Genomic DNA, 142177 nt, shown 5'->3' with positions numbered 1-142177 from the left:
TGAAAGAAACGCCAGAGCACAAGAGTTTACACATTTATGTTCAAATGAATGTTTTGCAAAGTGATTAAGTGCGTATTATTTATACTCTGTTGTCTTTACTGTCTTTGTTTTACTGAAGTTTTATTGAATCTGTTTTATCCTTTTGCATTGTTGCTTGATTTGGTAATATGATTCTGAAAAACAAGAGTTTGTTAGGACTTCTGGCAAAAATTGCCAGCAAAATCTCAGGTGATTGGCAAGACAGGCTTTTGACTTTTTATAACAAGCATGTACTGAGGGAGGTTCCTTCTATTATTCATTGTTTGAACTACCCACTCCGCAGTGAGTTTGACTCTTTGCCCTCTGGCTGTCATTTTAGAGTAGGGATATCAGTAGGACCAAAAGACTCCAGGTTTCTTTTATTCGTACTGCAACCTGTCTTCTTAATGGCAAATAGCCATTTTGTGGCTTTTTACTGTTGTTGCTTTTATTCTCATTTTATTGTTTTTATTTTTATTTATTGGGACTTTATTTTATTGTTGTGCACTCACTGGGTATGTGTCTGTCGTCCTTGTTGCCCCTGCTGCTAAACTAATTTTCTTTTGTGGGACATATACTGAAAGTACATACATAAACGTGTTGTGTGTAATCATATACATAATTACAGATTCATTAATGTCAATTAATGTTTCTGCTGAAGCTCTTTTATGTCATTATTATCTTCTTAGTTTAACCTGTTAGCCTGTTATTATTGGTGATGAAACATTTGCATTAATTTAAAAAAGTATTTTCAGTGGTTGCTTTACAGTTTAAAAGACCCCTTCAAAAGGATTTGAGTGGAAATGTTTCTGTTATTTCACAGCATAGGTTTTGTGCAAAAGCAGACCCAATATTTTCCTATCAAGAGCATCTTTAACTCGCACAGAAACAGAATATATATATATATATATATATATATATATATATATATATATATATATATATATATATATATATATAGATAGATATAGATATATACATACATAGCTTATTACATTACAAATATACTAAAGTTATTGTACAAATAAAATCCGTTGAGCTGGGGTCAGGTAGGCAGTTTCAGATCTGACTTATTTATATGGTGCTTGATGACTGCTGGATGTCAGACAATTAGCAATATATATGTTATATATTTTGCTGTAGGCTCTGTAGTGAGGCAGAGCAGAATGAGGCAAACATCTGAAAATCTCATCAGTCTAATGGAGACCCAGTGAACTATAACCCTGTCTGCTTTTGTAGAGAAGCACATAGGGAGGCCGGGTGCCTGGCTGGGTGGGCTTCAGATAGCAGCAGAGGGCTCACGGCCAACCATCTAACTCATGCTGGCTTGATCACTCCCTCACTTATCACAAATACGGGCTCAGCGCCATGGGAAGCCAGCCGATGCTGCTGGTACACTTCAGCGAGCTGTGTTTTTTTCTGCAGCTGATGTGTGTAGCGGAGGTTGAGCTCCAACCACAAAATCACTGAACAGGAAAACACTGCACTCTACTGGTCCAAAGGTCGCATAATGCCATGGTTTTACCCTCTTGTGTGGGCAAAGTTCTTATTACTTCTTTTTACTTTCTTAATGCACCACATTATCAGGATTGAAAACAACAGAGCCACAAGAATCGTTTGAGGCAAAATTGTTAAAGGTAAACGAGTCCTGAAAATTAATAAATCATCAAACCTTTGCTTTTCTCCACACACCATTTATATATTTTTGAATAGAGATTCATGAATGTACTGAAAACTTTGTCTCACTAACACTGAGAAATTAGTTACCCATAAAATCCCCTGAGTAGGAAATAATTAATTGGAAAAGAGAACATTCCTCATGGTTTTTCTTAAAATCGTTTTCCTATTTGCCTTCCTTTTGCTGTGCTTGTTGTGTGTACTTGTATTTCAAGTTATGTAGTGATGCATAAAGTCCTGATGACTTCTACCTAAAATATAACATCAGTTATATAGATGGTACGAATGCAGGCTTTTTCTAATAGAAGGTGCAAAAAAACCACCAAATATTTTACAGATACTAAATGCTGATCTTTACCTAATACAATGTATTTTAAAGGTAATACTGAATGTGTCATGGCACAGTGGCCCATGGAAATGGGATGGACTCAAGTGCAGTTTCAAAACCAGAGGTTTGAAGTGCGGTGTAACAAAAGTCTTTATTCACAACGCTTGGAAGCTAACAGAAAACTCAGACTAGCATTAAGGAACGTAAACTAGACATCTGAGGCAAGAGAAACTATGGCCATAACAAAACTATGACTAGATTGCAGGGACAACTGGGTGCAGCGACTGGGCAGGGGAAACTGTGGCTGGCCAGGGCAGTGCTTGCAGGTGGAGGTTGCTTGGAGGGGGGAGGCAGGAGACAAAGGTCCAGGTGGGTACTACGTGCAATGCAGGGAGGCAGGCAGGAGAGACTGGCAGTTTGAAAAGGGAGAGGTTACTGGCAGCTGCATACCAGAATCCAGGAGAGCTTGTACGGATGAGGATTGGTAGGTGGGTTCCAGATGCTGACGAGAAAACAGAGAACTAAGGCAAGTAGACACAATGATACACCAAGGAACAGCCATGAGGCCGAGAACGGACTAAAGTTGGCAGATAATCTGGCGAAGACTAGTTGTGTGCGCAGGTCATAAATGCTGCTGGTGTGATTGCCATCAGGTGAGGAACAACAAAGACTCCACCCAGAGGGGAGGAGCCGATGCAGTGGAAAACTACCCAGACCATGACAGAATGGCTGTTTGAAGTATGTAAAAAAAGTTGTTTTAGAAGCCAGTTATCCATAATTATTCCAACTTTTCCAACTTTTGACTGACTTAATTATTATCACCTAAAAAGTTGTGGTAATTTAACTTAATAGTTAAAAAGATTCTATGAACTTGAATATTTTTATTTCTTTAACTAAAACTTTCCTTTAGCTGCTCACTTATTCACAAGGTGTCACTACAGCAGATGGAGCCGCATATTTGATTTGGTAGATTTTTACACCATGTACCCTTCCTGACACAATCTCCAAGGGATTTGTGTGTCCTCCCAGCCTTCAACCAGGGAGACTTTGCATGTCAGGCAAAGGTGTAAACCACTAACTCTATGGACCCACCAAATTGATTATTTAATCTACTTTTTTTCCTTTTACAGTTTTTCTTGATTGCTTAAACACATTTCTTGAAACTATGCCTCGTATTCCCAAAACAGTAAACACAAATCCATAATGTCTCACCCAATTTCCCAAACATCGTATTGTCAGGTCAAAATGAAGCTCTGGGATGTTTCTGATGATCTTTGGCAAGAGTGCATTAAGAATATATATTGTAGTTCTATAAATGCTAGACACTGTTTGATCCAATTTAAGGTTGTGTATAGGTTGCATTTTTCTCCCACTAAAGTGGAAAAAATATATAAGAACGTTTCAGCCCTCTGTGTTAAGTGTTCGAGTGGTCGAGGAACTTTATCTCACCTTTTCTTTCAATGCCAAAAACTACAGCTCTTTTGGAATCATTTGTTTGATTTTCTGACCAAAGCCATTGGCAGGGAGGTCCCATGTACCCCCTTTGCAGCATTGTTCGGGGTGTGTGAACTGGGATGGGCAAGGGACAAGACAGAGACGCAGGTTGTGTCAATGACCACAATTGTGGCTAGAAAGCTGATACTTCTCTGCTGGAAGTCTGCTAAACCTCCTACCTTCGAAATGTGGTTGAGAGAATTTGGAAATGTACTCCATCTGGAGAAAATCAGGTTTACCTTGTCTAACCGAGAGAGTGTGTTTTATAAGATTTGGCAACCAGTCATTAGCCTGATGGATAAACTTAAGTGAAATATACTCTATCTTAACATTTATGTATGCTGTATTACCACCTTGTTGACTTGCCGTCCACCTTCTATTGTGTTCTTTTGAAGGTGATTGTTGTATACTGCTCAATTATAAAATCAATAAAAATATATTGAAAAAAAAAATGAAGCTCTGCACCCAAAACTATTAACTTTTGCTGAAAAACCAAACTTTGCCCACAGACAGCACACACAAGGCCTCAAAAACACACACACAACAACATAGTCTTACACTTTGGTGCAATAAATGTTAAACAATATTCCCAAAACTGGCAAGTTATGTTGCTTGTGGTTCTTCCCCTCAAAAACCTTTTCACATGATGAACACAAAAGACACAACCAATGTATATACAGTGGCACATTTTTTATCCATGTACCATACAGTACAACACACACCAAAAATATTATTCCACGTCAGCATCCTGTGTGTGTTCTGGGTCAGGCCAGAGAATCTCATCCACATCATAGGCTATATTGGCCCTGGCCAGGCAGCGGGGGTAAACTCCTCTTGCATGCCTGATCCACCCCTGGCATGCATCTACTGGTATGTCTAGGCAGGCCTCTTCCATGGCCTGGAGAAGGTGAACACGGACATAAGGTTCTCAATCATACACCTTCCACCACCATGCCGAAAACAACTTCTCTATCTACCAGTCATGAACCATAGCAGCGCGATGGAAGCTGATATTATCCCAAACAACAACGTAGCGAGGCTGCTCTGGCTGTGCTGGTTCCCTGTAGTTCAGCTGTAACATATGTCGTCTTAGACCATCAAGAAGAGCAAGGAGAAGTGTTATAGGGTCCTAGAATGGCATGGCAGTGGAGTACCCCTCATTGGCTGATGGCTACGCACAGAGTGATATTCCCTCCACGCTGACCAGGGACATTTACAATAGCCCGATGGCGAATTATGTTCCTGTTCCTGTTCCTCCTCCTCCTCCTCAACTTGCATGTCTTTGGATCCATTGTTTTAAACTTGAATGAACTGGCTTTGGCCCTTTTATCTATCCATCAAAGTTTCTGATTGGTGTGTGATACATTTCGACTCCTAGTGTTTCCACTTGGCTAATTGTGTGCTAATTGAGCTAAAGCTGTGCTGATGTGAGTTAATATTATTGACTGCTAGTGCTTTCTAAGTGACCACATGGAGTAAGCACTGACAAATGTAGGGATTTGTTTGTAGAGTTTTGTAGTAACAGTTCACCACATCTGACTCATGTGGTAAAGCAGGGGCATAGTGTTTATAGTTCAGGGAAATAGGTGTGCTTTTTGGAAAGTGGCATTATGGTTTTGAAATTTGGGTTCAAAAGATTGGTTATAGTGTTTAAGCAACTGAGAAAAACTGTAATATTTTGCAGTTGTGAGCCCCTTCAAATTGTAACTTTATAGTATTCACTGTTGTTTCAGAGCGTGAGGATTAATTCCTGTCAGGCTGAGGACCGTATTATTTATTAAATTCAACAAATATGATCAAGAAAGACAGAAAGAGTTAACCACCCAACACCTGTTTGAAAGATAATGGAATCTTCTTTGCCATTAATATTTTCTCGAGTGTCTGGAAAGTTAAGCTAAAATATTATCTTTCATTATACTTGTTGTTCTTTGTCAGCACAGATAGGGACAAAAAGAGCTGTAAAATCAACTTCAATCTTCAAGGAGACAAAAGAATGATCATGGAATGAGTATCTAAAATAAGAGATTATGTTTAACTATGTTTAGTTGCAGGTGTGTGAGGAGATGAAGAAAGAATAACACAGCACTGTATTAAACCCAGAGTAAAAGATGGTTTGGGAAATAGTGAAGCCTGCCGAGCTGGTTTGGTAGCCTAGATTGAAGACTGATGATACTCTGACTGTTCACATGCTCCGAGATAATAGTTCATATCTTTGTGAAAAGCAGTCAACCAAAAACCTTAGATTTTTCACGAACGTAGTGAAAACAAATCAAGTCCAAGTATGCAAACAAGCTTGCAGCTTGAATGCTGTTGTCATTAAAGCAAAAGGGAGTTTCACTCTCATCTTGTTGACATTATCATAATAATAAGCTTTTTGAAATCAAAACAAATATAAAATGCAATACAAGTGTCTTTTAGATCAAAGCTTATTTAACAGGACTAATTTCATTTCAGGTTATTTTACTGCAGCATAAGCCAAGTTATAAATCTTTAAATTTGATATAACTGAATAATTGACACTGTCATGGGCCCTTATTTTAACAATATATAGGCTTTAGATATTTATTATTTACAATAAAGAAACATGTATTTACACCCTTACAAGACTATACCGGAAATCTAGAGTCAGGACCAGAAGGAGTCACGTGACACGCTCTACTGGTTAAACTTCCTGTTGTCACTTTAGTTAATTATTTCTTTCTATTTTTTTTCCCCCTTCTAACGTTTTCCTTTACTTTTTAAAATTATAAAGTCGAGTTATAATACGTGGCGTTTATTTTCCTTTGCTAAACCTTTCCCGAGTGTCTCTGAAACGAAGCGGTACTCTAAGGAAGTTTAACCGGTTGCTAATGTTAGCTAGTTAGCTGGCGTATCTTTCCTTCAGTGACAGGTGAAAGCTCGCTCCGTCCAGGCTTACCTTTTACCTGTTAAAATCGTTTTTACGTTTGTAGCCTCCTGTAGGTGATCAGTTTACAAATCAACACCATGGCCGGTCTGCTTTCATTGCATTGTGTCGCCTCTCTCAAGAAGTCCGGGAGTCTAATTCATTTTAGAAGCGCTGCTCTGGGGGTTCATATGAGACACTATAGCAGCAAAAAGGCCCCCTCTTCATCATCTTCGGAGTATCTGCACCAAAGCGTCGTGCCTTCCATGCATTACCAGAAGAGTTTACCCAGGTAAGGCGTTTTGTGACGAATTTGGACACATTGCTTTTTCATTTTCTCCAAACATGTCGCGCAAACTCAAAAAAATCTGTGGTTTCATGTGCGCCGGAGATGTCCAGCAAACAAAACAAAAAGGTGTCCTGAAATAAAGGTGACCCATTTAGCTTTTAGATCGATGTAGGTAAAAGGGCATGCTTGCGCTAAACTCAGTGACCACTAGAGGGTGACATGAATTATGATTAATGACGCTTAAAAAAAATAGGTGTGTGAAAACAGTTCAGATTTTGTGCAGGAAACATTATCCAGATATTTCAGTCCATAAGATGGCATCACACAGTTGCTGCACATCCATGATGCAAATCTCCCATTCCACAACATCCCAGACTGCTCGGTTAGATTGAGATCCGGTGACTGTGAAGGTCATTTGAGCAGAGTGAACATGGTGCTTTATACTCCTGGAGGCAGCCATCAGAGGATGGGTACACTGTGCCCAGAAAGAGATGGCCATGGTCAGCAGTAATACTCGGGTACGCTCTGGTGTTTAATCAATGCTCAGTTGGTACGAGATGCCCAAAGTGTGCCAAATAAACATTGTCCACAGCATTACATGATCACCATAGCCTGAACCATTCATACAAGGCAGGATAGATCATGCTTTTGTTTTGTTTATGTCTAATTCTGATCCTGCCGTCCAAATGTTACAATAGAAATCGAGACCCATCAGACATTTTAAATGAAATAAAAAGAAGAAAATGTCCCTAGTTTAAGAAAGCTGTTGAACATTTGGTTCTTGAACATGGGTCACCACATCACAGTGGGTGCTCTCTTCCGTTAAGTTGTTTTTATTATAAAACATACAAATGAATCGAATAAAACATGACTGACTTCATTTCCCTTTTGCTGTTTAGATTGCCCATACCAAAACTGGAGGATACTATCAGGAGATATTTGGCTGCCCAGAAGCCTCTTTTGGATGATGACCAGTTCAGGTGAGTTTCCACAAGTTAAATCAAACTTTTTATTTGATTATTTAAATGCTTTAAACCTAGTTGGAGCCATTGTTGTCATGTATCTGCAGAACAACAGAGAAACTTGCTCAGGATTTCCAGAATGGTGCGGGAAAGCAGTTGCATGAGGAACTGGTTGCTCAGGATAAAAACAATAAGCACACAAGCTACATCTCAGGTAACTATGACTAGCCTAAAACTGAGCATCAAAGATGGAATAATCACTGTTAAATGAGGTTAAAAATGTTCTTTTGTGTCACAGCTCCCTGGTTTGATATGTATCTGTCTGCACGTGACTCTGTGGTGCTCAACTTCAACCCTTTCATGTCCTTCAATCCCGACCCAAAGACTGAGTACAATGACCAGCTGTTGCGGGCGACCAACATGGTGTGTTCAGCTGTGCGCTTCATGAAAACGCTACGAGCCGGTCTGCTGGAGCCAGAGGTTTTCCATCTGAACCCAGTCAAAAGCGACACGGACAGTTTCAAGAACTTTATCCGCTGGGTCCCATCTTCACTGTCCTGGTATGGGGCCTACATGGTGAATGCATACCCTTTGGACATGTCTCAGTACTTCCGCCTCTTTAACTCAACTCGGATTCCTAAGCATGGGCGAGATGAGCTCTTTACTGATGAGAAAGGGCGACACCTTTTGGTTATGAGGAAAGGAAACATGTACGTGTTTGACATAATAGACAGGGATGGGAATTTAGTGAAACCTGCAGAGATCCAGTCCCACTTGAAGTACATTTTGTCTGACTCGACACCGGCACCAGCCTTCCCTTTGAGTGTTCTGACCAGTGAGAACAGGGACGTGTGGGCAGGGCTCAGGGACAAGCTGATTGGTGCTGGAAACGCAGAGGATTTACGGGTCGTGGACAGCGCCCTTTTCTGTCTCTCCCTGGATGACGAGAGCATGCGGGACCATATTCACATCTCCCACAACATGCTGCACGGCAACGGCTGTAACCGCTGGTACGACAAGTCCTTCAGCCTCATTGTAACCAAAGACGGACAGGCAGCTATTAACTTTGAACATTCCTGGGGTGACGGCGTCGCTGTGCTTCGCTTCCAGAACGAGGTCTTTAAGGACACCACCGAGAAGCCACTAGTGCACCCAGGTTCGGCTGCTGCTGCTGTGGATTCGGCCTCTGCTGTGCGCAGATTGCAATTCAAGCTGAACAAAGAGCTGGAGAATGGCATCCAAAAGGCAAAGGAGAATATTGACTCTGCCGTATCAAAACTCACTATTGACGCCATGGAGTTCAAAAGAGGCGGGAAGGAACAGTTAAAGAAGAACAGGCTGAGTCCAGATGCTATAGCCCAGCTGGCTTTCCAAATGGGCTTTCTGAGGCAGTACGGACAGACTGTAGCCACGTACGAGTCATGTAGCACTGCAGCTTTCAAGCATGGCCGCACAGAGACCATCCGACCAGCGACTGTACAAACCAAAAAGTGCTCACATGCTTTCGTTCAACAGCCTGGCAAACACAGTGTGGCGGAGCTGCAGGCCATGCTCGATGAATGCTCCAAATATCATGGGCAGCTCACCAAGGAGGCAGCTATGGGTGCGTGTGACATGTCAGCATGCAGATAAATTATGGTGATTTTGTACACCAGTAAACGCAGTGTTTTAAGCTGCAGATATCTCTGATGGTAATTATCTGTCATAGCAACAACACATCATAACAGGCCAAATCAGTAGTTTATCTGAGCTAAATATTTAAACCATAAAACGCTATAACCATGTTTAAATATTTCACAGCCCTCCCAAGATGATTTAATCAGAACCAAAGGAAAAAAACACCTTTAGTTTGGTTCTTTGTCCTCCTGCACCATCAGGAGTTGAGCAATCGATCTTTGCACACAGACATTTTTTATTTTACTGCTCTAAAAGTTCTTATCTGTACCAAATATTATGTAATCATCATGTTGCTGTGTGTTTAGGATTTGTGCACTTGTAATGCTTTAAAAAAAAGTATATTTCTCAACAATAGCATCTCATTTACAGTTTAAAAAGTTGAATTTGCTGTAATATTTAATAAACAGTTTGCCAAGTAACCACCTAGTAATGGGCTAAAAGGACCCATTTTTATCAGCTGAACATCATCTAAGTGACCATGTGATTAAGTGTATAATTTTGCCCACACATTGAACAGGCCAAGCAATACTGTAGCATGGCCATGTAATAGTTAAAAATATAGCAGCATATGTTAAAAATGTAAATCTTTTTAACATATTCAGGGAGAAACAAACACATCAAAGTGTATGGTCTTAAAAACACAATGTATGATTGTCACTTACTTTTTTAGATTTATTCATTTAGATTTAATGATACTTAGGTAATTTTTTTGGCCTTTATGACTTGGGCTCTCTCTCAGAGCTCAAATCGCACTTCAGTCTGACATATGCAGATATCTGATTTACAAAAACTGGGATTCTCAGTTTTAGCATTTTTCTACTAAATGGATGAGCAAATATGTTTTGATATTAGCTTATTAGACATAGAGGGGCACGGTCTGCAATATGAAATTTTAGGAGGTTTTTTACAGTAATGCAAGCAAGGTTAAGTCATAAGTCTTCTTATTCACCATAATGTGTGACTTTATTAAAGAATTATTTTCTTGAATGCATTGTTCGATATAAAAAACTGAAGTGTTAAGATAATGACTGATTAGCACTTTTTATTACACACAATGCTGACCTGAGAACAGTTCCTTCACTAACTGCTCTTTTTGCATCTCTCTCCAGGTCAGGGTTTCGACCGTCACCTGTTCGCGATGCGATACTTGGCCGCCTCAAAGGGCCAAGCTCTGCCCAGTCTGTACACTGACCCAGCTTACGCCGCCATCAACCATAACATCCTCTCTACTAGCACCCTCACCAGTCCAGCTGTCAGTCTCGGCGGCTTTGCCCCTGTGGTACCTGATGGTTTTGGTGTCGGCTACGGCGTCCACGACAATTGGATCGGTTGCAACGTATCTAGTTACCCGGCTCGCAACGTCCATGAGTTCCTGCAGTGTGTCCACAAGTCTTTAGAGGACATTTTCACAGTGCTGGATGGAAAGCCACTGAGCTAAGAGTGAACAAGTGTACTTTTACATATTGATAAAGGTAAGAGTAGGAAGGAAATTCAGGGAGAATAGAAAGGATGGGGAAAACTGAAGGGCAGCTCTTTGAAAACAAAGTTTCCTCTGTCATCCCTTAGTTATATATACGTATCATAACAATTGTTCGGTGATGAATAGGACTGCTGGTGTGCGGCAGAAATCATAACCAGTTATTTTGGTAAAACTTGATATTCTAACATTTTGGTGAAAAATATCCAACTGTAGTGAAAAAATATCAGCAACTTCATCTATAACACTACAAAATGAGAGAATCAAAGAAAAATCAAGTGTAGCAAAATATAATTCTTATCTTTTCATATTCACTTTCAAGCCCTGAAAACAATAATAATAATATACAACATATTTTATTTACCTTCATTGAAAATTTGCTCGTGTTTGACTTCCTCAGCCCACAGTTATTCCAAATTCCCATTCAGACATTTGTGACCAACTCTTACATACATGCTGATGTTAGTGTGCTGTGGCCTAATGTTACTGTTAGCTGCGATTTAAGGTTGTTCATCCATCCATCCATCCTCATCAGGGGGAGGGAGCCTATACCAGCTACCATGGGGCAAGAGGCAGGGTACATACTGGACAGGTCACCAGTTTCTCACAGGGCTAGCACATAAGAACAGACAACCGTTTGCACTCACATGGGCAATTTGGAATTATCAATTAACATAACCCCACTAACTGCATATCTTTGGACTGTGGGAGGAAGCCAGAGTACCTGGAGAGAACCTACGCAAACACGTGAAGAACATGCAGAGGGGCCTTCGCATGTTCTCCAAACTCAGCACCTTCTTGCTGTGAGGCAACAGTTTAAATATAATCCTGCCCCTACACAACTTGTGGTTTCTCAAGGAGGATCTCCACATTAAACTTTTTTCTTAAATGGAAGTGAAATACGAAGCAAATTTCCACTAATTAATGGCCATGATACACGTAATGCATATATAATATAGCTATCTTACAGTGTTATGAAGTGACACAGAGGCCAATTGAGTTACTGCTTATGTCAGAGAAATGAGGGAATCGTTGCTCTGTAAAAGGCCCTTCAGAAGGGTGTAGGGAGTGGGTTGAACTTGGAGCTCTGACTCTAGTTGGTCATTCATGCAGTTAAACTTCTCTGCAATAGTTGCCAGTCAGGATGCAGAGGATGTGCCTTTTTTTTAATGATGTGAAGCTCAACCAGAGCATTTACAAATCACCACTGTAATACACTGAACTGTCATTAGTGTTAGATTACAGCCATTTGTTGTGCTTGAATGTATTTTGAAATTAAAAGTTAATTACCTCTGCTCTTTTATTTGCCCTTGTGATTCTTTACAGACAGCTGATCATTTAAGACAACACATATTCTTTAACCAAATCACTCTTTATTTAAAATAAAAAATAGTTCTACCAAAAGCAAATGTACAAATGCGGTAGTACAACAGAAACATCAGCTAAAGTAATTAAAATGAGCAAAATCCAGATTTTAGATGGGCTTGATCTTGAAGTGTAGGCCGATCAGACTGAAAACAAGACATTTCAGATCTTGCACCAGGTAGTAGAACACACGAAGGCCCTCAGGGTCCCTAAAAACACATGTGTGCTTACATCAGTAACAAATACAATTTACTTTCCACTTCCCAACTCCTGAATATATTACTTACTTTGACTGATTGACGTCAATCAAGGAGCCAATTTTGGAAGTTGTGAATGAAATGTGCTCGTCCCCGATGACAATTTCGAGTTCCTGTAAAAGATGAGACAAAAACAAGCCTCAGAAAATTATCTTGGGAGAAAATCATCAGTGCAGAGTTGATGAAGGTGAAAATTTAGGTCACTTTCTTTCATAAGTAGAAAAGTTTAGGTCATTTTCAGAGTGCTCTCAACTTTATTCTTTCTCCACTATGATCTTATTGGTCACAGAAAAATCCATTTGGTTGACCTTCTGTCCGCACAGGTTTGAATTAAAGGATGAACTGCAGTTGACTGCTCACTTTTAAGTAAAGTAGCCAAAGACCTTATCAAACTGGGACATTTCTTCCACCTTCCGTCTTATTATCTGCATGCTCAATTTGCAAAGGGTTAGAAAAACTAAAACTAAGCGTATAACTATATTAGAAAATGATTCTTTCATAGAAGGAAATTACACTCAGAAGATAAGCCTGAACTTTCAAACAATAACTTGTTTTAAGCAGCCATTTATCCCAATGGATGATATGACCCTTGAGCAATCACTCCAGGTATGTAATAGGAAACAGAACAAAGATCTAGAGTATGAATGACTGACTAAATGTTTATCAGTTTTGCTATTAGAACTATAACATATTCCAGGATATTGAAGTTAAAAAAAAACTGCCAAATTTATTCACACCAATATTTTATGTAAATCATAAAATATTCAGATTGTGAAAGTATAACTTTGCATGGAGATATTAAACAGAGTGCAATTACAGTATCAGCAAAATCCAACTGATGCTGTAGGGTCATCAAGTCAGATTTTTCTTTTTTAAATCTTCCACAGATGGAAACGATAAGCCTCAGTATAACCATGAGGTCTAAGCGTACCCAACCCAAACCAGGAAGAAAATGGAATAAAAGAACAGAAACAGTCCACTTCTCAGCAGTTTTCACTACTGGATAAACTTAGTGTGGTTTGGGTGAAGGAGCTGCCTGGATACAGCATGCAAAAGGCAGGATTGAGAATCACCACTCTCAGCGAAGGTACCAGAATATTTTCACAACAGCACACAGACTGTACTTGCGATGTGGAATAGTTAAAGACCGCCTTGGACAGTTGCCTATTGCAATGTACCTCGAAAACTTTAAATCTGCATGGCATGAATGAAAATAGCTCAAACTGTAATAACTGGGAGGACACGGGGTAATAAAGAGGTCACAAACCTGTCTGCCAACTCTATCAGGAGGCGGCCACAGAGCATCATCTTCCTTGGTGATTTCACTGTCGTCAATGATCCTCTTCAGCTCCTCCATCACACTTTTGTGAACATATGCCTGGTTGGCACACCGGAAAACGCACAAGTCAGATTTAAATTTGTACATTTCGAGAAACAGCATTAATTTATAACCACATACATGTTGTTTGAGCATGATGACCGAAACTACTTCTCGAAAAATAACCAACCAGCTCTTACTTTACAGATATCTCACCACCCCTTACACATACATTTAAAATCAATCATACGTTACCTCTTTCCTGATCATTACGTCATTCTTGTAGTTACTGTTGTTTGCATATCTCAGTTTACCTGCGGGGGAAAAAAGATTAACTTTAACGTGGGAAACTGTGTATCGTTTCGAACAAAACGCCCGAGTTTGTTATCAATCGCTACAGGCCGCATGGCGCGTACGCACTCACAGGATAAACTCAAAACATTACTGCTTATATTCTAAACCACACGCTATGGTAATAATTATCTTATTTATATAAAAACAAAGTTAGTAATCAGCATTACTCCTGCAGCTAAATCCAAACGGAGAATTTGGCTCTTTGACTCCGCTGCGGCCTAGCTAAACCGGTTAGCTTCGAACCACGGACAGCTAACGCGTCTGTATTGCCGCTCAAATTACACTTACCGTCAGGCCTGAACTCAAATTCTAGAAACTCGTGTCCAAACTTCCCCTTGTGTCCGACATAATATCTCAAATAAAAGTCGCTTGTTGACATCTTTATTCTACAGAAAGCGTTTTCTGCGCAAGTCCGATGAACAAAACTGAGCTAGCAAGAGCAGCCCAGAGCCTCGCCAACCGTATACGCATGCGCAGAGGATTATAGCTGGGGGGCTTTTTTGACCAAAGTTTTGTCTCAAAGGTCATATTCCCGCGATAATTCAGTCATTTTTTTACTTTAAGAATTTAGACTTAGGGTTTCTTTTTTTTAAAGTTTGTGTCAGTTTTTTAAGTTAACTAGCAACTTTTTTTCTTTTATGCCTTTAAAATATTCCTTATTTGCACATCGATTTATTTTTAGTTTGATGCATCTTTGATTGTTTGTTAGTTCAGAAGTATAAAATAAATATTATTTTTTATTCATTTAATCACCTATTTTTGGAATAAAACTCCGTTAATAAATACAATTTCTGGCTTCCTCTTGGGGTATGTATAAATCTATGACAAGACCCAAGAATGTGCTTTTTAAGACGCCAAACCATAATCCTCAACAACTTCTACAGATGTACAGTATGGAACAATTCATTACTGAAGCACAACATTGTTTATTAGACTCTTCTGGTCCTCTGTAAATCTTCTAAATGGCTTTGTTACATTACAAAAGAAAAAGAAACAGTTGAATAACTATATCAGTAATTAATTGTTAATTATTTCCAGTTTTGTTCATTTGTTTGCTTGATTTTACTTAAGCCATCAATTCTTGGTTGGTGTTTCTGCATTCATTTATCATCAGGTTCTTCCTGAAAGAACTCACGCAGGGCTGAACTTTGCAGCGTCTTTATACGTGTCGCATTTTTCTAACGTCATCAACCCGCTCTGGCGCACAGGAAGAGTCTGCACGTGTGGTGGTTGTAAACTTTGAGCCATGGCAGGCGCGTTTTCACAGGAGCTTGAGGATCTGTTGAATCCTTTGCCAAAATTCGTGGATCCGGAGGATGATGATGACGAGGCTACCAAAGCCAGAGTGGTGGACCGGTTCAATGAAGACGACAATGAGGATGAAGATGCGGCCGGCCTCAGCGCTCTGCGGAAGCGCAACACCTCCCTGCTTTCGGACACAGATAGACGGTATGTGGGAAAGCCAGTGTCCCGAAAGCAGCTGCTTAGAGAGACTGAGGAGGATGAACATGATGTTGAGGAGGAGGAGGAGGAAGAGGAAGAAGGTGACGAAGATGATTCAGTGGGGGATGAAGAGGCAGATGACGATGAAAATGCTTCAGAGGAGGAAGACGATGATGAGGAAGAGTTGTTGATGGGCAGTGATTCAGAACTCGATGTTAATCTAGCTTCAAAGAAGAAAGCAACTGACATCACCTTTCCTCAGAAAGTAGACTTCCATAAACTGACAGAAGGTATGGATGACCTGGGAATGAGCGAGGATGATGATGAAAGCCATGAGGAGTCTGAAGGCAGTGAAGAAGAGGAAGGCTCTGATGATGATGATGATGATGATGAGATGGAAAGCGAGCAAGAGGATGATGTTGATGGAGTGGTGCGCACGTTTTCCCAGGACAAAGTAGATGAGGAGGTGGAGAAAGGAAAGGCGGTGAAGAACCAACTGGCCCTGTGGGACCAGCTGCTCGAGGGCCGGATAAAAATCCAGAAAGCTTTGGTGACTGCCAACCAGCTTCCTCAGCCACAGACTTTCCCAGAGTTCAAGAGGAGAGGTGGGGGGGAGTTCACAGCGGCGTTGAAGAACACTCACAAGGCTCTGAAGGCTCTTCAGAGGTCCCTGCTGGAGTTGCATGACCAACTTCTGCACCAGAACGCTGACACGAGATCCATCGACATGGGGGAAGACGAGGAGATAACCAGCGACGATGAAAAGGAGGGATCAGCGCAGCAGGCCAGAGCGCCCAAACGAAAACTGGAGATGGCAGAGTACCCGGACTTCATGGCCAAACGGTTTGCAGCTTTCCAGCCTTACTGCAATGCCACGCTGCAGAAGTGGCACGACAAAACAAGGCTGACGATGGGCAAGAGCACCAAAGGGTTTGGGGCGTTTGAGAGGAACATTCTCACCCAGGTGGAGCAGGTGCTGATGGACAAGGACAGGCTGTTGAAGCGGACCCAGACCCAGCGCTCAGAGTACCGGGTCCTGGGGAAGGTGGAAGCCCCTGCTCTCACATCTGAGAACATCCCCATGGAGGGAGGCGAGGTGTCGGAGCAACAGCTGAAATCCAACACGCATCTGAAAGATCTCAATGAGGACATATTTGATGACGACGATTTCTACCACCAGCTGCTGAGGGAGCTGATCGAGCGTAAGACGAGCGCAGCGGACCCCAACGATCAGGTGGCTATGGGCCGGCAGTGGCTGGCCATCCAGAAGCTGCGCAGCAAAATCAAGAAGAAAGTAGACACTAAAGCCAGCAAGGGGCGCAAAGTCCGGTTCCACATCCACAGCAAACTGGTCAATTTCATGGCGCCGATTGACCACAGCTCGATGAGCGACGAGGCCCGCAGCGAACTCTACCGAAGCCTGTTTGGTCAGAACACTTCTATGAGGGAGTGACATTAACATGCTGAGATTCCCAGGACTGAATGGCCACTCTCCTTTAGCAGGAACTCTTCAGACTGTCTTACATACTGAACTCAAAAGAACGTGCAGTTCTGTAGAAACGTCTTTCATACCAAAGTGCTTCTTTATTTAATCACAAGAGTGCTACTTTAAAAATTCACACTGTTTTTCCATCACATGTGAATGAAGTAAAGTGATTACTTGAACTCGTTGTATGACTTTAAGTAAATAACTGTGGCCAGTCCCATGCAGCCAGTTCACAGAATGTTCCTGCTCCAGTTTTGTTTGTCTTTTGTTCTTTGCTTTTATTTTTTGCTTTTCCAGTGAAAAAAAAATCCAGAAACCCTGCTTAGTGCATACTGTTGATTTGGGGCACAGCTGGGAATATGTGACACATTGCATATGTTGCAGGGCTACATTAGCCTGGACTGAGATCAAAAAGAAAATGAATTTTCATGTTTAACTATTAGGTAATAGTAAAATTAATTTTAGATACGTTATTACAAATACACATTTAAACCCTGACAGGAAAGCTTTCTCAATTGTTTGAATACATGGCAGCATTGAAAGCAGATATTGTGATTTGGAAAATGTAAAAAAAAAACAAACAACAACTTTGAGTCCTGTGATACACCGGACACCTCTCCATGTACCCCACGCTCTGCCCTATTACAGCCCTGATGAACTTCTGCCTTCTCATGATGCTAAATTGGATATGAAGTTAAGAAAAATGCATCGATGGTTTACACTAACAGAAAAAGAAAGCTGTTTTCTGTTAACTCACTGTTTTTAACCGTTTTCACATGGAAGTTATCGCCGTTACAGGATGAGCCTGGTGTCAAAATGCAGGTAAAAATTATGAGTTGTTTTAAGCAGTTAACCCTTTAAAGTTTACCAAAATAATCCTTTTCAATTTTGGTCCAGTGAATCAGAAAACAGAAATTTTAAGTATTGAAACTATGATGTATGACATGATATTGATGCTCTTGGTTGTAGGAAAAAGTATTGTGATTTGAGCTTTAGCTTAAATGTGTCTATCAGCCCTTAAAGTGCTGTGTTTATAAAGTTAAGACATGAGGGTTTTTATTTGCAAGTAAAATACATTTGTGATTTAAATTCAGATGTTTCGTTTGTTTTTAAGCTGAATCTTGTGAGAACTCAAACTGAGTTTTATTGTTTTATTTTATTGTCTACCTGCAGAAGTCTCAGTACATTTTTCACCAATTACAGCATCGGAAATTGTTAAACAAACGCAATCTACATGAATATCTGCTGACGTACACACAGCATGCCTCACTCAATTCAAGCCTACCACAACCACATGTCTGATTTAATGTGCAATGCTTCCAGTTGTCTGTTAAGCAGATTATGAATGGCTAATGTAGACAAAGCAGTAACAAGGCTTTGATGTCACTGCAGGTCTGTACTTGCTAAAGTGTGCCTGTGTCATGCGTTTATATTGTAATGTTTGGCATTTTCTCCTTTGGGAGACAATCTTACACAAGGCAATTTCAATATCGAGCTTCAAAACAGTGCTGAGTCAGAATGGCATCCGCACAGTGCCGGCAGGTGCTGCTGGTGTAGGAGTTCCCTTTAGCATTATTATTTCTCTCATGATTAACAACACTTTAATGCTGGGTTGATCTGACACAAGCGAACATCATTTTATTGTGACACCTCTTCCATTTGGAGCACATGCTCGTGCCCCAGAGCACACCCACTGTTAATGCTGGCTGCACACCATTCAGTATGGAGTCAACCTACAGGACTCAGCTGTGAGGAAAACAATCCATTTAAGGTTCACATTTTACTTGCAAAAAAACTTTTAAGGGCTCTTTGGGGCATTTTATCACAACGCAGACATAAAATGCCACTCCATATCTTTGCTGCCTCTACAGCACTAAGCAGCGTGTGGCACTTCTCTCTCAATTTGTGACATCAAGAATAACACAACACAGAACGGTCTTCATTAAAGAAGCTTTTAAAGGTGAAAATAACAGTACCTGAGCAGTCAAACATACAGAAAAGAAACTGCATTAAACAACCTTAACAGAACACGCAGATCATATTAAATCGATCTCCTTTTAGAGTTCATCTTCTTTTAATGAACACATCTTAACATGCATCTGACAGTTACAAGGAAAAATTATACTTTGTGGTAATTTCTTAAAATGATAAATTTTCCTGATTTCGTAATATTAAATGGGTAAATGCAAAATGAAACTCCATATTTAGTCCACAAAGACCATCTTTGGCGGTGATGTAGTACATCGGGTGTTTGAGGCATAAATTGGTTGTTTCAGCTGAGCTTTTTGTTTAATCATTTTTAAACAGATCTTGAAAAAGAAAAATGTTAGTTTGCACTGATACGGGGAATCAGCAGCATGTCACTTCACTTCATTTATTGGATCGTTAAAGGCTGTCGAGTGTGTGAATCTTTTTGCAGACAGTTTCTCCAGCTCCGTGCTGGATTAAAGGCAAGCAGCAGTTTGAAATGAAATTAAAAGTGAGTGCCTTTTTTCACTCCTCCCTCGATCAGTGTCATCCAGTACACAAGTTAAAGAGAAAATTTTAACTGAATACCTCTGCTGCGAACCAGCTCCACAAAGCCTCCTTTCATTTGAATAAGTCTAAGCAGAATCGCACCAAAAGGAGGCTTTTTGAATTCCCGGAAGTTATGCTGCCTTGTTGCAGTAGCCATGACGAAGAGCAGCACACTCAGGCAAACCATTCTCCTCTTCCCTGAAGGAGTGATGAGCTTCAGTGTGGCCGACTGCTCGACTCTATGTTCGGCTGCTTCTTCTCCGTCCCATAACCGCTGAACCACCCGTTCAGCCGTTTGGTCAAACCGCCGTTCAGAATGTCCTGGATGTGCTGAACGATGAGATTTATTGCAACTGCGTTGAAAGACAGATGTTACATGGTTACAGATGGTCTCAGTTTGTAACTCTGTTTTACTGAGAGATACAAACTCATCATCCAAAAAGAGTTAATACCCCCAAAACTTACAGCTCATCTTTAATCATCAAAGGTCTAAGCTATTTTACAGAATAAAACGGCACAAAATAATGAAAAAATATATGTAATTGTCTCTTTGTTTACCATAGCTACACTATTTCGCTTCTATGGCAGATATTATAAATTGTATATTTTAAAATATATATATTAAATGAATTGTACAGCCCATATTATATAGAAATCTTGGTCTGTTACTTCTTACAAAAACACATTATTTTTTTGTGACACTTGTAAGAATACATTTTAAAACTTAAGGTATGTTTGGGTTAATTACACTCACTGGCCACTTTATTAAGCACACCTGTCCAGTTGCTCGTTAACACAAATATCTACACAACAGCAACAACACATTTAGACATAGAGACGAAGCAACATGCTGAAATATAATCAGGGGTCAGAATGGGGAAGGAAGGTGATTTATGTGACCGAGTGTGGAGTGGTTGTTCGTCCCAGACAGGCTGGTCCGAGTATTTCAGAAATTGCTGATCTACTGGGATTTTCCTAAGCAGCCATCTCTACGGTTTACAGAGAAAGGCAAAAATACTGATGGCACTGAGTGCCACGCGTGTGAGCAGGAAACTGAGGATACACCAAGCACAGGGCCACCAAAAATTGGACAATAGACGGAAAAACGCTGCCTGGAATAAAGTCACCACAGTAAGCCTGTTGTTCCATTCTTTGTATGTCAATGCTCCTGTTCCAAGTCAGACCTAAACAAATATTTCAAATATTATGTGTAGAAAATTAGACTACTGATCATCTGGAAAGAAGTCTCATGATCTAAAAATCACAATTATACCAAAGCCTGTAATGTTTTTATATGCATGTCTTTGCCACATCAACAAATGTTGTAGCAGATTTATGGCAAGAAACATTTTTACAATTAAAAAGCCACAGCGGCACATATACATATAAAACCTGACCAAGAAGCGATCAAGGGGAAATGGTCGGAGCAGGTGTGTCACGACAAAATCTCCAGAGAGCAGTGCAGTTTTCTTTTACAGCTTTCCTAAAACTAGACAAAGCTGTTTTGTCCTCACCTTGCTTCCTGAGTATGAAGACCACAATTCCCAGCAAGGAGATAAACACAGCTGCGTCCTTGCTGATAAACACTGTTGAGTCTCCAAAATTTGCTTCCACTAGATTTGTTTTTCTAAATAATCTGTAATGTAGTCTTTATGATGCACTTCCCAGGCAGACCCGCCCCCAGAACAACCAAAAAACTACTTACCAATGTTGTCAACTCCTCTCGGTATTATCACATCAGCATATTTCTTTGTCTAAACAAAGTCAAAAAAAAGAAAAAAGAAAAAAGAGCAAACATTTTATCTTTGACTCCATGTTCAGGGACAATCTGCAAATGTGCTAACAGAATATGGACTCACCGGCAGACAAAACTCTTCAAAAGCAGGCTTGACAAAGGTGATGTATTGGGCTAGAACGCTTTCCAAATCCCGACCACGTTCACTGATGTCACGGAGCACTGAAGGAAAACGAGACAAGGGAGAAAACGTTTAAACTGCATAAAGTATTTTAACACTTTTGTATAATTTCTTCCTTTTTTCTATTAAAAAAGTGAAAAAAAAGAAAAGATAATGAGTTAATTACTGAGTTGATCTATTGGTAGGTTGTTTAGCTACCTATAAGCAGACCCACTGTGTTTTCCCAGCTTCTAGTTTGGAGGTTAAGCCAAGAACCTGCTGTATGGTAGCAATTTTAACAGGAAAACAGAAAAGCTTGTTTCCTAAGATGCCAAACTAGCTTTAATTTTCAAGAGCCCTTCTTTGCAGCCCCCCTGCACCACGGGACCTCATTTTAAAAACAACTAATTCAATGAACCGTTACGTTCATCCCCCCGCCCCGTGCTTATAAACATAACAGATTTGTCTCGCCATGCGTCACCTCTCCGTGACAGACGAGTGTCTGCATCCGTATCCACGAACAGCTTCATGTGGAAAAAGTCTCGAATCTCCTGAGAGTAGAACATCAAGATGCCCTCAAACAGCACCACGTCAGCAGGGTACAGTGTCATGGTCTCTTCTTTCCTGACATATATTAAAACAGAAAGAAGGTTAAACAGCATCCACTGCAGTGAAAAATGATAAGAATGGCGATTGGAGAGATTAAAAAGCTTGCGAGTTATTCTGAAAAAAGGTCTTGAATTCTATTAAAGCTGCAGCACCCCAAGAATGTACTGAACCAAGAAATTATGTCTTGTTGCAAATGAATTTTTTTTTTCTTTATTTTAATTAACTTTAACAAAAATGAAATCTCAAATTTAAAACAATTTAAAAAAAAACTATAAATAAATAATTAACTTTTCATGTACTGTTTCACATTTGAACACTTTTACTACAAAGCGCACTCAGATTTTCCCACCTTCCAGGCAGTTATGGGCTTCCATTCATTTCACTATGATATGAAAATCAATTTGCCCACCACAGTAGATATAATGCATGTCTTATGTATTATGATGCTTCCATTGATGCTGCATCAGAGATCTCTTTGTGTAAGCTGAAACCTGCTGAAACCCCTTTTAATGTTGTGCCTGTATGAACAGTTAGTCACCTGGAATGGGAAACAAAGTCATAAACAGGAATGTGGACCGTTTTCCCCTCCTTGATGTCCCACAGGGTCGCGATTATGAGGTCATTGTCAAATGCATCTATAGAGAAGGAAAGAGCACAAGGTAGTTAAAACCAAAAGTCACATTTGGCATGAATGAACATGAATGCTTACGTTTCAATGCTCGAGCCCCCTCTGGCCCAGTGACTCAGCATGACTCACAAATGCAGAGGCGATGTACCTGGGTGGTCAAAGTTGAACTGGCCCTTGAGCGCCTTAGCCTTCTGTTCCGGGGTCAGGGCCCTGTAGAAGCAGTCCTGGCTGAGGATGGCCACTTGCCGCTGGTGGTGGTCGATCTCGTTCTGGCCCAGCAGCTCCATGATCTTACTGCACACCGACGACTGAACACAAACAAAGAATCAGAAACAAGTGATCCTCGTTACACGATTTAACACGGCCTGATATTTTTGCACTGAAACCAACATTTACTTACACTTGACGTCCTAATCATGTAAAAACACAGCATAGTCCATTACTGGAAATCATTGACGCCATTTCAGACACATAACAAATAACTGCAGTTTACTCCCTGTTCAGATAACATGTCTGGGAGAACAGGTGGTTCTGTGAGCAGTTACTCCTGTGGGAAAATAGAGGCATAACACCAGGAAGTTGAAGCCACAAACAACTGACTGTTGAACCACAACCACCTTCACCTAAGAAGTCAGCATACCGTCACCCATATGAATAATGTCAAGAGATATGCCAGTCTTGGATTCATGGAAATACAAGGCTAAATTAGTTAGCCAAACAAATCCCAACTAATTAAATGTAGGTCAAAAACTATGCTTGTATGATGAAAATGCAAAACATGTTGCTAATACAGAGAAGTGCTCCAAAACAGGGCCTCATAGCACCAATCTTCAAATACATGTTGAAGATTAAATAAAAAGGACAAATGTACTTTATTTTATTTGAATACAATTTTCCCAACTTCAGAAGCTTGTTTTATGTTCTTATATGATAGTTTTTGTGCTTCGGTGAATGACTTTTTATATCCTGAATAACTGTTAAAACTTTTACGTATCATTTCAGGTTATTTCATGGATCTGCGCCTCGTTTCTTGTTAGATGTATTGATTTATGTAAACTTGAGCCAATCAAAATATGGGACATTTTCTCAGATTTAGTATAAAAATGCTGTGCAATCCTGTCATAAACTGGAGCCCTGGTTCACCCTAGAGACTGTGTTTATTGTGATTATCCACTTTGCAACAAAATGTGACCATAGTGCAGCATATTCTGATCATCCAAGACAGAATACTGGAAACTACTGGGAACCTATAACATGCTGCACAATACAGAATGCCAAAGCACATATATGTGCTTTGGCATATATATATATATATATATGTGCTTTGTTTTAGTCTGTCGTGGCACCAAAGGCGTCTATATTGTCAGTGTCAAGCAGGTCAGTGAAATGAGATAAAGTTAACATCAAGCGACTTTGAAACAGCGGATACATTGTGTGACATCAGAAAATCATTTAGAAAGCGCAATAAAAAGAATAACATCAAAGCTGCAGCCTCCAATAGTGATAATCATGCATCCATCTACTGCAGACAGCACAGTGCGTTAACAGTCAGTTTTTTCAGCTTTCTTTGTCTGCAAATGCATTTTACACTCCTCGCAGCCAGCGCAGCTGATGCTAATTATGACAAACCTCACTCCTCCTTTTCCTCTTTTCCATGATCTTCGCCACTCTTTACATCCCCTCTGATTTAAAAAAAAAAAAAGCATGAAAAACAAAATACGGGAGTCCTTCACGGAAGTTTGAAATCTGAACATCAATCTGGTTTCAATGGGGGGGAAATGACAGTAGTGTTGACAGTGCACGTTTTCTGATTTGACATGCAGTACTGCGGCCTGCGTAACTTTCACTACTGATCAACACAACAACCAGGCCGAGTGACTAAGTAATGATTTTAAACTAAACTTCTTTTTTCCGAGGAAGAATACGTTTAATTTCTTAGTCCTGCCCTCTTCATCCCAAACGCATAATCTAACACAACAGATATTTAAAAAAAAAAATCAGACGCCTCCAAGAAATAATCCAAAGGAAAAAAAGAAGAAGAAAGGGTTTATAATATAAAAGCCAACCTTCCCGCTGGCTGTCCCTCCGGCCACACCGATGAGGAATGGCTGCCGAATATTTGAGTCATTTTCGGCTTGGTCACCTGGCTTTGTCTCGCTGTCTCCTGCCATGTTTCATCTGCAGCGCGCACCGTACCTCTACGCCGGGGGAGTGCGCGCTCCTCCCATTTGATGATGGTGTAGGCGACGGTGAAGTTGGTGGTGATGATGACGTTCAAGGGCAACAAATCGAAGATGAGGATGCTGATGATGAAATCGCTGACAGGTAGTAGCGGGTTCCTTTTTTTCTCTTTTCTTTTATAAATTTTACTTGTGCAGCAATTTAACATTATTAAAAACACGGACTGTTTTTCTTTGAGTTAAACAGATGTCAGTAAGCTGACTAGTACTCTAAGCCTTGAACACGTGGATTAATCAGCACAAAAAAAAATCCACAATCATTTTGATGAAACGTAAACTGTTTAAAGTGTAGAGTGGTGTATGGTGGTTAGTTCTCTCGTCTCACATCAGAAGTTCCTGTGTTTTCCTTCAAACGATCCATCTTCTTCCCATGAAGAAGCATCCTTCCACACTTTAAAATAGGGATGTTAGACATAAGGCCCTGGGGCCAGAATTGGCCTAGCAAAGGCTCAAATCTGGCCCACTGGATGGATGTCTTTAGAAAATGTGAAGGAAGTAATTAATTTTTGGACATTTGAATGAATGCTAATAAGTTTTGCAGCTTTTCCTACTGATAAGGAACTGCCCCTTGGTAATAGATAAAAAATTAAATAACAGAAAGGTTCAACTTTCACCATTGACTATAGAAACATATGTTTTTACACTGGATCTGCAAAAAAGGGGCATTTTCTGTGAATTAACAGAGACCTTCTTTTTTATCTGATGAGCTACCAGGATTGTTTTTCTGTAATTTCATACTTTTATTTCTAGCAAGTTAAGCCAAAATAGTCTTTCTTCCATTAATGAGAGCAGCATTTCTTTAGCATGCGGAAAAACTAAGTTGCACTGTTGCAATTACTCTTCTTTTTCTCATATTAAGATAGTTCTTGTTTAGTATTAAGATATTAAATGTTTATTTAAACTTATTTTCACTGACAGAAAGGGGAGTTTCACTGGTCTGGCCCTCTTAAGATCAAAGTGAGCTTGTGACCCGTTATAACAATGAATTGAAATTCCTGCTTTAAAACCATGCACGTTGGCTAGATTACTTAGTGATTCGAAACTGACTGTAGGTGAGAATGTGAGTGATTGTTTCTCTTTTTGTGTTTGTCCTGTGATTGATTGGCAAGCTTACCAGGGTGAAGAAAATGGATGGATGAACAGTTTTGGGTAGTGTGATATTAGCAAACACGATTCAGATGCAAAAAATTGAACAAGTTGGCTACAAGATGGAGGAAGGTGGAATGTTACATTTAATATTTTAGGTAAGTATGAAGAAATTTGGACAGTTATGAAAAAATATGGCAACATGGAAGGGCATCTTTATAGAAAAAACTCCAAGACTGTCCTTTAAGTACAATTTTGACCACGTGGTATGGGAATGTCCAAGAGTGTCGACTATTTTTAAAATGGTTAAGAAAAATCTCTCTGCATTGTTACATATTTTTGTGTATGTATATGCATTTTTTCCTTTCTTTCTTTTTCTTTGGTTCTTTTTTTTTTTTTTTTTTTGGGCTCGGTCGGATGAACCGGAAGTGCTTTTTCGTGGCCTGACCTCTGCAGTAACGCTGACAGGGCTGTATGAAGCTGAAACTCAGCTCAGCGGAAGGTGGTCAGGGTTTATCTTCTGATATAAAGTAAATACTTTTCCTCTCTACGGCCTGGAAAACGGGACTTTGACACCATGAGTACCATGTTCGCAGACACCATTTTGATCGTCTTCATCTCAATTTGTACAGCGTTGTTAGCCGAAGGTGAGCCAAATCTGTCTGACAGGTCGAGGCAGGCGTTTTACCGTGCTCCAGAAAACACTGTTATAGCTCAGAATTTTACATTACTCCGGATTATATGGTAGGGAAACGTCTTCAATGTTATTAATATTCAATAATTCGCAATTTTGTTGCTTTTGTTGACCTGTACTTTGTTAATGACTGAATACAGCTTGTGTCTTCCGGTTAATTTCGCAATAAAAGCCTGAACTTACGTTTGAGACGCTTTCCTCGGGGAGAATATTGACTTCCTCGCTATCTACATTAACAATTTGAAAAAGATAAATAAAAAAAATATTTGTTACAATTTAATTTTGTCTAAATGTTTAGTTTAGATACGGAAGTAAGACATTATTTAACCACATTTGTGTATGATTTACATTCCAGAGTAGAAGTAGAAGTCTTTTTGTTGTATTTTGTCAGCCTATTAGAGCGAGTGATGAAGAGAATAAAGAATTTAAAGATGGGTAGTCCAGAAGACATACCTGTGGCAGTATGGAGATGTTTAGAGGGGAGAGAGGGCAGTGGACTTTTTAACTACATTGTTTAACACAATCTTAGAAAGTGAGAGGATGCCTGAGGAATAGAGAAGACGTTTACTGCTACCAGTTTTAAACAATAAGAGTGATGTGGAGAGCTGTAATAACTGCAGAGAGATAGAGTTGATGAGACATGCCATTAATCTATGGGAAGGAGTTGGTAAAGCTAGTCTAAGAAGAGAACTGATCGTCACTGAGCTGTGTGGACCGTAGAGGAGGTCCATGGATAGAGTGAAGGAGGAATGCAGAGGGTTGGTGTGACAGAAGAGGATGCAAAGCTTATTGGATACTGTGGCTGCAGAGATTTCTTCTGATTCAGGAAAAGGTTTCAGAAATGTGCAAAAACTTCACATATTGATCGGTGTGAAATGTTGGAAACTTCAGTGGCAGTTTTCAATTTTTTTTTAATTTTATTTAAACAATCGTATTTTCTCCTCAGGGATTACCTGGGTTTTAGTGTATCGGACTGAAAAGTACAAGAGGCTAAAGGCTGAAGTGGAAAAGCAAAGCAAAAAACGTAAGTGACTCAAGTGTTGTCTTGTTAACTTGCTATTTTTTTCAGATTGTTAAAAGATTAATTTTGTCCTCTCTGATACTAGTTGAGAAGAAAAAGGAAACCATAACTGAATCTGCTGGACGCCAACAAAAGAAGAAGATTGGTAAGAACCCTGTAAACAAACCGGTGTTCTGCTTTTATGATCGGCCCTTCTCCTCTGGATAACAGTGTTTTGTGAATGATTGTGTTGCAGAAAGGCAAGAGGAGAAGCTGAAGAACAACAACAGAGACCTGTCTATGGTGAGAGATGTTTTGTTTCCAGTTAATATGCAGCCCAGGCTTAATGTCTGATACTGGGGTTGTCTAGTTATCGTAGTTTAGCGAGGTCATTCCATTTAAAGTCAACTGAATCTGAAAAAAGTTCCCACACAAACCCTTCAGAATGACCATTTCGTTTTCATTTCAACAACTGTAGCGTATTTTTTGTTCTTAAATCAGTTGAGAGGCGGGTCAAAATTTTGCCCGCTGATCATTCCAGTCAAACCTTATATATTTTAATTTAAGTGTTTATGGTTAAATGTATGCGTTTTAAATCCTGAGTGTTTGTTTTGTAGGTACGGATGAAATCCATGTTTGCCATTGGTTTCTGCTTCACAGCTCTCATGGGCATGTTCAACTCCATGTAAGTTACTGCAGGGTAAAATACTGTTTCACATTTTGTTAAAAAGCTTTCTCTTTTCATAAAAAAAAAAACAAAAAACATCAGGCAAAATATAAGAAAGTAACTTGTCCAGTCCATTGTTTTAAACAAGTTCCCTTTTTGGCTTTTTATGTTACGTTCAGTTTCGATGGAAGAGTTGTGGCCAAATTGCCATTTGTGCCACTGTCGTATATCCAGGGACTGTCACACCGCAACCTGCTGGGCGAGGATTACACCGACTGCTCCTTTATTTTCCTCTATATCCTCTGCACCATGTCCATCAGACAGGTAACGTCTATACTTTTATTGTATATCAGTGGACATACTCACCAGGAACGAGTCTGACTTATTGCTGGCAATATGGACAGAGCTTTCACTGCAGCTGTATAAGGACTAAATACTGTTACTCAGATTCAGCATAAACACCTCCAGAGGATATTATCTGGTTTCCACAGGGAGACCAAGGCAGTTGAGTTAATTTAAGTAACATGCTGTGTTCTCTACTGCCACCCTTAGGACAAATTCTGTATTGTTTGTTGAATACACATCTAACTGGTGTTAGCAGGAAACTGTGTGTGTAGAATAATATACAGCAATATATCAGGGTTAATATCGTGCATACTAAGTGTTATCAAATGTATATTCTGTGCTGGTTTGGGTATTTGTTTTAGAGTTTCTGCTGTTTTCTTTTGTTTTGTTTTTTCCTGTAGAACATTCAGAAGATGCTCGGTCTTGCACCCTCCAGAGCTGCAACCAAACAGGCTGGAGGCTTTTTAGGACCTCCGCCACAAGCAGCTAAGTTTTCTTAATCAGCAGCCCAGACGTTCCTGCACTGCTGCCTGCAGTCATAGCGCCCCCACCAGCGCACAGACAGAACTGCTCCTGCTGAGGTTAAAAGTCTTACCCGTTGCAGCTACAGTACCACTACTTTGTTTGATTTCTTATTCATTTTGTTGTTTATTTAACATTAAACATTATAACTGTTTTGGTTAGAAATTATAGGAAAATTATAGTTCATTCTGTTGATTATTAAAGGTTACAAATGTCAGCTGTGCATTTAGCAAAATTCATGGAGTGTTTGGAGATTTTAAATTAACGATTGACACAGTAACATCTGATCCAGTTTCAGTATTATTGTATGTCATTGTGTACTGTTGTGTCATGCATATTAATAAAGTTTTATGATTAGATTTCAGGCATGTCTTTTTTGTTGTTGTTGTTGTTGTTTTTTTGTCCCTTTGTACTACCATCTAATTTAAAGGGAAGCTATGGAGTGAAACTCATTTGAGTGAACAAGATATTTTTAAGGGAAAACAAACAATAGTATGCAGATGCTGCTGAACTAAATCAATCAGATCTTCTTTTTTTTTAATTGTCAGTGATTAAAAGTTGAAACAAAAAATTGTGGGATGTAGCACAAAAACTATCCTTCCCATTTAAAATCTTACTAGTTATTGTCAAGTAATTTGAAGCCCATTAAATCATCAAGAAAAGTGTTTACTGAAGTTGTACATTGAGTAGGATGATGGTTTTCCCTCCCCATCGACTTCTATATGCAGTAACTGGCTTCTTTATGCATATTCAGGAGTCACTTCCTGCTGGCTTTAAGAAAACGTGCAGGTTTAAAGCACCAATCAGAAGCCACGGTCATGTTTTGCATACAATCTGAGGTCCCGAAAAGTGAACTCTGGGATATTACATTACAGAGCAGGTCTCCACCTTATTAAATTATCAGTGCATTCAGTTTTGCACGGGTAAACTCCACACATGCTGTGGATACATTTCATGGTTGTATGAAACAAGCAAGATGCCACAATCTGGGCAGAAATTAAAGGAACGGCAAAAACATCAAACATCAGTTCTTGCTCCTTTCATAAATTTGCTAACAAGTAGATAAATACATTAATGAAATTCTCAAAGTATTTTAAACACTTAAAAATAGTCTGAACAGTACTTTTATATAGAGCTTTTTAATCCTGCTCTAATTAACACATCTCTCATTTATAATGTCTTTAATTCTGCTGCTGGATATTTTAATCTTTGCACCCGTTACACTGCCAGTATTAACTAATAAATCATCTTGTTTTAAAAACAGACCTGCATAAATTTTTACGGTTGTTTTTTTGACCTCTACTCGGAGTGTGTAACAGAAGAAGGCGTGGTCTTCTGGCTGCTAAACGGGCGTGAAGGTGATTAGCGTCTGCCTTCATTTCCAGTCCTTCTGCGGGAGCATAAGCGGTAAAACTTCAGCTACTTTTACTTGTCTGCTATCATATTTAAAATCTGCGCGCGCTGCTTTTCTTGTGCAAGTTTAGCTAACTTAATGTCCGTGCTAGCTTCACGTTAGCAAAGGGAGCGACCAGTTTCGATCACTTGTCCTAAGTTGCGCATCTGTTTTATAACATAATTCCCTGCAGGCGCTTTGCATCTGGAAATGGCCCAGTCAACCCTCGACTCGATGCCCGGAGCCTCGACGGGGACCGTGGTTGTCACGGAGCCTCTGAACTTCTGGGGTGGAAAACGAGTGAAACCCAGGCAGGAGAAAAACGCTGAGCCCGTGTTTGAGCCTGCAACTGGTGAATATACTGCTCTTTAAAATCTGCTTTAGCCTTAGTGCTCCTGCTAAGGACACGTATTCTGGGGAAAACAAGTGACGGTGGTTTAAAGGCCTGCGGTTTTTCTGAAATATATTTGAAACGCTCAGATTCTGCTCAGACTTCTGTTAAGTATTGTAACATAGACATTTTGCCTTAACTATGTGCAGACTAGTAGACAAACAAAGGGATGTTTTTTTCCCCCTTTACTTGATATTAGTATAAAGTTAACTGGATTTCATGCTTTCAGGTTATAAAGGTTAGGGATATGCACAGTAATGACAGGCAGGCATAAACATTTCTGAAGATTAAACAATGCAAGGGTCTGTTTTACATTTTAATGTTGCACAAAGAAGATCACTACTGTTAGTGAGGGTGTTTTTACTGATTCAGGTTAAAAATGTCAATTGTTAGAAATTGAAAAGAGATTTGATACAAAAAAAACAAAAAATAGAAAAAAAGAAAAATGCATGGTGTAGAGCTCTGTAACCTGGTGTTCTTCTGGTCTCTGCAGGCCGGGTCCTGTGTCAGATGGTGCCCTGTGGGGCTGAGGAGGTGGACGAAGCCATACAGAGTGCCTATGCCGCCTACCAGAAGTGGAGCAAGATGGCAGGCATGGAGAGGGCTCGGGTGATGTTGGAGGCTGCTCGCATTATCAGGGTGAGACGGCCAAGCTGTTGTGTAATAACCACCAGCAGTCCAGGAAACTGTCTAGTTCAGTGTTTGTGCAATATAAATTGGACTTGACTGTTGGAAGCCTGCAATAAGACATTAGTTATTCATTAAAATGCACCCCTCCCTTCTCTGCTGGCCTACATTTGAACCAATTTAACCTTTTGTGTGTCTCTATTGTCTCTCGGTCATTGCATAATCTTAAAACAAGACATCTTGTTCCACAAAATTACTGATGAGTGTCAATTAAAATACTTCCATGCTTTTTTTTCCCTTTATGCATGTTAAAAAAATAGGAAAGGAGGGAAAAAATTGCAAAGCTGGAAGTGATCAACAATGGGAAATCCATCATTGAGGCTCTGGTGGATATTGACATTGCCTGGCAGAGCATTGAGTACTATGCCGGCCTGGCTGGTACACTTGCGGGTGGGTGCACCAATGCTTCTGTGTTTGTCAAAAGGTGCAAAAACCTCCGTTTGGTATTGTTTTTAACATTGTGCTGTCATTTTGGTGCAGGCCAGCACATCCAGCTCCCTGGAGGAGCATTTGCTTACACTAGACGGGAGCCACTTGGTGTGTGTGTGGGAATCGGTGCATGGAACTACCCTTTCCAGATTGCATCATGGAAATCTGCTCCTGCTCTGGCATGTGGTGAGTTTTATAACAGCATGTGTATCATCTGCTGTCAGTAATCTGCACAACAGAGGATTGCGACATATAGGAGAGCAGGGGACTGAAACAAGACAGACTAGAGAAGACATACTTTTTCATAGATGTGGGGGGGAGGGGGCAGAGACAAAACGGCAAATGTCCCTCTTTGTCTTAACAGAGAACAGGTTTATATCATATTTTTTAAAAAAAAGAAAAAGAAAAAAAAACAGTAGGACATCTTCAGTGAGCAGTAATTGGTGAGGGTCCATTAACAAGAAGAGCCATCAGCTTCAACTTGCTGCGAGTGTGAGAGGCAAGAAAAGAGTGGAGAAAAACAAGAGTGAGAGAGACAAAAGCAAAAGATTGGCAGTTTAAAATGGGAAGAGCCTGCTAAAGATAATGTAGCAGAGCCACAGAGCCTCTGTCACATCACTGATGAACACTAGTCCTATCAATCCACCTGTTGTACAGCTTGTTCCTGTCTGTTTGTCTTGTTTCATGTGACCATTCACAAAGATAGCTTTGCAGGATTTAATTGTGGTTGTGTTTTTTAGGTAATGCCATGGTATATAAACCCTCTCCAATGACTCCGGTGACTGCTGTCATCCTGGCTGAGATCTACAAAGAGGCTGGGGTACCTGATGGGCTTTTCTGTGTGGTCCAAGGTGGAGCAGAGACCGGCAGCTTGCTCTGCCATCATCCAAAAGTTGCTAAAGTCTCTTTCACGGGGAGTGTTCCTACAGGCAAAAAGGTACAGACCAGTACAGCATTGTTTCCCACACATGGACTGTAGTTGGGCTGCCCAGATACACTGAACTATTATTATTATTAATATTATTATTATTATTATTATTATTAGTATTATATATTTTATTTCATTTATTTATGTTTTTTTTTTTTTTTTTCCAACCAGGCTGTAAACTGAATTTAGTGCTGTGGACTTGGACATTTAAACATGGGAATTTAGGATGCTCCCTTTTGGACTCACTTATTGGGTATTTATACTCCTGTGGGGAAATCTACACCGTAACTATATTGGAACCACAAACCCCTCTAAAATCCTACAGTGCGACCTGATTTGCACCTCCCTAGAAATGTAGTGTTATGGAAATTTTAACAATAACCTGCAAACACCTCGGTGAGCATTAGTTGAAGTGAGTTTAATAACATATTTCAATATGAAGAGAACCACTCCAATCAAACACTAGGGTGATCTCTGAATTGTGGCCGCCGATGCAGATCTTCAAGTCTACAATGAACCTTCTGTGAAGGTGCAATAAAACTTCAGGCCCACTTGTGATAAGTTTCCACATGCATGCATACAATTGGTGTCAGGAGTTATCTTGCTATACTCACTTGCTATATTGCTTTACTAGCTATACCGCTATTGTGATTGGCCTGTTCAACAACTGTTGATTCCTCATGTGCATTTCAAGTTACAATTTTTGAACTTGTCAATGAGAGAATAACAGTCATGATCTCAGTATAAGAAAGAAAAAAAGCGTAGCATCCAATTTTCTCAAATTCCTGGAACGAGAACTGAAGTTATAGGAACTGACATGACGGAATGTACAAAGAAGTGAAACGATGTCCGTTACAAATATGTTTGCCCCTAAAAAGAAAACTGACTGCAGAGAGGCAGTGGGGACCCAGGAGGATAAAAGTACTGCATATAAAACACCAGGACGCAAACACACTGTAGTTAACACATAATGTACCTCAAACAAGCATTAATGCTGCAGGCTCTACAAAGATTTTCTGCAGAAATCTAAATCAGTCCTCATCCTTAAGTCTGCATTGGCTTCACTGTTCATCTTTCAGGATGTTGTATGAATTGGACAGACTCAGAGTACACCAACCTGGAGGTGACAACAGTAGCCCTTGTTCTGCTCATGAGATCTCCTGCAGGGTGGAGGAGGCTCACCCTAACCAGCCTTAAAGATCTGCTGTTTTATTTTAAGCTAAAGGTGACTTTGTTATACAAGCCCACAGACCATGGCTGCTCTCTTTACTTTCAGGTCATGGAAATGTCTGCAAAGAGTGTGAAGCAGGTGACTCTGGAGCTTGGAGGGAAATCTCCTCTCATCATCTTCAAAGACTGCGAACTGGAGAATGCAGTGAAGGGGGCACTAATGGCAAATTTCCTGACACAGGGACAGGTGAGTCTGTACGTTGTACTTTTGTGTACTGTGCAGCCTGATGCAAGACAGACTCTTGGAGGTTTTGTTTTATTAACTTTGTGGTGAAATATGCAGGTGTGCTGCAATGGGACCAGAGTGTTTGTGCAGCGGGAGATCATGCCACAGTTCCTAGAGGAGGTAGTCAAAAGGACCAAGGCCATCCCTGTTGGTGACCCCCTGCTCGAGAACACCAGGATGGGAGCTCTGATCAGCAAACCACAGCTGGAGAAAGTGCTGGGATTTGTCAGTCAGGCCAAGAAAGAGGTGCTTTTCATTAGAGGGAGTGAATTGGCTTTAATAGTTTGTGGTTTCTCAGTTAAGCACAAAGAATCTGTATTACTGTGGGTGTTCTTTAACGTAGCTCTTGTAATTATTTATTTATTTCTAGGGAGCCAGAGTGCTTTGTGGAGGAGATCCCTTTGTCCCCAGTGACCCCAAACTGAAAGGGGGGTATTTCATGTCACCATGCGTACTTGGTATGTCTAACACTTTGGTTAATGGTGGTACAGCACACTCAGCTTTGTTTTTTAACACACAAAGTCTCTCGACACAGATAACTGCAGAGACGACATGACCTGTGTGAAGGAGGAGATTTTTGGCCCTGTCATGTCAGTTTTGCCTTTTGACACGGAGGAAGAAGTGATCAAGAGAGCCAACAACACCACCTTTGGACTGGCCTCTGGGGTCTTCACCAGGTCAGTTTGTTGTGAGTCAGCAGTGTGGTGCAACTGTTGACGGCTTGCTCTTTTAAGATAATGAGTTTATTGCCTTCTGTTGGCTGTGGCTCAAGGTCTCCACAGTGCGGCCAATTCACTGCACAGTAGCAATTTCAAGTTGCATACCGACTGCTTTTCTCTGTATAAAAGTCGGTTCTTTTCCTCCTCCTACAGGGACATTTCTCGAGCCCATCGCGTGGCTGAGAACCTGGAGGCAGGGACCTGCTTTATCAACAATTACAACATCAGCCCTGTAGAGGTGCCGTTTGGAGGATACAAGATGTCGGGTAAGATGCTGTCAGCTTTTCATGGTCTGGGTAAATGCTGCATTTGCTCAGTAAATTAACCAGTTCTCTCCTGATCCCTGCAGGCTTTGGCAGAGAGAACGGCCAGGTGACCATCGAGTACTACTCCCAGCTGAAGACTGTAGTGGTGGAAATGGGTGACGTCGAAAGCCTCTTCTAAAGTTTTACACCGCTGTGCCAGAACTGTGACTAGAGCTCTTCACTTCTCCCTTCTTACTGTGTTAGGCTGACACATAATTAATGCAAAGTGTGTGGAACATGATGTAAACAAGCATAGATGCAGAGCACTCCCCCTCCCCCCCCAAGTATTCAGTACTTCATTATTACATCAGTAAGTGAAGGATAGCTGGATTTAAAAGTTGGGGTTTTCTGAGGAAACACAAGTGTGCAACGATGGAACCAGCATTAGAGGAAGACTTCTTTGTACTGTTGTTTGGACAGCTGCTCCTTTGTATCAAAATAAATTGTAGAAGCAAATTCTTTTTCTTTGTTGCTTGTGAGGTGAATGCTATACTAGGTGGCCCTGAGATGCCAAACGGACTGCAACTTAAGAAAACACCAGCAATAAGAAAAACGGCTCTTTAGTCTTATACTGCGGCTCCGCGTGGTTTCGGGAAATAAATTAGAAGTATTTAGCTGAAGTGTATTTTATTTATGTTAGTTTTTTTTAACTTGTAGTTCCAAATTGGAAGATTATTGTGACATTGAAATATAAAAATAAAATCAGATTTTATTATTTTGTTCATCGCTCAAAATAAGCGTCACACTCGCGGAAGCCGGTGTACCCGCCGAAACGTCGTGCTTTTATCGAGACTTTCAACCCCAGGTAGGCCAGTTATGGATCTTCGGATCCACATTATGTCAGCAGCTGTTCTCCACCGTGAACTATGTTAAAAACAAACACTGCTCACGCCTCACAGATGACAGCTTACAGTCCTGCCCCGATTTGCAGACGCTGTGCGCAAAGGTTCAGGAGCAGAAGTCCCATTGTAAAGATATCACGGCAGACCCGACGATGTTTCCATGAACATGCTTTTCAGCATCTCTTTATTGACCACTTTTCACACACGGTTGCTGTACGCATACAGCAGGCTGTAGCTTTTCAGCTCACAACCCGACACACACCAACACAACAGCATAGATGGCACAGACGTTAAGGCGGCGAGGCGTGATTGCGGGTGCCGCTCAGGTACGTCCGCCTCCCCTGCAGCGGTGCTGCAGACCGCACCCGACCACACACATTAACCTGGTAAAATACATATTTAGGCAGTATTTTTCATCTTTTAGCAGCATAGTGCTTTTTTTCCAATTATTATTTTAAAAGTCAGGTCAAGGCTCCAAAAGCCCAAAGGCGATATAAGGGTGCTACATGGATCATTTTAGTTCAGCTGGGTGTCTTTCCTTTTGTTATATTTCTTTGAGTTCAAAATGTGTTAATTACAGAAATAAAATGTAATTTTCTCTGTAGCACTTCATGGATTTCATAAGCAACACACCTTAGTTGTTCACACAAAGCAATAAAGGTAAAAAAACAATATATACAGTGTTATCTTCATTTTAGATGTCAAAAAGTATTTGCGGCTCCCAGCGTTTTATTTTGCGTGGAAACCGGGTCCAAATGGCTCTTTGGGTCTTAAAGGTTGCTGACCCTGGTGTAGGAGCCATATGAGTTGTTCCTTTTTTGACTAAGTGGGTTGGTTTAAATGGACTCGCTGTATTTGGTGCACGGGTGTGGGGCGTGTCTCATGAGTGTGGTAGATGATAAATGTGGTTGCACTCACCTGTTCACGGTACCTGATGTTGATGAGCAGAAAGGTATGAGCATGAGGCAAAACCTTCTCTTGAGCGCAGCTCGTATTATTTTCATGTATTTGACTGTAACTTGATAGTTTATGTATATTTGTGCTCTAATTGATGCCATTTGTGCACTAATTGATGCTATAGGCCAAGTTGTAATTTGGCATTGTAATTAGTAGTGATGGGCGGATGAAGCTTCATGAAGCACTGAAGCTTGTCATCCAATTGGTTCACCCCAGCGCAAAGCTTCTTGAAGCTTCATTTGCTCTAGTAGGACACCTACTGGACGTAAAAATATTAGTTGGCATGAATATGAAGAGTGTGGCCTTTTGCACACAGCCTGTAAATGTCAACAACAAAAGGAGTGTGTAAAACATCTATATTGTAGTGATGGCAGTATACTGTGTATATTTATACTGGCAGTATGGAAAATGATCATTTGGAAATGCTTAAAATGGAAATGATCATTTACTGTGAGGTGAGGTGTGGTTGGGGTGTGGACAGTGGTTGTGCTTTTGTAACGTTGAGGTATGGACAGCTACACACACTGTAAAATCTAATTAGTTCCCAGAACTAAAAAAAATTGAGGAAACTCGTTGCCTCAAAAAAAAACTAAGTAAAGCTTACTTAAGATGACTGTTAGGACAACTTATACATTGCAAGTCTGCAGTATTAAGAATAACTTGATATTTCTGACTGTACAATACTAATTGTTTACCTACTGACAAACATTTCAAGTTCAACTAAATGAAAAAACTCTTTGTGGTAACCTGAATATGATTAAAATAATTAATGCTCCTCTGTCTTATAGTGGACAGACTTTCTTTTGGGGGGGCGAGTTGCACCAAAAATTCTGCTGCTGGTTCCTTTAACACCTTGTGTTTTAACAGCAGAAGTGAGTGAGTCAGCAGAAATACGGGGTGGTAGCATGAAGGAGGCGTGGTGTTGAAATAGACTGTGAAGAACCTTTTCCAGTCCTTCTGCGGGAGCATAAGCGGTAAAACTTCAGCTATTTTATTTTGTTGCTTTCATATTTAAAATGTGCACGCGCTGTTTCTCTCGTGCAACTTTAGTTAACTTAATGTCCGTGCTAGCTTCACGCTAGCAAAGGGAGCGACCAGTTTAGATCGCTTGTCCTGAGTTGCACATTTTGCACATCTGTTTTCCAGCTTTGAAACATCCTTCCCTGTATCCCTGCAGGCGCTTTGCATCTGGAAATGGCCCAGTCAACCCTCGACTCGATGCCCGGAGCCTCGACGGGGACCGTGGTTGTCACGGAGCCTCTGAACTTCTGGGGTGGAAAACGAGTGAAACCCAGGCAGGAGAAAAACGCTGAGCCCGTGTTTGAGCCTGCAACTGGTGAATATACTGCTCTTTAAAATCTGCTTTAGCCTTAGTGCTCCTGCTAAGGACACGTATTCTGGGGAAAACAAGTGACGGTGGTTTAAAGGCCTGCGGTTTTTCTGAAATATATTTGAAACGCTCAGATTTTGCTCAGACTTCTGTTAAGTATTGTAACATAGACATTTTGCCTTAACTATGTGCAGACTAGTAGACAAACAAAGGGCTGTTTTTTTCCCCCTTTACTTGATATTAGTATAAAGTTAACTGGATTTCATGCTTTCAGGTTATAAAGGTTAGGGATATGCACAGTAATGACAGGCAGGCATAAACATTTCTGAAGATTAAACAATGCAAGGGTCTGTTTTACATTTTAATGTTGCACAAAGAAGATCACTACTGTTAATGAGGGTGTATTTACTGATTCAGGTTAAAAATGTCAATTGTTAGATAAGAGATTTGATGCACAGAAAAATGCATGATGTAGAGGAGCCCAGCTCGCTTTTCATTCGTAGCTCAGCTCTGTAACCTGGTGTTCTTCTGGTCTCTGCAGGCCGGGTCCTGTGTCAGATGGTGCCCTGTGGGGCTGAGGAGGTGGACGAAGCCATACAGAGTGCCTACGCCGCTTACCAGAAGTGGAGCAAGATGGCAGGCATGGAGAGGGCTCGGGTGATGTTGGAGGCTGCTCGCATTATGAGGGTGAGGCGGCCAAGCTGTTGTGTAACAACAACCAGCAGTCCAGGAAACTGTCTAGTTCAGTGTTTGTGCAATATAAATTGGAGTTGACTGTTGGAAGGCTGTAATAAGACATTAGTTATTCATTAAAATGCACCCCTCCCTCCACTGCTGGCCTTGTTGCATGTTACACATTTACCTGCAGTAAAACTGGACTCCTTTCAACCATACATAGCACAAACATTCACATTGGGAAGACAGGTCAGAGAGAGCTAGAATGTAAGAGAAACAAAGAGAAATACCCAACATCAGGGACAAGAGGAGAGAAAAAGATCTCTGCTCAAACTGAGTTCCCAGTGGGAGAGCAGTTTGAGAACAGTACAAAAAAAACCCCAAAAAACAGCTCAGCACAGAAAAGCACATGGATCTTCACATCTTACACCATGTAAAAAGGGCGTGACATGGGTGGGGGGTATGAAGGAGTGAGCCAGTGTAGACAACAGCCATCCTGTCCTGCAGCTATGCTCCAGCGCGGGACACAGACCTGCCGTGTGTGTGTGTGTGTGTGTGTGTGTGTGTGTGTGTGTGTGTGTGTGTGTGTGTGTGTGTGTGTGTGTGTGTGTGTGTGGTCTTTCACCAGCCGACACAGGTGGCCTTTTAAGGATAGTGTCAGACAGTCACAGCACAGTTTGGGAGAAATTGTTGTTCCAGCCAGCCATTTGACCTTGGAGCCTTCTAGCTAAAATTTAAATTTTATTGAATTTTTTATTTATTTAAATTATTGATTAGCATTCAAATATCTCAGTGAATACAGAATAAAGATTACCACAAAGCAAGAAAGCATGAGACAAGGCTAATCAAAAGGTATTGGCTGAAGCATATGCTTATTACGCCAACACTTTTAACAAAAGATCTTTTAGCATGCAGCTCATGTACATAGAGCTGAAAGCAAAGAATAAAACAAAACAAACAAAAAACAAAACTAACTTTGCACCTTAGATGAGTAACTACATTAAATTAAATTTCATTAAAATAATCAAAGCAAAACAACCAAGGGTTTCAGCATTATTATTTTTGCTCTTTTCATTCTTCTTTATATTTTTCTAATACTCTATTTTTAAACAAGGAAAACAGAAACACATCTCTGCTTTATGTTTGTCCTTCTCTTTTTCTTTTTAAAGAAATCTGTTCCCCTTAAGTCATATTGACTCTCTCTGACTTTAAACAGCTTCTGAGTACTGCGGCAAAGCAAGTTATTTTGTGTTTTATACATTATCTGTGCCAGCATTCAACTAAATCTTAAAAATTCAGGGTATTCAGATTAATAAACAAAATGTTAGTTGGTTCTATATAGTTTGATTGATTTATAATTCTTATAGCTCCTTTTTTTTTTTTTTTTTTTGTAACTTGAAAATAGGAAGAGTATTTGTTTTATATGCATTACCCCATATCTCCAGACAGTAAGTCATATATGGAAGCAACAGAGTACAATAACGTGTGTATAATGATTTCTTGTTCAGGACATGCTTTGTTTTGGAGAGAATAGCAATGGTTTTTGACATTTTTGTTTTCACATGGTTTATATGTGACTTCCAGCTAAGCTTATCATCAATTATCACTCCAAGAAATTTATTTTCATGTACTTTCAATTTCAATTCCATTAACCCTGATTTTAGATACATTTTTCATTTGTCTAGTGCCAAAAATAATACATTTTGTTTTGTTTATATTTAATGATAACTTAAATATATTAAAAAACTGTATTGATATAAATAACTCCTTTTCCACTGTAGTCAGAAGCTGTTCTAGGTTTTTACCTGAGCAATACAGAGTGGTATCATCAGCAAACAATACACATTACAGAGATAGATAGATAGAGATATAAAGAATAATTTAGGGCCCAGCACAGAGCCCTGAGGAACGCCACAAGTTACCGTCAACTGATTAGATTTTACATTATTGATTTCGACATATTGAAATCTGTCATCCAAGTAACTTTTCATCCACTTGTATGACATCCCTCTTATACCATATCTCTCTAGTTTATTCAATAATATAGAATGATCAATTGTGCTTAGGCTGCTGCCCCCGCAACCCGGCCCCGGATAAAGCAGATGAAGATGGATGGATGATCAATTGTATCAAACGCCTTTTTTAAGTCTATAAAAACACCAACAGTATATTCCTTATGATCTATTGCAGTAGATATCCCTTCAACAAGTTCCATCACTGCCATCCAAGTGGACCTTTTCGCTCTAAAGCCATATTGGTTATTACTTAGGAGATTATGCTTCTCAATATATTTATCAAGTCTATTAACAAATAACTTTTCTAAATTTTTAGAGAACTGTGGGAGTAGTGATATTGGCCTGTAATTGGTAAATTGACATCTCTCTCTCTCCTTTTTATGGATTGAAATAACGTTTGCTATTTTCATTTTTGAGGGAAACCATTTGGATCAATTTAACCTTTTTTGTGTCTATGCAATGACAAAGAGACAATACAATCTTAAAACAAAACATCTTGTTCCACATAATTACTGAAGAGCTTCAATTAAAATAGTTCTTTTTTTTCCCTTTATGCGTATTTTGAAAAAATAGGAAAGGAGGGAAAAACTTGCAAAGCTGGAAGTGATCAACAATGGGAAAACAATCACTGAGGCTCTGGGAAATATAGACTTTTCCTGGAAGAGCATTGAGTACTATGCCGGCCTGGCTGGTACACTTGCGGGTGGGTGCACCAATGCTTCTGTGTTTATCAAAAGTTGCAAAAACCTCCATTTGGTATTGTTTTTAACATTGTGCTGTCATTTTGGTGCAGGCCAGCATATCCAGCTCCCTGGAGGAGCATTTGCTTACACTAGACGGGAGCCACTTGGTGTGTGTGTGGGAATCGGTGCATGGAACTTCCCTATCCTGCTTGCAACATTGAAGTCTGCTCCTGCTCTGGCGTGTGGTGAGTTTTATAATAGCATGTGTATCATCTGGTGTCGGTAATCTGCACAACAGAGGATTGCGACATATAGGAGAGCAGGGGACTGAAACAAGACAGACTAGAGAAGACATACTTTTTCGTAGATGTGTGGGGAAAAAAAAAAAACGACAAATGTCCGTCTTTGTCTGTGTCTTTTTGTTAAAATATGCACATTTGAATAGCTTAACAGAGAACAAGTTTATATATCATATTTTAAAAAAACAGTAAGACATCCTCAGTGAGCAGTACTTGGTGAGGGTCTGTTAACAAGAAGAGCCGTCCAACACAACCAGGAAGGGACAGCAGTGAGCTGCAACTTAGTGTGAGTGTGAGGGTCAAGAAAAGAGTGGAGAAAAACAAGTGTAGAGAGAGAAAACCAATAGATTGGAAGTTTAAAATAGGAAGAGCCTGCTAAAAATAATGCAGCAGAGCCACAGAGCCTCTGTCACATCACTGATGAACATGTTATTCTTTTAAAACGTTACTTTTGGCCTGTTTAATACTGGATTCTACCACACGTTCCTATCAATCAGCCTGTTGTACGGTTTGTTTCTATCTGTTCGTCTTGTCTCGTGACCATTCACAAAGATGGCTCTGCAGGCCTTAACTTGCAGGATTTAATTGTGGTTGTGTTTTTTAGGTAATGCCATGGTATATAAACCCTCTCCAATGGCTCCGGTGACTGCTGTCATCCTGGCTGAGATCTACAAAGAGGCTGGGGTACCTGATGGGCTTTTCTGTGTGGTCCAAGGTGGAGCAGAGACCGGCAGCTTGCTCTGCCATCATCCAAAAGTTGCTAAAGTCTCTTTCACGGGGAGTGTTCCTACAGGCAAAAAGGTACAGACCAGTACAGCATTGTTTCCCACACATGGACTGTAATTGGGCTGCCCTGATACACTGATGACCTTCAAAGTAAATTTTGTTCTTTGTTTTGTTTTTTGACCTGTCCAATATTGGAGTGGGATCTGTTTACTAATATAGAATATTTTAGTTTAGAACATAGATGCACATAGGCACTGTGATGTCTCCATGTTAAGCATTAGCATTTTGTCTGCTGCTGTGATGTTTTGTTTTAAGACAGAAGTCAAGCAGGTAGAATGCAGTTAGCAAGCTGCCAAAACTGAAATGGTTTAAGAAGAATTATTGATTTCTTTATTCTTCTTCTTCTCATTATTATTTTCAACCAGGCTGTAAACTGAATTTAGTGCTGTGGACTTGAACATTAAAGATGGGAATGTAGGGTTTTTGGCTCACTTTTGGAGTCACGTATTGGGGTATTTATTCTCCTGTGGGACACAGCCCTGACCTACTGTGATTCGCCTGTTTAGCAACTGTTGATTCCTCATGTGCATTTCTAGTTGCGATTTTTGAACTTGTCAATAAAAGAATAACAGTCATCATCTCAGTATAAGAAAGAAATGGAATCAAATTTCAGCAAATTCCTGGAATGAGAACTGAAGTTATAGGAACTGGCGTGAGGGAAAGTACAAAGAAGTGAAACGATATCAGTTACAAATATCTTTGCCCCTAAAGAGAAAACTGACTGCAGAGAGGCAGTGGGGACCTGGGAGGATAAGAGTCCCAGTGTTTTGTTTCAGTCAACTGGTTCAGCATATAAAACACCAGGACACAAACACACTGTAGTTAACACATAATGTACCTCAAACAAGCATTAATGCTGCAGGCTCTACAAAGATTTTCTGCAGAAATCTAAATCAGTCCTCATCCTTAAGTCTGCATTGGCTTCACTTTTCATCTTTCAGGATGTTGTATGAATTGGACAGACTCAGAGTACACCGCCCTGGAGGTGACAACAGTAGCCCTTGTTCTGCTCTGGAGATCTCCTGCAGGGTGGAGGAGGGTCACCCTAACCAGCCTTAAAAATCTGCTGTTTTATTTTAAGCTAAAGGTGACTTTGTTATACAAGCCCACAGACCATGGCTGCTCTCTTTACTTTCAGGTCATGGAAATGTCTGCAAAGAGTGTGAAGCAGGTGACTCTGGAGCTTGGAGGGAAATCTCCTCTCATCATCTTCAAAGACTGCGAACTGGAGAATGCAGTGAAGGGGGCACTAATGGCAAATTTCCTGACACAGGGACAGGTGAGTCTGTACATTGTACTTTTGTGTACTGTGCAGCCTGATGCAAGACAGACTCTTGGAGGTTTTGTTTTATTAACTTTGTGGTGAAATATGCAGGTGTGCTGCAATGGGACCAGAGTGTTTGTGCAGCGGGAGATCATGCCACAGTTCCTAGAGGAGGTAGTCAAAAGGACCAAGGCCATCCCTGTTGGTGACCCCCTGCTCGAGAGCACCAGGATGGGAGCTCTGATCAGCAAACCACAGCTGGAGAAAGTGCTGGGATTTGTCAGTCAGGCCAAGAAAGAGGTGCTTTTCATTAGAGGGAGTGGATTGGCTTTAATAGTTTGTGGTTTCTCAGTTAAGCACAAAGAATCTTTAACGTAACTCTTGTAATTATTTATTTATTTCTAGGGAGCCAGAGTGCTTTGTGGAGGAGATCCCTTTGTCCCCAGTGACCCCAAACTGAAAGGGGGGTATTTCATGTCACCATGCGTACTTGGTATGTCTAACACTTTGGTTAATGGTGGTACAGCACACTCAGCTTTGTTTTTTAACACACAAAGTCTCTCGACACAGATAACTGCAGAGACGACATGACCTGTGTGAAGGAGGAGATTTTTGGCCCTGTCATGTCAGTTTTGCCTTTTGACACGGAGGAAGAAGTGATCAAGAGAGCCAACAACACCACCTTTGGACTGGCCTCTGGGGTCTTCACCAGGTCAGTTTGTTGTGAGTCAGCAGTGTGGTGCAACTGTTGACGGCTTGCTCTTTTAAGATAATGAGTTTATTGCCTTCTGTTGGCTGTCGCTCAAGGTCTCCACAGTGCGGCCAATTCACTGCACTCTGTATAAAAGTCGGTTCTTTTCCTCCTCCTACAGGGACATTTCTCGAGCCCATCGCGTGGCTGCGAGTATGGAGGCAGGGACCTGCTTTATCAACAATTACAACATTAACCCTATAGAGTTGCCGTTTGGAGGATACAAGATGTCGGGTAAGATGCTGTCAGCTTTTCATGGTCTGGGTAAATGCTGCATTTGCTCAGTAAATTAACCAGTTCTCTCCTGATCCCTGCAGGCTTTGGCAGAGAGAACGGCCAGGTGACCACCGAGTACTACTCCCAGCTGAAGACTGTAGTGGTGGAAATGGGTGACGTCGAAAGCCTCTTCTAAAGTTTTACACCGCTGTGCCAGAACTGTGACTAGAGCTCTTCACTTCTCCCTTCTTACTGTGTTAGGATAACACATAATTAATGCAAAGTGTGTGGAACATGATGTAAACAAGCATAGATGCAGAGCACTCTTCCCCCCCCCCCCCCCAAAAGTATTCAGTACTTCATTATTACATCAGTAAGTGAAGGATAGCTGGATTTAAAAGTTGGGGTTTTCTGAATAAACACGCAAGTGTGCAACATTGAAGTAATCGGAAGAAAATTTCTGCCTAACAGCTGTCACATTTATGTACTGTTGTTTGGACAGCTGCTTCTTTGTATCAAAATAAACTTGTAGAAGCAAATTCTTTTTCTTTGTTGCTTGTGAGTTGAACTGTATGAATATGCTATACTGAAATCACTTCAACAGTCACTTCAAGGTGCTTTATAATGCAAGGTAAAGACTACAATATTAGACAGAAAATGCCAACAATCAGGGATCCCCCCCCCCCCTGTGGGCGAGATGAAGAGCTTCCTTTTTACAGGGAGAGACCTCCATCAGAACCAGGCCTGTGGAAGAGCAGCCATCTGCCTCAACTGGAAAGATCAAAGGACAGCAGACCAGCGGATGAAGTTAATAACATACAATACATGAGTGAAAAGAGCTGAGTGGAGAAAAAATATTTAAAATAATTTGTTAAATAAGTTTAATATGGGAAGTCACTCAGCAAGCGTGGTCTAGTGCTGGGTCACCTGACCAAGCTCTAACTTTATGAGTTATAAAAACTTTCAAGGCCAAATTCAAAAGTAGAGAGGGTGCCAAGACTCTCTATTTTAGCCGTTTGGCTCTCTACTCAATAATTATTATATTATTGACGTAATATAATAAAAATATACTTTTATTACTATATGTGAGGAGAAGGATTTTAAGTTCCGCATTTAACGGAGTCAGTAAAGAGTTGATATTATGGGAGAAATATGATCTCTCTTTTCCGTTCCTGGTACCTGGAAAATGGTACTATTAATTGACATTTTAGTTATTCTGTAACTGATGTTATTATTGTTGATAATACTAATTAGCAGGTAGAATGAGGATTTTGGTGGTGTACAACCACAAACTTTGACAGCGCATTTGATATTATATGCTACCAGGTGCTTTCTAAAATTGCAGATCATTCACTCATAATGGTCTGCAATTCGTATGTGTTGTGCTTCATGTTGAAGCAAACTGAAGGTCCTGGTTTCTTTCTGCGTGCTCACGCTTCCTCCCAGAAGCATGCATGTTAGGTTAACTGTTTATGTCTGTGTATCTGTGTAATCTAGATGATTGTCTCGTGACAACAGGGTTCATATTGTTAAACAATAACTGCTTTACTGATAAGGCAGCAGCACCATGTTGTAGTTTAAAAGCAGTTGTATGTTGCTATATCTCAAGTATAGAAATAAATGGAGCATTTATAAAGTAGGAATGTAATTGAGAACCTGCAAAGCGTTATCTGACACACACACACACACACACACACACACACACACACACACACACACACACACACACACACACACACATATATATGTATATGTATATGTATATATATATATATATAGAGAGAGAGAGAGAGTATACAGTTAATGTACAAATTAATTACTATAGTAATATAGATTAATATAGATATACATTCAGTTTTTACATATATCACATTTGAACTCTAAACTCTAAACTGAAATGTTTGCTTAAATATCGCATAAGTTGTGTACTGGATTATTTGTTTACGAGAACATTTTGAATAAATAAACGTTATAGCGTTTCCGCCATGTTTAACCAGCAGGCTTTTACTTTGACAGTGATGAACCGGAAGTGCTTCTCTGTCGCTTGAGGTTGGCTAAATTCTACTTGAACAATGCAGGTAATAAATATGAATATATATTCTGTACGACAGTATAATGCCTTCTTAGATGCAGTAACATTCATTAAAATGTTTATTTTGTCTGATGACTCATTTTCTTGTTGTTTAAGTGACTGACTCTTAAGTGGCTGAGGTTATGCACTCTTTAGCCGTTTGGCTAGCACAGCTGTGTATTTGCAGTGTTTGGGAGGTTTTTAATGCTTTTGTTGTCTTTTAGCAACGAGAAGAGAAACAGTTAGAGGCGTCAGTGGAGTCTCTCATTTCGCGGGTGGCTCACGTTAAAAATGCTCTGCACAGTTTCATTTACAAACTAGAAAACGAGTACGAGCGTTTGACGTGGTGAGTAAAATTATTTTCATTGTAAAGCAGGCTGTTTTGTTTTAAAAGAAACGCGACATAGATTTAAGTCGAGCTAATACTTTGTTGTTCAAGCTGTTTTTGACAACAACATATAAACACGGTTTGTTCCTTTTATTTACAGGAGCAAATTTGACAGAAACTGTGGAAAATCTTGTCTTGTGGATATACAGATTTGATCTGAAACGCGTGCTTTGTGGATTATTTTGAGCTCTCACAGATGTGCCCTTTTTTTGTCCTATAGGCCTTCTGTTTTGGATAACTTCGCCCTTCTGTCTGGTCAGCTGAACACCATCAATAAACTGCTCAGGAACGAGAAGACACCGTCCTTTCGCAACCAAGTTATAATCCCCCTGGTCCTGTCTCCAGACCGAGATGAGGACTTGGCAGTGAGTACCACAGCTGATAACACGTTTCCTCTTTTGAAAAAAGAAGTAGTTTCTCTGAGCTGTCTGTTTACCTGCTCTCAGAAACTCACGGAGCAGCGCGTTCCAGTGTTCAGCCATGAGATCGTACCGGACTACTTGCGGACCAAACCTGACCCAGAGGTGGAGGAGCAGGAGAAAACGCTGAGTACAGAGGCAGCACGTATTGGCCCCGATGTGGCCCAGGTTAGTTTGGACTCGCATAAAATAAAATATTCTGTCATTTTTGGGAATATTTTGCAATTTTTGTTTAAACCTTCAGGTTTTATTGTCATGAACAGAAACAGATCCAGGCTTTGAATAAGATTTGCACTACTCTGCTGGAGAAGCTAAGCAACCCTCGTGAGGACAGAGATGCAGAAAGCGCTGGTATGTTGCACTTCTGCTGCAGTTTTCTTTAATAAATTACACAAATACAATGGTGACTCTCAAATTTTATTTTATTTTATTTTATTTTTTTTACACAGCTATGCGACAGAGCAAACCGTCTTTCAACCCTGCTGACACTAACGCATTAGTTTCGGCCGTTGCATTTGGAAAGGGACTTTCCAAATGTAGGCCTCCTGGTCCCGTGGCCCCTGGACACCAAGGACAGGGGTCCATGATGAGTGGAGGTCCAACCTTACAGCAGGTCACTATTGGTGGGGGTTCAGGCCAGCAAGCAGGTATGGGAGGACCTGTGGCTCAACAGCAGCAAGGTCAGACAGGTAGGAGACTTGGAAAGCTGAGTTAGTATTTTACCTGAGCACAGCATCACAGTTATGTGAGAGCCAGCCATAGAGTGCTTTGCCGTGTTTCTTCAGTTTTCTTCAGTTTCAACATTTTACCGATGACAGTCATTAGTTTTTGAATTATAATGAATTAAGTGTGATGCTCCATTTAAAAATGATGGTCACTTTAAGAGGTAGGAAGGTGAATTATACAGGATATGTTAAAGACAAAGTTTTAAAACACCAGGCTAATAGCAAAAATGCTCAGTTCTAGGCTTCATAACAGGATACTCAAACAATTTTACATTATCATGCAGTTTAATAAATGGCCTTTTCCAATATTTAAAAAAAAACCAATAATATTGCACAAATGAAAAAACATTCTCAAGCTAATGTGCCCATTTTTCCCATGCAATAATCCAATCTATGCTTCCACCCAAATGCAGAGGCTGAAGGGACCGTGGCGCGTACTGACGATTAGCCCTTATTAGGGGGCATTAACAGTCATATCTGATATATATATATATATATATATATATATATATATATATATATATATATGGCATTTTGTCATAAATTTGGTAGAAATGCTAACATTTCTGCATAGAATTCATTTCTGTGGTCTAAGTATAGTTGTTATCATGTAGTTTACAGCTTAAAAACATGTTAAGGTGTGCACTACCTGTTTAATTTAACTTGAAATGAGCTTTCACCTCAAAGTAATCCCCATATTAATGCCAGGAAACTTCCCACCCAACATTACATTGTAATGAGATGATAATATTCATTTTCATATGGAAACTGCTTGTTTGTTTAGATGTATTGATACTGCTTTGAACTCTACAGATCATTTTCAAGAGTTTATGGACCTCGAAACTTGCACATTGACTGCTAGCTAAGATTGTCACAATACTAGAATTTATTGAGTATATACTCAGGGAACTACTAAATACCATTTTTGAGACCATGCTGACGATTTTGACCCCATCCTGCAACAATAGTAAAGAAAAGTAATAGTGAAGAACTCACATTTCAAAAAACATGTTGAATTTTTGCAAACTTTTTCAAAAATAAGTTGGATTCAACAAAATAGGTTTTTAAGATTCATCTGATTTCTTTTATTAATTAAAAAAAAAATGTTCTTCTTGTTCACAACTGCATGCAGCCTCTCTGTCATCCACCATCCACTCTGCAGCTCTTTGCATCCTCAGCTCTGCTCTTCAGGCCTGAAACCCATCTGAATAAGCTACTCTTCTCCAGATTTGACTTTTTATTTTCTTGGATTATCCACTCATGGCTGTGCAGAGCAGCCTACTCGATTCACCATGTGTCCATAACCCGACTTGCCACAACTCTATATTCAATATGCCATCTGTCATTCATAATCATTACAGGCTAACTACAGCATGCTAGCTGCTGCGTTAATGAACTGTTAAATACTTCAGTGCTGTTGAAACAGATGTTTTACTGACCTCTGAAATTCCTCCTCAAGTGTTGTTCAGTGTTATGAATGCTAACAACTTTAGTTGTTAGTGAGGGGAGGGGCTGTGTGCGTCACTGTCTGCAGACTGTCTTCAAAGATGGAACTGTTTGTATCGATACTATGGCAAAGGAGAATCTCAATTTGATAGTCATTTTGGAGTTGATTAATATTGGAGTATTAAATTAAATAAATTTTTTTTGACAACCCAGCTGTTAACACAGGATGTTTTGAATGATTTATATCTGCACTTGAAGAAAGAAAAAACCTTAAAGATGCATATATAGGGTTGATCTCTTCCCTTTGGTTTTCTCTCAGGAAAAATGCCAAGCAGCATCAAGACAAACATCAAATCTGCGTCTGGGTCAATGCATCCTTACAACCGATGAGCGGCCTTCTCACCTGTTACCATTCGGAGACTCACCTTCAGAGGTGCCAGCATTTACAGCAGAAAACTGTCACTTCTGTTTAATGCAGGGGTGGGCAAAACATTTTTCCAAGGGGCCTCATGAAAAACTGGGACTGTTGCGTAGGGCCCCCATTTATAACTTGAACTGATCATTATGATCTCATTACAAGGTTATTGTTACGTCCTTCCACAAGTTCAAGTTTCTTTTGTGGCGTCTTGGAGAAATGATTCCCCCATGCCTGTTTTAGTGCGTTAGTTTCATGGAGAATAATAAATACAAAAACAGCATGGGGATTTTTTTTTCACATGTCACTGAAGCTGTTGTAGTTTTTCATATCACATCTAAATGTCAGTGTTTGTTTGAACCACTAGATGGCAGTCTGCTTTCATTTCTGGAATTATAGTTTGGAACTGTAATCAGGACACTTTTTTCAATTAAAAACAATGTGCTCAAAATAATTCCTTGTTGTGTAATTAATCCAATGTTTACTGTTGTTTAATTATTATTAATACACTGAAGGTTTCTATAAATTAATAAATCTTAGTGCCTTGATGCGGAAGCTCTCGTTCTCATCAAATGACCATCCCCACATGTTAGATGTGCACTATGATCTGATGTCTGTTTCACATTTCTGCCCTTTATTTTTTCTTCTGCTCCTCTTTGTCCATTTGGCTGCAGTACCAAAGGTGAGAATAATGAGGGTGGACGTTGCTCTGTGTGGCCTGATAATGTCAAAGTGTTTAAGGGGGGAAATGAGGAAGTATCGGTGCTGACGTGTGAGGGGGGCCTCTCTCTGTGCCGGCTCTCTCTGTCCACTCCAATCCCTGTCCTGCTGCACAGCACAGTGACCGTGCTGCTGTCACAGCATGCAGACCCATGCCTGACCTACATACACCCTCTGTCCCCAAACAGGCGGACGTCTCGCTGTGTCAGCCGCCGTGGTCAGATGCTCTGCTGAGACAGCTCAAAGCTGCACAAGGTCACACTTGTGTCCGTGGATGAGGTCTAAATTTTAAACAAAGAGCTAACGGGCAACATCCTGCGAACATCACAAAACAGAAAGGTTCAGCTGAGGTTATCTGCCAAACTATCATCCAAACTTAGAGACTGCAGAGGACACACTAGGATGGACTGTTTTCATACCATCCTAGTGTTAAATTTGACTTTATACACAGAAATATATCCTAGATTCTTTGCAAAACATGTTTGTTTTTTTCTTTCATGATTTCTGCAAATAAAGTGACAAACTTGTGAGGCTCTTAGGTTTTTCCTGTTTTCTTAGATGGTCCAGTTACATATAATTGGCATATTCCAAATAGTATTAGATATGATGATAATCCAAAACCAGTCCTCCCGAAAAAGAACAAATGATTTTTTCATATATAAAATAGTCTATATTTTGACATATAAATCTACTTTTATTTTTAATTTAAGCAGTGATATTTACTTGCTGTCTCTGATGCTTTTATCTGCACTTCAGTCAGTTTTTTTTTTCTTTTCAAACCACCTTTAAAGGGTAAAAATATATTTAAGTGCTTATTTTTTTTTAAATCATTGCTAATACTAAATCTAAACAATCTGCTAAAGATCCCTCCCATTTCAGTCAGCATGCCATCCTGCTTCAGATTTCAAAATGAGTCAAACAAATAGTTTACTTTTCCTCTTTAGTGGTAGTTCATGTTAAAAGATGGCCATGACCAAGTTGACCATGCTTCCATTCTTATAATTTTCTGTTGAACATTATAAGAAAGTTTCTTCTTCTCATATAATAATGGCATATTGTAAAGAAAACATCGGCTTTCCTGATTGTCCAATCATTTAAACAGTTGCAGCGATGTAAATTGCACTCCCTGGTGAGTGCACATATAGTTCTGACACACTATCAGTGCCCCGAAACCACCGTCGCCACCGCATCTGAACCTTATTACAACAGCTAATCGTCTCTCTGTTGTGCAATTAGAGCGTTCATTTACTCCCCGTCATAAAATATGAATCTGAACAAAATCCATTTACGCTGCGGTACAAAACCAAAGTGAAGCAGTTTTATGAATTTGGTAAAAGTTATATTGGCACCAGAATCTGATTTTGTGCCTTACTACAAAAATGATTTTGGATTAGACACGCAATGTAAAGTCATTAACTTTATGGCAAAACAGCATAAAAAGTGTAGGAAAAACTGTGGACAACACAAACCGATGTTGTAAACCTTCAAACTTTTCCCTGCATCATCTAAAAGAAATAGTTTTGACACTCCAGCCTTTTAGTAATTTAAATGATCATAAATAAATAAACAAATAAAACAGTAGCTTAATAATTAGCAGCCAAGGTAATACGACATTCATCAGATACACTAGTTTTGCTTAAAGCTACAGACTGACTTTAAACTGTGCAACTTTGCAGGAGGAGAGCAACTCTTAAATCACGTCTAATTAAATATTTCATTTAGCTGCCTTATTAGTTAAAATATATTTAAGCGGCATATTGAATACAGATTTCCATGGAAGCCCGTTTCTGCCACAAAAAAAAGTATCCATAACTCAAAATTTCGACTTATTTTCTCGAAATTTCGACTTATTAACTTCAAATTTCGACTTATCAACTTGAAATTTCAAGCTAGCTCTGCCAATCAGTAATCTATCTGGAATGCGCACTAAAAATCCCCATCGCAACAAATTGGCGCTTTTCGAGAGTACATTTGCTGAGAGTAACGCCATGTGATTCAGCTAATAACACAAGCCACACAAATCAGCAATTTGTGCATTCATGACTGGTTGTAATACTGGTAGCTTAGCTATAACATTTGTAGCTTAGAGCTTCAGCTTCTGGGTAACAAGGAAATGACATCATTCACGTAGATTGCTGATAGCAGTTAACATCGAGATATTAACTCAAAATTTTGAGAAAAGTAAGTCAACATTTCGAGCTACTTTTCTCGAAATTTTGAGTTAATAAGTTGAAATTTCTAGAAAATAACTCAAAATTTCGAGTTATGGATACTTTTTTTTTGTGGCGGAAACGGGCTTCCATAGATTTCAGTGCACTCTTTATGAAACAGGGGGCATGTCACCGTGGAAAAGTACACTCTTGTCAGGATAGAAATATACAACTATAGATGAGCAGTACTTTGTAATGAAACAAGTAACATGCCCCCTACTCCATGAAAAAATTCCACCAGATCCTCTCATTATTCGAGGCCCATTTGTGCCAGTATCTGTTGCACATTTTGTATATGAGCCTTCACATGATGTTTCATAAGCTTTTTTTCTCATCTCCATTGTTTCCTTTAATGATTCTGCCTTTGTATGACACATCAGGTCACAGAGACCATAACAGGGGTCATCAGCGTTTTACTTTTGGTGCACATTGAGGTTTGGGATTTGGCCCATTCTGTAAAATGATCCCTGAAATTACTGTTTTGACAATTAATTGAAATTCATAAAATCAAGACTGTGTGCGAGGAGAGCCTCAGAGAGGTTTTATATCACATCCAGTGCCGACTGCCTCTGAGCCTCACTGTACATAGTGGATAATGGGGAAACTCAATATGACAGCTGCCTCCTAAATTACAGTATACACTATATAGCAGGGTACACAGAGCAGGGGTAACTAGACGGTTTTTAACCAGACACAAATCCGTCCTGACAACATAATCAGCATTGCTATCTTTTGAAAAGACAGGATTTCCCTCTGAAGCGACACACTGCAGTGACCAAATGTGTCAAATGACTTCATGTCCAGAAATGCAGGAAAAACATTTAAGAAGATAAAAACACAGAGACACAAACCCCAAATAACTGAGCTCACAGAAACAAGCGAGCAAGAGAGTGGACGTGAATAATCCTTGCATATGACTGAGCTAATTATTCCAGCAGCCCTGGATACGGATGTTCTTCATTAAATATTTTTTTGTTTCATTTCTGATTTATGTTTTGGAGAGATAACTTTCTCATTTATTTAATAAGAGCATCTCCTGGCACGGTTTTAAAGGTTTTCTTTATTTTTCCTGTAATTGAAGAACATGATAAGGTCCATAACTTGCTCATTATGGAAGCTTAAGGCAAATATAAAGAAAGAGTTTACAGCCTTAAACTCCCACACCCCAAAAAAGGCTCAAATATTCTGCAGAGTCTAATTCAAATGTTCCACGGTTGAAGTCACTTGAAAGGCTCCGATGACGCACGCGGATCTGTGAAATCTTTTCCAAATGTCTTCTTTATGAAAGTTGGGATCAGAGGAATTCATTAAGGATCTGTGGGTGGCATAGGCAAAACGAGTACTGAGGCTTTGCCAAACTGAACTGTTTCCAAATCTGAAATCTGCAACGCTGACTGGAACACACCCACAGTCACTAATTACTTGACCCTATTCCTGCGCAGCCTTGTGGAGTTATTTTGTGATTCATATACGGTCTATCAGGAGAGAAGACGACTTGTTTCATTTTATTAATGCAGAAGGTTTCCTTGAGACAAAGCTTCTCCACCTCAGACCTTACATCGTCTACTTCAGAAACCATTCCCTCAGGCGCATGTGTGCAGCCTTGTGAGTGTGTGTGTGCATCGTGTTGGCAGATGCTGTATCGGGTGCACATTATGCATTGTGAATAATCCTGCCTCTTGATGAGCCTTATATTGTCATCGATATAATGTGAGACCTGAGCCCTCCTGCATGTGCCACATGCTTTGTGGTCATTGAGGTTGAAGAAGATTGATATGAAATTCCATTGGCTTAGATGTACTAAGATGAGGTCAAAGAAGGCAGATGTGATTATAATGAATGTTTGTCTTAGCCTATAGAGAGACACAATCCTGTGCTTGTTCCCTGTCCGAGTGTATAGAGCAGAGAGCTGGATTAGACTCTTAATCTAATAGACACCAAGGTGCTTTAATTAATTCATTAATTTTTTCTTTCAATCAAAAATGTATTTTTACATTTAAATTTCTTCCTCGAGATCTTAAATTTCTGTTATTTTCTATTTTTAAGAAACAGCATAAATGAGAAGTCTCCCTAGTTATGATTAAACAACATGGAAAGCTGTAGTTGCACATTAATCCTATACACCATTTTATTGTATTGCATCTTATTACTGTTCAGAGATGAATGAAAATGAAACTGCAGAGTTTGTGGTCAAACTGGAAAGGGACCATGGGATACATCCTTGGCTCAGCTGGTAGAGCTGGTTTGATCCCCAGTCTCTCCACTTGCTGAGAGTCTCAGGCCACCAAACCCCAAGTTACCCTGCAGGGCATCAAAACACCTTGCGTGGTTATGTGTGTGTGTGTGTGGATGAGAAACACACTTCAAATACTTTATAACACTGCAAAGTTTAAAAGGACTATATAGGTGCTGGCTATTTAAAATTTTACCCTGCTGCCACTGTGACCAAGCTGCCTATCCGGTCGTTAAGTGATGACGTGACGAATCCTACTTCCGGGTCTAAAGTAGTCTGCGTTTAATATAGCGTTTGTGTTGTTAACATGTTTAATGTTTTGTATTTTCTTCTATTTAATCTCAAAAAGCTCCTAAAACAGTCAGTGATCACTGTTGACCTCCCTCGGCTTTTATTACCGCTAATCATTTATTTAAGCTCAGTTTTTAAAACCTTAGGATGTAACTACAGCCCAGCCCATGCAGCAGTATATGAATGACTAACCTCGTTATCTCAGTTGTTCTCCTGGCTGAAGTTTGGTCCTTTTACAGCATCCTGCCATGTGATTACATTTGTTCCTGACCACCGAGAACACTCACGTTAACTTTTATCGAGTGGGAAAAAGTTAGCTTGTTTATATTATGCTAACATAGCTGTGTCGCTAGCGGTCACGTAGCACATCATTATATACCAGCTAGCCCAACTTCAGTAACCCTACAAACGTCACTGCTGTTTAGTTTCCTGTCTTCATTTATGTTGGGAGTGATAACAGAGCTGTACGTTTTAATTTGTTTCCAAAACCCCGCAGTCAGGACATGCTATATTGTATTTAGATAGAAGCTAGCGAGCTAACTCCCTGCTAACTTCTAACTCCGTTAAATGTCATAAATTCCGTTTTCATGGATGCCTGGATGTTAAACTCAATTGTTACAACTGGTACAGCAGAACGCTGATCATTTTATTAAAGATGAAAGACTTTAGACAGTTTTTCAACTCTCAGTAATGCCATAGTGATCGTTTGATATATGGACCTGCAGCGGAGTTTAGGCCCAGACACGACTAGTGACGTCAGACTTAACGACCGGATAAGCAGCAGAAAATGCCTTTCAATTAATTAATCATTATTCAGACAATCAATCATTACTTCCTCTCAGTGCACAAAAATACAGCAGGAATTTTGGGAAACGGATACAGACATTTTACACCATTTGCATCATAAATCATCAGAGTCTGTACAGTAGTGATCAACATGTACAGTCCATCCAGACTGTGACATCACCCATGGGTTACAGAGTCCTGCTATGAATCCTCAAGCTGAGTGATTTGACAGTTACCAGAGATCACAAGTGACAGATCTGATGGCAATGCTACACACTCATACGGCAGCAGACAAGGTAGAGCTAACACTGCTTTATCTCTGATTTGACTCTAGTAAGTAAAGTTTATTTATGAAGGGCTTCACAGACAAACAGTCACAAAGTGCTGTACACAGAAAGAGTAAACTAAATAAGAACTTTAGTGCCATAACAGCCAATAAAAAACCCAAAACAAATAAAAACATATTTTTTATTTAGAAATGTTATGTATTTTCTTCTATTTAATCTCAAAAAGCTCCTAAAACAGTCAGTGATCACTGTTGACCTCCCTCAGCTTTTATTACCGCTAATCATTTATTTAAGCTCAGTTTTCAAAACCTTAGGATGTAACTACAGCCCAGCCCATGCAGCAGTATATGAATGACTAACCTCGTATTGTGGATGGATTATCTCAGTTGTTCTCCTGGCTGAAGTTTGGTCCTTTTACAGCATCCTGCCATGCGATTACATTTGTTCCTGACCACCGAGAACACTCACGTTAACTTTTATCGAGTGGAAAAAAAGTTAGCTTGTTTATATTATGCTAACATAGCTGTGTCGCTAGCGGTCACGTAGCACATCATTATATACCAGCTAGCCCAACTTCAGTAACCCTACAAACGTCACTGCTGTTTAGTTTTCTGTCTTCATTTATGTTGGAAGTGATAACAGAGCTGTATGTTTTAATTTGTTTCCAAAACCCCGCAGTCAGGACATGCTATATTGTATTTAGATAGAAGCTAGCGAGCTAACTCCCTGCTAACTTCTAACTCCGTTAAATGTCATAAATTCCGTTTTCATGGATGCCTGGATGTTAAACTCAATTGTTACACCTGGTAGAGCAGAACGCTGATCATTTTATTAAAGATGAAAGACTCTAGACAGTTTTTCAACTCTCAGTAATGCCATAGTGATCGTTTGATATATGGACCTGCAGCAGAGTTTAGGTCCAGACACGGCTAGTGACGTTAGACTGAACAACCGGATAGCTCCTCGGTTCACAGTAGCATCGCTCAGCTAACATTCTAACAGCACATTTGAGTTATTCACCCCCTCCTTTGCTGTGCTGAATCATAGCGTAAGCAAATCACTCAGGACTCACTAACCCCCTCCCGACCCCATCTTTATATTTCCTTTTTTATATATATGAAAGTTGCTAATATGTAAGGAATGTCTATTCTCTGAATGTGTAATATATGGTGCATTTTGTTTGTATGTTAATTTTACTAATAAAATAAAAAAATGGCGCAAAGAAAAAAACAACAAAAAAACTAACCCCCTCCCTTGCTGTGCTGAATCGTAGCATAGACGAATCACTCACTCACTCACTCACCCCCTCCCTCCTGGGTCACGGCTTCTTCTTCTTCTTCTTCTTCTTGGTTGGCAACGAATGTTAAGGCGCATGACTCAGGCTCCACTGCTTCAGAGGTGTTTCCTGTGTGCGCAATTACTCGTGCTCAGGCTCGTAAAATGGGTGAGATTGTGGATTTGTCGGGGTCGTTTGATGAAGACGACTCTTTCGTGTCACCCATTGATTCTGTAAAAATCTCCACATGTGACGTCCCTGAAATGATTCCCGAGGACAAATTTTGATTCAAGATGGCGCCGAGTATGGCAGCCTCGTCGCGAGCTCCCCCAAGCAACAGCTTTTTTCTGTGTTTAATTTTACTTTTCCTTCATTTTTTCGCGAGTAGCACATGTCTCCTTGTGTACGACCGACAAACCTTACTGGACATAAAAGACGGTCTTTCTTATAACTTTCCGGAGTTCAAGTTTTGCAACACGGACGCTCCGTTTGCAGACCCCCCATTCATCTCACCTGAGACGCCTTTGTTCTCTGGCCCTGGAGGCCGCAAACGCCGACGCAGAGGGAGAAGATCTGGCGTTCTGGTTCGACTGAGACGGCGCACTAACAGACCACCGTTACCCAGTTTATTACTGGCTAATGTGCAGTCTCTGGAGAACAAGCTGTGCGAGCTTCGGGCACGGATCTCATTCCAGCGAGAGATGCGGGACTGCTGCGTGATCTGCCTCACAGAAACCTGGCTATCGGACAAGGTACCAGACTCCGCAATACAACTACCGGGGTTCTCCGTGCATCGCGCGGACAGGTCACAGGATCTTACTGGGAAAAGCAGAGGCGGTGGTGTGTGTTTCATGATCAACAACAGCTGGTGTGATTATGCGAACGTGCACCCGGTCAAATCCTTCTGCTCACCGGACCTGGAGTACCTGATGATTAAGTGCCGGCCATTCTGGCTACCGAGGGAATTTACAGCAGTGATTATTACGGCTGTTTACATTCCCCCACAAGCCGACACTGACCGAGCGCTCAGGGAACTGTACAGCGCGATCAGCAGCGAGGAAACCGCACACCCAGAGGCAGCGTTTATCACAGCCGGAGACTTTAATAAGCGAAACCTGAAGAAAGTCTCACCCAAACTCCACCAACACATCCATTTTAACACTCGTGGAGACCGGCTACTCGACCACTGCTACACCTCTTTCCGGGATGCGTACAAAGCCCTCCCCCGCGCCCCATTCGGCCAATCAGATCACCGCTCCATCCTGCTCCTGCCCGCCTACAGGCAGAAGCTGAAACAGGAAGCTCCAACCCGGAGGGCAGTGCACTGTTGGACGGACCAATCAGAGTCTGCGCTGCGGGACTGTTTTGATCACGCGGACTGGGAAATGTTTCACGTGGCTGCTAGGGACATTGACGAGTACACAGACTCAGTCTGCGGATTTATCAGGAAATGCGTGGAAGATGTTGTCCCATCCAGAACAGTTAAATCCTTCCCAAATCAAAAACCCTGGATTAACGGAGATGTTCGCGCGGCACAGAGCACCGCCTTTGCCTCCGCAAACACATCGGACTACAAACACGCACATTACCAACTCCGGAAGACGATCAAAGCAGCCAAACGTGAGTACAGGGACAGGGTGGAGCAACAGTTTGACAACCCTCGGAGTATGTGGCAGGGACTAAACACGATCACAGACTTTAGAGGGAAAACCAGCACACCGCAGACCACGGCCTCCCTGTGTGAGGATCTAAACGTATTCTACGCTAGATTCGACACAGCGAACACCATGAGACCGGACAGTGTGCGCACCGCGGAAGACGTCAGTGCGCACACTGTGTCTGAGGAGGATGTGCGGAAGTGCTTCAGGAAGGTGAACGCACGCAAAGCTACTGGTCCGGACGGGATTCCCGGCCGCGTCCTCAAGTCATGCGCGGCTCAGCTGGCTGGAGTGTTCACACACATCTTCAACCTTTCCCTCTCTCTGTCTGTAGTCCCAGCCTGCTTCAAAATGGCCACCATCGTCCCTGTACCCAAATCCTCCACCATCTCCTCATTGAACGACTGGCGACCTGTAGCCCTGACCCCCATCGTAAGCAAATGCTTCGAGAAGCTGGTCAGGGACTTCATCTGCTCTGCACTACCCGACTCACTGGACCCTCTACAGTTTGCATACCGCCACAACAGGTCCACTGATGATGCCATAGCCCTGACACTACACACTGCCCTGTCACACCTGGAGAAGAGAGACACGTATGTGAGGATGCTGTTTGTAGATTACAGCTCAGCATTCAATACCATCGTTCCCTCGAAGCTGGACAGGAAACTGCAGGATCTAGGACTGAGTAGCTCCCTCTGCAGCTGGATCCTTAGCTTCCTGTCTGACAGACGCCAAGTGGTCAGACTGGGCAGCATCACCTCATCCCCCATCACACTGAACACTGGTGCTCCACAGGGGTGTGTACTGAGCCCTCTCCTATACTCACTCTACACCTACGACTGCACAGCCACTAACAACTCCAACATCATTGTGAAGTTTGCGGACGACACTACAGTGGTGGGTCTTATCACCAATGGTGATGAGACGGCTTACAGGGAAGAGGTCAGCGCCCTGACCCACTGGTGTCAAGACAACCATCTCACCCTCAACGTCGCAAAGACAAAGGAGTTGATAGTGGACTTCCGGAGGTGCAGAGAAGTACACACCCCCATCACCATCAACGGCGCTGCTGTGGAGAGAGTGAGCAGCTTCCGGTTCCTTGGTGTACATCTGGCTGAGGATCTTACGTGGTCAGTACACACAAACAAAACAGTGAAGAAGGCGCAGCAGCGCCTCTTCTTTCTCAGGAGACTGAAAAGATTCGGCATGAGCCCCCGCATCCTCAGGACCTTCTATCACTGTGCCATTGAGAGCATCCTCACTGGATGCATCACCACCTGGTATGGCAACAGCACCGCCTACAACTGCAAAGCTCTCCAGCGAGTAGTGCGGTGCTCTGAACGGATAATTGGAGGTGAGCTTCCCTCCCTCCAAGACATCTACAGGAAGCGGTGCCTGAGGAAAGCGGGGAGGATCATCAAGGACTCCAGTCACCCCAGCCATAAACTGTTCAGACTACTTCCATCAGGAAGGAGGTTCTGCAGCATCCGGTCCCGTACCAGCAGACTGAGAGACAGCTTCTTCCACCAGGCCATCAGACTGCTGAACACGTCATAGACACCTCAGCTTCACTACTGGAACTTTAACATTATGCACTCCACACTGTACAGTAATGCCACTGTTTTGCACATGTCTCAACTCTGTATATTTTTATATATTTTATTTATTGTTTACTCTATTTAATTTGTAAAATATGTGTACACACACACACACACACACGTAGAAAAATATTTAGTATACACATCCAGAAATGCATATACTATTATATATTGTACATATATTTATTAGTTTCAGATGTAGCCATTCTTGTATTTCGCTTGTTTACATTATTGTATTAAGATAAGATAAGATAAGATAACCTTTATTAGTCCCACACGTGGGAAATTTGTTTTGTCACAGCAGGAGTGGGCAGTGCAAAAGTTATGAGGCAAAAATTAGAATACAATAAGAATAAATACAGTACACAACTGTACAGAATAGAATAAAATAAAATACTATATACAGTAGAATAAAATAAAATAAATATACAATAAGATAAAAATAGAATACAAATACAAATACTATATACAACTGAGTAAAAATACAACGATGACAGAAAGGATTATTGCACTTAGTATTATTGCATATGTATGGATGTGTGTGCTTGATCAGTTAAAGTCTTTATTATGGAGTCTGACAGCAGTGGGGAGGAAAGACCTGCGAAATCTCTCCGTCCCACACCGTGGGTGCCGCAGTCTCCCACTGAAGGAGCTGCTCAGTGCTGTCACAGTCTGCTGCATGGAGTGGGAGATGTTGTCCATCAGGGATGACAGCTTAGCCGCCGTTCTCCTGTCACTCACCACCTCCACTGGGTCCAGAGGGCATCCTAGAACAGAGCTGGCCCTTCGGATCACCCTGTTCAGTCTCTTCCTGTCCCCAGCAGAGATGCTGCCGCCCCAGCAGACCACACCATAAAAGATAGCAGAAGCCACAACAGAGTCATAGAAGGTCTTCAGGAGTGGGCCCTCCACTCCAAACGACCTGAGTCTCCGCAGCAGGTACAGCCTGCTCTGCCCTTTCCTGTAGAGGGCGTCTGAGTTATGAGTCCAAACTTTTGCACAACTCTGTTGCTTGTGAAGCTCGCACACAAGAATTTCACTCACATGTGCTGCACCAATGTACCTGCACATGTGATGTGACAATAAAAGTGATTTGATTTGATTTGAGTTAATCAGAGCTTGAATATGACCAGAGAAATGTTGATCAAAGCACAGCAGGGTGATCCTTCACTGGTGCCTTGTTTTTCCTCTGTTGTGGACAGAGAGGGATCTAAAGCTCCAGTAAAATATTTCATTTGTTCTAATTTGCTATGACCTCAGAGTAGGGCTGTGCGATGTGACCAAAATCACATATCCCAATATAAGCATCTATAGCCCCGATAACGATATAAATCACAAAAATGTAACATTTTCTGTAAATTCTGTGAATCTCGGGCAGCTCGACTCAGCTGGGCGTCGTATACCTGCGATGCATGAAACGATACATAAGTTGTAACGGCCACCGTTTTCTTCGTGAGTATTTATTCAACTGTTCTAACGTTTGAGTCTAAGGTTTATTTTTAGCACTTGGCGGCTCTTTTTTGCTTCTCATCTATGGGCTCAAATTGTGGTCATAAATATTTTGTTATTTATTTGTGGGGCGGTCGTGGTTCAAGAGTTGGGAGTTCGCCTTGTAATCGGAAGGTTGCCGGTTCGAGTTTCACTTGTACTTTTTGGCTAAGTCCACACACAAATCTTTTTTACACATACAAATCTTTTTTACAAGTACAACATATTTATGACCACAATTTGAGCCCATACTCATCCGTAAACACTCTTTCACGTCATTCAGTTTATTTTGAAAAGTCTCAACAGGATCTTGAGCTTTATTGTGAAAGGGAAATAAACAAGCGTACACGATGGTTTTACCGTCCTTGTTGCTAACGACAACACATAAAAACAGTCGCTACACCCTCTCCAGTGACATCACACTCCAGAGCTGACGTCGGTGTCACGTGATACATTTTCAGCTTTGATCTGGTCCTACCAGCTCATAAATAGGGGCGGAGGCAAGGCAAGTTTATTTGTATCGCACAATTCGACACCGATGGTTTGCTTTGCAGAGACATTAGAAACAAAAGTTATTACAGACACTAGTAACGGGATCAGAGAACAGCACAGAAAAAAACTCAAATGGATTCCTTTAAAGGAGACAGTCCACAGGAAACCAGGCCCATAGAAATATCTGAAGAGGAGATGCAGACACTTCTCTTCAAATCCGTCTTTATGACCCGTACACGGGCAGAGAGACGAGAAATGGATGAAAAAAACTTTATCGTTCAGTTTGTTGTAAAGCTTTCAAACACCATTACAACAAAAACTAAATTAGTCATAAAACCCATCGACATGTTTTCACTCATCAAAACAGTCACAGAAAAAACTGCAGGAAAATTACCTGCAGAACTGCCAACATCTATAAACAGGGTGGTTAAGTCTGTTTTCCATGGACTGCAGAAGATGTACAACTCCAAGGACTTGCTACGATTTTTCACTGTATTTCGTCAGTCAACATTTGAAGAAAATGTCTCAAGAATTTTAATATCAGAGATCAATAAGGTAAAGGAGAAAAGGATAAAGGGTTCTGTTGTTTGGGAAAATCAGACCAGTCCTGCTGAAACGTCTGAAGAACAGATCCCCAGTCCAGGGCAAAGGACACAAGAAACTAAAGAAAGAAACTTTATAATTCAGTTTCTTGTTAGGCTGAACAACATGGTCGCCTTAAAGACAGGCACAGCAACAAAGCAGGTCAACATTTTTGCCATTTTAGAAAACGTCATTGAAATGGCTGTGGGTAAACTACCCGCACAACTTCCAAAATCTTTAGGCAAACTTGTTAGAGCCGTTTATAAGAGTCTAAAGAAGACATATAAGTCTAAACTGATGGTACAGACTGCCATGGAATTCAGGCAGTTAAACTTTGAAGATAATGTAGCAAGAACGTTGATATCTGAAGTGAACAGGATGAAGGAGAAGAGGATTAAGGTTTTTGTTGTTAAGGAGAATAACAACAATTCATCTGAACAATCCTCTTCAAAGACCACTAGGAACTGTTGTTCTTTTGGGAAATTTTTGAAAACATTGTTTCCCTACAAAATCATAGTCGAAATCAGGCTATGATTTCGACTATGATATATACAATTCACAAGATTTCAACAATTTTAAAATCCTACAGTGTTGGTTCTGTCTCGCATCAGCCCCATCCAAACAGGTCGCGGCAGATGGCTGACCCTCTCTGAGCCTGGTTCTGCTGGAGGTTTCTTCCTGTTGAAAGGGAGTTTTTCCTCCCCACTGTTGCCAAGTGCTTGCTCGTGGGGGATTGTTTGGGTTGGAGCTTTAATTTTGTAAGGTTTTTACCTTACAATTTAAAACACCTCGATTCAGAACCTCTCACTGTTGTTGAAATTGTTTGGCCCTTTCTGTGAGGGCACTGCATGTTCTCAATCTCATTGGGAAATGCTAAATTTTGCACATGAATGCAGATTTATTCTAAATTGCAAAATGCATTTGCTAAAAATAAACAAACTAAACTAATGCATGGCTATGGTGTATTTTTATGAATCTCGTACTCAGGTAATAAATACTTTTGTCTTATTACTGAGCAATAATAAAGTTTAAAAAAAAAAAGTTAAATGTTTCCCATGTTTGACCCAGCTAGGACCTACTAAAAGTGCCCACTTGGCATTGCCCATATGGGTTTAATGTGAAGAACCCAAGTAGGCCCCATACAAAAAGCCCAGTTTGAGCCCATGCCCATATGGTACCCATCCAGCCCGAGCAAAAACCAGGTGGGGCCCATATATACATGTTGGCTGGGTACCGCCCCTGGCTCACAGCTCAGTGGACATTTAGATGAGAAAATATATTTGACACATTTAAGGAAAATACTAATAAAATAAAAAATAAATAAATGTTCCCTTTCAAATTTTTTATTTGCTCTTTTTTGCTCTATAAAATAGCTGTTTTCTTTTACAATCATTCATCTTAGCAGTAGGATTTACATTAAAAGAGAAACAAATTAAGTTTGAGTGAAAATATAAATTTTTGCACTCTCTGGTCAACTGACTCAGTGACTCAAATGACTCAGGAAATCCAATTCACTTTGGTGAGTGACTCATTAAAGCTCGATTCAGTAAAATGAACCGAATTTGCCCGTCACTACTGCTGCTGACCCACAGCTCCTCCCATACCTGCTTGCTGGCTTCATCTTTCACAGTCGGAAACTACACCCGTCTTTTTAAACGGTCATTGGTGGAGATGAGATGTTGAGGTTCCACCTCAGCCCAGGTGATATGCCAGCTATATGCCAGCTTAAATCACTGGATTTGCCTTGAGCCATCATGAATGCTCAGTCTATATTTATAATTTACAAACTAGCTAGCCACATGTGCATCAACTACCAATTTGCTATCTGGGCTCTTAACATAGTAGTAACGACATGACTTACTATTTATCAGCACAAACTTATTACTGTAGAACGACACCGTTTTTGGTACAGTTAATTAAGGATAAATTGTACAGTTAAGTAAGGAACAGCCCTTCGTCATGTTTGAGTAGAATTCCTGAACATAGCTCAACAGACACGTTAACAACTACTTATTTTACAGGCGGCGCGGGGTTTATGATCTCTACAGCACCTAGCCACCAGGGGGCAGTGTAGATATGTTGCCAGTGGCTCTGTTGTGCATTGTCATTAAACAAAACTGACAGCACATGAACTAGCAGGTACAATACCAGGAGCAGCAAAATGAAACGGGAACTTTGATTTTCTTTCTCTGTGCCTTTTGTTTTTATGTTGGTGAAATGAGAAAAGGTAGGAAAATGTTTCCTCACAAACTTAATATATAATAGGTATCATATACATTAAAAACCGTTGCTTATTAATGAGTTTTAACCAGGACAGCAAAGATTTTAACTTGCGAATCACCAACTAAATGCTTACTGTGAATGGTATGCCCTTATTAACCTAATAATAATACCTGCCAATGGATTCTTATTAGTTTTGAAAAGGATTTAAACCAGTTCAATTTAAGTTTTTAAGAAAGAAAGGGGGTAATGTTCTTTAATTGCTCTTAATCTAAATCCCTTCCCAAGGTAAGGTTAAAAGAGTTAAGGTGGTCCAGATTCTGTTGCTGATTGGATTTATACTTTCATGATGTAAAATGAACAATGATCAGTGCAGTCTTCATAAAAACCTGCAGTGCATTTGTCTCGGTACAGCATGTTTTACAGCCTTTTTTTTGTTAAAGGACTCAGACATTCAAAAGAATGCACAGCGATTTTACTCAGAATGGGATTTACACCTTTTCACCATGTAATGACTGAATCCGTCTCACAATGCCTTTTTTGGTTTGCAGGAGAACATGAATAAATTAAAGCTACACGTCCAGCACTTTTTGCCTTTCATTCCTGAAACACTGGCTAAAAGAAACCCTTTGATAGAAATAAGGAGGCCTCTCCATGTAATTACACTTGATCATGTTTGCATATGTCACTCCCACAGTCTCTGTCACGCTCCCTGATTTTGGATGCTCCTGGGAACCTCTTCCTAATCCACAAGTTCATGTTTCAGCCCCTTCCTTCTTTTTATTTTTTTTTTCCAGAGGAGGGATGAATTGAAGAAGCAGAATCAGACATCCTGTCTGGTTTATCTGGAAGAGAGAGATAAGTGTGGATTCCGCCTCTTTCAGGGAACGCACATTAACCATGCCTCAGAGGGAGCGCTGGGTGTGGGGAAGGGTGGTGGGGGATAGAGGAGGTGTCTGTCTGCCGGGAGCACACAGCTTTCACTCACTGTGAAAACTGTGAAAATGTCCCCTTCACACCCTCGGCAGCTCAGGCCAAGCTCCGGTGCTATGTTAGTGGTGATAAAATGCCTCCATGCCACAGCCTAGTTGGAAGTGAGACGTGCAATGCTATCCAGAGGTGTTGGACTGACAAGTCTACAATGTGTTAACTTGTATCCTACAGTGACTTCTGACCCTGACCCTGTTACAAAAGTCTGCTGGAAACACCACGCTCAAGTTTGTGGTGGAGAAAAGCACAAAGAGCAAACAAAACTTCACCAGAAAAATGACAAAACCTCCGTTTATGCAACAAAAGAAACTATTTATTTGGGATACGCATTGCCAGTACAAATTAAGAGACCATAAAACCTACACCTTTCAGCTATTTTTCTCCACAGAAAACAAGTTTTGAATCGGAATTAAAAAGACAATAGTTTTCCATTTGATACCTTTTTACATACGCAGAGATCTTAAAAGTTAAAACCTGTCAAGAAAAAGGCTCCACGATTTCACTCTGAAATCCTTATAAAAAAGAAGTTAACATTCAAAACACTGCAGTACGTTATTTTATTGAAGAACAAAAAGACATGCAACAAATAAAACATTTCATGTTTTACAAATTGGTCATCTTTCTTTTCATGTCTCTTTTCCTTTTATATTCAAAAACTAAAAAGCATCATTACATGAAGCTTCGATAATATTTGACAGGCAATGTGAAAAGTAGAGTTAAGCCTTTTTTTGAGGGGTGCAAAAACAATCCTCGTGTTTGCCTTGCATGGCCGCCGCTGTCAGTTCACTCCAATGACTTCCAAAGACACGACTGAGGCAGGTTCTGTGCATCATTTCAATGGTGCTCGCCCCCTCGGCTGTAATACTGAGCAGGTGAGTCGAGAGGGGAGCCGCTCTGAGTCATTCAAATGAGTTTGTCTGTTGCCATCACGCCGTCGTAGATCTCAACGCCCAAGCTCTGAGACATCCATGATTTCATACGTGTGTAATAAATACTGTTAAAAAAATACCTGTGGTTTTCAGGCTGTTTGGGATCTCGGGACTGAATTTTCTCTCAGGGTTCAGTTCAGCTAAAATAAAAGCCAAAGAGAGGGCAATGTTAACGCTAACTTTTCACGTCACCTTTAATGGGACAGTAGCCATTTTGGACGCAGGGTTGTAACATGTGACATGAGTACAAAAGAATAAGAAGGATTTCACCGTAAATCCAACAGGAACTCAAAGAGGCTGCGTTAAAATAGCTACTGTCCAAATTCAAAGATGCAAAAAAAGAGTAAAGGCGCATATCTACATACTGTATATAGAGCATTCTTGGGCAATTCACACATAATGGTAGCATAAAAAGAAAAACAGTCAAAAGAATATCAAGTGAAACAAAAAAGATGACTTATTTGCAAAATGGAGACACATAAAAATATATCCAAACATCTTCTGGATTTGTGTGCCATCAGGGTATTTGTTTTCATTTGAATTTATATAAACACTACTGTATTCCAAGTGCATTTTTCTGGCTTTGGATACAGAGTACTGGAGCATAATGAGATGCTCACTAGCACTGCAGATACTAAAACCATTCAAAAACAGGAAAAAGAAAACCCTCGATAAAGCTGATCCCAATGAGGAGGATAAAATTCTGCCTTTTTTTGGTATCAAAGTATGTAAATGCTCATGAGGACTATTGTAATCATGTATACATTGTACTGTACATACGACAAAGGTCACAAATTTAATTTCACATTTCAGATTGGCATCATGTTCATGAGTGTAGTGTCATTTTAAACAAAGAAAAAAGTGAATAAGTGAGAATATAATTACTTTCTAACGTCAGACGTTCTCTCTGATGTTATCAGAGGTTACAAAACAGGTCAGGCAGATCAAGATGAACACATGCCGATTAGATTTGTGACTAAATCCTGAGGATTCAGTGAGACATTTTGAACAGAAAAAAAAAAAAGAATATTGCAGAGACATATCTATTACATTTTTTAGCATGTTCCAGTTTTACAAACTTTAATAGGAAATGATTATTTATTTTTATCAAATTTTGCACATTTTTATTGACTTTTCCAATTTATTTATTGGAAAAGAATAAGTTGAGCAAAACCAAAAATCTTCTGTTCTCAAAATGATTCGTCTCGTGCTCGGACTTTTGGCACAAATGTGATTCCATACATGAATGAGAAAGGACATGCGATGTGTTCAATCCTGATGACATGATACCTTAAAAACTGAATTACTGTTTGGTTACCAGCAGTATTTGGATCCGTTTGTCTCACTGTTAGATTTAAACAGTTTTTCTTTTTTTTTCACATTTACAAATGCTCCCCTTTGACTTTAATCAGTAGATGTTATTGTGCTTTAATATATACGTCTTTGAGCTCAATTCCTTAATTTCTCGCTTTAAGATTGTAAAGTCTCTGCACTGTTGTACCGCGTGTTAGCTGAAACGTAGCTACTATGGCACAAAGCAATAAAAGGTCTTAAATGTCAGTGTCTGCTGTAGAAGTTCTGAATACAAACAATACAAACCGAGGCTGAATACTTGGATATCAGCTTACTAATATAAATGGACTAACATAATAATAATAATAATAATAATATGTCACAATGTATGGCATGAGAAATTTAAGGACATGAGACAACAATGTTTTCAAAATTCACCTCCAGAGCTGAACTTTGGCACCATAGGTAAAAAAAAGAAAAGTAATCTGGTATTGAAAACAGACGTGTAACGATAGGGCTCGATGTGGTGTGTGATAAATTTGTAAAAATACGAAACTTTGTAAAACCGAAGCCGTTTAAATTTTGTTTGCTATGTTATTATTTCGAATAGAGGTAGTGTGAAAGCATCTCAATTTACAAGATGTGGGCCAATACGCTGCTGTGAGCCTACTGTGTGAATATATACTGTAAAGAGAAATACAAAGAGGCAACATGGACATCAAGTGGAAACTGTACAAACTGTGTGGTGTGAATATGAGTCCCCTACGCAGGCTGCTAACGGTGCCGCGGTGGTCCAGATAGGAAAAGTGAACAGTTTTATCCGTAATGGTGAAAACGTCATCTCCAGACCCCGACTGTGCCGCGCCGTTTCCCATCCAGTCCCAAAAAAAGGGGGTCAGGGTATAAGTTTTGGAAGGGAGAGTTGTGGTGGATCGAGGAAAGTGGGAATCAAGAGGAAGCAGGTGGGTGGAGGATCAGTTGGAGGTATCGGAGTGAACGCTTCCAGGTCCTTCTGTAGGTGATGTCACTGATGAGGGGGTTGGAGCATCTTGCCAGCCGCCGTTTGCCTGGGAGGGGAAAAGAATCAGAGAGAACCAGAAGTGGGGCGTGAGTGAGTTGCTCTTCTGTTCATTACTCGATGCAGCTCAAACACACTGAGATAAAAAAACGAATAGAAGTCCTGAGGGCAAGATAGTGCACCAACGCTGGGATACTTTGAACTACGCAGTCAAACACAGCCTTAAGTCAAACTGCCTCCTGGATTGGCGGAAAAGCTAACACAGCTCACATTACAGCTAATAATTCAGAATAAGACTGACATAAAAAAAAATACTGCCGTGTTTCCAGCTGAGCAGAAACAGAATTACCCCATCATACACTGCACACTCACTCATTTAAGCAATGACAACAATAAAGAGAGGAAAAGTCAACTTGTGCAAGATTTCGTCTTGAAATAAATTCCTGCTGCTGTCATTTTAAACAATATGAATATATGTAAATTGTATGGAAGGGCGTCTGAAACAAAACATGCACTAATTACGATGCTGACAGTAGGAATTAACATACAATAAGAACTCTGGAGGTCCTTTTCACCGCCAGAGACAGGCCTGTTAAAGAGCATTTAGGGTGTTAATAGCGAATTTAAAACCATCAGAAAAATTGGAAATGGTCCTCGACAGCCTTTCATTTCACAGCTTGTAATGTGTAATCAAAAGTGGAGGGGTCAGATTGTATAATGTAATCACCCGCAGCAGTCATTATCCAGCAGGCTTTTTTGTATTAGACACAAGATTCACTAAAGTCTGTCTTGACAAGTCTCTAAAACTGTTTGTTTTTTTCGGGATACAGGTCGTTCCTGCATTTAATTAACAATGAAGTTATAAAAGCGTTGCCATTTTCGATATATATATATATGTATATATATATAACTTTTATGCAAAGACAAACCAAAAACCACTTATGATGTATTTTGTAAATTGTACATTACAACAAAAGTGCTTCTATGCCCTGAATTCTGCAAAATAAAGGCCAAAAGAGGTTGAGATACCTCAGTGGAAAAAATCTAGTTTTCTACAAAAGACAGCTTTGTCATAACTTACTATTATCTGCTAAAACATTATATCAAACTAAACTGTCGTGCATGGATTGGAGAAAAAACAGGCAAGTGAAGAGCAGAGATTCCTAATTTACCAGCCTTAGCAACATAAATCACAGGCAAACAGGCTGCCAGACAGATATCCTGCTCCTACATTATGCATTGCAGAGCTTCTTTACAGGGTATAAAAGTGAATAACACAGCATACTGTGGCAGTGTAAGATGTGGTAGAGCAAGCAGGCGTCCAAGGAGAACCGTATCTGTGAGGTCAAAGGACTGAGAAAGAACAGGGCCTGAATACGTTAGCGTCCTCTCAGGGTTAGCACAGCTAGCTGTGGGATGCGCTCGGAGCAGCCAGGAAGCCTATTTGAATACACATACATGTTTTTATACGGGAGACATTTCATCTGATTATCATATGGCCAGTGAGGCACGACGACGACAGCGGAGGAACCCAGCCGCGGCTGTGACCGTCCTCGTCCTCAGCGCGGCTCGCTGTCAGGGCCATTAGTGTGGCAGGAACATGATCTGAGCAATGCGCTTGGATTGCTGTCCCAAGTCCACACTCTGCTCTCCTTGTGTCTGTCTTATCGATTTTCCCCTTTACGACACGGCTTGTCGCTGTGAATTTCCCTACTGTTTGCCGCCGCCAGCTAGCAACCCCCACCCCACCCCTCATACCCCCACATCTAAACCCGAACTCTGCAGAAAAATAAGACAAACACGTCGGGGACAAACCCCTATGGCACATGAGGAGTCGTTTCCAGGAGCGTGAGGTTTTATTTTTAGCGGGACGGTGCTGATGTCTCCTGTGGGGCATTAATGGGAACTTCTGGCCTTGGGGCTGCTAATCACGGGTCAGGTGGTCAGAGGGAGCTGAAGTCCAGAGCAAAGAGGTGTCACCTGTTTGTGCGGCTCTCTCACGGCTGACCATACGTGGCTGCAGGTGCTACTCCAGGCCTGATTGAACATGACAGGCTCAGAAGGCGGCTCTGCATGTGTGTGGCCAGCACCACGCCTGCGTACGGTGGGTACCGTGCTGCCTGTGGCACGAGTGCTAGAGAAGCAATCAACTAGGTGACCATGGAGTGGAGACAAGTCCTACTAAGTGGCATTCTGAGCCCTATGGCTTTGAAATAATTGGTAGGGAGAGAAAGGAAAAACAAAGGGGGAAAAAAGGAAAGCTTACATTGATGCCCTGCGGACTGTACATCTGGTTGGCTGTGAGTCCTTCACTGTATCCGCCTGTCTGACTGATAACATGGCGAAGGGTATCCACCTGAAACATTCAGAAAGAGCAGACAAAGCAAGGTCAGAGTCAACACAAGAGAAGCACAAGAGAAAAGAGAGAGATGACAAGACAACAAGAGAGACAACAAGAGTACACTGCTGCAAGTATGTCCTTGGAGACAACAAAGTCCAAAACAAAAAGGGAATTCAGGATAAAGAGATGTTTGGTTTTTGCCAGCTGAAATCAAACTGTTTGTAGGATGAATACAGGATGACAAATCTTCTGCCCTTGAGACTGGGGTATTAATGACTCTTTTCCATCAAGGTAAAAGTAAGCAGCTGGGTGTTTTCTTTTGGAGGGGGTGTGCATGACAAGGGTAAAAAGGAAGTTTATTAGAAAATAAGTTGAACACATGCTCTTATGCCAGCAAGATTAACAATATTTAGATTAAGAAGATTCGTCATTAACAGCATGTGCCAGTCAAAGCAGAAATCATTAAAACATGACAAATAAAAGGTCCCCTATTAGTCCCACAAATGCTATCCAAGTCCCACTATAGAAAAAGGGTCTGAATCTTATTTTGTTAACAAGTAGTGTATGAGTACAAGTAAGTGCACAGAGGTAGAGGGCAATTAAGTCCCGCCCACATCAGAGGGGAAACAAGTTATTAGAAGCCTCCATGTGAGTTTCATCTGTTAGAAGAAAAAAATAAATAAAAAAAATTCCCAAAAGCACCAGGGTGATGGAAAACAGTACCAACAGGTATAACCCACATCAGTTTGACTATTTCAGGCAGGACTGTGCTTAATTATTATTAATGAGAGTCATTATTTGTTGTTAATAAGTCAAATATCAAAATGTCAGTTTTACACCTATATTTCTGTAAGTTAAAAGCTACTTGTTATGCATTTCCTTACTTTCTGCTTGTATTAAATATGGCAAACATTTCAGATGCTTTTCTTGTCTTGGCTCGGGATGTTCTCACTGAGAGGGGATACTCTTAATATGATCATAACGTGAACACAGAGGCTCCACCCACTGCTGTTCAGACCTATTTATAAAAGTGGCCAATCAGGAGGAAATTGCAAGGGAGGGAGCTAAACTGAATTGTTTCAGACAAAGCTTGAACTAAAAGGCTGCACAACTCCTAGTATAAAGTAAATACAGATGATGATGTTGTGGTTCATGCAAAGCTATTCTAAGAATAACAAAAAATGGAGTTTGAAATGAGAATAACAGTTGCATAACTTCCATTATAGTGGAATGTGGATGACTCAGAAAGCATAGCTGGTGATAAACTTAGTTGACTAAAAGATATCTAACCTTAGCTTTGTAACTGCTAATTAAATACTGAATGCTAAAACACAAAAGTGTAGCATCAACTGAATCGTTTCCCCTCCAGTGGGCGTGGCTTTTTGAGGTTGAATCAATGCAGTCCATCTTGCTAGCTTCCTTGGAATTGGCTGGTTTGGCTGTAGATGCACTGTCATATTTCTGCAGTTCTTTTAAGCTAATATAAATTAATTTAAGCATTATCAGATGCTTCCTGATACTACGAGGGTGAAATTACCCTAGTTACTAGTTAATTCATCTAAAACCTGTGCATGACGAGTCTGGCGTTACAAAGATCAGTACTCGATCCGCCCCTGTATCACCTTCTGTTCTGCTTTGGGGCCCTACCTGCGACTGCACGTTGGCTCCCACCTGAGCCCCCTGGTACGAGTCCCCATTGAGAGACTGCACGCTCATGAACAAGTCCCCCGAGTTTGACATGTTAAAAGAGCCACCAGAACCTGAAAGGAGAGAGGGAGCAGTCGAATCACAGAGAGACAGAGAGCAAGCAAAGAGGAGCAAGTCAGCCCGTTCAGGAAGCAGCCTGGAGGAGCAGCATGCAGAGGGTTAGCTAGCAGCCGTGCAGGCTGTTAGACCAGGGGGGGTGAAGTGAGGACCGAGAAGTAGTGTATCAGGTATATGTTTTACCAGGTAATCTGTTTACATATTAGCAAAAAAGAATTAAGAAAGGAGCCCAGATTAATAAGAAATGCACTCAATTGCTGTCTCATCCAAGTAGCCTGGACTGCTTTCATTGAAAGACAAAACTATCTTTAGTGATGGTGACTTGTTGTTGTGTTTTTTTGGAGAATACAACATTTAAAAGACATTTTAAGAAGCCCGAAAAAGCCATTCTTCTTCTTAAGTCTGATATTTCATCAAAGGAAGACAGCAAATGATAAACATTTCCCAACAACACTGGACTGTAGAAAAAGATAAGTCTGGCATTCTTTCAAATTTTTACTACACCTGTAAAGCATTAATATATGACCACACATGTACAGTGAGCATGGATGTGCTGGTGTCAACAGGAGGCAGAGGGTTTGTCTGCCTCTGGAGAAAATACCACAGAAGAAGAATGATATAACGCTTATGCAAAAAGTATGGGGAGAGATGTTTTTTTATTTTGACTGATTAAGATGAGGGGGAGCTGTTACTACAATAAACGTGTGGCTAGGGGGGGTCACGGTGACAGAAAACAGCCTGGGAATCATCACAAAGTAAACATGGCAACATATCAGAGTCTTAGTGTGGTACTAGGAGGATTATCCATCACCAGAGGGAGCCATAACAAGGGGAATAGAGGCTAATAAGATTTCAAGGTTCCAAGATGGCTGCCACGCCAGTCCCATTAAATGTGTCAAGTCTGCGAGTGATATTTAGGTAATTTAGGCACAGGCAGGTGGTCACCCTCGGACCTAGGGGTTGCACATCTTTTGATGTTACTGGATTACTGCTGAACTCTGAAGCTGGTCAGTTTGAGGCCTAGGGCTACCTGGACTCCACATGCAGGAGTGTAGTTAAACTACCGGGAACAGCAGTCAACAGGTTTTTATATTTTTTCTCTTATTTCCATTTCATTTGCCATTTATCTGTTCAATGTTAGTCCTGAATTAAGAACTACTTCTGCTAAAGAGGGATTTGGCAAAGATTTTTAAATCAGCTGCCTTTCCTGACACAGAACTTTTGGGTATTTGTCTTGTCGCAGTCTTGAATGGGATCTTTTACATGTCAGGCACATGTGTAAACCACTACACTATGATTATATAAATTATATTTCTCCTGGCCTGAAGATCATCTTCACTATTCAGGCTAAAGCTCTATATATCTATCTAAACATGCGAGCTGAGCTTTAATGTTGTGGCTTAAAATGCAGAATTACAACTGCTAGACATTAAAGCAAACTAACGCTCTGTTTTCAATCTTAACGTTGTTATTTGGTAAAAACCAAACAATGTTTTTGTTAAGTGTTCCTAGGTCAAATTAATATCCACTACAAAAATTGCTATAAAAATTGATTACATAAATTAACTTTCATTCTTAACTAAAAATAAGTAATATCTCATAACAGCAGGGCATTGCAGTTTTTAATAAAGGCTACTAATTAAAACACGTAGTGTATTTAATTTTAAAAGCTTTATTTCACCTGTGGCTATTTACACATTTAGCAAAAAAAAAAAGAAAAAAATTGATTAAATATTAATGTCCTGTAAGACTTGAATCCTTCATTCTACTAATGAAAGAGGCAACTTTAACATTTTTCTATATATTTTAGGCAATTTAAGCAAGTGTGAATTGAAATTTATGTTGCAGGTATTTTTCATATGAACATGGTATAGGTGGTATATTAAAAAAACCCCAAACAAACTACAATGTGTGTATGAAAGGTAAAAAAAGGAATGTAGATGTGATGGTTTGATAGAAGGTGGCAACGTTAACCCTAATTCTATATACCGGATAAGGCAGAAATAGACTTTTCTGGAAAACCTGAATAGTTTTGATGTATTTCGGTTGGAATGATACGTTTTTTTCCTCTGATTGGCAGCACTTGGTAACAGTTGTAAAAAAATATGAAGTACATTTTTTGATTGCCTAGGATTAGGTAATCGTGATGAGACGTCAGAGTTAATCATCTCTGTACACTAATGTGGCTCAACAAGAAAAGTAAGTGGGGTCAATTCACTGTTAGTCTTTTTTCCACTGTTATTCACCAAAAATAAGAAAAATGTAGAATACTACCAGACTTATCCTTAGAGTGTCAGCAGAGACCGTGATAAATACAGAGTTTAATAAGCATACATGAAGAACAGGATTAATTGAGACCCAGACAAGAGGACAGTGAGATTATGGAGACTTGGCACGGGGTTCAGGTCGTCTAATCGGACATATTTTAGTACTAGGGGGGTAATTAGAGTCGTGAAGGGGAAATGTTTAATTTGTTCAGCAGTAACGATGGTGCTTTGTCAGGTTTTAGGCATGTTCTGTGTATAACTGAGTTTGCCTGACAGATCTACTTTTTGCTCCTTTACAAATTACCAGCATCAGCAATGAAAAAACTCTAAAATTGACTAAGTTGTAGTACACAGAGGAGGCACATATCTAATAGCTGAGCAGAGCCAGGGACTTCCTGTCTCACCTGCAGAGTTTGGAGTTGAGGGTGAATTTGCTTGGCTTCCATGTGAGGATGCATTAGCCGCATTCACGGCAGTTCTCGCAGCGTACATGTTGGCTTCTTCTTGGAACTTACCAATGTTTTTCTTGTATCTGATTCTTTTATTCCCGAACCAGTTGGAAACCTGAGCAGACAAACAAAAGAATATAGTTTAATTGTCACGACATATTACCACACAGAGGCTCTCAGAAAAACCATGGCAGTGTTTAGCTTGCATGGCCTTAATGGCATGCAAAACACTGCAGAGAGCCTCTGTCAGAGGTATGGGCTTCACAGACTGGTGCTGTGAATCTGCATTAGTGCCAGAATGGAATGATTGCCAATAACAGTCTCATTATGTCACCATGACTGCAGCTATCATCAGAACTCACGCAAGCACCAATCAGTCAACATCCGCTAACACCCATTACGGCTAATGGACTCCCAGATGAAGCCGGGGGGGTAATCCCAGCGCTAATGATAAACAACATTAAAATGAAAACCAAATCAATCCTGCAAAGTTTCCAATGCACAGAGTAGGTAAACATTCTCCTTTATTATGGCCAAGAAACGGAAACTCTACAAATCATTCGGCTACCGAGCTGCTTCCACAATCAGGCCCAGCTGCACCCTCCAATCATTCCTTAGAAATTAATGAAACCAATTGAGAAAACAATCCATTCCCAAATGATGGATTCAAAACACAAACTGCTGTTTACCTTGGTGTTGTCATTGCTTTCCGTATTATCAACTCTCACAGGAGTGAAACAACCTGAGTGCTGGAATGCAAAGATGTTTTAGTCTTCGCACTCGCCATGACACAGATGTTGGTTAAGTTACCGTTAGATTTAATCATCAAATGCCTCAAATGATCCCAGCGCTGAATTTCACAAGCTGAAAGCAGCTGCTGATTAATCAATTAGTTGCTTTCTCGAAGATGTTCGATTAGAAACTTCAGTCTATTTTATTTTCACTTCGTTTACCCCCCAAAAAATACGTGCACAAAGTATGCTGGATTTCTCACCATTTGTGTCACACTTTGTAAAAGTACTTGGACTGTATTTAGAATTTATGTTGCAAGTGGTGCATGTGATCCACTATAAGATTAGATCAATAAGAACTATGACAGCTGAGTTGTGCTTAGCTTGCATTACTTCAATAGGAACACTGTGTCACTGGTCAAAAATAGCTTTGTCTGGTTTGATTTACAAGATTACAGACTCATGACAAGGCGTATTTATACTTTAAGTCCTTTGTTGTCTCAATGAAAGGCACTGCTAAAAGATTAGAGACGCTGTCTGTACTCATGACAGTCACAAAACATATTATTAGGTTACTTGCCAAGACGCTCTGCGCCAGCTTCATATTAAAACTCGTCTTTGTCCTGCTACTCTGTGTACGGCAGTGTTCCTACAGGTGCTGTGAGGTGGCGGTGATCTGCGGTGTACCTGGGCCACTGTGATGGCGCACTTCTTTGCCAGCTCTTCTTTAGCCTCCTCGCTGGGGTAGGGGTTACTGAGGTGCGAGTAGAAATATTCATTCAGAATCTCTGTCGCCTGCTTGTTGAAGTTTCGTCTTTTTCGTCTGCAAAGAGAACAGTGAAGGTTCAAACGGGGATAAAATTAAGTTTAGAGCAACGATAACAACATGGAACTGGTAAGAAACGCTGGGGAACTATCATTACAGAGAGAAGTCATAAGCGCTCTGATCTCAAAATCAAATTTGCTTATTTCTCCTCCAGCCTTTATCCACAAGGTAACAGTTTGGGACTTTTCCACTGCAGAGATGTTTGCTTTCTCTTAAATATAATGGGACGAGACAATCGGGGAAATTGTAAAAGATGGATGGACGTGTCTTTTTTCTTTAGTTAGCCAGCCTCGCCCTCATTGTCTGTAGTTTGACAGAAAGAAAATTGTTCCTCCATAAAATAGCTCATGACAAAGTTTGTGCATTCTTACTGTAATCAGGTCATGACTTTGGAAAGATGCATCGCTGCTGAGTTTTAAAATGTATTCTTGGCACTTACGCACCACAATGCAAGTGTCATTTAGTTCCAATGTATTCATAAGACGGCAGTCATTTCTACAGCGGCCATCTCCAAAACTGAGGAAAAATCTAAAATAAACTGCACAACAACTACAAATGTAACCTTATCCGAAATCTTGGATTCACTTTTAAACATGACATTTCTGCAAGTTCACCCTATTAAATATTGTGGTTGCTTTAATATGGAGGAAGTGGTTTTCAGCACGCCGATACCAACTCAAGCCGGTCATCAGTTATAAGCCGAGCATCCGTGATGTTGGCTTGACACCAGCACGGTCTCTCCGGTTTATCTGGCCTTGATTTGGATGTACATTACCCCCCTTTGTGAAAACCTCTGCTGCACCAGAAACTTTCAATTTAGCTGCAGCTTTGCACTGAGACACTTTGTCAGGACTCAAGAGAACAATTAGGCCCAGAATTGCTGCACTACAGCTCTGTTTATGAGCATCTGAAGAAAGCATTAGGGCTGGCAATAAAAGCACATAACTGGGTCATAATAATTAAGTCAATATCTACTATTAATTGTGGGGAGATAAAGAAGAAATCACAGTCTCCATTTTTTAAAAGGTTTAATAGCAGTGTTTGCCTTTTGAATATTCAGACATACAGACGTTAAAACCAGCCAGGGTAGGGCTCCGCTTTAAACCGTAACACTGTTTTGGGAATATACTGACTAAGACTGCTCTGGATTTGTGTACTTGCTCTGTGATTAGACAGAATTTTTTAAGTTAAGTGTTTTTTTCCCCTTTTAAATATATATGTATAATTAAAGGACAACAATGGAAATCTTATTTTACAGTTTTAAAGTGTGCAGTTTAAACCTAAACCCATTCATTAACATAACATTTAACTCAAGAATTATCACTGGGATGTCAATTAAACGTATCATAAATAATCGTGCATTTGCACATGTCTTTTTTGCATTCATACTCACAAAAAAGAGATAAAATACGCTGAATAGTAATTTGAGTAATCTCTATGTTTGATAATATAATTTCAAATTTCATTATGGTGAAAATCTGATATTCTGACTGCATTACACCAGCAAATATGGAACAGCTCTAGCATTTATTTTATTAATTACACCTTATCTAGGAGGAATTAACTATTAAATACGTCACTGTTTTCAAGGATAAAGGATATATCTGCAGTATAGTAATGTACAGTGGGTTGATCAATAGTTTTTTTTAAAACAGCTATAAAGTTAGTGAGAATAATAACTAAATAAAGAATTTGCAGGTGACAAAACTAAAACTACAAACTGAAATATGTTACAATGTTCCCAAACGCTTAGAGGAAGTGTACAGTTCAGTAGTAATGCTCTCGATGGCCACGTTTGACATTGTTCACAGTTAAAAAAACGGAGGTCCACGCTTCAATTTTAGAGCAGTTTTAAATAATGTGTCAAAAACGTGCTCTGGTGTCAACAGTGAAACTTGGGTTACAAATTTTTTTCAAACTGCTGACTTTATCAGTCATAACTCTGCATTCTCTCTCTTTATAAGCTTTTGATCACTTTTTCGATCGCTCATGAAAGGTTTGCGTGGTTACGTTGTTGAGATGCAGCTTCACTGAAATAGCTTTTTAAAGCTCACCTGTATTTTTAACAGCTTTAACTGAATTTTATTGCAACTTTATTGTATGTTGCTGTTTTGTGTGTGTGTGTGTTTACACCCATGTAAAACCTCAGCAGGAAATGCTAACACGCATTCTGTCATGCTTTGAATATGAAAATGAATCCAGCGATATCCTGCCAACACCACACCTTGAAGCAGACAGATATCACATGCTGGTGGCTCATGAGTTGACCGACCCCTCCATCTCTTGCACTCATCAGGTCATATCTGCGTGTGCCACGTCTAAAGAGGGCTTTACATAAGCTGGAGGGGAACCCTGGAAAATCTCTTTCCGTGGATCCACCGGTGAGGAGATTTGTGCTAAAATCTCTGTCCCCCGCTTCGAAAGCCTGGATGAGAATATGTAAATGTGCACAGCATGGGCTCTAGCAGCCAGTAGATTAATCAGTGGAGCTGAGCATGGCAGTGCCTCTCAACCAGCGAAAGCTCTTCCTCTCCCTTCCCCTTCGCTGCTGCACCACCACAATCATTTGCAAGAGAATAGATAGGGAGCTTTGTAAGGCAGTGCATGCCTCATTTAAATGTTATGCCTCCAACTCAGACAGTGAGTGAGATTTATCCTTAGAGAAATGTATGCAAATCCAAAGCACGCATCAAAGAGAACAAGCGATTACATTAAAAAAAAGGAAGCAGTTAGTGTTTTGGATCATGCACGAAGCTCTCATTGGCCAGTGTTGCTGGGTATACAAGTCCAAATGGCACCCAGTCATGCAAACCAGTCCAGCATGTGTGGTAAACAGCATGTGTTACACCACATTTATGGCATGATAGGCCTCCTACATCAGCCATTCATATGGATATCAGGCAGAGAAGGAGAGCACACGTAGAGGATTTTGTAATTTGCAGCACAGAGCGTGCCGTGTACGACCTGAACCTGTATGCAAAGGCACACACCTGGCATCGAGGAAGCGGGAGCGCAGGATCATCACGGCCTCGCAGGTGCTCTGTTTGAGCTGCATCTGGATGGCGCTGAACTTGCGGTGGATGATGCTCACCATGCGCTCGATCTCTTTGGGCGAAATGGGTCGCGTGCGTGACTGCTCTCTCAACAGGTTCATCACATGGGTGGTGAACTCGTTACACGCCTGTAGGGAAGATAAACACACACACATAGGATTACGTTCAAGAGCACACTTCACTTAAGGTCAGACAAAACTGCAGACGAGACCTCAATTTGTCAAATTTGCCGCGCAGAGTCGAGTATTTAAAATTCACAAATCGTGCGCTTTTCTTAATGTAGTTCTGGGGCAAGCTTTCTCGCAGAGCCAAGGGGGAATATAAGCACTGATATATTTCATATTTAACAGAAATGGTGATGGCAGTATGTTGAGAGGAACCAATGACAGCTGTTCCCCTCTCAGACACACTTTTTACAGCATAGCCAACCCTGAGAGACGAACATGCCACAACGTTTTATTCATCGCACCCCCCCATGTGACACCAGCCGTGAATCTGCCACGATATTACACTCCGACTCCGCGCCTCTTACTGCCGCCTCTTCTTTATTTCCTCTCCTCCTGTCGATCTCTCCCTGGATTTCGCCGTGTCAGGCTTTGTCTGTGTCTGTCTATCTCTGTGTTCATCTGTCTTACTCGCCTCATCTGAAAGGGATGCTATTGTCATGAATGCATCGGTTATCAAGGCAATGAGAGAAAATCACCCCCTTCCTTTAAAGCATCCCTTCAAGACTATACTTGGAATACACACAGAGGCTGCATATGATGGACTATTCTGGGGTAAAGACACAGTCTAAAGTGAATTCTTACTGACGTGTACTGAGGAAACAGTCGAAGGGTTGCCACTTGATTTAAGAGTGATCCTGCCTCAGCGAGGAGTAAAAAATCTGGATTAAAGTTCAGGAGGGAAAAGCAGATATAGGAAGATGGACCAGCTCAGCAATATATAATCAGTTTTTGAACTGATTTTGTACTTTCTGTAGAAGGACTGCATCTTCAAAGTGTGCAGAGCTGGAAAACCCTGAAGTAAAATGTGATAAAGTAGTAAAAAACATGTTTTTCTCGTCAAACTCTTGGAACTTCATAATATTCCATTTTCTATCACACATAAACCTGCAAATTGCCACATTTGAGAATCTGAAACTAAGAAAAGTTTTGGTCATTTTACTTGACAAATAAAATAAATCATTGCTTACTAAACATTATTTTTCTATCACGTTTCACACTTTTTAAAATCAAACTGGAACCTCATCAAGATCCATCTTACAAGGCAAAGCTTACAAGCTGCCTTCAAATAGTTTCATCCCCTGCCAAGTCATCCCAGGTGCATCTCCTAAACTTGCTCATCACATCTTATTGCATTCTTTTTTTTTGTGGTTCACGCATAAATCCGCGAGGAAAGATATACGGACCGCATAAAATAATAGCTACTCGAAGTATAAAAAGTATTAGAACAAGTCTCACATAAAAACAGCATCTCAAGTTTAAAGGGCTCTTACAAGTACATATAAGATGTTTCATTATGACCTTATTTAATTTAAAGACTTTTAAGGATACACTGAGAGCAGCTTTAAGCGGCAGTTAAGGCCATTGTTTAATTAATCGAACTGTAGCTCAATAACCTTGACTCAAACTTGAGTCGCTTCAGGCTTCGCGGCACAGAATATATCACTGCTTCATTCCTTTTTTCAAAGTTTTCAGCAGAACTTTTTCATCTTTTCCAACTGTTGCAGAAATCCTTCTCCCCGCGCTGTCTGGGAATCTCTTTGCTCTGGCAGTTATGTATCATAAAAAATGCCTTTAGAGACCACCGTGCTTGCAGGCCTGAGCCTCTAGCCCTGCTGTGGTGTGCGTGCCAGGCTACAAAAACGTGGAGATGCACGACAAGCTAAAATGGCATTAAAGTGCACAACGTGATGTTGCTTTTGATGTGTCCTGCTGTCACAGCAAATGCACAGGAAACTCCCTAACATCATTAAGCTGGTCATACGTGTGTGTGTGTGTGTGTGTGTGTGTGTGCACTAAAAACACTATTTCAAAAAATCAGTGTGTTATGGTTCTGTAGAAATTCTCTATACGTCACAGCCCTATTTCCCACTCTGTCAGGTGTTGGTCTAAGGTGCATCGTCTGCTCTTACCTGTTCATACTTCTCCAGCTCTGTGTGGTAGATCTGTCTGATCTGGGTCAGCTTGGCCCTGTAGTCAGAGTGCTCTGCTGAGTTGTCGGCCCCTGCCCCTCCAGAGGCGGCCGCTGCAGCCGCCGCTGCCGCAGAACCTCCGCCTTTCTCCGGTCCGGACACGCCCTCTGCCAGAAGCATGTTGTCCAGTCGCATGAGCTGGGGGTCTGGGGGCTCCTCCTCCTGGGCGCCGCGAATGCTCAGCACTGCGATGACAGGAGAGGGCCAGAGGTCAGTCATAAAGGTTGCACCTGCAGCGGTGTGATGCACCGTAACAAGCTGTCAACCGTGCAGCTGACACCCCTGAGCTGCACCCACACATCCACCAGCTCAGCGTGAGCCGTGCAGTATAACAAAGACCGACACACAGGCTGAGGGAGACTGAAGTCTGCCTCACTGAAGGAAACATGGGGTCTGCTGTAAAAAAGGACCATTTGAAGATGGTGCTGCCTCCTCTCATTTATCTATTCAACTTTCAAATTCAACCTCCTAATTGGTTTCACGTTTGTTTTTCATCCAAAGCTACTTCCACAAATACCCCAAGAAATTAATGACTTTGACAGGCCTGAAGACGATCTATGGAAAGAAGCTCTCATGATCAAATTAGATACACTCCTTTTGGAGACATAAGCTTCTTTGATTTGCATGTTTTAGATATTTTCCACAATTTGTCCACTCTTCCCCCCCCCAAAAAAATCGCACAGCTCTCCCATCAGGCTTCTGGTCACCCACACTTCCTTTTTTAATCAGCTCAGCTGGCTGCCAGATTCACTTGAGCTCAAGTAATTAGTCCCCTTATTTGGTTAATATACTGACAGAATAATAAGCAACAACTGTTTTGACAAATATTTCCCTATTCTCAGTTTCTAGGTTGTGGAATTCGTTTATTTTTTCTTGGGTTACGTCGTCTTTTTTTTTTTTTTTTTTTTTTTTACATTTTTTAAATTTTTTTGACAAAACCCGACATCTGAAATAATATTTTGTTTCCTGTTATTTTAGTCAACCTTTCTTCCTTAAATGGATATTAACATTAATTTAAAAACAAACAAACAAAGCAGAAAGAAAACTGCTCTTCCCATTTGATACAGAGTAATCCAAATTCACGGTTAAAAAAGGACCCCAGACTTTTTTAAATAGTCTTTGTTTGTCCTTATATCTTGACGTTTTTCTATATACGAGTAGGTTTGAGATAATTTCTCATTTTTCCAAAACAATGCTATAATCATTTTGGGAATTAAAATCAAAATGGGTACAATTTGACTATAATCTTGCATTTAAATCAAGTAGAAATTGCACTGAGGCAAGTGGAAATTCTTTTAAGAAATATTCTGAAAGTCACTCTGATCACCCCCAATATTTTAAACTTTTCACCAGGACTTTATTTATTCTTTACAGCACTCATTCAGAGTTGCAGCTGTGTATGTGCCTGTGTGGGTTTTAGGTGTGAGCTGATTTCACACCTAAAACAGTATGGTTTAAGTATTAATAGCGTCAGTAAACAATCTGATCAAATACTCCTCTTTGCCACTAGAGGTCTCCCTTGCCATTCTTTAGGACATCCAAGTCCCCACCTTCCATTTTCTGAGGTGAAAACACAGGCTCAGACTCTTCCTCCTCCATCTGAGAACCATCCATTTCAATATAAAATCCCTTCTCCTGTGTGAAGCGTTGTGCTGCTAGCATTCAAATTGACCCCAGAGTGGACATCGAAGGCACTCTGACGGCAGCTGGTGTTACCGTTATCGGACCTAACAGGAGCCCTGACTCTGTGACTTTGCGCCCCTTGAGTGTCGATAGCCATTTAAAACAATACCACTTGTCATTTGTCTCGTTGTCATTGAATGAGAAGGGACAGGCACGGAGCACTTCATTAATTCAGAGACAATAGGAGTGCTTGGTGCATTAACCCCAGACTGCTGTCCGGGTTGGTAGTCCTGGGCAGGGGGTCACTGGGATGAGAATGAAGCCTGCTGTACTTGTAGGGGAAGAGGAGGGGGTCTCCCACATTCACCCCCACCTTTGCCTTTAAGTGGACTGGAAATGCAAATATGGCAACTGTTGGCGAGTGGAAGAGGTCAGGGTTTCAGGCCATAGACTCAGCGGGAGGTAGATTGAGTGTGGGAGGAGTATTGGAGGAGAAATGGCGGCGTTGGGGGGGGGGCGTCTCTTGAGATGGCAAGACAGTACAAACATCCTGTCTCGTTACCAAGACTCTTTCATCACTCCAGTAATGTATAGACAGGCTTAGAGGGGAAAATCTCAGATGGCTTCACACGCGCCTTACCTCCACACCGTCACAACTGCTGCCACGTTATGACCCAATCAAACCTGCTCCATCAGAAACTCTAAACCCGCCTGTCTGCTTTAGTTAACGTACATCAGCAGTGGCCCCGCCGCCGCTGCCGCTCCCACGGCTCTTGAATGCTCACCAGTACAGAGAGGCACTTTTTCTACATTTACCACCTCATAAATGCCGATCTAAAGTGGGTGTTAAAATAGGAGCACACCACAATATCCCATGGACTAGCTGCCCTTTCTGGAAGTAATTTTTAGTAGGAAAACATCTCACAGCAGTACATACTTAAAGAAGAAAAAAGAAGGCTGACAACTTACATTATGGTAACACTGAACTGAAAACAGGTTGCAGGATTTATAGGTCAAGCCATACTGAAACTATCTATCTGAGTTTTAGACGTAAAGAGTTGACTTAAATAACACCTCTTCAAAATTAAAGCCTGTTAACGTGCTGTGTAAGTAGAAGATTGATATTTAAGTGGACCTATTTGATTAATTAATGTTGGCAATGGCCGGTGTTTCTGTTTTGTTACATCATTTTTCCTCTAGTTAACTGTTCAGACGGTGTGATGATGTATTAGACTTTAAAACCACTCATTAACTCATCAGTTATGAAGATGCTTTGTTTCATTAGGATAAAGGAGGAAATGAAGACCAAAATCAGCAAAAAAACAAAACAATGCTTTCTAATGCTGCCTTATTAGTTGGTTAGTTATTGGTTATTATTAATGAGACATTCAGTTTATTCACTATTTATTAAACTGCTAGCAAAGCAGAAGAACACAGCATTAGTCCAGCATTCTCTGCAGCAGCTCTGGTTTCCCAATGACAGTTCATTTAAAGGAACACTGGGAATGTGCTTTTATTACATGAATATCATAAAATGTTGTTAATTTAACAAAAATATTGCTGTTTGGCACAGCTGCCTGAGATTACTGACTACAGTAATTCTAAAACGAATGCCCTGATTAATTTTAAGTGGGAACTGGAATGTCCCCTCAAGTTGGATCTCCAACTCGGAAAGCTGGAGAACCCCCAGCAACCTCGACTTCACAATCCAAGATGGTCACAGAGCCCCTAAATCTTAGTAAATCTGTGAAACGTGTAATCTGTGCTGCCACTGTTGTGTATTTGCGTCTCACTAAACAAGCCATACACAGAGTACTGTATATGGCAGAGTACAGAGTGTTTTTGAGCAAAAGATTACAGAAGAATAAACATTAGACAACATAATGTGCGACACATCTCTAAAGTGGCTAAGACAAAAACTATAATACAGTTTGGGTGTTTTGAAATTGGCCCAGGACTTTACATTTGGTGCATCTGTAATAAAAATGATCTTTTCAAAATTGACATAAAGCACATGGGACAAGATATCGTTTCCTGCTTCCCAAGTCCAGGAACAAAGAGTAAAAGTCCAGAGAACATCAGCATGTCTTCACAGATGTTTCAGGCAAAAGTCCTAGACTAGATTTCTTCCCTAACCCATAAAACGTCTAGACTGTCAAATGAAAATGGAACATAAAAATTCCCTGTGTCCACAAAAATGATTCAGTTCATGTCTGCCAAGTTCCAGCTTAGCATTCAAAGTGTTTATTTTACTTGGCTTGAAGCTCCTCCAACATCAGTCTTAGAAGAGTGCCTGTTGCAGAGAAGGTCATTTCTTAGGAGATCTCTTGGATGGGAAACAGAAAAAGTTCTAGCAGGCTGACATTTTTTCTCTACGACTAAGAAAGGTCATGGACAAATGGAAAGAAAACGACTGCATCCAGCAATGCTGCTTATTCAAAGCCCTGCATTGTGCTCAAAATCAGTAGGTAACGCTGTCTTAAACTGACAATTAACACAAACTCCGACGTGATCCCCAGGCCTCGCTTGTTGACACGTGTATACCTTCGCTAATCAGCCCGCATATCATATCCTCCCCTCGTATCCCGGCTCCATTCTTGCTGCTGATCCAGCTGTCTTGGAGAGCATCTGTCAGGAGGGACCCAGGAAGGAACAATGCATTACGCCATGTTGGCTGTGTACTGTCATCCCTCATTGACAGCACATTGTCACACTTACAGTGTCCTCTGAGCTGGGAACAAGCTAAGTAGCTGGCTGCCTATAATATCAGCTCTTCCTGGCATCTTATCGCAGAATCTGACGGGAACTCGCTCTGAGTGGGGTTAATCTGGATTTCTGCATTCATTTTTAATTTAAGTGCCTAATCAGTGCAGTCATTGCCCCGCGATGGGTAGCTTCCCTTACGGTGAGAAAAAACAAAACAAAACTGCAGACCTGCAGTATTTGGAAGTGATTGAAGCAAATGATGATTTATTTCTTCCACCCTGAACCTAAAGCGCATAATTAAAACCATGGAGGGATTATCTCAAACAAATACAATTAATAAGGAAAAGAAAGGGATAATGTGCCTCCATAAAATTGGCTTTGCTGTGGGTCATAATTACACGACTCAGTGAGGGCCACTTTATTGGCTAATGGCAGCCTAATTGATTCATCCTAATGTATTTCGAGCCTTGGGTCTGGTGGGCACTCCCTGTCCAATAGTGCTGGTGAACTTACTTAGCCACCCGCAGACAAACACTGAAGATTCTCTCAGGGATAAACAATTATCTGTGGATGTGTGTGCGAGAGATTTCCCCCCACTGCTCGTCGACAAGCACGCGTTTTTTTGTATGTCTCTAATGGATGCCATTTCTCTCTTGGAGGTGTTTCAAAGATGGCTTGTTGTCAGACGATGCCTTATTCTCCCCCCCCCCCCCCCCCCCCTTCCTGTTGTTGACAAGCAATTCTCTCAAGGAGGCACGCACCAGGCTTTATTGCTTTGCTTATGCGTTAATAAAAACATGGGATTTTTTTTTTTTACCACAGTAGCTGTTGTTATTAATGAATTTATGAATCGGATGCACAATAGATGACTTTGCCGGGAAGAAATCACGTATTCATGGTGTCTCTGTGTGGATGGATTGGGAGAGGATGGTTGGTGGTTTTACTGCTCTGTGTACATGCTGAGAGACAAAATGTCACCGGCTGAGAAGACAAAAGTAAACTGGAATGGGAGAACACGACATTTGTTTAACTTCCCAACATCTGGCCTTTTACAAATCAAATCGATATTTAATAAAAGCCAAGGGCAATTGGCTTTTGGAGAGGTGGATGTTTAACTGTCTGGTTGTTTCTCTGGGAATATTTATTTCATTTCCGCGAGGCTGAGGGAAAAAGCTTTTGCTCTTTGAGGGTAAGCTCGGAATATCATGCTTGGAGATGATTAACGTCCTTGTTTGGGGGAGAGCAGCTTGCCTAAACCTCCTCCCGCTCCCCCCACGTTGCTTGTTTTTCAGCGAGCACATGTGTAACATTCTCCGTTTCCCATTTATTAGTCATCCGAGAAGACTGGCTCATGGCCTTACATGAAGATGTCTGTGGGTATTGAAATATTAATTGAACAACTTGCAACAGAGATGCACCATTTCAGAGAGGCTCTGAGTTTGGGGTTGGTCTTAATTGAACAAAGACCAGAGAATAACCCGTCTTCTCCCTCTGAAGGAGAACGAACCGTGGCAAAATGAAAGTGGGCCGGTAGCCTGGGGCAACAGAACTAGTGTCTTTGGAGAAATGCTGTGGAAGGACACAGGTCCATTATAGATTGTCACATCATCTCACCATACTTGATATGATTCAAGAATGTGCGGAATATTAAAATTGACAGCAAATACAAGCCAGATCCAAGTCTAAAAATATACTTTTGAGTCAGTGACAATATTTGGGATTGTATCAAAAGCTTGTCAGGGGATTAAGATTTCTTCCAGGACACTGCCTGCATCTTCGAAATGATTCAGTTTTTTTGTGGCATAACAATATCAGACTCAAAGAGTTACTGCACACCATGCTCTGCAGTCCAGATATCTTATCCTATCAGATTAACAGAGGCAAATGGCAGGCTGTCAAAAAACATTACCATATGTAATCCCCTTCTAGATTTCGGAGGCATGTCGACAGGGACTGTTGGCATGGCAGCCTGTCACGGAGATCGGGTGATTGGGGGGAAGCCTTATGTTTAATTAATGACGTTGGGCTGGTCTGTCATAGTTAGCGAGATGGACGGTAAAACATAAAGGCCTCTGACAGAGATTGGATGCTTTAGTTCAGACTGGTGGAGACCTTTGGAGGCCTCCCATTCTGCACCCAGATACTGTGAGCTGCACTGTTACGTCACGAGGAGCGGCACGGGGAGAGACAGCCAAAAGTGACACTCGATACCGGTCAGGTGACAGCATGCTCAGTCAGATCAACAACTGCCTGGTTTGACATTTTGAAGAGCTCTTTGCCAGCAAAGACTTCAGCCGCTCATGTTTTCAGTCAGTTTTTCAGTGGTGCACAGAAGATGGGGCTAAAAACACAGAGTAAATATGTATTTGGGTTGATACTTCTATTAAAATTCAAACTTCTGCTTAGTTTTGAATATAAAACATCATCTTATCTTTCTATCCAGCCTATCTGATGCCACTTAACTTACTGAGGTTTTATTTGCTCAAGCATTAAGCAAGCAGTCAGCAGTAACAAGAAAATGCATAGAAAACTTCACAATTTAATCAGAGTAAAAAATTCCGGTATTTCTATATTGACTAATTTTCTGTATGCATATGCATGAAATATGGCAGCTACTCTGCTCCAACATCTGTACAGCTACGATGCTATTCTGCTACATGTGCTGCAGACAGAGCTGAGCATACTGAATAATGGAGTCCCTCTGCTGGACAAACTAGCCAGAAAGTTTTCATGTCGATCCACATCCATAACAATTTATTATTAATAAGCAAATGTCAACTGAAAAATGCTGTACATCAAGCTGGCTCTAGTTTACAGGCTATACTGCTGGATAAAACTTTCAAATCATGCTGAAAGGATGAGACCAAAAAAGAAATGCCAGGAAAAACTTGCAGTTATATTGGCTTGTCACTCTGGCCTGGCAGAAATTATTTATGGCAATACGACAGTAAACTGCTGTGGATAATTTTCGTTATGTGTGTTAAGAATTTGCTTTAAAATACGGCCTTATCTTGTACCTACAGAGACGTCGTTTTATTCAAATGATATTCCATTGTAAACTTGGCTGTAGGAACTGTATCAACGGTGTACATTACTGTGTATAAATGAATCATAAAATATAAGCTAGTGTATGCACGGTGCTGAAAGCGTGAGCTAAACAGTAGTGTGTTGTGAATGACGTCTAGCAGAGGGAGTCATGCTAGGACAAGGGACGGATTAATTGCACTTCAGGAAAGTGCCTGAAAAAAACAAGTGAATGCTAATGTCATCATCTCACATGGAAAACTGCCATTTTAAAAATATGGTTATTTATTTGTGCCATTTATTTATGACTGCAGTCACTCAGTAGCCCTTTTTTAATCAGAAACATTCCACCAAGCAAACGCGTCATCGTGACCGACTGTAGTTGAAATCCAGTAGTTGTTAACTTATGTCGTTGTGAAAATATTTTAACTTCAGTAGGTTTTACAGTTTTCGCAACTGTAAAAATATTCTTATCTTCTCTTCGCTTGAAAAATAACAACTAGATCATTAATTTGGAGCTTTCAAAGAAAATGCATGTGAGTAAAATCCCTATATTTTTAAAGTAATAAACAGAATGTGGTGTAATCCTGCACTAAACAGTCCTTCTTTAAAACATTACTGTGTGTCGGGTCAAAGCCAAACGCTTTTGCATAATTAACCCTTTCTGGTCAGGCAATGGTCGAGCCTGTCTGTCTGGATTTGCAGTGACGGGATTGGCCCTATTTGTTTGTATTGGTGCTTCAGTGGACACACTTCATTGTGGTTTTAGCAGTTAATAAATCACAGTAGAAGCCCCCTCTCTCTACACAAGCCTGTGCTGTGGTGGTCCTGTCACAAGGCAGGCACCAGAGCCGAAGCGACAGCTACATGCTAATTCAACATCGGCATAATTCATTATACAGTCGCAAGTGTACTGGAATGGAAAGAGAACCAACATACACCAGGAGGAAGACGACAGGCATCAAACTGTTAAATCCTGCTCTCCTTAAGTCCCCTCTGTTTGCCTTTGTAAGGACTCAAGGATCGCTGCCGGTGATATAAAATTATACTTCATTCATAAGATATGCACAAAAAGTGCTTTGGGATGTGTGAAGAATAAAATTATTTTACTGCATTTACTTTAAATGCATAAAGTCTCGAGATTCATTTTAATTGAGGAAGGTTAACAGACAATATCACAGAGGTTAATGGACAATGGCGACAGTTAAGTGGCAACTGAGCTCCTTTACTGTGTTGTTAAAAGGAAATCTGCCTTTTCATGAAATATACTAATCTATACAGACACTTCCTGTAAGTCACGCAAAAGCCAGTGTAAAATGACATATCAAAAGGCAGAATGGGAGTTACTGCACTAAAGGGGAAATTAACAAAAAGATAAAGAGTCAATTAAACCGATAAGGCCTCGTGCTCTTCAGAAGGTGAAAACCAAGGGGAGTGGAGCTGACAGCCTTCACATTAAAGCGCTCCGCTGCTCTCTCATCCACCATGTGGTCCCTCTGCTTTGTCACCACCAGTTCAGAAGAGAAAGAAGCAGCATTGTCTTTGTTAGGAAGTCCTGATCGCACACACTGCAATCGTCTACTGATACCACTAATGGAGGGAATTAGAATTGGATCCACCGAGGTCTTAGGGCCACTAATAACACAGCAGACAAAAACTTACCACTTAAAATTTACAGGGGTTTTTTTTTTTTTAGTATATAGTTGTTCTTCTTCTGACATTTTAGAAAAAAAAAGTTTTTTAGCAAAACTAAATGCTTGACCTAATCTCCCAGCATCCAGGATGAATTAGTTCACTGACAGCCTCGGGCTTCCATCTAGTTCCGTTAATATCTACTCAGCCAAGAACGGCGAAATTTACTTTTCCAAAGAATATTTCAGTATATCTGATTAAATTAAACAAACAATCTTGAAATCCCTGTCATAGTTTGAGCAGTGAGATGCAATTTCTTTCATGTCATTTAGAAAAGTTGCAGAAATGTATTTTGTTACTAAATTAGAAGAAAAACCTCAAGCTTCACTCTTTTCATATTCTTCATTGGTTTGTATCCACTGCTGGAGATCATGAGGTGCAGACAAAGTTTGAGCTCTTTTTACATGGTTGCATTTTCAGCTCATGTGCACAGTCTCACGAGGTTCTGACCCACAAAGTGTAGAAACATGTATAAAAAAAAAAAAGCTTAAAAGTGAGACCTGGTTTATTCTTTAGCCTGCTTGTCTCGTTGCCATGTGGCATACAAAGGAGTGCACTGTGTTCCTATTGGTCAGCTAATGGACTTGTGGTGAAAACTGATGCCAGAGAAGATAACTGACTTTCTATTTTTGCTGTGGGTGGCATGAGGATTCAAAGATGTCCTCTATGATACTCTACATGCGATCATATGCTGATGCAGCCATTATGATATAAAATACCCACTGGGTTATTAAGTCCTGCTTCAGTGACTTGATTTGTAGTATTATGGCTGTCAGTATCCTTCTTTTTCTTTTTCCGAGTTAGCAGTGGCCATATTTGGTCAAGTGGGTGAAGTGTTATTAGCAGAGCCTATTGAGTTTGGTTTGGAAGCTGCACACATAAACACTGCAGGTATGCCCCTGTACTGACTTAGACAACTATTCAGGACCTCTTTGTCAGATAACTGCATTAAAAATGCACCAAAAGACACCAGTGCTTAGTGACTTAAACCACCGACAGCAGACAGCTAGTGACTACAGCTGGTAGTGTTAACACACTAATATCAATTAGAAAAGCAATGCATTAATATTGTTCTTAATTTATTTATAACTTTTGTGAGATATAAAAAGATTAACCCTTTATGCTGTGTTCAAGAAAGTGTAAATGACCTCCAAAGACTAAAAAGTCATTTTTGTACAAGCCTGTAAAATTTTTACTTATCCTGTTGCTTTGCTGTGTCGCACAAAGCTTTAATATACTCTATATAACACCTTAGCATAATTTATAAAATACTCAGCCATTTTGCATTTATAATGGTGTACCTTTTGATCATGTGCTTTCAGTTCATAAGTATTCGATCCTGCATAAAATTAAACTGACAAATATCAGTAACAAAAGGCACAAATATAAGCCCATCTGCTTGGGTTCACTCCACTGTGGAACTTTTTCATACGACACTTGGATGGGTAGCAGTTAAAGAGCATCCAGACAAGTGTTCTAAGTGTCCCTCATGAGACACTGAGCGTCCAGCAGCATGCACCAGACTGGGGCCATCCAGGGCCTCGGGCACTGTGTTGACTGGGCCTGCCATGTCATTAACAGTCGCCTTGATCTGCTCCACCTTATTAAAACCATTCCTTCAGGAGAGCAGACGAGCATGTCACAGTGTGAAACCAGGCCAAGGAGGGAAGGTGACCACACTGCCACCCTGAGCTTGTGCGGGAGGGGCGGGGGTGGGGGGGTACAGTGCAGCGGCTTTGTTGTCAGCCTCACCGCGGACCCCCTGATGTCCCTGTGATTCCCTTGTCAGTCTGTGTTAATAGAACTCCCAGTGGTTTTGCTCCTTCACATTCTTATCTCCTGTAGCAGGACAGTCACACGGCCCAGCAGTGTCTGTTTAGCCTCAGCTGACCAGACACAACTGCTGTGTTGAATATTGACAACGCCTCTCCTGTTACTAAGAAACATGCTCCCGCTTCGGTATGCCGAGACTTAACCAATCCCCACATATGTTCAGTGAAAACCAAACTGGCACCACACGACCAGAATTAAGTATTATTAGAGGTTGACTTCCTTATACTGGTGAACTCTGGAGTTAAAAAGCTACATCAGAAATGCACAGAAACCCGGGACTGAGAGGCCTGGCAGCTTCCAGCTCTGTCCCATTCCATCTATTTGACTACACACAGTGATGTGTGGCATGTTTCTCAGAGCACAGCTCTCCTACCGCCAACCAGTTTATGTAAAAGTGATTAACAGTAATTAATCCTTAATCACCATGATTAGCCAAGTCGCAGTAAATTAAGCCACATCTGGAGCAGCTGAGGGCTCGTGAGTGGCAGCAGGCATGCTGAGTGTAAATGCCACTGTTTACTGAGGTCTACCTGAAACATCTGAAAGCAAACAGCACAAATATCACCTCAGTTGCCTTGTTTGGGCTTTGTGCCTTTGAGAACTGATGATATCCTTTGAGTTTTGTAACTTAAAAACAAATTCAGTCCACAGATATCTGTGCTGTACAATGTAATTCAACCTACCGCACTATTCAAAAATGGGTTCACTAACTGAGAAATCTCTCAACACAATGTGATAACAAAGTAGCTTTCAGAGGCTGCTAGTCATACATCACAGTTTAAGTTTTATCCGCCTAAATTACAATTAAAAAGGATTGATAAAGATGCTGTAATAAGCGGGACACTATTAGAAGTGACAAAATCATTTAATCTGTTGATGAAAATGAAATTAACTGGCAATAAATTTGATAAATTATCCCACGTCCATTTTAAAGCATAAATTATTCACAGCGTCTGGTTCCAGGTTTCTGCTTTTCCCAGAGTCTTCACTGATGTTTGAGGCCAACACAGTGAGTCTCACACTGGCTTACCAGGAGTATTTTCCAAAAACACATAAAATAAACAGTAATTTTTATAAGGATTCCTTGAACTGTGACCAAGTGAGGCTCTGTGTGAGAGCTGAAGAGTAGTTTCTCGCCACAAATCAGCAATACGGCATCTTTTTCTGATTTTGGTGATGCGGCTAATGTGTTATCAGTCAGTGTGACAAACTTTGTAATTCTGCAGCATGTAAATGTCAATGCACCTATGAACATATGTGCAGGAAACGCTTCCGTTCTAGTCAGCTGAATGTCACCTTGGCATTTTTGACATGAAAGCTGCTTTGAATAAATTATACTACCTTAAAAAGTCAAACGTGTAACTACAGGAAGTGACAATGAAGTTGAGGAAATGGATTGTTAGGCACTTTACATTCATGGTGGGGCTTTTTGGTTGAGCATTAATTGCTAAAGTTAAAACAGACAGAGGTGTAGGAGCGTGGTCGTAGTAGTAGCTGACCATAATGTTACAATTTTAAAAACATACAAAAGACATTCATTGGGATCTTTTCCTGCTTCTTTCATACTTTTATTTGCAAAGACTATCTAGTATAATTATATTATTATAACATTAGTTGTGAATAAATTATGTAATAAATTTGATTAGTTAGCATACAGCTAGCATCGTTTAACAGGACTACATTTATTAGTTTTCGTCGGTGCAAATGAGACTTTTTCATATGATTTAAAAAAAAAACCTCATCTAGGTGGTACAAAAAAGCCTCAATTACTTAAACGGTTAACTGGGTTTAGCTTTGAGCATCTACAATAACTACATAGAGAGCACGTGATATTTTATCTGTTTTGACTGTGTGAAGTGGCTTTGTGGAGCAGTATTAGCACTAATGTAAAAAAGCGTTGTGAAACAGCTGAGCTTCCAGTGACGGAGCATGTAATCACAAACCAAAGCAACATATCTGATGTTTAATGGTTATAAAAGTAGAAACTTTAAATTGGGAAGGTAATATGCACACAAACACATAAATATGACTTCAAAAATATAATTTTTGTGTTGTTAAAGCATAATATATTTACATGCCAGTAAAACACTGAACAGTGATTCAACCTATACATTAAATATCGCAGTAACATATAACATGTGCGGCTCTTTAATTACGACTATGTCAATTATTTGAATTAAAAAAAAGAACTTTTGGATATTTGTATTTTTGGATTTATATTTTGCAGGACGTACATGGCGACTAAAACCGCCTTCCAAGAAACTGACCTCCTACATCTTCCATAAACAGACACCAGAACAGATTCTCCACATTCACAAGGACGTGCAGGCAAGCACAGAGTCCACAGAGTGCCTGCCCCTGTGTGTACCCGTGCTGAATTGTTGATTGGCTGAGTTGCCTGAAGATGTCTCGGGTGTAGCAGCAGAAGCGGCGGCGCCTCTCTGTGGCTTTTTTCCTGCCAGATAAATGATGCAGGAGGACTGGTTGTGTGCCGGGAAACTGGTTCCATCACAGCGGGTGTGCTGTGTCTCTTAGCCCAATGTTTCTCTTGTGCCCCCTGGAGAGATTTCTCCCTGCGCCCCAGTCTCTCCCTGTTACACAGCTCCAGATTAATTACACACTTTAATGAGCTGAATTATTAATGGGGCTCTTACTTGGCAGTTTAAGGAAATGCAGAGGAGAAGATGCCGTTGAGCATCGGGAATCGGGGCTCTCATTAAAACATCACACAACGCCTTTGGGACCAGTGTTATTTAGCCAAAGAAATAATAGGATTTGGTATTTTACATATCAGGAACAGTGAAGCTACTTGAGTGTGAATCCACAGTGAGAGATAGCAAGACGTGCCCTGCAGAGGCCCGTGCACAACATTATGTCATTGAGACTGCAGGCCCGAGGAAAATGAGAGCCACAAAAGAGGCTTCCTTTCTGATTGTTCAGCACAGATGGGAGCAGTAATATCTGAAATGAGGTGGACTAAAGCAGGAGTGAAATGAATAAAAAGAGAAGCAATTTCTAGGTGAATATGTCTTATTCTTCTCTCCTCCAAAAAGGAATGGTTTTTCTCTGGAACGCTTACAGCAGCGAGAATGTTCATCAAAATCAGGATTGTGGGAAATTCTCATTATGAAAGCTGCAAAAAAAAGCTGCAGGAAAATGAGATTATTCACATGATATAACGCATGCTGATAAGAGAAAATCCCACAGTGAAGAGACAGGAAATGAAACCAGGAAACAAGTTCCAGGGTTGTTCCTGAGTCTAAATTTATATTTCTGCTGGAGCTAAATTCAATCACCTCACTACTTCTATGTATGATATGCATGCAGGTATTTGTGTGATGTCTGTCTATTCAATAAGATGTTACAACATTAGCAATATTGTACAGCTCATATATCCAATCTGACAGTGCTGTGTAAGAATAGAAAGAGGCCATTTGTTCTCTAAGTGCACTTCAGTGTATTCAGAGCTATTTTTTGACAAAGCATCTTTATCAAGAAAATGTTCATATTTCCGATGTCATGATGCGTGTTTATCAGACAGGTTGTGCTGCACTAACATTCGCTGCATGTCTTGGGAGCAGCAAACGGCTTTCACACTCGCTCGTGGAATCCACACTAGGATCCCAGGGGATCTCTCTCTGTTTGTGTACAAGCTGCTGCCAGAGATGACTGTTCCCGGTGTTTGGGAGGAAACAATAACAGGCTCATTGCACAGTCAGATTATATTACAACCCGGTGCTCTGCATGGCTACGACTCTGAATGGATTTTGGTTTTATTGCCACATTTGAGAAGACACTTCAGGAAAACTGAAGACAGAGCATCTGACAAATAAGATTGAGATCTGAGTGATGATTTCGCTTCTGCGTCTGAGCAATATTAGCACAAGCCCCTGATTAGTAATCACCGTGAAGAGTAATCAGATGACCCAGAATGGCCTGGGTGACCATGCAGGCAGGCGTCTGGATGGGACGGTGCTTTTGTGCAGCCGTGCAGCTCCAGACACAAAGCCCTGGGGACACTGCTACCACAACACAGTGAAACGCAACCACACAAGTTGAGTGCTGGGGATTTTTAAAAAAATGACCAAGCAGCTCATTACGTGGGCCCTTTTTGGGTCACGGAGCAGATGCAAATGTAGGTCAGAAGGAACCCCTGTTGTCAATCAAGAAAGAACAGAGAACAGGGTGGAGTAATAGTAGAGGACGGAGAGGGTGTCTCCTTCGGTGAAAGATCGCGCCTGCTGCTCTTCACAGCCCATCCCCAAGGACAGAGGGGATCAAATCATCCACAGACGAGAGGAGTGGTGTTAAGCTTCAATGAGGAAACTTAATTAGACTCTTGCTTGTGAGGTTAATTTGAGCTAACCGACGCGAGTAAAAAAGCATTAACATTTTTCTGTAGCAGGACTGGTCCAATATCCAGCTCTGTCTCCAGCCTCGTGTCAGCGTGCCATATATCACCACCGCACCAATAAAGCCTGTATCCTGCACGGTTTGCAGTTGGATGATGAGGCTGGTGTGACCTACATGCTGCAGACCTCCAGAGAGTCCAGGATCTGACTCCTCCAGCAGCCTGACAGGGAGTAAACTGCACACGTTAAGTCACCTTGAAGCAAGATTCGCTGTCACATTTCCATGCTTCAATTCCTTTAAGATGACTTGTGTTTTTTTTTTGTTGTTGTTTTTTTTACCCCTCTTTGAGTGCAGAAACACTTAAGTGCATCATCTCCTCTTACTCTTACACTTTTGGCCAATTCAGGCTCCTCTCGGAAAATCTCGGCATGAGCAGCAGCAGCAGCAGCTCCTCCAACTCTGTAGCACTTCATTTCACCTCACACTGAGCTTAGATGCAGCGCTAACTGCCTAGAGGTTGACACTTGTCTGAATAATGTTATGCTAATGCTCTAGTCTACCTGTATTTACCCCTAAGTGCAGCAAGCAATCTGTTGATTGCGAGAAAGCAATTTTCCTGAAAGAGGGGGAGAGCGGGCTGCGAGAAAGACTGAATGAGAGGGTAACAAGAGATCTTCTTTAAGCTGCGGCAAAAGCAATTTACAGAGGACGACAATTTTCTCTGGCTGTGAAAGGAGTGCTCTCTCTAATTGTGCCTACGCAGAGCCATCAAGATGGGGATACAGAAAATAGCAGAGCAAGGCTGCACGTATCCCACAGCAACTTAGAGGTATAAGCAGAAAACAGGCTATAAAACCCCATCCCTTTTATTTAGACAAGGATGGGTTTTTTTTATTTAAATGAACTGAGATGGCCATTCATACATAAAGAATAGCTCCCATAAATGCAGGCTAAGACTAATTATGTTTAGGTGCTACATTATATATAACAAACTACAGCAAACATGATGACATGTATAAGAGAGAATGGCTTCCATTTCGCTGCTCTCGTTTCTTTTCTCATAATGCAGCTCCAAATGCTATGATGATGAATGGGGACATTGTCCTTTTAATTTGTTTGTTGGTCCTTGTGTTGCTCGAGAAGGCAGATGTAGAAATTAATTGCTCTTTCTGACAGGGAGCGGGGCTGGTGTTTGTGTAAATGTGTGTATGTGTGTTGGGGGGAGGTTGAGAAGGCTTCTAAAAATAAAGCGGCAGAACCGTGTGTGTGGTGCCAGATTGGGCTCAGAGCTGTGCTCGTCTCGCTCTGGCTCGACTTCTATCTGCCCGTGTGATAAAGCTGCTAACAGGCCTTTATCAGAGAGCAAGGGGAAATATGCTCCTGCCAGATTAGGCCCCAGACTCTGCCAAGGTTATAAACAGCCTGTTATCTGTGTCCCAAACAGAGTAATCCACGCTCTATCAGCACCCAAACATATGGGCCACACAGAGCAGAGATAGCCACTGATGGACACTTGGTTTTAATTGCAATGAGAGCCAGCGGAGCATCTCTGGGTGAGAAAAAGGACATAAAAAAGGTCTGTTATTGTGGACATCTCCCAGGCCCCAGAGTAGCTGGCCAACATTCACAAAGCCCAACCTCGACCTTTCTGCAATGCTGCACCTGCTCTTCCCTGTGCGCCGAGGCGATATCATGAATGAGCAGGGCAGCATCACTGTTACATTTCCAGGAATCTATTAAACCCCTGTTGGATATTTGTTTCCCTCTCAAATTAATATTTTCCCTTTTCATCCTGTGTCATTTGGTGTCTTTGTGCATTTCTCCAGCATGCTAAATTAGATCTTGGCAGCAGCAAGTACGCATTAATTTGGTTAGGCGCTGATGGGCTATTTTCAGTTCTCGACACAACACGGGCTATTCTTCAGCCGAAGCTTCGCAAAACATCAGTTCTCAGATGCACTCTGGCTCCCTAATCAATAACAGACTTAAACTCCCCCGGATGCAGCCTTGGTAAACAAGAGCCACTCAGACGCTCTGTCTTTCAACACAAAACGCACACTCAAACGAGCTCAGAAAAAGTCTGAGTGAAGTGAGGACAGCAGACAAAGATGATTGAGTGTGAACTGAGTCTTAAAGCCCTGCAGGAACCATGTAGTGCTTGTGCTGAAAAGGCTGCCGTTAATATGAGCTATTATCTATATTTCAGACACCAAAGAATACCTCATCTTTTTATTCAGCTTGTTTTGATGGGCTGCTAACTGACGTTTGGACACTTGTTAGCATAGACACAATGCAATGACGTAGCATCTTAGAAATGTCATGGATGACCAACAGGAAACTGTTTACACGTCCCGCAGAACAAAAACGAAGATTAGCATTAATTTAGTGTCATGATTTTGTTCAGTATTAACTCATTTCTACCTCCTTTTTGATCTTCACCATCTCCCGAGCTGCTAAATGCTCCACCTTGGGACGAAGTTGGTGAGCACGTAGCTGAGTCAGGAGTCAGGACCACTAAAATCAAAAGACATTAAATCTTTCCATCTGTAGTACTTTATATTTTGCTGCATAGTTCTGGGATCTTGCTCCTTTTCCACATGCAGGTCCAGACGACAGGAGAGCACACGTTTCCGCCCTTCCGTGCGCATAAGGGAACATAAAACCCACCTGGTGTAAAACAGAGCAAATTTATCACTGAGTAGCAGGGGTGGAGGTGGGTTGCAAAGTGGCTTGCAGATGCAATTGCAGGGAGGCAGGTTAAATAGGGGGCCCACTGTAAAAATAGCCAGTTACGTGATTGGAGGGCATCAGCTGAGACGTCAACTAATGCGGGCTTTAATTAAGATCAGCTGATCTGCTGCAACTGCCTGAACGAATAAATAAACTTCTCTGTAAAGATGAAGGAAACTGCAGATAATTGTTAGTCGATTCATGGCAACAAGAGAGCCCTTTGACGTTCCACCCAGTCATGTGATCCACTATTAATATAACTATAATTGACAAGGGCAGTTTTTAGCATAATTGCTTTGACAAAACAGGAAATTATGCTGCCCTTTGCCAAATTTATGTACAAAGGATCCCATAAGTTTTAAGGTAGTATTTAAAAGAACTTTTCACCATCTAACAACACTGCATTCTGTCTGCATCACTTTGACGATCAGACATTCACATGCACTTCACTGTGTGACGTGTAGGTCATAAAAGAGCTGGACACTTTACATCTTTTCATTGTTGCTCGGCTACGCGAAGCACTTTTCATGCCTACGACGCTATCAGCATCTCCATGAAAATGCATCATTCTTCTGTTTTTTTTAAGCATTACCATATCTCCACCTGCCCTCATCCTTCTATATAATAGCAGTGTTTTCATACTGCTCTCCACTGTGGCCACTGGCAAACACATTTGATATCAGATAAGGTTGCGTGGCACATCTCAAAAAACTATTTGTGAAAGACCGCAACATGGCTCTTCCCAGCTTCCAGCTGCCATTACTGGAGCACTTCGAAGTAATTTAAGCTCAAAGATCAAATGGTTTTGACCTAATTGCATCTTGGGAGTTGTAGTTAATGTTCAGTTTTTAAATACACAGTCTTACACTTTGATTGATGTTGCTTTCAATTTAATGAATTCATTAGAAAAAGTTTTAAGTACATCTAACAAAGCTAGTTCTCTAAGCTGTGTGGGTAAGCTGCAAACACATTGCCTTCTTTGGGATTAACAATTATCTGAATCTGAATCTAAAGTATGACCAGCTGCAGCACTTGTAATCGTAATGACACGGTCAGACATATTGCATGCATTGGTTTTAACTGCTTGATACACTTATGCCAGTATGGTTCCAGATTTCATCAGTTGTGTTGAGGAAATGTTACCAGTGTGAAATAATGACGTGAATATATGTATTCAAAATATAAAAAATGTATTCTTCCTTAAAAAGGATTGCATTTAACTGATGTAGCCCATACGAACTGAAAAATGCACTCAAGCGTTACCTCGTGTGGATGCATGTATTCCTACATTGCAGCTTAGTTTTGGCATCGCATTATAAGAAGCTATACATACAGCGAGTTGCGAGCTGTAACGAGCAGCAGCTCCTGCGTTAATGAGGACTGAGGTAAATCTGGGAGAGATTTAGACCCTCTACTAGTCTCTGTCTCCTCATATAAGCAGCAGCCTGCTCTTTCTGTCAGCAGAGCTGTGATCTGAATACCTCTGCCTTCATAAAAGATTCAGGCTATATTGACTTCCTACTTTGGTTTCCCCGCAGAGCCTACCTCCCTGCTTCCTTTTAAATTCTGCTCTCGTGGCTAAGGATGCGCACCTGCCTCAGGAAAGAAAGAAAAAAAAAAAAGTCTCCGGCTTAACATGGTGCTTTTATAGCCTTTTCTGAACCACATCTAGAAGATATCATTCACTATGCAGGATGTATACGTCTCGGCTCGGTGCATCATGGGAAGATGACCCTGAAAACAAAAATAAAATCCTGTATATCTGACAAGAAGGTCCTGGCTCTTATTGCTGTTTAGTTAAATGTACTAATCACACGGCTGTTACAGGCTTACAGGGTCAGTTGGGGATTACTGGCATTATAAAATGCCGTATCACATCTGCTATGCTAAATATTGATATATCATGTTCCTTTTATTTCAGCATCTGTTACCTGCTCTTTACTGCACATCATTACAGACACCGGCTGGGCTCATCTGTCTCGCTATACAATATTTCAAAGAAAACCTACACAAAAGGGCACAAAGTCTAATAAATTCCTCATTTTATATACTGCTCCCAGATTTCTTAGTCCTGTCTAATAAAGTTTTAAATGTCATGAAGGACCTATAATATGGATAGTATAAACTAGAGCCAAGGAAACCATACAGTGCTCTGTCCCGTATCTTTTTATCCAATAAAGTTTTATATCTTTGAATCAACTATAAAATGGTTTTGAAATAGTCAACAAGGGGGTAATTGGGCGATTTTATTGTTGTGGTGATCTGTCCCAACAGGCTCATTACTCTTTCCTGACAGTAAATGAGAAAACTGTATAGAGTAGTCTTTCAATAAGCCTGTGCAGTCTGAATTACACTAATTAAGATGTATTTAATTTGTCTTGCAAAACAAATGAAGTGAGAAAAAAGCAAAAATCAATGATATGTGATAAGGATATGGGCTCGGTTGGTCGCTTATCTTAAATCTTATATATATCTATATAAGAAAGGCTGGATTGAAGCAGCGCAGCATGTTTTTGACCTCTAAAAGCAGCGATAACCTTCTGCCCAGGATCTCTGAGTTGAAGTGGTCGAACAAACAAAAGCAGACCAGCATCTCCAAGGCGCAGCATTTCACACTTGGGTAGAGGCAGAGGACGGGCCTTTAATGACACACACACACTCCCCCAATCCCCCCACCCCCAGTCACCTAGAATGAACACGCTGTGCTGGAAATAGACCGGAAACTCTGCCTCCACGGAGGCCAGAAACCTGGTGATGCCTGCCTGCCAAACAAATCCTACCACCCTAGCCAGAGACACACACCCCCCCTCTCAACTACATCTCAATCATCCAAACCAAACATGATCGAAGCATGTTATCCGCTGAGTTATAATGCAGACACCAGCACTGAGCAAAGTGTGCACACACTTCCATCAGCTGATGTGCTGTCCACTGATGTGTGATAACGTTGTGGATGGCACAAAGCCCAGACTTGAATTTTCCTGTCGTGTTGTGTGCAGCTACCAACAAAACATTACACTCGCTGTACAACAAAATCCTCATCAAAGCAAAGAGACTATTTCTGTAGCAGTGCATCTGCTCACTTTTAAAATCCAGGCTGTGAAGTTTACAGTTAAATGAACAAATTTCGCAATATCACAACAGATATCTGAGACTATGTTTTAAACCTTTTAAAATGAACTGGCCATTAATACTGAATGGAAACTACTTTAAGGGAGCCCGTGCAGTATTCAGTATAAGTTTCAAATTATACACACTGAAACAATAACTCGGTTACAGATGAGCCAACTGACAAAAACTGGGAAGTATTTTAAAAATCATGCAATCATCAAATTACATTTAAGTAAAAGTGCCAAAAACTGCCTAATTCTAGCTTCTCGATTTTAAGGGATTTGTCTCAAGAGGTTCTAAAGTGAATCTATTTATTTTTTGAATTGCAATAAAATGTTTGCTTGGCATAATCTGGTTTGCAAAATAGCACAAAATAGTGAAAAATGCCCTCAAAAGTGAATGCAATTAAAATCCTTAAAAGCCTTTCCATAGTTGGTAGTTTCATAACACTTGAAACTACCAACAACTAAAATTATATTATTTAAAAAGACTAAGTTAAGGCATTCCCCTGTTGGCTTAACTTCTCATGTCCTTTGTTGTTGTTGGTTACACTATTTTAACATGTTCTAATAATCAGTTGACACCCACACAGCAAATGTAACTGATGATAATTCATCGCTCGCCCTAAACTAATTATTTGTATTTCAGGTCAAACTTCTTCTATTGTTCTTCTGTTGTAACCTTGTTCTGTTAGTAAGGCTGCATACTTTTAACTGTTTTTTTTTTTGGACTGGTGAAACTACACATGCAGTGTTTATGCCTGGGTGCCCACTGAAATTACACTTATTGCAGATAATGTTTCAAAATAACTGCCAAAATAGGTGCTCAGAGGGGGTTTCAATATGGCTGCCAAGTGGTGAGATTTGCTTGTGGAAGGAGTTTAGTACTACAGACACATTTTGATTTGCACTAAGCACTCAGCTCCAGCTTTTTCTAAGCAGTTATTTTTAAGATTTTGATTTCAATCACTATTTCCATCGACCTTTTTTGCACATTTAATATGACATGTAGGTTGCTTATATAGTATTAATACTGAGTGCATTCTCACTGATTGCGCTCCTTGCCAGTAAAAGTGACATGGCTAGTTTGCTGCTTGGAAACAGGCCATTTCATACATAAAGCAACTCACCTGTGCCTCTGTGCAAAGGCTCCCAATATTAAATTCCACCTCCCAAAATGGATCCAGCCCCCCCTCCCGCCACTCCCGCTCCGAATTCCCTGGCTTCCACCAGTCTGTTATGACAAAGGGAGTAAAGGCAAGCAGCACTGGGGTAAAGGCTCCAGTCTCCTAATGAGCTTCTCTGTTCCAGTATGTTGCATAAACCCATTACCTCCCAGCACATTACCTCATTCATTTCTTATATGTGGATAGCTCTCCTCTCCCAAGAGCATGGCATTTCAGACACGGATCGTGGTATACTGCATGAACATACACACTTGTAAAGTCTCAAAGTAAGAGTCTATAATGTTTCTATTTCATATAGCTATTGAGTTGACCCTGAGATATCAGCAAAACACAGAGGGGGGAAAAAAGAAACTCCACTGGCAGGAGATCTATTATTCGGAGAAAAGACAAAGAGAGAAATACAGAAAGAGAGAAGGAAAGAAAATGTCTCCTCTTGCAGTAGCATTATCTCAGTATGTGGCAACTATTGCAGTGTGGGATGAAAGACACAGGAGGGAGAGAGCGCCACTGTGCCTCAAGCTAATCTGTGGATGCAATCCAAGATGATGGGGTCCCCAGATTATCGTGCAATTTGTCTGATGGTTGAGTTTAGTAGGTTCTCAGATAAAAACAGGGATTTCAGTAATGAACAATTCTCAAATTATAGCTTGAACAAATAAAGCAGATGCTAAACAACACTAGGGTTCAGAGGAATTTCGGGGCCTTGTAATGGCTCACATGATAAGTATGGAACAATGCACATTCCTCAGCTCTAATTTCACCAATAGTCATGCATTTCTAATCGTGTCTACTTTGCCATTTTCTTTTTCAATCACTGCTGAACAGCGGTCACTTCCTACGGTCGTCTGTATCGCATTACTAGAAAAGGAACAGATTTTGCTCCTTAAACTGCTGGAAGTCTTTAAGCATCTAGGCAGGACAAACAAATCCATCAAAGAAGAAGCAACTGGAATTTCCCCATTCAGCAGATGAACAATTTTCATTCACTAATTATTTTCAATGGCAGTCACAATCACTGTGATGGAAAAAAAAAACCATTCTGCAGAATGTGTTACTGGAATGAGTGGGATTACGCTATTCGAGCCCTTGGAAGGCTTTTAATGTGAAGCAGCTAAACAGGAAGTATTGCAGTAAAAAAGATCAAAGTAGTGGTAGTAACTGAAATTTCTGTGTTTTTAGCATAAATAATGTTTTCATTTACTAATTATTTCTAATTTTACCTTGCAACTCTGTTTTATCCAAAACTCTTCCATGAGTCTTCCGATTGCAAAAGATGGGCATTCGTAACGCTACATTTTGAAGACTAAATATTAGCATTTTCACCATCACCTTGTTGGTTTTTGGAGCCAGAAGAAGAGGGCGGGGTGTTGCCCGCTAAGTTACCCATTAATGCTAGCATGCTCAACAAAACTGGAGCACAGATGTCTGGGGCATTTGTCAAACAATTCAAATAATCAAATAGTCAAAAGTCAAATAACGCCATAAAAGTGTTTGAGTGATTCAAATGACTGTAGTTTAGCACACAGCGGTCGAGTCCTGCTCTCTATGCTAGCTTGTATTTCAGTTTAGCAGCCATGTCTCCTAAAATGTTTTAAATGAAGGACTTTTTTTTTTTTTTTTAATCGTTTCTGTACAGTTGTTACTGTGCAAAGGTGAGATTAGCCACAGAGGTCAAATCAGTTTCTTGTCTGTTAACATTTTTCATAACATTGTGAATTAATATGGGGATTGGTTTTTGCACCCAGCCTCTTGCAACTTGGTTATATCCAGCACATTTACAACACTGAGCAGGATGTACTGAGAATTAATTCTGGAATAAAAATGAAAAGAAAAGAAAGACAGAGAGCGATTATAGGAAGTTATTATGTTGTACTGATGTAAGTAGTGCTATTTGTGTGCGGAAAATGTATTTAAATATATAAATATACTTGTAAAACAGGAAATACTAAGACTAAAGCTTGTCTCCATAGTTCTCATGACAATTTACGCCATTATATTCAGGCACAGAATCATCAACGAGACACACGTCTACCTTAAAGAGACGCAAATGTGCACATAATCTTTCCAAAGTCTTCGTAAGCATGTATAACACACTTTGACCCACGCTTGTGCAAATCAAAGATATGACCGGCTTTCATGTAACAAACCACTTTAAAGAGTGTTGTCTTGATTGATTGTGGAATCACAATGAATAAATCTTGTCAAATATCAATTAGGCCATACTAATCCTCTGTCTTTTCCCAACCAGAGAATATTTATGCCCGTGGAAGACAATATTAAATTACTGCGACAGCCGCTGCTATTCACAGCAGCTTCACATGTGCCGTAAACTGAGAACACGCGTGTTAGCTCGCACTCTCAGAAGCATTTATTCAAATTCTCCAACACCTTAGCGGGAGATCGGGCGAGTCTTAATTCCAGCTCCGTGTCAGAACACTTTATTTTGTCGCCATAAATCAAAAATGATCCCAGAAACAATGGGCCTATTTCTCAAGCGGACACCGGCTCGTTCCATACTGCAGAGGGAGACTGTGGCTCTGAATAAAGCACTCAATATGGCACAAGTGTTCACATGGATATCAATATTTAATCAGAGTTAAAGGCAGCTGCAATTCACAGAGACAATAGATGGGAGTTTATATGGAGTGCCATTGCCATCAGCCAAACCATTTTTGGAGTCTGCATGACTTCCTTGGCACTTAAATGGAAAAAATAAACAATGATCCAATCAAGGCCAAGTGGGGATTCTGTACCATGTTCCTGAATGCAATAACTAAATCTTCCTACATTACACGTGATGAAGAGAATAACGTGAGATCTTGTCTTGTACTTAGTTGATTCATCGCTCATATTTACAACTTCTATGGCAACGAGCACAGAGGACACTGATGTCTGTTGTCGATGTTATTGTTTGTCAGGCTGAGTCAATAAGTAATGTTTCAATCTGAGCCATTTGGACTTCGTTAGAGGGCCGATCACAGCCCTCACACATCAATCAAAGGAAACACTGTGAGCAAATGTGTCCCCTGTTATAATTGGATGCAGCCCTTTTTTCTATCACACAGTGACAGTGTACGCAGCGCTGGAAAACTGTAATGCAAGCCGCAGTGAATCATTCTGTTTGAAGCAGGAATGTCTGCAATATGAAATCCATATGAATGTTTCAAAACCTCCTCCAAGTTTCCATTAAAAGAAAAAGAATCTTCTAATAAACTGCCACAGAAAATTGTCACCATCTTTCTCCTCCTTCTAAAGGAGGGATGTGAGGTTTGGTTTGGCTACTGTCCCCTGCATGTGGATCCCTTCTCGCCTTCACTTTCTTCCAAAGCTAAGTTAGAGAAAGAGCATCAAAATCCCAGCTTTAATAATTGAGGGAGAGACTGCAGGGTACTCTGCTCAGGCCTTCTTGATGTGAACAGTCCTTAAAAGATGCATGGATGCCTCCCCAGAGGGAGATGGAAGGGCTTCATGGAGCCAATGCTCTGTACACTTAAAGATTATGTGTGCATCCGCTAAAGCAAGATGACCAGAAAAATGCTCAGAGGACCATTATTCTCCACAGAGTGGTTTGAGGGATGGGCACCGAGCTAATAAGATGCTATCAATATTCATGCCTCTAAATCAATTATATCCACATGTACTTCAAATGCAAATCGTTTGGCAAGCGAGACATTTTCAGAGTGACTGTGCAGACTGCAATAATTGAATCCAGGAGATGCAAAGCTAGGTAAACAAGCACTTAGACACAGACTTAGCTTTAGAGGAAGCGCAATAAGGATTCCAGTAAACATAAATGTGTCAGCTGTTTACAGCAAACACATTCAGGGGTTTCTAGTTAACTCCGGCTGGAGCTCAGGCTGTGCCTTTAAAATGTAATCTCTGACTCAGATGTATCGCTTTCTTCTCACCCCACCATTAAGGCTAGGGCCTAAATTATTGATCCCCTGCCTTCATCAGCATAGCAGTCACGTCCGAGCGCAGGGGATCTAACTCCGGCTGTGTCCCCACGCTCCAGCCACTGAAATAATTAGGAGGAGTTCTCATTAAGGGAGAATGAAAGGTTGAGAACGAGAGGAGGGGAGAGCAGCCTGAGGGGCATTCTGGGTGTTTAATGTCTTCCCCTGGGCCTCCAGATCATTCTGATCAAATCCTGAGGCTGTGTCTAAAGACGACAGGCCGTGCCTCAGGAAAATATGTGCTCTGCGTGGACACACAAATAATACATCAAGACATCAAGAGAGAGGAGCAATGCATGAATAAAAATGCAACCTTGTGCTACTAGATTAATAATAAATTGTCACTATTTGGATCAATAGCATGAGTGCATAACCTCATCTGTATACATAAGACTAAAAAGGCTACTATACATGCAGTGTGTTTAGCAGTGTGAATGAAGTGGAGCTCAGCTTGTTTTATTTTTGCTGCTGAGGGAATCCACAGGGCTTTGGTGCCCCAAGGTAGTTTCCTTCTTAACGCTTAGTGAATCATACAGCCAAATATTCCACACGCTATCTGTATACATGTGTGTGTGTGTGTGTGTGTGTGCTGTACATAGAATGCAAAATGTTGCCTCTAAAGAGAGGTTGAAAGTATAAAAAGAACATGAATTAATTGAGAATGGCAGCGTAATGAATATTTGATTTGTAACTATTTATAGAAGCCAAAGACATTTTAGACTGTACCGAAAATAACAGCATGCTATATGTGCCAACGCTGCACAGGGGGAAAAAAATCACCTTTGATTCTAGTCACTCTAAGACTAGATTAGACCAAAGAGCTGGCAATATGGAACTTGCCTCATTCATTTTTCAAAATAAGAGTGCATTACAAAGAAACTGCATTGTCATGTCTCTCTGTAGAAAGACACACTGAGCAGTGCCTGTAAACTGAGTTTGTGAAGGAGCGAGCACAGGAATTTGCATGCTACAGTTACATTCGTGCCAAAATGGCTTTCCCAACGACTAGTGAAGTCCATGAATCTTTTTGTCACATTGTGCTTTCAGTGTCGGCTCGCCTCATGCTGCGACTCCCGAGCTCTCTAAGTAGCTCAGTGTCGAGGCCACACCCCTCGTTAGTGGGGAGGGTTCATTATGCAAATGATCCTGCTGGAGCGGTATCAACGAGGCGCACGCTCCGTTATCATTTTCTGCCGCCGGGGCTCTTCTTCTCCCCGATCGCTCATACGGAATCATGGCCTAATAGCATCCCATTAACATAATTGCCAGCACAACTAGTGTTCCGTGTCTCAGAGCCACTCTGCTGCTCTTCCAGCCGAAAAAGAGGGAAGACGATGGGTGAGGGTGAGGATGGGGGGGGTTGAAAAAAATTTAATTAAGCCAACGCATAGGCCACTCCCTCCCACAGTAAATGTGTGTTTTCCTTTCTTCTTTTTTCCAAACAGGCAAGAGGGCAGAGCTTTTGTTTCCAGGAGACGTTGAGAGTCTCCCCGTGCTCCTGAGGAGCCGGCGAGGTGCTCAATATTCCACTGATGAGCTCACAGCAGACGCCAGAATCATGCCCAAACCCAGTCTGCCAGGCAAAATAAAATCCACATTATTTTTTAATTAATCCTTAATTAAAATATATTACAGCGCTGATTCCGCAAATCTCTCTAATGTGAAGATGCAGCCCATTCAAGCATATTTACACATCTTTAATTAACGCAGCACATTCTTTTAGCCTAACAAGCCGTGGACTAAGTGCCGAGGTGGACCAAAACACGGTCGTGACTGTGCAGCGTACGGAGATACTGTGAAGGAGGCCCCTTCAAACACTCCCACGACACAACACAACGCCATCCACTAAGGATGCACCACAGGGTTCTTTTGTAGCCGGTGGGTGTACCGTCACTCAGTCCATTAAGGGACTGCAGCATCAGCTATAGCAGTGAGGGGGAATAGTTGCAGCAGGAAGCCACAATCATGCGCTGCGCTCCTCCTGCATGCTGCCATTACCACGCCCCCAGCTCTCCTCTCTGCACAGCCACCCGTGCTGCTCTGATGAATTGATTGACACCATTTTCCATCTTCCTGCGCTGTCAGAGAGAGAGAGAGTGAGCCACACAAGGAGGCCTGCTCCTCTGGCTCTCAGGCTGCAGCACTGTGGTCACTTCTGAAAGGTCTCCACTGGGAAATAGACCCACACACTTTGACAGAGAACCGGCATCGCTTTGCCTCAATATGTGTCTTGTATACTCATAAAGTAAAAAGAAAAAGAGAGAAACAAATGATATTGCAGATTTACCAGAAACACAAATGCTCATCATGAAGGCGCTATCAATGTGGGCTGAATGTAAGAAATCTGTTTCCCCACTGCAGCCTCACAGCTCAATAACACGTCTGGCCTCGTTACGCTTATCACAATGACAACTAAATAAGCACAATTAGCAGTCACCCGGGCATCCACACTGCTGCCGATTTCACTCCCCAAATTATCCCGGAGATCCCGAATCTTAAAAAGCAACAATTCCTCATCAAGTGAGGCTTAATAATCACACACATCGAAAACCAAAAAGAAGGTTAAAGCAGCATGTCGACATCAGACACAGCTCTTGTGTTGTAGCATCAAACTCATTGCTGCGCCACAGAGGTGTTTTTGTCTATTGTTGTTGGCTCATTTTTAATTAAAAGATTAAAAGTTCGCTTGTTTCTGGTGGTCAGGAAATCAAGGCTCTCTCAGTAACAAACTTAAAACAAACATAAACACACACAGACACATTCAAACCGTTTCCTCTCTCTCTCTCTCTCTTTTTCTCTCTCTGCAGCCTGCTTTAATTTGACACCTTGAGCTGGGGTAACTAGGTGGGGAGTGAGGAGCCGCAGAGGAATTCATTAGGCGCGCCACTGCAGGGTCCTGGCTCAGAGCGTTAATGACATTGGAGGATAGGGAAACGAGACAGCCCAGACGTAAAATGAAATAAACATGAGGACTGTCAGTTCTGACAGCACCAGCAAAGGGGACAGAGTCATTTGGGCCGGAGACCTTCAGCCCGCAAGATCAGACCAGACGGCTTATGGACCAAAACAATATTAGTGTGGGAGCACAATCATCCTCACCAGGCACTTAGATTAACACTGACAGATACTGTGTGTGTGTGTGTGTGTGTGTGTGTGTTTGCCTGCATTGATCTTTCAGGGTTTCGCTCTTCATATCATTAAAAATATCCATCACTTGGTGCTCCTGCAGCATTCAGATACACGACTGCAATTAAATTATTAATGTCACAGCAGCCCCCACCCACCCCTTCACCTCCCACCACCACTGCCATACAAATGCACTCTTAATGTGGCTGCTGAAAGACATTAAATATACAGCAATCTTTGTCTGGCTTCACCCTGGATCAATTTAGATCACTGCAAAAATAACACATGCAGGGGAAAAATAGAGATGCTGGCCGCATAGCATGAAGACACGAGAACGGGGATAGCGCTCACTATTTCATGTCACTTCTTTGAATAAAAATGTCATGCACTGGCAGGTAGATCAGGAACAGAACAAGGACAAATTTGCTTCTAAAATGAGGCGACGTTACCATGTTTTTTTTCTGCTCTCTTTGTCTCTCAGCTTAAAAAAATCCAGAGAATAATTTTAAATGGTAAATGGACTGCTATTAATGCTTTTCCAGTCTTAACAACCCTCAAAGTGCTTTAAAACTACACATTCAGTATTCACACTGACTCACACACAGTACTTTATGCACTTACATGCTTTATTTATTGCACACATTTTTATGCCAGGGGAAATATAAGGTTCAGGATCTTTTCCAAGGACATTTCAACATACAAACTTGAGAAGCCTGGATAGGCGGCCTGCTCTGCCTTCTGAGTTGCACCACCCACAGGTCATTTTATGGCCATGTTCAAGGTGTACTAGACTCATGATCAGTGCTGACTCCACAGTCTGCTGAGGCCCTGAGCAAAGATTCATAATAAAAGAAATGCGCACTTGGCTCAGTCACGTCACGGCCAGCAGGGCTTGACTACTACGCTACGTTGCTAGCTATCTAATGTTAAACGTCAAAGTAAATAAAAGAAAACTTGATGATAGTGAAAGTTACGTTACTGAAGTGTCTCTCCTCAGAGTTACTATTAGAGTAGCAGCTTATTTGACTTATTCCGCCTTATATTTGATTGTTATCATCAGCCACGCCTCTGGTGATGATGAGTCGGCAGCCTGTACTTTCAAGAACTGCTGTAAGGTTAAGTGATTAGAGGATTGCATCTGCCATCAATGACTGACATGAGTTTTATTGTGTAATTTTTGCTAATTTAATAGTTTGCCTCCTTGAAAATTCAAAACATTAAATAATTAACTTAAACTGAATAACACTCCTTCTCTTTGTATTGGCCCATAACATACAGAGATACTCACTGGGATTCTCATCATATATGACTAGTGATTATAGCCCTGTGGAGAACTGCCATTGCATGGTCACGTCACATGGTCTCATAGTTAAGTAGTTAAATGGAATAGAGCACCAGTGTGGAAATAGGTATTCCGGTATCTTACTAGTTTCTGAGCTAACATGCTATCAGAGCTCCTGCTAGGCTAGCTTGGTAGTTTTTAACCGACACTACCATATATTTAAGGTTTTCCCTCTTGATCATCAAATAACACATATTACCCTCACATCTCTGCTCATGTAAAGTTGGCAAAGCTCATTCATTTAGGTCCTTAGGGATGCCAGTTTTCTCTGATTTAGAACAAAAATAAAGCCAAATATGTCAGTTTGTACTAATTTATTACATTAAATGAATATGTAAGAGTGTGAGCACACAGAGGGAGTACTTGTACACTTGTATACTGGACCGATGGTGGATGATTGGAAAATTTTAACATAACGCCCAAACCTACACTGTAGTACAGTTACACAGTATTCTAAATGCTATTCCTGAAGCTTTGAAACCAAAGCTAGTCAGACTTCTCCATAGCTGCTTTTGGACAATTAAAAGAAAATCGTGTTGTCAGCTGAAAGACCTGGACTCTACACAAAGAAACAACAATGCATACAAAGAAACGAGTAATTCTTTTCGAGCACGACCGAGTGCGGTCTGTGTTTGGAAGGCCTCTTCATAAGAGCCTTTTATCCTCGTTCCTCAAAGGACACAATAAAGCTGTCAGTCAGTGTGTCAGTCAGTCAGGACTCAGCCCCAGTCTGTAATGCTTTCGGACCGGGACAGTCTCCTCTGGTGGATGCTTCGTATCTGACACGAGCGCTCTCACACAGCTGATGGAGCTGCGGTCTCTTGCGATATGGCGACTGTGAATGGGTGGCACAGATGACCCTTCTTTCCAAGCTGCTCAGCTTCAAATATAAGGCTCTGTTGCAGCAGGCATCTGCCTCGACAAATGTGTGTGTGTGGGGGGGGAGAGGTGAAGGGAGGGGGGGGGGGGGGTACGGAAGGGGGAAGTTGCTGACACCTGTCTCTCCCAGGATGAGCCCGCCTTTGTGACGTGGGAGCCTTGGTTGGCTGCCGGGACAGGCCCGAGACAGATATGACAGGGCCGCTGACAAGGGCCAGGCTGCACGCTGGGAGCAACACTGCAGTCCAACACAAACAAGACTCCTGCTCTCTTTGCTGGGCCTGCAGTGAGAGGCAGCTGAGAAGCTTCAGTCAGCGTGCATTGAAAGCAATGCTGGAATCTCAGCGCTGGTAATCAATGTTGCATGGATGAGCCTCTAAAACACAAACGCTGAACATCAAATGCGGCTTTAGCTGTGTTAGTGGCAAAGGATCCGTGCTTCTCTGAGACTTCAAACTCAACAAAGGAGTGCTCTCCTCTGTGCTGGATCTGTTCGTTATGTCAGCCTCGCTTGGCACGGTTATGTATCTGAGCTCCATTCCAAAGCAGACGCCTCCTAATTGTTATCGGGTTTGTGCTGAGACAGTCTAAGCAGAGAGACGCTGATAAAAACTCCCCTGGAGCTGATGAGACTTCTCACAAACAGTTGTAGAACTCAACAAGCTCTAGAAGTCAAGGTACAGTGGCGGGTGGGAAGGCAGCAGCAGCGCAAGTCGCCTTGCTCTCTGACCACAGTTAGAACGATATGACAAATCGGCCTAGTTTTTCTTTTAATTAATCATGCCTTGCTGACAGCTACCTGTGCCACACATCATCATTAGTCAGGAGGAGAGGAAGCCCCAGCCACATATAATAAGAGAGGAGGACACACCTCATTAACTAATTTTCCTCCATTTATTTTTCAAAGTAACAAAACTATGATAGAAGCAATATTTACACCTGAATCTGATTTACCTTTTTGTTGTCTTTTACAGTGAGTCACATCACTCTGTCCTATTAATACTAGCGGACTATGCCACAGTTTTCACATGTTGTCTGACTCCAAGTTCGATGACCAGTATAATAAATCAGTGTAAAACTGATTTTTATCAATAGTAACTGTTCTGTATTACAGCCCTGATTTTTAAATTCGTTAGATTAGCTAAAATAGGAAACTACTCTCAGGATTTTATCATTTTATTCATTTATTTTAAAGAATAGAGTTACGACAAAATGCAAAATACACTAATAATGAGACAATGACGATTTAAAATAAAACTTTTGAAGCATTCCAACATGTCTTTTCTTTATATAATAAGCAATTATTCCACAGTCAATTCCTGCTATATAGACAAACCTCTACATTAGCCACAATTAGCTGTATTTTGGTATTGGGATATTTATTTTTTAGACTAAAGTGAAATCGAAGTCAAACCTTTCTCATAGAAATTCTATAAAACAAAACACCACAAATAGTGATAGAAGAAAAAATATACCCTTGAATCGACTCCATCACTATATACATCTAAAAATGATGCTATGCTTCTAAATTTAACCGAACCATTTATGCACCACTCGCCAAAAACCTGGGAAGACGATTTTACTGGATGTCTAAACAATGTGGGATTTGGTTAACCAGTGACCAAGGTTAAAGCAGCCAGTGGGTTTGCTGTGAGACACCATTCATCACCATGCTGCACTAGCATGTAGCAACAATACGTTTAGACTGTCCAGAGGATAGATAACCTCACCATACAACACAGAATAAGCTGTAACACCATGAAATCCATAACATTGCATGCAGATGTAACCAGCAAAGCAAGTCTTTATATTTAAAAATAAAAATGCTGCCATCTGTAATGCTACTCTGTGTATGAGGAGTAAATGTTGTGTGGCTGTTTAATCACAGTCGTTTCGCAACCAAATAAAACGTCAATCAAGAGTTGCATCAAAAAAAGATACATGATTTAAGCCAGACAATGGCTAGGTGTGACGTGGGCGTCTACTAAACCTTCATTTTTAGATTTAAATGGACGTGTTTTTAAAGGGAACAACTGGCCAACCAGAAAACAACATCCAAAGACATCTGGTGCTTTGTGGGCAGCAACGTGATTTCTAGGAGAAACGGTTGCCCAAGTTGTAATAAGCTGTCAAAAAAAGCCCAAAATGGCTTGTATGTCCATCTTTGTATTTGGTCTGTTCAATTATTTAGACTCTCATCTGTTTGACTCCTTCCAGACTGAAAGAATGAATTTAATTAAAGGGCAAAACGCTGTCCACAGACCCCTCCACAGAAATGCACATGTGTGACAACAAAAGTCATTGTTCCAGTCTCTCACAGAGAGCTGATGCTGCCTCTCAGCACTGGGAAGCCTGCAGATGATTGACAGCTCCATCTTTATAGAGGCCATCCAACAAAAAGGCAGAGAGAGAGAGGCCAACCCCGCCCACTGAGCTGAAGGCGCTTGGAGACCAGTAGAGATAAAAAAATAAAAATAAAAGCAAAATCAACCGTCTTAAAGGCAAACAAGAGAAGCATGGCACCTCTTTTAGATTCTCTTTAACGCTCGGTAATACTGATCCTCAACAACTTATAATTGGACTCATTGTTTATCACAGTCAGTCCAAGGTTTACCTTCCATGCAGACATTTTAACAGGCTTCCATATGTTGTCTAATCCACAGTGTTTTTCTTATTTTACCCATAAGGAGATAATTACCAGCTTCATAAGGCAATAAACAGCTTCTTACATCGAAGCTCTTGTACCCAAAGATCACGTATCCAGGATGCGGTAGGTACAAATAAACACAATCGAATCACTTCCATTTGCAAGGCAAAAATATTTGAGGTGAGATAGACTGCATGAATTTGGAAAGAGGGTTGATGGATATCATCTACAACATTGGAGAAAAAAAAAGCTGTTAGGGTAATAGCCTTCCTGAACTCACACAAATAAATGTTCCACAGCCTGTGCTGACACAGTTAAAAATGAAGAGAAATGTAGCAATGTAAAATTCTCTACAAGCTGTTAATATTTCATGAGTAGCCATTCTGACACTGTCAGTGCCTACCTAATTTGTATGGCACGCATGGAGAGGGGAAGGGAAAGCTGGAGAAGGGAAGAAAAAAAAGAGGGCGAGGCGGATGGAAGTGGGAAGAAATAGAAGAAGATATAAGATAAAGGTGGAAAAGTGTCTCCAAAAAGATTTCAGTCTGCGCTGAGCTGGCTGACAGTGAATTTTTTGGAAGTCAGCATGGTACAAAGAACATTTGAAATGGCCCATTTAACAGCACCGTACTCCACTCCCAGCCGATGCCACCATTTGCATACTTCATATCAGATGAAGATGGATGGTGAAAATCAGTGTCACTGAGATGAGCGTTTTATCAAGGTTACACTATCCTCCAAACTCCTTAAACCTCTTTATCTCATCTCTGTTGTCAGAATATTAACTTATCAACACAATCTCTTTACAGCGGAGGCAGGAGCAGAGCGGATTTATCAGCTAGAAGAGCAATGACAGGTCGGCCAGTTGGCTGTTAGAAATACAGCTAATGATTATGTTGATTATCAATTATTATCCTGATGTTTTTTTTATTTGGCTGATTAATTGTACAATTAAAAAAGGTGTAATGTTGGAATAACGGTGCAATAATACTGCTAGAATAAATAAGAAATTAATCCAAAAATGATTTGTCACTGGTTGGATTTTTTTTCTTCTTCTTCTTCTTTTAAAATTGGTTAGTAGGATTATCATAGGCTAATGAAAACTGCAATGACCCCTGCACCTGATGTTTTCCAAGAGGTCTGTCAGCGGTCTAACTTCACTTTGTAAAATGTAACTTTGTACAAGACAAATTGCAACATTAAAATACTTCCTCTTATTAAGTTACCAACAGAGTCTGTCAGATAGCTTATTTTAGCTAGTTTTGTAGCCTTTTCCAGTTATGCTTCTTGTATCTTGTATAACAGTAGACACTAAACACCATTCTGAATTCCTTGGTAAAGAAAACCCAACTAAAACATGACATTAGTATTGGAATTACATAAAGCACATTCACGTTTCATATTCCTTTGGCAACGTTAGCATCACAGCTAAAGGTATGACGGAGCAACAGGATAAATGTGGATGAAATCTCATTTAGAAATGATTTATTTGGTATATTTATTTAAAACAAAAAGTGTAAAAAATGAATCCATCTTCAGTTTTATACCATGGACTGTTCAATCAATTAAAATTTATTACATTTGTCAAGTCGTGTAGCTGTCACAGTGACAGTGTAATAAAACGAACGTGATTTAGCAAACTGGTTTAGTTTTATTAGAAATAAAAAACGTCTTTTATGCTGACTTCCTGTAAAATTCAAATATTAGCCTCGAGAATTAGTTGTACTTTGAATTTTAGAAAAATCTTTTGTGTTTTGTTTGTACTGAAAAACAATTTTTAACATACAAATGTAACATTTCAGAGCTCAGTAGGTGCACGGCTTTAACAGAAGTGCTTATTGTCTCGCTTGGATGGAGCAGTGACCCCCTTGTAGAGTATTAATGAGCCCATTTCTCCTCCTCCAGACAATCCTGGCTCAAACAATGTTCACATCACAACCTTTCCAGCTCTGCAATCCATGTTTAGTGAAACATCATTATACTTTTCGCTGTCAGCCTACAGAAGCCTTCCCTTTGTGTGCATGATTAGCTTCTGGTTCCTCATTATAGAGGTGCAGATCCATTTCAAGCCTTTGTGACTCCCACCTTTACTTCAGTCCACTAGTCATAAAAATGTCATAGCAGCTATAGAACACACTGGCCACAGCGAGATCTAGCAGGAATCACACACTCAGGGCCAAATCCAACAGGGCAGACACGGCTGGTGGTCACACTTTAGAGGTCGGTAAGGAATCTCTGCATATGACTTTCCGCATGCTCACCCTTTCCAGCCTCCTGACACCAGTCTGAAAGTGACTTCAACCAAGAACACATCCTCCGCTCACTTCCCTGGTGTGATGTTGCACCGCAGAGAGAAAATGACAGACCATTTATAAAAACAGGAAGAGCAGCTAACTACAGTAAGCATAAGCTATTTCTGGAAGAGGATGTCTGCAAGTAACAAAGAGCTGTCAAACTCTAACAGGTCCACAGTGAAATGAAATAAGTTGAAATAATTGCAATTAAAAAGCTATGTCAATGCAGAGAAACTTCACGTTTTACTTCTACGTTCCCACCTGCTGCGACCCCTGCTGATGCTGCAGACAATCACACTCCACGCTTTAAGTTTCCCTCCACGTCGCTGGTGTCGGTGCTGGGAAGGCATCCAAAGCCACAATACATTTCTGCTATGGAACATTTGTTTCCTTTCAGGGGGGCACAGGGCCCCAACATGCTCCTTCTACATTTTTCTGTCCTGCCACATTGCATGACAGTTTATTTTGGGAAGCGCAGGTTGGCACCTGAGACACAAAGCTGACAAAGCACTAGGTGTCACTTCAATGAGGCCAGTTGGTTCCATGACAATGCCTCTGGCCGTGCAGTCCTACAAGATGGACAACACTGCGCTGAATATCTTGGCAAAGTAGGAAAAGAGGCATCAGCTGTTTGCACAATTTCATCTTCAGAGGGGGATAAAGCAACACGCAGATTCTAAATCTGAGACTGTCGCAGTAGGGGTTCCACCTCAGATTACTGGACATTAATAAAATCTGAACTGCTGTGATGGACTGTTCACCCGCTGAGTGTGTTTCCTTGGCTCCCACCCAATGCCTGCTGGGAATAGATCCAGCACATCCAGCTCCCTAAATAGGAACAAGTGGGTAAGACAATAGCTGGATGAATGAAAATCCAAATGGTTGTGAAAACAACGCACACAAAAGAGGACTGTAGATCTGAGGGAGGGAGGGGGTGGGGGTGGGGGGGGGTGTTTCAGCACCTTACTTGAGTGACAAATAAGGACCAACTGAGAAATTCTGGGCTGATGTCAATCTTTGAAATAAGCTTAACCAATATCCAACGCCAAGGTCTATTTTTCCCATCTGTCTTTTTTGTTTTTGTTATAAATTTGAAACTTAAAGAAACTTATCATAAAGAAATAATTCTTTCACAGCTGACAACTCATGGTTAAAAACTGGCCAATCAGCTTCAGATATAAATGATTCTCTGGTGATCATATTAACCTATGTCACATCTCCCAGGCACTAATTGGAATCACTCCAGTTGGGAACTGATTTGGATAATGTCTCCAAACTTGCTTTCTCATGATGCTAACTCTGTAAAGTCAGTAATCTGGCAGTGTAGCATTTCCTCTTTCCTCATCTTCATGACTGCCAATCAGTTAACTGGTTCTGAGGTCTTCTCTTTTCTTTCTCTTTTGCCTTACTCTTCTTTAATGTTTATTAGCTCCAACACTGACAGCAATCCTACCGCCAACTCATGTTTTGAATTTGTAATTACAACGTAATGAACAGGATTTGGGGAAAAAAATGGAATGAGGAAATCAGACTTTTAGAAATCTAAACAGCAGTGGGTGCATCTATAGTGGCATGCTAATATTACTAGTAGGCTGTTGTGTTTTACAACTATGGAAACAAACTTACTTGCATGACTTTGTATATTTAAGATTTTTCCATCTACAGGTATTGTGTCAAATCTAAAAATGTTATGTTATACGACCTGGAAGTGCTCGAGGTACAGCATCTGACAACCACATCAGCTAAATTAACATTAGTCCTATATATCCAGATATCAGGAAGTAATGTCAGGAATTATTTTTAAACTGGAATTTTTAAGTGCTCGGTTTACTGCTGATGGATTAACCAGAAATATCCATAACACTATCGGATCATGTAATAATTTTCAACAATTTTAACAGTCCCTAAAATTTAATGATGGTGAATCGTTACATCATCCAGATGTAGTTCTCCTCATTATTTCCTTCCTTTGGTTGAATTACTTTGTCTGTCCTCAAAACTTCCAGTGGAAAAATCACACTGCATGAATAAATACTATTATGTACCAAAGCATCAGAATCACAAGAAGGAAAACATTAAAATTTCCTTAAGTTGCAGCAGCATGAGCCTCAGTCAAGATATAATGTTTTCCATGTTTGCCCCATAGTTACAGTCAGGATATAGATGCTGTTTAATTTTGTTCATATTTCTTATTAATCGCCCCTGTGAGCGTTTTTTTATCATAGCTGGTGGAATGACAAAGAGTCGTGCAGCATCAGTGGAATTGTGACCTGCATTAGCTCGGCCAATTATGAGCTGTGCGAGGCTGATGGTGGAGCTGAAAGAAGAGTCAGCAGATCCGAGTGCCAGTCACTGAAATCAAAGGGAAATTTACGACGCGCACGATAAGCTGAATGGATACTCGGAAAATGCACACGTGACACCTCGGAGTTCAGTTTACTGGTGGTGGGAAATCTAAAATACTACTTTCCAGCAAATGAAGTGCTGTATAAATACACAACTTGAAACGTGCACACATACACACTCCTGACTGAGCAGTGAATGAATATCCTGTTTCCCATAATGCAGTGGTGACTGAGTGCAGATAAGATTACCAACTGCTTCAAAAAGACACACGCGTACAAGAGCCCGCGTGCACGCGCTCATACGCTTGTACTGTAAAGTGACAGAGCAACTGCTTTGCTGTGTTAAATATCAGATGCAAATGAAAAGAGAAAATCTATCATGACTCTAATGTGGCCTGATAGGAGGGGGCGCACTCTTCTCTGAGGAGCCGAGCGGTGTGAGGAGGGTGATGTATGGAGGAGCTGGATGAGAGGTGAAAAGCGTAGCGAGACGGACGGAGGGAGGGGTGGATTGCTGGGAGGGAAGAGAGGAGGTAAGGGAGGGGGGGCAGGCAGTCCTGCCAGACTCCTGAGAGCCCAGGGCAAAAGTGGAATAAATGTTGATTAGTGTTGATTTTGTCCAACGAGCACCCGGCAACTGACAGTGGGACTAAGCTGCAGCGAAAGGGAACCATTAATCTTGGTCTGGTTTAAGTAGTGTATATTAATTTGTGTCATTTCCACTACGTGGAGAGAGGCCTCTCTCTCCCTCTCTCCTTCTTTTCTCCCTCCCTCCAGTGTTTGAAAGCTGTGGCAGTCGAGCCTCCTTCGTGGCGAACATACAGTGGAAGCCTGGAGGTGGCGTCTGCAAGTAGCAGCAGGGGAGAGTGGAGGAAATGAGATTCCAAACACTACATTATGGAAAATGAACTCCTGGGGGGTTGGTATGGCAACCACATTCGAATGTGCCATTGCATGTTCAATTTAACGTGCATAACAAATTTGTAGACTTGATTAAATTCGTAACATATTAAGGAGGCCAGTATAAAAAAAGGCAGAGCAAACCTGCAGGGACTGAGATTGCAAAGAGAGCCTTGATCGAGGTAAATGGCAGAACAGTGATATTTAGGCGCAGGAGTCGACATTCAGGTAAAAGATTGAGGCCCGCGCTCTTTTACAAGTCTGCTTGGATCTCGCCTTCAGTCTGTAATCTCCACACTGGCAGAGCTGCTGGGAGCTAAATGTAATTTTTTCTACAAACTGCATTCCAGTAGCCTTCAGCAGAGAGGAAGAAAATCATTCATCAGTTCAGGAAATTCAAAAATATAAAAACGATGTAGAGCTGCTGCTTCCTTTTCACAAGGATGAGAAGAGAAATGTGTCCTGGAAAAAAATAGATCACTTTCCTTGTACGTGTGATGTCAGTGTTAATTACCAAATCGCAGCACACTAAGATTCCTATAATTAAGCTCCTTAATATGATTAACATGTATCAATTAGGCGACTGACAATTTGCATAATGTATAATGTAACCACATTGTTCTATACTGTAATGGTATTAGCTCGCCATTTACAATGCTGTCACTCGCTGATGATTCTGTGATTACGATTCTGCATCAAATGCAGCACCGAAAAAAAAAGTCTGCCTTATGTTGGTTAATCAAAACACATTTTCCCCAGTCGTCGACATCCTCAGAGCAGAATTAGACTTCAGCTCTTCCTCTCTCTCAGTGGATGATTAAGCAGAGCGATTGGGGAAACAGCTGTGGCGGCGAGCTTGGCATTTCTCTCCTGCTGGATGCTGCTCTATCAGCACGGGGGAGGAAGGATAAGAGGGAGACAAAGGCTGCACGTATCTGCGTCCACCGGGAGACGATCACGAGAGGGGAGGCACGGCCCCGTGACATCCACCTCGACATGTAATACAGTACGCGGAAGGTAATGTGTACTGTTACTACCTGCTGCTTTGCACTTGCAGTGACTCCCAACAAGCCCTACAAACGCTTAATTGCTGCTGTAATGTGGCTATTTCATATATCAAGTCCATGTGTATCAGTTTGGTAACCTGAAAACAGAGCCTTCAGCTAACTCCTTTTTTTTAACAACCTTCTAACATGTAATAGACCAAACCGTCAGTTTATCAGTCAGGTACATATTCAAGAAAACAGTTCATAAACAATTTAATTGTGATTGATCTGTCAATTGCTTCATTTAGTGGACTGAAAGGTGATCACAATTTTCCAAGATTTTTTTCAGATCTCTCTTTTGCGGCAAACTGCAAAGACTCGTCAATTATTTGATTAATCGGCTGATCGAAATGTGTCGAGACCTGTTTAAAGTAATTGTTTGAGTATAAAAAACCAATAAATCGACAACTCTGTTTGCTCGCATGGGAGAATTTACTCCTTTTCTTGTTCTTAAATTACAGTAAATTGAATACTTTTTGACTGATCCCATGAAACTGCATTAAGTCACTGATTTCTAATAAGTCACAAAGCTAACCAATTCATTAATAAAAACAGTCAATAACAAAAGCCATTTAGTGGCAAAAAAGCAAAAGATATTCCTTTTATAAATGGATCCTCACGTCGGACATACTTGTATTGTTGCTTTAAAGGTGATTGATCACATATCAATGCCAGCGGTGATAGATTTTCTGTCATCTTACCAATTTTTAAGTATTGACCAGCGGTTTCAGCACTGCACCAGCTGTATCACGTTTTAAAGGTTACATCATACCCGATCACCTCGAAGGCTGCTTCAAAGCGTTTCGCCAGTGATGTGCAGAGCTGAGCCGAGTTCAGCCTCTAATACAAATAGGCAGATGCCAAGCATCTGAATGGTCTGACAAGTCAATGTAGTGTAGGCTTCCACGCACCTTCCATAATCAGACCTCTGGCTCATTTCATCCTGTCAAACACTGCTCGGCTGCCCTCTATAAAACACCCTATTTTCACCCTTCAAAAAATAACATTACATCACTCGACTAGTCATTTTTATAAATGGAGGATCCCCTAGGCTTGAAACCTTACACTACACAAACACGGGCCACGAGAAAGCTGGCCTTTTGTTGAGGTTGAGAGGAAAAAAATTAAACAGCGAGTCAGCGCAGCGCATTTACTGAGCAGCTCAGTCAAGGAGTGGTTTTGTTTGACACTGCCAGAGATTTACGATGTTGATGAAGTGTTTACAGAGGTCAAGGCGGCTCATTTTCCAAATCAGTTTGTCAAGCCTTTGCTTATCTAAAGAGGCATTTTCATCAATCATAAAAAAGTAAAGGAGAAGCCCAAGAAAAAAACAGGGCACCTTACAAATACCTGTGATAAAGATACATTAATAGACAAATAAATAGCTCACTTGATATATTCACCTTTGACACCCTGCTAATTTAAAGAAATCGGTTAGTGAGAGGTAAAGATTATATCGTCCAATGGCAGTGGAGTCCAACTGTTACGACATATTTTTGGAAAGTATCTATGTGAAACTACAAGAGCTCAGCGGCACAGCTACGATGAGCACTAACACAGAGAAGCTGTGCTGCTTTTACCTTTGCTCCACATTTGAGATAAATACAGTCATATAATTAATATGCTCTATATATTTTATGCTTTGTCTCCTCTTATTAATGTATGATGCTGCACACGCGCGCGCGCACACACACACAGCATCAGGAAAACAGCATTCCTTTGAAGTAAAATAGACAGCCCAAATATGCCCGGAATGAATCTGGGTAAAGTCAGAGCCGCTGCCTGTCAAAAAAGGAAGAAAAAAAGCAACTAAAAACACTGGTTTAAATAAAGTGTTCCTTCCTCCTCTTTTTCCTCCCTGGTGTCGGTGTTCTATTGTGCTTGTTTATACTGCACAATATTTCTGTTGGCCATCGCTCACTTCTTCCCAGTAAAAATACACAGAGCAGGTCACAAGTTCAGGCCCTAGATCAGCACTGGCATTGTGTCCTGCAGGTGCTGTCAGCGGCTCCAGGGATGGAAAATATACACAAGCAAACAGCAGCTCTGTGGATACACACTGTCTCTGCACTCTGATGGTTACTGAGGACAAAGTTACAGCCGCACACTTGCAGCTCCGAGCAGTTGCTAAAGCTGCGCGCTGAAATATTTAAAAGTGGCTCATACTGATTTAGTAGTAATTTCAATATTGAAATGTGAAGAACATCTAAGCAAAAAGGTGTGCCAAAAAAATGTAGTAAAAAGAACCAAATTTACACTTTACAGTAAACATTGAAGCACCTTTGAACATAAAAGCCAATTCAGCTACTTTGTTTTGCCAGTATAGCCTCAGATTTGTGTAAATGTACATTAAAAAAAATTCTTAACTTCAATTACATTACAATAAAAAAGATATTAAACACTCAGTAATTCCACTACTTTAATTAGATTTCAAAAGAAGGGAAAACCACTAGATGGAGCAACAAGCTACGACTTTTTCACAACACAGCAGAGAAGCCTTTTACAGCTGAAATTCAAAAACTGACCCAAGAAATATTCATTCATAATATCGCTCATCGTGTACAAATGCACACTGCTGGTCTCATCAAGAAAGGCAAATATTATTGAAAGGATTAAGTCAAAAGAGCGGGCACAACCTTTGTATAATGGCGCCTAATCTGTCAGTGACTTGATGTGTTACATGGAAGGAAGTGTTTTTCACACTCCATACTTTATTTACACTAAACTTGACTGCACAGCTGAGGTGTGAGAAAGGAGAAATGCACAGTTACTCTTTGCTGTAGTAATCTCTGAGCTTTATTTCTACTGTGGCATTTAAAGTGTATCCGAATTAGTAGAAACTGCATAAATGTTTCTTTCTAAACTAGAACAAAGCTGACTGGATAAAATGAAAAAAAAAAAACTACAATAACACGACAGGCACCAGATCTCCAGCACACAGCTCCTTATGCTGCACCTTGTATTTATAGGTTACCAGCTGAAAGCGAAAACAAAAGGGAGTGCAGGCAGGAAGGGGTCCAAGTTACTTTGTACTCTCAGAAGAGCCGAACTTTAGATGAACTCCGAGAAGCGCCAGGGAGTAAAACACTATGCATAACTGTGTCACTCCCCTTCGATAAAACCTACCAAGACAACAAAACTGAGAGTGAGCCAGCAGGCTTCAAAAGGCCCCCCTGCTCTCTCCTGAGGCAGTGGCCGATTCAAGATAAACTGCCACGCTTGTGGGGGGGGGTGAGCAGCGAGGTGATCTTCAATGAAAGCCTCAATGAAAACATCCATGAAAGCACCAAGCGAGGGTGGGATCACACACACGAGAAACAACACAAACAGCACCAATCACCGCTACCACAAAGGTCAAGTATAAGCAAGTGCAACTTTGGAGACAATGAAACAATATCTTCTCCCCCCCCCTCCCCCCCCTTCCATTTGATGTCATGTACTAATGAGTGGGAAACACAGAAACCCTGACTCTTGCTGCCATGGTTTTGGCAACTCGGTATCTCAACAATGTAAGTTTGCAAGAGTCCTAAAGCACATCGGTGTAAAGACAAGGAAATAAAAGACGAGGTGCACGCTATCAAGCTGAAGTGCACTGAATTCTCTCTGTGCCAATTTCAAAAATGTCACAGGGAGAATGATTTGGAAACATGACTTACGCCTCCTATGTTACGTTATTTCTCTCCTAGCAATTATTCTGCTGACATGCTCTCTCACAACTGCTTTAATAGAGAGACACAATACATAATAGAAAGAGACGTATTCAGCAGACTTGACAGTTAACTCACAAGGGGAGACATCAACGTGCTTGTGACAATTTTTGCTCAATACTCTCTATTATTCCACAATAGCATCAAAAAAGAACCTCATTCATATTTTGACACAATAATTGATAAGGACTGTTGGAGGTAATTGTCCACAGTTCCTATTGTGAAACCGCTAAAACACGCAGACTTTGGCGCTACATGAGGAAACACATGTCTTACATGTCACTGAAATTTATATGGTGAATTGTGTTGTGACTGAATCGAGCCTTCCAACGTGAATTTGAGCCTCAATAGCAAATTAGACTCTGGTGATAAGGAGAGCAGGTACTGTGCCTCTGTGGGTTTTTCAGCTACTTAATAATACAGTGTGTGCACTTTTGAATTCCCTTCACCTGCGTGAGGATATTTGGAGGCAGCGACAGAGCAGTGGTACACACTCCTGCGAAATTAGTATGAACATACCTGTTTTTTCTTTGATTTCACACAAGACATTGAAAAGAGCTGGCTTCATTCTGTGACAGTTCAGAGCGTGTTTCCTGAAACAGAAAAGTGGCTTTATGAGCAAACCACAGCAAGGAAAAGCATAGATTTTATCCTGTGTTAAATTACTGATTAGAAACTACCGATTTAACTAATTTAGCAGTTAAACGCTGCAGAGCAATCACAGGGGAAAAAAGTAAATTATTAACAGCTGTATGTGTACACATGTGCTATAAACCCTTTGATAGTTACCTTTATGTACGCTCCAATATTTACACTAAGAAAATAAAATTATATCATTATAGTTCATCAATTTAAAAAACAAACAAAACAAAAACAAAGATTTTTTTTTAATGCATAACTTCATCTTCGCTGAATTTAAGGCGGAACACACAAGATGGGTGAAATCCTGAATTATGTATCACAAGTAAGAAAGTTGCTCTGCATTTGCTGTGAACTGCACAACACTCCAGAGACAGCGCGGGCTGTTACTCGCTTACTCCATTTCATATTTAGAAATAAATGATGAGCTTTATCTGAGTGCACTAATAAAAGCAGCTTGACTGCGCTAAAGTAAAAGTGTTTCAAAAATACCCTCAGTGGGCGACACGTTGGCAATAAACGCCATATTCACACACTTTAATTTTCTGCTGAAGCGCGGCTGTCGAGTTATTTTAATTGGAGCAAAATCGGTTGTGTCGGCTTTTGCACAGAAACGCACCGCCTTTACGTTTCTACTTTCCTCTTCGCCGTAGCGCTCAGGAAATTTGAAAATGTCCGCGCATATATTTAGAATTTGTTTCTTTATTTTTAATTTCACCATCTTTTAATTTTAGTTTTTTTTTTATCTACTTTGCCGCCGCCGTCTCTTGACAGCGAACCAGCGTGTGTCCTTTACCTGGCTTGGGCTTCATCCAGACTTTGATCCGTGATGGTCATAATTTGCTGTAAAATGTCTCCAATGTCCTGCTTTCTTCCGTCACCGTCCGTTCCTCCGGTGCCTTCTTGCATATGCTGCGGCAGGCCGGGGTGCCCTGCCATGCCTACCCCCGTGTGAGAGTGCATCAACCTCGGCTGCTCGTCCATCTCTTCTTCTTCTTCTTCTTCTCCCCTCTTATCTAATTCTCTGTGGTACTCTCGCTGCTGAAATCCTGCAAAAATACATAAAAGAAAAAAAGGAGGGAGGGAGGTAAAAAATAAAAATAAAAAAAATCCCGATAACTGCGCCGCACACCCGGGTTTTTCCTCGCTGGAACGGTCAGTGGCGCTCAGGAAAAAAGGGGGTTTCGGAGACGAAAGCGGAGAAACGAGCCCTCCTGCTCTCTGGCTGTCTCTCTCTCCCTCTCTCAGCTGGTCGGGGTTGAATGTGAAATCTGATCTGAACTGCTGCTGCCTTCACTGGAGTAGGATATGCGTAAAAGAGACAGGCAGCTGCTTTCTACTACTAAACATGCGCGTTTTCTTGTAATGTCGCGCAGAGATCCAAACCCCCCTCTCCCTGCTAAATTACCCCCCAAAAAGTGGCTGTGAGAAACACGAAGTGTAGGTTTATTTCACTCACTCCATCCCCTTGCTTTTGTCATGTAAGCTATAGTAGAAGCTGGGCAGGCAGCAACATAGCAAAGAGCATGAGAGTCAGACTCCGCCTACGCGACATGATTGGGAATATACTGTAAGACCATTTAGCCCCACCTTGAGGTGCCTCTCGTGAAACGTCTATCATTGGACTGTAAGAGTGGGATTCAGTGGAGAAGCTGGAAGATGTGGTTGCTGCCTTACAACTAGGGAGACTCTGAGGACCCGCAGTGATGGATAGAGCCTGAACTCCAAATAAATAATAAGAGGTCTGCTTTAGCCTCTCCTTCTGACCTCAACAAGAGCCCCAGCTGGCCCCGTGGAGACCATTTCATCTCCATGCTGTGCCAAGATAAGGGGCACCAATCAAAACTATTGGCCAGCCTTCTCATTTGTTATAAATATTAGATAGATAATGTGCATAAAGATTTACGACTAGAAAAATCCATCTACTGATGAGACGCATTATGAAAAACACCTTTCTGATGTCATTAATATTTCATTTTGATATCAGAAACTGACTTCCCAGTCAGACATGCTTGTTTTGTTGCAGTAGGCACAGCGACTTTGTTCATTCATTTTCAGGTATGTTGCAGGGCTCCGCTTGGCTGACTTTGGCAGGGTCCTCCTAATGTAAGGCGGTGACCCATGTTGCGCAGCCAAGCAGCAAGGCCTGAGTGTGTCTGGCCAGGCTGAAAAGTGCCCTTCAGGCCCAGTGCTGCCTCACTGCTGCTGCTTCCCTCCACCACTGAGAGTCTTTCAGAGGGAAGAGAGAAGAAGGAGGCAGAAGAGGAGGGGCAAAAAGAGCTCCAGAGTGGAACTAAAGTAAGGACAGTGCTGTGCAAATCACTGGCCTGGATGTATACATGTGTGACACACATAAAATGGAGCGTATTTTAATACATAAGAGTGTCTTGGTGTTTTATTACAAGCAGAGTTAAAAGACAGCTACTTGCAAACTCATCTCCACTCTGAATTCAATTCAGCATGAAACATTTCTGCAAATCTTTGCAAACAATGTGCACTTGAGCCAGTGCATTAGTGGACCGACCAACACATTTCATATAATAAAACAAAACCCTGAAGCCTGCATGAATACATTGCATTATCATCAGTATGTTAAAAGTAGTGTTTTCTCAAAATTTAAAAATAAAAAAATTGCATTCAGTGTCAATCACCAAATCGCATTGAGTTCATTCAAATTCATTCTAGATTTTTCTTCATAAAATATTTGCAAAAACACCCTTACTGACCATTTAGGAAAGCATGTGGTGTTCGTATGTCTATCTTTGGTCTTCAGCGGTCTTTTTCAGCCCTTTGACAGCTTTGACAGCTTTATATGTATAGTATAAATAAACATGAATAGCTGCCATCAGCCATTAGTTATGAAGAGGTGGTTTTTGCATTTTGGCTGGTCATCTCAGTTTTTCGGAGCCAGAAATGAACATATTTGAATGAGAAAAGCTATTTTTATTTTTTTACTTTTCCCCAAAATCTATTTTTTAAAAAGGATTTTCTCCTGAAAGTTATATATATGTCTTCCACTATCTTTGCTGTGCCGACTGCAGCCATGTGTGTATTCTTAACTTTCAGTCAAAGTAGCCACAACCATAATAATTCATAACGTAAAAGGACAGTACACCCTCCAGTGGAATTTATATAATATTCCTCAGGTTCGTAGTGCTGTGTATACATCTATACTGTTTGATTCGACCTGGCCAGTTTTGGATTTATCTGCTGTCTCTACTTCATATAATGGAATTATAGTTCTAACAAATAAAAACCTAAAAAACAATGTCTCTCCAAAAGTCATGATGTGTGCCAAAAAAACCAAAAAAAAGTGTACATTGTGTAGTCAGTTATACACATATTTATTTACACTCTATATCTAAGCATTTTGAAATAAGGATGCATATTACTGACTTGTTTATTATATATTTATTTTTTGGAGCCAGCCGTAAGTGGCTATTTGAGGAACAGCAGTTTGTGGCATCACATGTTGGTTTCAATTTTCAGCCCTGACGTTTGCTGCGCGTACATGCACAGCTTGTACAGCTGTGTGTGTGTGTGCATGAGACCAAACAAAACTGGAATTTATGTAAAAATACACTGGCCCCATAGTGCTACTAGTAATCAAAAACTAAATTTGGCTCCTTTTAAATATTCACTACAAAATATCCACAAATCAGGACTGGAATTAAAACGCACTCACACACAAACTATAGATAATCAGATAATACTTAAACTCAGACAGTCACAATTGATAGGACAGCTTGATTCAAAGTGCCTATTCAGAACACACCCATTTAACTGAACAACACAGTTTTAGCTCTGGCAGACAGCTGTGGACTTGTGTAGGAGACCATGGATAACAGAAAGAAGCTGAATGAGAAAATAGGTCTTCGGGGCATTTTAATGTTAATTTATTTTTGAAATGCCACCACATGTAAATGCATCATGCTGGAAATTTGAAAGCCTGATAAGTGATGGATGTAATAAAATTGTCTATTTTATTCATCTTATTAAGGCTGTTTCATCGTAAAACACTTCCTGAATGATATGAAACTATTTAAAAATCATCAGGCTGCAAATTTTTCTCCCTCTCAAATCAAAATATACAAAGTGGAATGCACCCATTGGAATTCCTTTGTACAACCATTAGCATATTTGAGCTTGAGGTGTAGTGGCAGTGACATCTCAGACTCTCTTCCAAAGCCTCAGGTGGAGCTGCAGTGCAATCCTGGAGCTAGGAGCTCTCCCTGTAGGAGCTCCCTTGAAGCACCAGCTATGTAAATTGGGAGCAGAATATGTATGATGGATAATAGTACGTGTGGTAAGTTTCCTTGCCATCTGCTCAGTAGTAGAATAATGAGAATACCTGAGGGGGTCTCTGTTACACCAACATCCATATGACTCCCCAACATCTGCTAAGTTATGTTAGCAGGGCATTTAGAAATCTAAATATATGCTGATACTTTCAGGCTACATGGCAAAGCAAACAAATCACAGAGCTGGCAGTGATCTTCTTCCATTTATTGCCAAGCTGACACACGATCAGCTACACACTAGTGATGAAACAGGAAATGCTAATAGATGTCCTGTAAAATGCTTAATTTTCAGCAGAGATGTAAGCAGTGTATTATGGGGTGCTGAGCCGAATGAATGAATTTTTCCATACCAGAGTGCCATCGACCCTAGTGGGATTCTGTGAAGCCATCACAGCTATTAAAAGTAACAAAGGCAGACTCTAACAGTGGTGGCAAATGTAACGCTCAGGTGTAGGACATGACAGCAGCTTCAGCTCTGACACCTCTGCTCTGCAGATCCTCAGGAGCACCAGCAAAGGACAAAACCGGACATAAAATGTCTTGACCGTGGAACCTCAGTCCAATAGTTGGTTCATAAAGTATCCTCAGCCTTTGGATTTTGCACAGTTTATATAATAATGAATAGACTGCCTGTTAATCTAAATTCAGTAAATCAAAAAGAGATAGTGGGTCTTCCCATATGGAAAAGATATATATAAATCTTATAAAGTTTTTATCTGTCTTGTATGAAACTTGTATGAAAAGCATACAAGAGTGAAAACACATATAAGATCCCTTGAAAAATTATACAATGAAACTTGTATGTTTTGTATACTTACTAAAAAAAAATATGAAAGTAATGAGAAAGTGGCCACTTTCATGAGTAAATCATATATGTTTTTACTATTTCTTTTCCATATGGGTTGCGCCATTTCTGTAAATCAACTAGAAATCAAAAACTGAAATTATTCATATACAAACATATCAATTCAGTCATTTCAAGCCCCTCTGGGAGCAATTACAGCAGCTTTTACGATAGTATTTTTGGTTAGAAATACTATCTTCAGATGTTCTGTGAGGTTTAACTCTGGATTATAGTTGGGCCACTCAAGAACAGCAGGAAAATTGACCCAAAGACATTTCCAAGCTGTCTTGGTCATGATTACACTCAAATGTGGACCATCTGCGCAATCTCACACTGTCTGCGCTGCTGAGCAGACTTTCTTCTTTCTTTGTCTGGCTTTTCCAGTTATTAGTCTCATGCACTCAGTATGACCAGTTTCCCTACCACCACCACTGACCAGTACCTTCATAGCATTATGCTACCACCAGCATACTTCAATCTAGAGGCAACACGGCATTAGGTGGTGTCTGGTGTTATTTGTTAACAAAAGTTTTAGTTCAAGCCCACCTCAAAATCATTGTTCTAAAGCTCTTGGCATTCCCATAATACAATTAGAAATTCCCAACAGGTTGTCATTTGTATTTTACTTAGATTTGCTTTTGTCTGTTTGCACTACCTGGATGAGGAAGTGCTGCAGAGATGCACATCTTTCCAGCAGGTCCTATCATAACTGACTTTTTAAGCAGTGAGTGACCTTTAAGTTCTTGGTGACCTCCACGATTAAGGACCTGCCTACTTGGTGGTTCAGACAACTGTCTCTAGAAAGAGCCCTGATGGTTCTAACTTCTTGCATTTCATAAGTACCGAGGCCACCGTGCTCAAAGCCCCGATCTATGCCTCACCACTCCTTCTACAGAAAGGTCTACAGAGAGTTCCTTATCAATGGCTTAGATTTTATTCTGACATGCAGGGTGAGTCATAGCACCTTGTATACACACACAGGCTTAGCTTCCTAAACTAGAAGTCCACTTCGGAGTGAGCGTCTTCTTTCCTTGTTTTTAGAGAAAGTGATTTGAAGCCACATCAAAATTTAACGGGTTCTTCTTTTGTCAATATTTCACCTCTCCACCATGTTTCATGAAATTTGGTTGGGTAGTTCTAGCAGTAATCTTTCTGACATACAGTGAAATGACAATGTTTACATGTTGCCACTGGTGGCCAGTTCCATTCTACACATAATTCATTATCACAAGGATAATTAAAGGAAACAGGATGAACTTGATGACAATTTAGAGCATTAGTATCCGATTGTTCTTTTTTAATTAGAAATTTTGCGAAATTTGAAATTTAGAGATTCATAAAAGCATGTGTTAAAATTCTTACAGATTTGGAATAGCCTTTTAAAAAACTCAGACATTCAACAGGCCTCAGAAACCTCCACAGGAGAAGCACAGAGGGCGAATGGAGGACGAAGCAGGACAAGCAGCCAGAGGTGGGCTGGTTTCCATGGCACCTGAGAGAGAGACCTTTCTGCTCCAGGCCCTGGGTCACATCATGTGATGAGGTTGTGCAGATAAATCCTCCCTTTCATCCTGCACAGCTTTTAGGCTGTGTGGAGGCAGCTCTAATGGAACAGATTCAAACACATAACCCTCTCGCTGATTCTAACACACGTTGATTCGGACAACTGCAAGGCCACAAAAATGTAAAAAAGTTACTGCAGATGGCTTTTCATCATTATTATCTGTTTTGTTTTATTCCTAATAAATGAAAGATTTGCCTCTGTGTAACACTTCTGAGTTACTATGGGTGCAAGTGTAATGGCATGTTAATTATACCATGAGTAACCTGGCAAGTAGCACTAACGGCCCTAAATGCATTCACTTTATGAGAGAATATAAAGTGAGACTGTAAGATTTTCAAATGAACTTTTTTCCAAACAATGCCTCTGCATCTTAAGACACGTTGATGTGGAGAGAATAAAAATGATGTAGTCTTCTAAAGATGCAGATGATAAGATGGACAACAAAGTGTAAGGGCTGGGTAGCTTTAAAAAACAGCACGTTTTTAATTGTTGTTAACATTATTACTAGAGTAAGAACTGTGGTGGAGAGCTTAGTCTTTGGGTTTTGCGCAGACTCTGTTTCTTGCTGCTGAGTGAGAGTGAGCATTAGAGGAAGATCCATGGCACAAGCTGGTTTGAGCAGAGTGAACACCAGTGGAGTACATTCGGGAGGAGGTCTGAATGGATCAATACATCACAGAACAAAGGGGAACTGTGCTTCAGCAGGGGCACCAGAACAAGACAGGCCCATTGCTCAACTACTGTCACTGTAGTGTATCACAGGCATCTCACATGCACCTTTTCAGAGCTCGAGCCTCTGGTTACAGACTGGGGATAAAGATAGATGTGAGAATGGGTGGATAAACAGCGGAAACCTGGGACACAACCAGCAGATTGACAGACAAACTACTCCATGACAAACAAACTCAAGTCAACACACTTTATTTACTTTTACAAATCTCCTTCCAATAAAGTTGGAAAATCAAATAAATTGTAAATATAAACCTAATTGGTTTCCTAAGATCAAAGACAACAAAGACTTTTTCTTTTTCTTTTTAATAATATCTGAATTCGATGCCAGCAGCATTTTTTTTTTCCTTTTTGTAAAGCTGTAACAGTGGAATTTTTTCCCACTAACTTGTGGCTATAGGTATTATAAGATTCTTTGAATTGATATTTTATTATCGAGATAGTAGAGGGGCTCAGTCATTGGCACTCTGTCTCCTCACAGTGAGTGGGTTCTGGGTGCAAATCCAGGGCCTTTCTGTGCTGAGTTTGCATGTTGCTTCTGTGCTTGTGCTTGTTTCTCTGGGAGCCCTGACTTCTCCCATGGTTGGACAAATATGTTAAGTTAATGCTTCCTTGTTCAAATAACTATAAAAAGTTAATGGTGAACTGGACTTTACGCCTAGGCAAAGCGTAAAGTGATTTACGAGCCAGCTGGACACGTTTGCAAAAGAAACTCTTAATATCATGAGTTACCCTTCCTGTTTAAATAAACACTCTTTTCCTAAATTCTAAAATTTGTGGTGAACTCCTCCCCATCCTAATTTCTGAAAGACTCTCTGTCAGGCTTTTTAAAAATACCCAATCATGTTAACTACCCGTTGCTTTATTAGCTGTGATATGCTCCACCATTTTTTTTTTAGTGTTATGCCATTGGAAGTAGATTACCAGCATCTATTCTTAAATTTTCTCACTTTCAATATAGGTTTTAATATTTTTCTTTAAATTATCTAATTATTTCCTTTAGATTTTACAAAATGTTTCAGCTTTCCGTAAATAACAGTGTTTTAACAGTGGCTTAGTAGCAGTACCATACTCAGTGGCATGTTGCAACAAGGGTTTATTATGTAACAAGGCAGATTATAACTTTGATATTTTGGGGATTTCCTTTCTTTAGTTTCATCTCAGGGCAGTGGAAAGTATTCTGTATTTTGTTAGGTTGGAATCTCAGATATTGGACATTCTGACTCGCAGACCCCAGACCTGCATCAAATCAAAAACCTCCACGGATAATGTACCCGACCTGTTTAGACCGAACAGACTTTGTTCTGTTGCCTTTCTGCTTGATAAGCAGCAAAACTCTCTAACACAGACTAAAAAAGGATTACCATACTAAATAACTGTAAGTGTGGTAGTCTTGTAAGCCCTGTTGTAAGTGTGTCAGATAACTAACTTTAAGTATTATTTCTTTTTATTATTTCAATGTTATTGATCATCTTTCTTTGCAGTGTGACCCTCGTCTACAACTGGTTGCACGCGTGAATATATTACCTGAATCTTTCAGCAATCCCAACTTATATCCAATGTAAATGGAATAGCTGGGTTTTTTGATTATTTTTTAAATTGCACTTTGTAATTTTTTCTTTGTTCTTTTTTCTTCTGCTTCTTTGTTTTAAATGAAATTTTATGTTTTACATTTCTGTTGCCTTGACTTTAGTCTTGATTCTGCTTTGTTCTCCCATGTGTATGAAAGGTTGTTTAAATAAAAAATACTAAAATTGCAGCAACTATATCACTCTTTGTTGAGAAATTTCAGAATTTCTGTTTCAAATCAATGACGTTCTGTTGGAATTGTAAATAGTTAATGTGATTTTCTGTGTTTGTCCTGTGTTATACCGGTAATTGTTGAATAACTTTTATAGTTTTTCAGATCTTTGAATGCCTATACAAAAGACACATACGAAGGCCTTTAAATGTGTGATATGTATAAAATATATTTTAATAAGAAATCACGTTTCAGGTCACAGAAAAATAACTGAAATGTATTTCATTCATAAAATTCCCTCCTTTGGTGCAGGATATTAGGCTGTGCCTGATCGCTGTGCTTCCACCTGACCAATCCTTAATGTGATAGATACAATGTCAGCCCATCACGTAAAGGTTACTGACAGTCTAGTTACCCTTCACACACCAGTAGCTGCATGCCCTTTCTCTCATTCATTTCAAGAAAATTCTTTGTTTCTTTAAACCCCCTGTCATGTTTCTTACAATATTATTTACCTTTTATGTCAGTTCAGGTCTGCCGTGTTTTCATACAACCTTACAGTCTAACCACCGATATATCATAAAAGGGAAAAGGGAAATTTGAACAGACTTATCCTTTCTTTTAAATCTAACCTGTTAACTTTTTGCTGGTGGACTCCTGCAGACATGAATGAAGCTATAATCAAGCCCAAGATAAATTAAGAGAGGAGCGTTGACTCAGCGTTTTGTTGCCCCAGCGATCCATTGACCCTGAGGGGCGGCAGCGGGAAAATTGAGGAATGCTCGTTTTAATGCCTATCCAATATATACGGCATCTACCTCGAGATGGGGCTGTGCAATCAACCACTAATCCATTAGACAGAGATGTTTTTCAAAGATTGACGCGTTATTGTGCTGCTGTCTGCACTGGCTCACGTTCAAGGTTAACCTTTTAGAGACGCCTGATTGTTGCTAGAAGGTTAAACAACACATTAACATGCATTAAAATATTAAATTATGGCTCCATTTACTATATGAGAGAAAAACAACAACATAAAAAAGGCTTTTAAAATTATGAAGGCAATTGATAAAGTGGGTGGCGATCAGAGGCGTTCACTCTCGGGGTAAAACAGGGTTGTGGGAGTGAGATAGTTTTCACATGGGCAGAGCGGGTGCATTTCTGGCAGAATGAGGGCTTCTTTTATTGCTGGGTTAATGAACTGATGGTGAGGTCAAGTATTGAAGCCTTTGCAATTAAGGTGACTTTTCCCAGAAGACCTGGCCAATACACCGGGTGAAAACAAATTGAAGCAGCCACCTCTCTGGCTGACATTTTAGTCGAATTTTTGCAGCAGCCCGCATCGCATTGGAGCCTCACAAATAGCAACAGTGTGCGGTGGTTACATATAATACATCTGTCTTCAGGCAAGAGTAAATCCACACTGCAGGAGACCAGACAGAAGCCCTTGTGTGCCACAATATATTGACAGTGTGAGGACTTTGAATAAGCGAAGCCTCCTGTCTGCTTCAGTGAAATACAGCCTCTACCAAGTTGCAGAGGATAACCAATTAACTAATCTAAATGTAACAGTAGAGCTACAGTGGCAACATGCTCTCCTTTCCTATCTCATCCATTTAAGTAATTGAAGGATCAGAGAGGCATTCCGGTTTTGAACATTATAAGGAAACAATCCCATCATGCATGTCTTCACCCCGGCATCTTGAGCTGTTTCTACTTTGTGCAGTTCCAATAGTGGTCAGGTTTAAAATTCACGTATCTGCAGCGAGGTTTGGAGGAGAGAAAAAGGAAGGGATGGGGTTATAGTGCAAGTGGAGAAATGACCAAAAACAGTGAAAAAGAAGAAGAAGAAGCAGAGTGGAGGAGGGGGGGCTGGGGGGGCTGGAGAGAAAAGACAGAAAGACAGAGAAGGAATAAAGAGAGGAGACCCTGTCACTTGGAATCACCATCAGGGAGCAGGTGAAGAGAGATAAATGTCAAAGGACTCTCGGCGAAATAAAACAACAACTCGCCTGCACTCATCCAGGCAAGCGCAAGTCAGCCACAGTTCGTGAGTCCTGTGGCCTCTGGTCTAAACAGGCACACAGACATGCAGCAGAGAGAAAAAATCCATATCCCAATTCAAAAATAGAGGGTAAAAGGTTTGGCCAGTATGCACCTATTATATATAACAATTCAATAGTTTAACCCCGATTAATGCTTGTAGACGTACTAGTTTTTCCTACTAGTTTATCTTTTTGAAAGCAAATCTCAAAAACAGTATTCACTGTTGTGATATGAGCAATTATACCTGGAAAGGGCACCTAAAAGTGCAGGAAGGGCACCAAAATTTGGTCCCATGTGTGTGGAGAGTGTCACAGCTGCGGTGTGACAGGTCCTCCTGCAGGCCCTATTCTCACAAACACACTGAGGCTGCTTTTATTAACACCCCCCACCACCACCATCTTTTACCCCCCCACCCCCCCAAAAAAGAAGAAAAAACAGAATGGAGCCAGGACTCTGGAGCCAAGTAGCTCTTGCTGGAATTTTTCTGGCCTAATTTGCATTAATAAAGAGGCTGTTCCTTGTCGGAATGTGTTTTATCCAGCTCAAAAAATCCCTGGGCGATCCCTCTCCGCAGAGCACTGGGAGAATCCGACTGTCAGAGCCGACAAGACAAATGAATCCTGGTGTCAGCGCAGAGTGGCTCCGCGTTGACAGATTGAGAAGAACTGTCCCTCTGTCGACAGGCATGCTTCATTTTCAAATTAATAAATCTGAATAAAATATTTTACCCTTCATTATGAGTGCTGCCGCTGTGACAGCTTTGCTGAACAGGGCTGGGATGTGGCTGGGGGGGGGGGGGGGTGGCAGCGGTGGGAAGGGGGGAGTTGCTGCCAGTGAAAACAGCTTGCACCAAATCCACCTGGGTTTACGCTGTGTATTTATAATGTTTGCATGTGTGCGCCTGTTTATGATGTGTGGGTGTGTTTTCTGTTTGCGCTTTCTGTTCTTTTGTGCACATGGGCTTATGCTTTTTTCTTCCCATTGATCCTCTGCTTGCACATATTCTGCTCCACGCGCTCCCTGAGCCCCCCCCCCCCCGTGTTCTACCAAAGAGGATGGGACAAACAAAAATAACTAGGGCCGCTGCGGTACAGTAGTGATAGATTCTTCACATATTCTCCCCTCACACCTGTACAGCCATATGGAGGCACGTCAACATGGCAAAAATAACTTTTCAATGAGATTGTTGGGCATGACGTAAATACAGCAGCATGTAGCTTGTGGCTAATAGCAGCAAAAGAAATGTTTTATTTTACGGCGACGCCTGCTCAAATGTGCTCTGCATGGAAGTATAT

At 40.8% G+C, this 142177-nt stretch overlaps 9 protein-coding genes across 11 annotated transcripts; 6 read left to right on the top strand and 3 right to left on the bottom strand.

The window, feature by feature from the left end:
- Nucleotides 1-6147: 6147 nt before the first annotated feature.
- On the top strand, nt 6148-12103 carry cpt2 (carnitine palmitoyltransferase 2). Its single transcript, XM_085264788.1, has 5 exons — nt 6148-6693; nt 7590-7670; nt 7760-7866; nt 7951-9255; nt 10439-12103. The coding sequence occupies exons 1-5, from the start codon at nt 6503-6505 to the stop codon at nt 10765-10767; spliced, it is 2013 nt and encodes a 670-aa protein (XP_085120914.1). The 5' UTR covers nt 6148-6502; the 3' UTR covers nt 10768-12103.
- Nucleotides 12104-12159: 56 nt separating this feature from the next.
- On the bottom strand, nt 12160-14585 carry magoh (mago homolog, exon junction complex subunit). The gene is made up of 5 exons (XM_085264789.1): nt 14389-14585; nt 14002-14060; nt 13696-13806; nt 12459-12541; nt 12160-12380 (listed from the first exon to the last, which is right to left on the bottom strand). The coding sequence occupies exons 1-5, from the start codon at nt 14477-14479 to the stop codon at nt 12281-12283; spliced, it is 444 nt and encodes a 147-aa protein (XP_085120915.1). The 5' UTR covers nt 14480-14585; the 3' UTR covers nt 12160-12280.
- A 706-nt stretch (nt 14586-15291) lies between these two features.
- Nucleotides 15292-17208, top strand: aatf (apoptosis antagonizing transcription factor). The gene has a single exon (XM_085264203.1). The coding sequence runs from the start codon at nt 15347-15349 to the stop codon at nt 16994-16996; it is 1650 nt and encodes a 549-aa protein (XP_085120329.1). The 5' UTR covers nt 15292-15346; the 3' UTR covers nt 16997-17208.
- Nucleotides 17209-18967: 1759 nt separating this feature from the next.
- uck2a (uridine-cytidine kinase 2a) lies at nt 18968-24941 on the bottom strand. Its single transcript, XM_085264205.1, has 7 exons — nt 24745-24941; nt 22827-22986; nt 22589-22685; nt 21923-22065; nt 21406-21503; nt 21252-21300; nt 18968-19899 (listed from the first exon to the last, which is right to left on the bottom strand). Exons 1-7 carry the CDS (start codon nt 24847-24849, stop codon nt 19763-19765), a joined length of 789 nt encoding a protein of 262 aa, XP_085120331.1. The 5' UTR covers nt 24850-24941; the 3' UTR covers nt 18968-19762.
- A 1488-nt stretch (nt 24942-26429) lies between these two features.
- On the top strand, nt 26430-29591 carry tmco1 (transmembrane and coiled-coil domains 1). The gene is made up of 7 exons (XM_085264206.1): nt 26430-26651; nt 27645-27722; nt 27805-27864; nt 27955-28001; nt 28316-28383; nt 28545-28689; nt 29112-29591. Exons 1-7 carry the CDS (start codon nt 26582-26584, stop codon nt 29208-29210), a joined length of 567 nt encoding a protein of 188 aa, XP_085120332.1. The 5' UTR covers nt 26430-26581; the 3' UTR covers nt 29211-29591.
- Nucleotides 29592-30490: 899 nt separating this feature from the next.
- Nucleotides 30491-35996, top strand: LOC146546908 (4-trimethylaminobutyraldehyde dehydrogenase). The gene is made up of 12 exons (XM_085263659.1): nt 30491-30639; nt 30819-30977; nt 31510-31655; nt 31964-32093; nt 32184-32318; nt 32873-33069; nt 34337-34477; nt 34574-34762; nt 34887-34974; nt 35052-35193; nt 35389-35501; nt 35585-35996. The coding sequence occupies exons 2-12, from the start codon at nt 30836-30838 to the stop codon at nt 35677-35679; spliced, it is 1518 nt and encodes a 505-aa protein (XP_085119785.1). The 5' UTR covers nt 30491-30639; nt 30819-30835; the 3' UTR covers nt 35680-35996.
- Nucleotides 35997-38193: 2197 nt separating this feature from the next.
- LOC146546907 (4-trimethylaminobutyraldehyde dehydrogenase-like) lies at nt 38194-45897 on the top strand. The gene is made up of 12 exons (XM_085263660.1): nt 38194-38313; nt 38517-38675; nt 39211-39356; nt 41933-42062; nt 42153-42287; nt 42946-43142; nt 44266-44406; nt 44503-44691; nt 44797-44884; nt 44962-45103; nt 45264-45376; nt 45460-45897. Exons 2-12 carry the CDS (start codon nt 38534-38536, stop codon nt 45552-45554), a joined length of 1518 nt encoding a protein of 505 aa, XP_085119786.1. The 5' UTR covers nt 38194-38313; nt 38517-38533; the 3' UTR covers nt 45555-45897.
- A 1460-nt stretch (nt 45898-47357) lies between these two features.
- Nucleotides 47358-51276, top strand: med8 (mediator complex subunit 8). Its single transcript, XM_085265683.1, has 7 exons — nt 47358-47436; nt 47654-47775; nt 48038-48182; nt 48264-48404; nt 48500-48587; nt 48686-48925; nt 50727-51276. Exons 1-7 carry the CDS (start codon nt 47431-47433, stop codon nt 50795-50797), a joined length of 813 nt encoding a protein of 270 aa, XP_085121809.1. The 5' UTR covers nt 47358-47430; the 3' UTR covers nt 50798-51276.
- Nucleotides 51277-67944: 16668 nt separating this feature from the next.
- On the bottom strand, nt 67945-131065 carry LOC146546905 (pre-B-cell leukemia transcription factor 1). 3 transcript variants are annotated; one of them, XM_085263825.1, is made up of 9 exons: nt 130457-131065; nt 129541-129614; nt 84462-84706; nt 82262-82452; nt 79133-79268; nt 77670-77829; nt 74882-74994; nt 73160-73249; nt 67945-70942 (listed from the first exon to the last, which is right to left on the bottom strand). In XM_085263825.1, exons 1-9 carry the CDS (start codon nt 130642-130644, stop codon nt 70850-70852), a joined length of 1290 nt encoding a protein of 429 aa, XP_085119951.1. In that variant the 5' UTR covers nt 130645-131065; the 3' UTR covers nt 67945-70849. The 3 variants fall into 3 exon arrangements, with proteins under 3 accessions (XP_085119951.1, XP_085119952.1, XP_085119953.1); XM_085263826.1 differs by having other exon boundaries at nt 77781-77829; XM_085263827.1 differs by lacking the exon at nt 74882-74994.
- Nucleotides 131066-142177: the final 11112 nt, after the last annotated feature.

This window comes from Mchenga conophoros, linkage group LG23, assembly GCF_057382185.1.
Source record: "Mchenga conophoros isolate Kocher_MC1m ecotype Shallow Benthic linkage group LG23, M_conophoros_male_GT1.1, whole genome shotgun sequence".
Classification (NCBI taxonomy): domain Eukaryota; kingdom Metazoa; phylum Chordata; class Actinopteri; order Cichliformes; family Cichlidae; genus Mchenga; species Mchenga conophoros.
Note: the sequence above shows the minus strand (reverse complement) of the source record. Positions and strands in the feature narration are given on the sequence as shown.

What these genes read in the sequence shown, in the direction of transcription:
- cpt2 (XM_085264788.1), top strand. Translation starts at nt 6,503, where the DNA reads ATGGCCGGTCTGCTTTCATTGCATTGTGTCGCCTCTCTCAAGAAGTCC. An exon ending in TACCAGAAGAGTTTACCCAG is followed by an intron (nt 6,694 to 7,589) that starts GTAAGGCGTTTT and finishes TTTGCTGTTTAG; the next exon opens with ATTGCCCATACCAAAACTGG. An exon ending in TTGGATGATGACCAGTTCAG is followed by an intron (nt 7,671 to 7,759) that starts GTGAGTTTCCAC and finishes ATGTATCTGCAG; the next exon opens with AACAACAGAGAAACTTGCTC.
- magoh (XM_085264789.1), bottom strand. Translation starts at nt 14,479, where the DNA reads ATGTCAACAAGCGACTTTTATTTGAGATATTATGTCGGACACAAGGGG. An exon ending in ACGTAATGATCAGGAAAGAG is followed by an intron (nt 13,807 to 14,001) that starts GTAACGTATGAT and finishes TGTGCCAACCAG; the next exon opens with GCATATGTTCACAAAAGTGT. An exon ending in CTGATAGAGTTGGCAGACAG is followed by an intron (nt 12,542 to 13,695) that starts GTTTGTGACCTC and finishes CATCTTTTACAG; the next exon opens with GAACTCGAAATTGTCATCGG.
- aatf (XM_085264203.1), top strand. Translation starts at nt 15,347, where the DNA reads ATGGCAGGCGCGTTTTCACAGGAGCTTGAGGATCTGTTGAATCCTTTG.
- uck2a (XM_085264205.1), bottom strand. Translation starts at nt 24,849, where the DNA reads ATGGCAGGAGACAGCGAGACAAAGCCAGGTGACCAAGCCGAAAATGAC. An exon ending in GAGGGACAGCCAGCGGGAAG is followed by an intron (nt 22,987 to 24,744) that starts GTTGGCTTTTAT and finishes GTTTGTGTTCAG; the next exon opens with TCGTCGGTGTGCAGTAAGAT. An exon ending in GAGAGGAGTTGACAACATTG is followed by an intron (nt 19,900 to 21,251) that starts GTAAGTAGTTTT and finishes CTTTCAACGCAG; the next exon opens with TTGCAATAAATCTCATCGTT.
- tmco1 (XM_085264206.1), top strand. Translation starts at nt 26,582, where the DNA reads ATGAGTACCATGTTCGCAGACACCATTTTGATCGTCTTCATCTCAATT. An exon ending in TACAGCGTTGTTAGCCGAAG is followed by an intron (nt 26,652 to 27,644) that starts GTGAGCCAAATC and finishes TTTTCTCCTCAG; the next exon opens with GGATTACCTGGGTTTTAGTG. An exon ending in GCACCATGTCCATCAGACAG is followed by an intron (nt 28,690 to 29,111) that starts GTAACGTCTATA and finishes TTTTTCCTGTAG; the next exon opens with AACATTCAGAAGATGCTCGG.
- LOC146546908 (XM_085263659.1), top strand. Translation starts at nt 30,836, where the DNA reads ATGGCCCAGTCAACCCTCGACTCGATGCCCGGAGCCTCGACGGGGACC. An exon ending in CGTGTTTGAGCCTGCAACTG is followed by an intron (nt 30,978 to 31,509) that starts GTGAATATACTG and finishes TGGTCTCTGCAG; the next exon opens with GCCGGGTCCTGTGTCAGATG. An exon ending in CCTGGCTGGTACACTTGCGG is followed by an intron (nt 32,094 to 32,183) that starts GTGGGTGCACCA and finishes ATTTTGGTGCAG; the next exon opens with GCCAGCACATCCAGCTCCCT.
- LOC146546907 (XM_085263660.1), top strand. Translation starts at nt 38,534, where the DNA reads ATGGCCCAGTCAACCCTCGACTCGATGCCCGGAGCCTCGACGGGGACC. An exon ending in AGGCTGCTCGCATTATGAGG is followed by an intron (nt 39,357 to 41,932) that starts GTGAGGCGGCCA and finishes TTGAAAAAATAG; the next exon opens with GAAAGGAGGGAAAAACTTGC. An exon ending in TGGAGGATACAAGATGTCGG is followed by an intron (nt 45,377 to 45,459) that starts GTAAGATGCTGT and finishes TGATCCCTGCAG; the next exon opens with GCTTTGGCAGAGAGAACGGC.
- med8 (XM_085265683.1), top strand. An exon ending in TTGGCCCCGATGTGGCCCAG is followed by an intron (nt 48,405 to 48,499) that starts GTTAGTTTGGAC and finishes TGTCATGAACAG; the next exon opens with AAACAGATCCAGGCTTTGAA. An exon ending in ACAGCAGCAAGGTCAGACAG is followed by an intron (nt 48,926 to 50,726) that starts GTAGGAGACTTG and finishes GTTTTCTCTCAG; the next exon opens with GAAAAATGCCAAGCAGCATC.
- LOC146546905 (XM_085263825.1), bottom strand. Translation starts at nt 130,644, where the DNA reads ATGGACGAGCAGCCGAGGTTGATGCACTCTCACACGGGGGTAGGCATG. An exon ending in TCCCGCTTCCTCGATGCCAG is followed by an intron (nt 79,269 to 82,261) that starts GTGTGTGCCTTT and finishes TTCTCTTTGCAG; the next exon opens with ACGAAAAAGACGAAACTTCA. An exon ending in GCGCCATCACAGTGGCCCAG is followed by an intron (nt 77,830 to 79,132) that starts GTACACCGCAGA and finishes TTGTCTGCTCAG; the next exon opens with GTTTCCAACTGGTTCGGGAA.